Genomic DNA, 144179 nt, shown 5'->3' with positions numbered 1-144179 from the left:
CAGGTCTAGCTGTCCAATGCATTTTAACTAGTCAGGCCTAGCTCTCCAATGCATTTTAACTAGTCAGGCCTAGCTCTCCAATAACTTTTAACTATCACCTTGGTATACGGAACTTGCTATAAATCACGACAAGGGCATGATATATGACGATTCTGAATTTAGATTGTTAAACTAGTAGTATTTCTCGTAATATTTTCTTTCCATGGAATGGCTTGTTGTACGCTTGTTGTAGCAGTAGTCGTTGTTGCTGGGTAATACTATTTTTACTTTATTATCACACTACTTTAAGTGACCACTGCCACCGGGATAATTCCCAATTGCGATGTGTTTGTTAATAATAATAATAATAATAATAATAATAATAATAATAATAATAATAATAATAATAATAATAATAATAATAATAATAATAATAATTAGAGCAATATCAAAATGGAGAAGCTTAATATGAAAGCGTTACTTTGTTCTCTTCTTATATAATACGTTCATAAGAATTCAGTTAAACTACTACTACTACTACTACTACTAGTAGTAGTAGTAGTAGTAGTAGTAGTAGTAGTAGTAGTACAACTCATGCCGTAATAAACTTCTCCCTGAAACATCTGCAAGTTTATAATAAATGAGCATCATTTGTGAACAAGTTACATCACACACTCTCAGCCAAATACACTCATTCTTAATATGGGTCATATGCTTTGATATACAGAGAAGACTGCACAGTTCGGGCATGTATCGTCACTGGCGTCTCACCGAGGTATCTACTGGCCCATCATATCATATCAGTTATCTGTAGTATTCGATTTTCCTTTTGAAAGTTGGTTTACGTCGCATCGACACAGATAGGTCTTATGGCGACGATGGGAGAGGAAAGGGCTAAGATTGGGAAGGAAGCGGGCGTGGCCTTAATTAAGGTACAGCCCCTGCATTTGCCTGGCGTGAAAACCATCTTCAGGGCTGCTGACAGTGGGGTTCGAACCCATTGTCTCCCGGATGCAAGCTCACAGCTGCGCGTCCCTAACCGCACGGTCAACTCGTCCGGTTATCAGAATTTTGAAGGTGCTAGCCGTCATTCCCATTTTAAGGAATGACCTTTTCTCACACAGTCTGTTATATTGCGCCTAAGATCGGCAGTAATCACTTAGTAATATCGTTAGGTAAAAACTTATTAGCGCCTAGATCAATTAGAGTGCAATTACCTGCGGAAAGCTGTCTGAAAGAATTTCACCACCTCCGGAGAAGTTATAAGTAGGACAGGAATCTCTTTTATTAATGATTTTGAGTAACAAACAGATGAGGAGTGACTAAACAGCTGCATCACACGCCACTAGCCAGAGAAACCCATTCTTATTATGTATTCTATAACTTGATACGCAGAGAAGAACTGCGCAGTAAAGTAAGGTATCGTCCTTGGCGTCTCAACAAGGTCAGCCGAATCCCTGCCAGTGCATATGGGGTTTTATTCTTTTACTATGTGCTTTACGTCGCACAGAAACTGATAGGTGTTATAGGGACGATGGGATAGGAAATATTTAAGATTGGGAAGGAAGCCACCATGACCTTAATAAAGACAATGCCCCAGCATTTGCCTGGTGTGAAAATGGGAAACCACGGAAAACAATCTTCAGGACTTCCGACAGTCCCACTATCTCTCGAATGAAAGCTGGTACCTACGTGACTCAAACGCGCGGACATTTGCTCGGTGTGTGGGATTTTTGAAATTAATTGTCACGTCCACGCAGTTCGCTTTCCATGTGAAACTAGACTGCATGTATCTATGATTATATCAATAGTTTCGTAAAACTACAAGATATTTCGTTTGAAATGCACAGAAAAGTTTAAGAAAAATATCATGTATTATGCCATCTACATACTTCTTTCCTTCCAAAAACGGAGCGATCGCCTGGCGCAATACGGTCTGCACATAAACAAAATGAAGACTGAATATATATCGTCAGATTCACAAACAATCGAAACCATTCAGGTAGACGGTGAGGACCTGCCACGAGTGACAAGATTCAATATCTTGGCTCCACGATCACTGATGATGGCTGACATGTCGAAGAGGTCAATGCAAGAATATACGCCGCCTGGATGAAATGGAGAACCACAGCCGGCGTCACTTGCGACCGGAGGATGAAAGATAATCTCAAATCAAAAATCTATCGTACTGTCACCCGAACTGTTGCTGTGTATGGTTGCGAATGTTGGCCGGCTACGACTGATACAGAGCGTCTAGTGGGCGTCACTAAACTGGATCGCATCTCCAATGAATACATCAGGGAGAGATTTGGCGTTGTACTGATTCAAGAAAAAATGCGCGAGAGTGATATACGATGGTTTAGACATGTACTAACGGCACACGCTGACACTATCGCGAAGACGGGTTAAATGTTAGAAGTCACCGCTAGGTGACCAAAAGGACGACCATAACAGCGACGGGCCGATACCCTGATCTGAAGAGTATCAATTTCCACCCCGGCATGGCTCAGGACGCAACTAAATGGATACAACGAATCCATGTAGTGGACCTCGCCAGCAGGAGGGACAAACTCTGAAGAAAATAAATAGAAGAAGAAGGGAATCTTCTGCTGTATGACCAGCAGCTAAATCTTGTTGAAACCACCCACGCGACTTTTCATCTTCTATTAATAATAATAATTATAATATTTATATAGGCTAATTGCAAGAAGGGAATCTTCTGCTGTATGAGCAGGGGCTAAATCTTGTTGAAGCAACCAACACGACTTTTCTTCTTTCGTTAACTCATGGAAAAACAGTGTCAAATTATTATTATTATTATTATTATTATTATTATTATTATTATTATTATTATTATTATTATTATTATATTTATGCATATAGTAGATACGCTCATTCTTACTGTACATGCATACATACATACATACATACATACATACATACATACATACATACATACATTCAGACATACAGCAGATCAGGCCAGCACCACGAAGATCGAGACAGTGAGGATCCCTTCGATCGGACTTAACTTGGGCACAGGAGAAATTAATTTGCCAAGAAGGCACACATGGAAGTATGCACTGACGGTATACAGGGTGATATAATTACTTAATATCTACTTGAGTGAAAGCATAAGTATGGGCAGTTAATCGCCGATAAAAATTTTCTGGGCTGTTCGTCGTTGAACTGAAAAAACTCATCTCTGATGTTTTGTACCGTTAATTCTTTCAAGTTATCAGTTAAGAATTTTTTCATCATGACTAGCAGGTGTAATGCCATTCTGAACTAAGCGCCACGAAGTTAGATTTGATAAAAAAACGAACTTTAAATTTATTCGGAATATTTTGTAAAAAAAACTACAACCCTCGTTGATGTGTTAGTTTTATACAACTGCAGTTGCAATGCCACCTGCCGGAGTTTAGTGGCGGTCGAAGAGGAAGAGCACGTCCCGATTAGCTACAGTCGGTGTAACATTATTGTTGATCAGTTTTATGCGCGTACAGCATGGATAGTTACTGTATTTAGTTTTATACTGGCTCAGCGAAATTATGGCATCAGATGTCAATACATTCTTTCATATCCAACACCATTCATTATTTATTTCCGTTGCCTAATTTTTCTCCGCGTTTTCGAGGTTATCTTATCTATCCTCGTGATCAACATGGACTGATTATTACGCGGTTTTGTACTTTATAAACAGAAATCAAGACCTATTGACCATCATTACCATATAACCCGTTGTCATGACGATTGAACGACATTTTCTATGTTAGTAATGTTCGATGTTGACGGACTTCGCGCTAAAAATTTAAATTCGTGAACATCTCTGTTATCGTAGCCCATGGGATAAAATGTAGTTGAATTAAATGGCAGGAAACTGTAGTTCATATAATTTTGTTAGGTACAGGTTTTCTGAGAGAACAAATATTTTCGGAGATATTTGAAAGATTAAGAAAAATGTAAGAACGCGAATATGTCCGTTAATACTATTCGGAATGTAAAAAAATACATAGACCATAAAAGGCCGCAATTTGTATTCTACTTGACGCTTATAAAGTACTTTTTTTTTTTTTTGCTGGCAAGATGTAGTGTTTACAGTGCGCTATGTCTTCTGGTATGGGCTAGAATAAAATTGTTACTTTCATTGACCTGTCTCAGTCTCTTCCCTGGCTTTGACAATATGAAAGTGGCTGAGGTATGAGTGACGCTAGTAATGCCACTCCTTATGCAGCCAGTCCCTGCTCTGAATGGTGTTAAAATGTCGCTCATAGGGTCGGTTGGTGCAGGCATTTCAGTGGGCTTGGCAGACTGATGTGCAATAGCAACTACTGGCTCGGTGAGGAAAGCAACGGGAAACTACCTCACTCCTCATTTCCATAGTACGCCTCTTCAGTGACACCTAGGCCATCTATGACAGCTAAAGGTGAACCTGTTGAGGATCCAACCAGCCTTCGGGCTGAATACCCAACATAATATAGGAAAATTTGGCATTTGCTATTTTGGTAAATTTAGCTACGCTAATAAGATAAGAACAAAGTATTGGGCAAAAATTAGAAGTGTACAGTGAAAATTTTGATTTTATCTAAACAGCAAACGTTACGTATTCCAGTACGCTATATCGTCGTTTAGCCTAGAAAAACCGCTATGTGATAATAACTTATTTCTGCTTAAAACTTTATTTATTCTTCTTCTGCTCGATTTTGGCCACTATGGACCACGGAGTACCAACTACGGTATCCTGGATCATATTTTTCAACCCCTGGCTTTGATTCTCTGCCAATAGAGTTTCATTCGTTGGCTTATATTTTTCGTTCTTTCTTCTGAACAGATCACTTTTGAAGATTTATTTTCTCCTTCTTCTAGGGAGCCTCTGAATTCTGAAACTAATTGTCGAAAGTCGTTCCAGTTTTGGATGTCTTCTTGATTAATGCCCATTCTCTCCATATCAGCATGTATCTCCATAAACCACCTGGAACAATTATTTTCTCTTCGAAATGTGTAACGAGTTTACGAGTCAGCCTTTCTTGGTTCATACATAGAACTTAGAACTATCACCAAAAATGTAGGCCCTACTCTTGTCTCAAACTCAGTATTGCATGAACTACCTCAACGAATTTTCGTTCTAAGTGATGCATGTCCTGCGTGTCTCCTCAACACAATGTTTGGAGGTGCGACGATGATATACTCCATTTCCGTACACCTCTAGGAGCATACATTAATAATAAATGAATGACGTGTGGCCTCCAAGGAGGCCGTGGTGCCGGTGTTTCGATACATATGTGACCTGCGCGTCTGTAACGATAGTGCCTTATCTAGGATTAAACTTAATGTTAAAAGTGGCACAAACGCACAGTCCTCGAGCTAGAGGAAATAACCAGCGAGGGTAAAAAACTCCACCCGTTCGGGATGAAGTTTAATCATTTTAGTAATGTCATTGGATTTATGCCCCACCAACTATTGAACGGTTTTCGGAGACACAGAGACGCCGGAAGTTTGTGCCTCAAGTGTTCTTTAACTTGCCGGTAAGTCTATCGACATGAGAGTGACGTACTTTAGGACCTTCAAATACCATCGGGCCGAGCCTGGATCCAACTTGCCACTCTAGGCTCAGAAGGCCAGCATTTCTGCCATCTGAGTCACTCAGCCCGGTTCCATGCAGATTTTCTCAAAGTATCATACGATATATTTATCCAAGCTTAACTAAATATCGATAAACAGTTACTTTAAGAAATGTTGACTAATCAATAGTATTTCTCTCAGTACTTCAGATAGGGTTCTAAACACATATCAACATTTCTGTCACTATAAGCTGGACTGAGTGTCTCAGGCCGCAGAGCTCAAATTGGCGGGTTCGATCCTCGGTAGTGCTCGAAAGTGCTCAAATAAGCTAACCTCATTCCAGTAGTTAAAATAAGTCCTCTGCGGGAAAAATTCTGGCACTTCCGCGTCTCTGAAAATGGTAAAATTTGTTGGTGACGTTAAACCAATAACATCACTATTATATCATTAGTATTTGGAACTTACTAACTTACTTCGGGGTTATGAATTTTCTGTATTACTTTATGGAGCCGAGTCTTGGACCTTAACAGAGAACACCACCATAAAAATTCGATTCATTGATATATGGTGTAACGAAGCCTGCTCAGAGTATCATAGGTTGACAGAATACATAACACTGAAGTACTCCAACGCCGGAAGACTCATAAACAATATCGAAAAGGAGGTACTTGAGTACTTCGGCCATATCATGCGAAATGATATATTTATGATGGTGAAGCTTATATTGTGCCGTTTCACAGTTCTTTATACGAGCTGGTAGGAACAAACATGGAGTCTCTGCGATCAAAATGTTAAAATAAATGCATTTAACGTCAATACGGGCCGAAATGTAATTATTTTCATCAGTCAGTTATGGAAAGAACCATGTATAGAAGGCGCAGGAAAGGAATGAAAAATGGACATTATTTAAACGTATTATTTAAGAAAAAAATTTGCTCATCACTCACTATATAATCAGACCTTGAAGCAGTAAGACGTAGGACTAGACTGAGAGAGATTATTCATCTGGAGTAAATACCGTAATTTGGAAGGAAATATAATTCGCGGCTACACGCCCAACACTTGTTATCAAGATTTAATCGCTGCGCGAAAGATAAAATACTATAAAAGGAGATAAACCAGATTACAATAGAGCTACGTCACGAAGTGGCGCAGAGCTTAAATAAATTTACCCGATACCGCTTAATAGTAAAAGATACGTAATGATCAGCTGTTGAGTGCGTTCGCACCAATAAAAAAATATAGAGGAAAGAAGTTCCTTTTCAAATTGGAATAAATACTTAATAATTATCCTAGTCGATTTGGAGCTAGCATATTGGACTAACTGTACCATAGCAAAATCCATACAATTTGAGCTTCACAAGAGACATATTAGTTGAAGAATGACAGCAATGAATCACATATTTTGTTATTATTCTGTTACATACGTACGAGATTCCACTATGAGCCTGTAAAGAAGCAAGGCAACGCTACTTGGATCCTGATGAGGCGATACGATGTTGATCATCCGAGATGACCAGTAATCAATTGTGGAGAGCTACGCTGAACCCGATCACTCGCGGAGGAACCAGATGACGAGATCCTAATCTCAGATGACCGGAGATGAGAAGACATCGAGACCACCTTGAGCAAAGCTAAGTCCATTATCTGAGTCGTTTTCGTAAGTAAGAGAATATTACCTTTTATAATTATATGTTGATACTAGCAAGATACCCGTGCTTCGCTACGGTATTATACTGAAATTTATAATTGAATGCTTATTGTTTTAGATATATAATCCGCTGAAATTCGCGATCTAACTCGTTTTCTGCGAGAATCCACCAAAATTCCCGATCTGACTCGTTTTTTATTAGATTACGGCACGTTTCCTCCCATTTTTTCAATCTTCCTTTCCAGCAATCGATTTCGTACTTCCCGGGCTAGGCTCAGGTATTCCTCCCGGTCAGTTGGGTCCGTAAATCTATGCCATCTTTTCCTATAATCATTTTTAATATGGATAAAATCCTTCAGGAGATCCGGCGTGGTGTCTTATTGGGTGCCTTGGCGGCACTGAACCCGCGGCCGGACTGCATTCTTAGTCATTACCTGTCCAGGAGCCGTTTCCAGCGCGGTCCGCACATTTGACGACGGTCCGGAACATTATTATTATTATTATTATTATTATTATTATTATTATTATTATTATATGTTGCTGGAATGGCTGATGACAGGGAAAACCGGAGTATCCGGAGAAAAACCTGTCCCGCCCCCGTTTTGTCCAGCACGAATGTCACATGGAGTGACCGGGATTTGAACCACGGAACCCAGCTGTGAGAGGCCGGCGCGCTGCCGCCTGAACAACGAAGGATCCCTATAAGTACATTAAGAACAGTAAAATCATTTGGTCTCACCTCCTTCTACACCCCATCGCCGTTAAGTTTATTTACCGCCACCCCCCGCCAAAAAAAATTAAAAGGGCTTCCTTCTTTATGTTTAAAGGAGATTCCAAACACCAATGTTCACGTCTATTACCTTCAGTTTTGAGATATATGTATCCCCATAAAAATAATTTACTTTTTTCACTTCATTTCACACTACCCCCCCCCCCTAAGTGAATTTTACCGCAAAAAATACTTGTTTCTTTAATAGTAAACGATCTTCTAAATATCAATTATCACGACTCTAACTTCTTCAGTTTTTGATTTATGTGTCCTCATGAAAGGAATTCAACTCCTTTACACTCTCGCTCTCCAAGATGGTCCCCCCCCCCCCAAAACGCGTTTTCCTTTGTTTTAAAGGAGATCCAAATACGAATTTTCACGACTGTAACAACTTTAGTTTTTATTAGATGTATGTATTCTCATACAATTAAGTCAATTAATTTTTCAATTCTTTCACCCACACCCCCCCCCCTTCATTGGATTTTCCGAGTATACGTGTTTCTTTATTTTAAAGCAGATTGCAAATATCAAATTTCACGTCTGTAAGTCTGTAACATCTTCATTTTTGAGATATCAATAGCCTAATTAAAAGAATTCAACACCATTTTCAGTCACTTTTACCCCCCCCCCTCCTCCCAAGTGGTATTTCTGAAAACTAAAAATACACGTTTATTTATGTTTAATAGAGATAAAAAATACCATTTTTCACTTCTGTAACATGTTAAGTTTTTTTAGATATACTGTAAAAATTCTCATTTTAAAATTTCACCCCTTTTTAGTTCCCCTTAAGTGGAGTTTCCAAAAACAAATCACCTATGTTTCTTTACATTTACACGAGATTCCAAACACCCACGTTTTACGCCTGTAACATTTAACGTTTCCAAGATATTCTGTAGATATCGTCTTTCAAAAAATTCACCCCAATTTGTCACTCCTGTTTAACCGCCATTAATTGGATTTTCCAAAAACTAAAAAATACGTGTTTCTTTATTTTTAAAGGAGATCCCCTATACAAATTTTCAGTTCTGTAATATCTTTCGTTTCTGAGATATATGTATCCTCATTAAAGGCATTCAATCCATTTTTCACCCTTTTACACCCCTCCTATTGGGATTTACAGGAAACAAAAAAAATATGTGCTCCTTTATTTTTAGAGGAGATTCTAACTACCAATTTTTACATCTGCAAATTTTAAAATTTTAAGATGTAGACACACTTATTTTAAAAAATTCATCCCCCCTTTTCACCCCCAATATTTGGATTTTCCAAAAACGAAAAAATACGTGTTTCCTTACTTTTAAAGTAGATCCCAAATACCAATTTTCAAGTCTGTAATATCTTCAGGTTCTGAAATATAAGTAGACTCATGAAAAGCATTCGACCCCTTCTTCATCCTTTTCTTCCCTTCTTATTAGGATTTTCCGAAAACAAAACATACGTGTTTCTTTATTTTTAAAGGAGATTCTAAATACCAATTTTCACATCTATAACCTTTAAGAGTTTTGAGATATAGATACACTCATTTTAAAATATTACCCCCTTTTCACCCCCTCCCTTGATTGGATTTTCCAGAAACAAAAAATACGTGTTTCTTTATTTTTAAAGGAGATCCCAAACACCGATTTTCAGGTCTGTAATATCTTCAGTTTCTGAGATATAAGTAGCCTCATTAAAGGCATTCAACCCTTTTTCCACCCCTTTTCACTCCTCCTATTGCGATTTTCCGGAAACAAAAAATACGTGTTTCTTTATTTTTAATGAAGATTCTAAATACCAATTTTTACATCTGCAAACTTTAAAAGTTTGGAGATATAGATTCACTCATTTTAAACATTCACCCCCTTTTCACCCTCCCATTAATTGGATTTTCCAAAAACAAAAAAATACGTGTTTCTTTATTTTTAAAAGAGATCAAAAGTACCAATTTTCAGGTCTGTAATATCTTCGGTTTCTGAGATATAAGTACCGGTATCCTGATTGAAGGCATTCAACCATTTTTCCGCATTTTCACCCTTTTTCACCCCTCCTATTGGGGTTTTCAGAAAACAAAAAAATACGTGTATCCTTATTTTAGAAGAAGATTCTAAATACCAATTTTTACATCTGTAAACTTTTAAAGTTTTGAGATATAGATACACTCTTTTTAAAATTTCACCCCCCTTTTCACCCCCTTAGCTACGGAATATCAAAAAATCCTCTCTTAGCGAGCACCTACATCTTAATATGAATATATCCCCAAAATTTCATTTCTTTATGTCCAGTAGTTTTGGCTCGGCGATGATGAATCAGTCAGTCAGTCAGTCAGTCAGTCAGTCAGTCAGTCAGTCAGTCAGTCAGGACAAGTTATTTTATATATATAGATGTGTATTTGTGCGAAGACAGTGCGTAGATAAACGTCTAGATGAGATTATTGGAAGTAGGTATTCATCTATATGAAATGTCATTTTCATTAGTAGGCGTGGTCACCAAGTGATATTCCGATCGTAATGTTTCCAGTGATATGTGAGAGTAAATAGTTAGTGTCTCACCGCTCACCACCCTCTAGGACCCCGGTACCACCTAGGGATGATTAGGTGAATAACCTTACCCACCAGGGTGAGAGAAGAAGAGAGCGAAAAAGGACGGAGAGAGAGAGGAAGAGAGAGAGAGAGAGAGAGAGAGAGAGAGGTAGATAGAGACCCTGGCGAGAAGGTTGTTAGCGTGTCCGCCCCAAAATGGAAGGTATAGCGAACACGAGGGAGAAGATGGGCACAAGAAGAGCAACAACAAGTACAGTCACAATATAAAAAACAAGAACCATAGAAAAACTTACCGGAAACAGCGGAGGAAGACGACTAAAAGGCCGTGGAAGTTAATCAGAGGCAGTGCTCCACCGAACGTGGCGAATGAAAACCAGCATTTACATGAAGTTTAAAAAACTTAATGGAAGGGCGAATAGTAAGTAACAAACCAAGTCATTAAGTTGATAAAACCTAAGTTTATTTTTTAAACGTAAGGCCAAAATGTAAATAAAATAAACGTAAGGTTGAAAAATGGAAAGGGAAGTTAACAATAAATTAAATAAATAAGAATATACCCAGGTAGGGTTTAAAAGAAAATTAATTCATTACTAATTGACAATTAATGGAAAATAAATACTCTTTAACAGATAATAAATGGGGAACTTTATGAAAACAACAAAGAAAGGAAAGGGGTGACCTCCGTACCAAATAAAATGTGATCAGAAAACAACGGAAAACCAATAGACTCTCTTACATAAGTACAACTTGAAATAAAATGTGATCGATCACGGATAGTTATTTAATAAAAAAACTAAGTTAACAATTATTCAATAAACTGGATCTTCAACGCGGTCGCTTCTCATAATTACCAAATTTGAAAACGTTCAGTTTACACCAAGGACAGTTTCCAAGGCAAACAGAATTTTACGTAAAAATACCTCCTCACGCGGGGCAAGGAAATGGTAACACAATATTAAAAAAGGAGAAAATAAATTAATTAATTTAAACAGAAAACGATGCACTCAACCCCGAAATATATAATTCAAGATCCACACAGGCTCAACCCGCCAGACAACACTTAACCCGACAACAATACAGACACGAACCGTTGCCAAGGTAACCACTAAACAAAAGCAACGCCTCCTAAAACACGGAGGAAACCAGGCAAGAGAAAATAAATTTAATTCACCCAAAAACCCCAGAAGGGGGGAGGGGAGAAGAAAACATACCAAACGAATTAGAAAACAAACACACGATAGCAAACAGAAAGCCGAAGAAGGCAAGGCTCGATACCTTGGAGGCTGTACCTTGGTTTACAAAGAAGGTTACAATTTGAAAGTGCCAAAAGTAGATCAGTAAAATTTTAAATTAATAATTCCAATTTAGTTCATGGTGAACCTTCCACATTACTGTGATTAGCTGCCGAAACTGTTTTTCAGATTTTCGATACCACACACGCAAATAGGAATTAATTTAACGGCGAAGTCCAAATATTTATTATTATTATTATTATTATTTTTCCAGAAATTTTCGAAAATATCAAAATCCTCTTCAGGACGACGTTTAAAGTGTGTCAAACACTGGTACATACCTTTGGTGATGAAGAAAAGAAAGGAATTTTAACCTGACATTGTTGACGAAGAAATACAGTCACACCACTGGCATCCAGACCTCGTTGTGAAGTATCCAGACGAACAATAAAACCAAAACAAGATCAGAAGGAATGGCAGGAGGTCTCCAATTAGTTCATCTGGAGCAAATCCCCGTTATCGTGGAGATTACGGTGGTTTCCAGGTACTCCACGACTCCATGACCCCGGACACAAAACCACACGAGCTCGACAACATGGCTGATCAAAGCGAACTGAGCCTCGCGTCGGCAAGCAAGCGAGGAGGAGGCCAGTTTTGCCTGGTAGTAGGACTGCGCATGCGCAACCAAACAGAGCTAGGAGAACGGCGCGCAGCTTACATTAGCTTAAACTGTTAGTCAAGTAGTCACTTGGCACAGATATTCTAGGGCGCAAAGGCCAGTTTCAAAATGGTTATAAGGGGGGAGGCTCACATTATTTAATACTGTCTCAGCCCTCCCGCCCCGAAACGACGACAAAATCTCATGCATATGCCATCAATGATGTGGTGGTCACACATATACTAAATTTGGGCGAAGTTGTCCAACAGAAAACGACCACCAAGATTAACTAGTTTTAGTTAGGAGTTCACATGACCAGGTTAATAGACCAAGACACAGTTCCACATCACATAGTTTTTAGAAATAATTGGCGGGGTGCAATCAGCATCAGTGTCCAGAAACGTTACCGAGCACTCGGAAAATCACCAGAGTAATGTTTGTCATCAAATAGAGAGCACAATGACCAGAGTTCACCAAATATTCAGGTTCACCCAATACACATTGTTTCAATGCATCACACTATGATACAGTTTATGACACATGACACAGTTCACCTTGAGGTTTGGCAACTCTCACACTAATCACAGATATACTGACCAAAATTAACCCAAAACCACATGATTATAAGTCCACGCATTCAGGTTATTTTCTCAAGCACGGTGGTAAATTAATTTTTAATGCATGAATACCTTTACAAGTCTCCTTTGAAATTAAGGAAACGCATGATCTTGTGTTGCAAAGGGAGACTACAGGGGAAATGAAACGCACCGGAAAACCCGAATGGGGGCAAAACCACAAGAAGAGGGAGGAACAAAAAGCAAATCAGGAAATTAAAGTAGGTGAGTATTCCGTTACAGGATCCACAGATCCACCAATTAACTTTACATAGGCTAGTTACCAACAAACTAGCTGAAGCCCAGAGCTTTCCACTTGGTCCGATATAGCACCAAAGGAAAAGAAGGGTCCATACAACGACAATTAAGAAATCAAAGGGAGCTACATAAAATATACCATGTTACTCTGCCACGAAGAACACTTAGCCATGACACGAAGAGAAACAATTAACAAGAACACATAGAAACATAGGGTACAATCCAACACATAATACCAACTAGGACTAAGACAGATATCCCTAAGGATCAAGAACATAACGGAAGGGAAATCAGTAATATTACTCAAGCACAAATCACCCACAAGAAAAATATATAAGTAAAGGTACAGGACCACTCCAAAGAATAGACGTCCTTGGAACATATGGTTTAAAATACCAGACGTTAAACTAAGAGGACACATGAATGACCTATCAAATTACACTTTTAGATATTGGAGTGACACACACACAACCACAGAGTGGCGAACTCGTCAATCGGTCCAAGGGTCAAGAACGAGGGGTTGAGCCAAAATACAAACCACACTGGGATCGGCAACTTATCCTAGTTCACCAACAAACACAGGTAAGGACTCAAGCATAGAAACCTAATTTTGAACAAACCAACGGAAAACCATCAGAGAGAAGGGACGCAGAACCTACACGAGTTACAGATAGGTAAGACAGGCAACAGTAGCCTCGATGGGCGATCAGGAGACTCCTATAGGTTACCAGATGGAAAAATCGCGATCAGTCAGTCATCCATAACGGCCACACCAAGGTACAACTACCAAAAATAAATGCGCGGGGCAACGTGGTACAGAATAGTAACCACGAACCTAATTCTGCGTGAGGAAGAACAAGTCGAAAATCCCAGAGCCAACAGATAACTAAGAATTGCCCACCCGAAGGTGTACTTCCTCGGAGTAGTGGATACCAAACCAACAGCCAAATCTACCGCGACACAGAGGTAAATTAAAGGACAAATCACATCCCAACCAAGGTGTCTTGACAGCCAAACAACGTAATCCAAAACACGATTACCTAAATAATGACAAGGTAGCAGCACGGGTAATTCATAGAGAGATAAAGGATAGCTATCCTCAACGCGTGCTCACAGACTACAACCCAACAGCACAATACCAAGCAGAAATTACAACAGCAAACCAGGTATCGAAAATCTGAAAAACAGTTTCGGCAGCTAATCACAGTAATGTGGAAGGTTCACCATGAACTAAATTGGAATTATTAATTTAAAATTTTACTGATCTACTTTTGGCACTTTCAAATTGTAACCTTCTTTGTAAACCAAGGTACAGCCTCCAAGGTATCGAGCCTTGCCTTCTTCGGCTTTCTGTTTGCTATCGTGTGTTTGTTTTCTAATTCGTTTGGTATGTTTTCTTCTCCCCTCCCCCCTTCTGGGGTTTTTGGGTGAATTAAATTTATTTTCTCTTGCCTGGTTTCCTCCGTGTTTTAGGAGGCGTTGCTTTTGTTTAGTGGTTACCTTGGCAACGGTTCGTGTCTGTATTGTTGTCGGGTTAAGTGTTGTCTGGCGGGTTGAGCCTGTGTGGATCTTGAATTATATATTTCGGGGTTGAGTGCATCGTTTTCTGTTTAAATTAATTAATTTATTTTCTCCTTTTTTAATATTGTGTTACCATTTCCTTGCCCCGCGTGAGGAGGTATTTTTACGTAAAATTCTGTTTGCCTTGGAAACTGTCCTTGGTGTAAACTGAACGTTTTCAAATTTGGTAATTATGAGAAGCGACCGCGTTGAAGATCCAGTTTATTGAATAATTGTTAACTTAGTTTTTTTATTAAATAACTATCCGTGATCGATCACATTTTATTTCAAGTTGTACTTATGTAAGAGAGTCTATTGGTTTTCCGTTGTTTTCTGATCACATTTTATTTGGTACGGAGGTCACCCCTTTCCTTTCTTTGTTGTTTTCATAAAGTTCCCCATTTATTATCTGTTAAAGAGTATTTATTTTCCATTAATTGTCAATTAGTAATGAATTAATTTTCTTTTAAACCCTACCTGGGTATATTCTTATTTATTTAATTTATTGTTAACTTCCCTTTCCATTTTTCAACCTTACGTTTATTTTATTTACATTTTGGCCTTACGTTTAAAAAATAAACTTAGGTTTTATCAACTTAATGACTTGGTTTGTTACTTACTATTCGCCCTTCCATTAAGTTTTTTAAACTTCATGTAAATGCTGGTTTTCATTCGCCACGTTCGGTGGAGCACTGCCTCTGATTAACTTCCACGGCCTTTTAGTCGTCTTCCTCCGCTGTTTCCGGTAAGTTTTTCTATGGTTCTTGTTTCTTATATTGTGACTGTACTTGTTGTTGCTCTTCTTGTGCCCATCTTCTCCCTCGTGTTCGCTATACCTTCCATTTTGGGGCGGACACGCTAACAACCTTCTCGCCAGGGTCTCTATCTACCTCTCTCTCTCTCTCTCTCTCTCTCTTCCTCTCTCTCTCCGTCCTTTTTCGCTCTCTTCTTCTCTCACCCTGGTGGGTAAGGTTATTCACCTCATCATCCCTAGGTGGTACCGGGGTCCTAGAGGGTGGTGAGCGGTGAGAAGTGTTATTATTATTATTATTATCAGTGAAGATTAAAGTGTGAAGCTGACATTAACACCAGTGTATACTATTTTAATCAAAGTCACTCGGTGCGAGATCGTATATAGGAAGTGTTTATGGAGGAATAAGGCAGTAGATTACTCAGAGTTATGATGTTAAATTTGGCAGTATGACGATAGGAAGTAAAGAGGGCATTTTAAGAATATCACGGCACGTTGACGTGCAGTTTAATGAAGTGATTTGCATATGATGAAGAGAGAGATTTATTATACGTGAAATGTGAGTAATAATTGACGCGTTATAGATATGGTATAAGGATGATAGTGATTTATGATGGTCATATTTATTATTTTCTTCGAGAGAGATAGTCATAGTTGTTCTAAGTGAGACGATGTGATTTTCAAATGATGTTTCTGAGAGTGTCAGTGAATTCTTGCCAATTCCACATGATAATTCTTAATCCTATGCATCGTCACATAGCTTAGGATACGATCTCGAGATTGATAGAGCAATGTTTTATCCATGTTAGGATTGTCTAGAGAGTCATACATGTAGTCATGATAATATTCAAGCCTTCATCGAAATTATTTCGGATGATTTTGAAACTCTCACTGTGTATAACGTTATTCTGAACAATATTCAACCTACTAGACTAATCACTGGTGACATAGCTATTCAAAAAGGATTATTTTTTATCGAAGATAGTGTCTTCTGACCAAATAGATTCTCCGTTAGTAGTAGGTGTGATGATAATTTCATAGAGTATGTATGATGACGTTTCTTACAACCAAATACGCGCGTAGACTAATACTTATCACTAAAATTAAGGTCACATTACCTTAAGTTTATGAGTTAAATCTTATGATCACGTTACTTGGAGGGTGATTACGACTTACACTGGACATAGCTTAGCTTATGGTGAGTGACACAGGGAAATATGAGTAACTAAGAGGCAATTGAGCATGTGAATGTGAATATTTAAACCGTGAAACATACGTGAGTGTACTTGTCAATTCAAAATCAGGAGAAGTTTTGAGATAGTTTTATTGAGAATTTTACACCTGCATCGAGACAGACAGTTAGTGTAAATTGAAATATGTGTCAGTCCTATGAGTAAGGAATAGGTAGTAACGAACTGAATTTCATATTTATCCGAAGAATAACTGATATTCAGACAATTTGAACTCCAATTCTTATCTGAACACCAACTCGCTGATTCCATAAGCGTTCTTTATTTCTCAAGAAAGTTTAATCAGAGATATTGTAAATAGTAATTGATACAATTTCTTTTTTCTTCTTAAAGGATGCATCCAACACTCTTAATATTCTTGATTTTAATGTTTATTTTCTTGCCAGTACGGCACATGTAAATATAATTAATTTCATTCATATTAGTTTAATTCATTATCGCCCAACTTCGTAAGTGAATTGCCTACGAATGAAAACATATGTTTCTTTATAATTCCCAAATGTTATGTAATATTTCTTCTAATATTCTATAATTTTGATAGATCAATGGACTCATGAAATGAAATGGTAGAATCCTAGAATGCGTTTATTTACGATGAGTTCGGAGGATATGATTTTTCTGAGATGTTCGTGAAGAATACAGACTGTAGGAATAACAACGAATTACTCACTTCAAGAAATTTTCATTGGTCGAATTTAAGATGATTTTTCTTATATGTCTAACTTAATATTTAAATAAATGTGAGATAGTATAACCTCAGCATTCTTTCTATGTGTTCCTAGAATAAGTATTAGTTATAAGATAGTGGTATCTTCAGTTGACGACAACTTCTCTATAAGCTAATAAGAGTATGGTATCTAACTAGTAACGGGTAAGAGACGTCTTTCAACGTTAGTTAGAATCTACCATTAACCGACCTGAACGTTTTTCTCTTACGGAACCCATGCCCATAAAACTTAGTCGTTGAACCAATTGAATTTAGAGCTAGTCAGGATCTCTTGTGCCCATGCCTGGACGCGGGAACGGCGCAATATTACAAGGTAAATTTGCAGAAGGGAGACGTAGGAGAAGAAGGAGAATAACTTCGCTATGGAAACAACGAGAATGGTATAGGATCAGTACCCCCACTCCTTTCCGAGTTGCTGAGAACAAGAACGGGATCGCCTTGATGACAGCTGACATCCATATCCAGTGAGGATACGGTACAAGAATAAGGAGAAGAAGAATAAAGAGTCACGACCATTCTTTTCTGATCGTCTAATTTCCTTTGCGTATGCAGTTGCAGCATGTTTTCGAACGGCATAATAGCATAGCAAACACACATACATATATATACACCATATAATAACATTCCGAAGAGATAGGAAATAAGAGCCTCATTATTCCCTTGCCATCATCGTAGCCGGAGTGCTATTGGTGACGTACAACGAGACACGATAGGCATTCCTTTCAGAATTTTGAAATTGGAACTCCCCAGCAAGAAAATCACATAAGACGAGGAATAGGTTTTTAATGCGTTTCAGACAATTGCGGAGTGTAACTCATATCAGTTTTATAACACCAGCATAGTGCGTACTATAACGGAACGCCAGACACCTTTCTTACGCAGGAGTACTCTGAATTGGTGAACAAAGATGTTCCAAAACAGTGAAGAGTATAATAATGGCGTATGGCCTTCGGAGATGACTGGTAGTAGACGGCCTATAGATGACCTGCATGTCTGTGTGGATGAAGACGGCACACATACACCAGAGCTCTGTGCGTAAACTCCATGCTATTCCATTACACTGCCTTGTGTCACCTGACACTAATTAGATGTTCCTTTACAGAGCTCGTAAACACGAATGTTAATTAAAATACCCTATCCGGCCGGAAATCGAACCGTGGATCTGTTTGACCAAAGACCAGTACGCTAACCATGTAGCCATGGAGTTGGACAGTGAACAGTAAATTGAACATGTAACAAAAACAACAACTAATACTATTACTACTACCAACATCATTACTATTAATATACTACTACTACTATTACTACTACTACTACTACTACTACTACAACGAACAGCCTCCATGGCTCAGGCGGCAGCGCGCCAGCCTCTTACCGCTGGGTTCCGCGGTTCAAATCCCGGTCACTCCATGTGAGATTTGTGCTGGACAAAGCGGAGGCGGGACAAGTATTTCTCCGGGTACTCCGATTTTCCCTGTCATCTTTCATTCCAGCAACATTCTCCAGTATCATTTCATTTCATGTGTCATTCATTAATCATTGCCCCAGAGGAGTGCGGCAGGCTTCGACAGCCGGTACAATTCCTATCCTCACCGCTAGATGGGGGCTTCATTCATTCCATCCCTGACCCGGTCGAATGACTGGAAAGAGGCTGTGGATTTTCATTTACTACTACAATATTACCGTCATGACAACAGCAACATAAAATACTTCTTTTCTGAAATAATATATCAAATTCTTTTTTTTTTTTTTTTTTTTTTTTTTTGCTATTTGCTTTACGTCGCACCGACACAGATAAGTCTTATGGCGATGATGGGATAGGAAAGGCCTAGGAATTGGAAGGAAGTGGCCGTGGCCTTAATTAAGGTACAGTCCCGGTATTTACCTGGTGTGAAAATGGGAAACCACGGAAAACCATCTTCAAGGCTGCCGACAGTGGGGTTCGAACCCACGATCTTCCGAATACTGGATACTGGCCGCACTTAAGCGACTGCAGCTATCGAGCTCGATGTATCACATTCTAATTTATTTCAAAGGTATGTAAAAATAATCGGATGGAATATTGCATAATTTCTCGCCGAGTACGTTTTTCTTGAAATAGAATGTGAAGTCCCTATAATGAGCTGAATCCTGCGTAAAACTGAAATATTTTTCTTAATTACAATACGGACTCCTGATGCAGTACATTAAATATAGATTAACTTCAGTGGATCATGGCGTTCCATAATATTGCAGTACTTGGAGCGAAGTTCAGCAAAGTCAACAAAATTATCCTTTTCTCTGCACGTATTTACAGACTGTTTGATATGCAGCTCCATTACTCGAGCACTGTCCGTAAACTCCATGCTATTCCATTACACTGCCTTGTGTCACCTGACACTAATTGGATGCTCCTTTACAGAGCTCGTAAACATAAATCATGCACGAAAATGAACTACAGCCGGAGTTAAAATCCAGCGAGTTAATAGGTCACGTAATATCCTATAATACAACTGTGATTTGCCCAGGCTGTATTACTCAAGGAATTAAAATATGGACGAATATTTCATGGTCTGTACCGAGAATAAACGGTCTGAGTAATTGACGTTGATGAGATTTATTCGTTCAACAATCTAGTTGTAAATTTCGTCCTAGTGATCTATACCTTCATTACTACAGTCACCACGGTAACTCCCAGTATCTTACATATAGTACACACTTTTTAAATACGGTAAAATAAATATGTTCTACCCTGAAAATAGAGAACTGTGTGTTTATGAGGTAGAAAATAAAGACTAGAAACTTAGGAAAAAGCTCAGGTGATATAATAGTCTGGAATTTACAGTTACGAAATAGGAGTTCGTGAGTTAAAATTGCTTGTAACTGCTGAAATAGGATATTCACAGAAATATCGGTCGGATTTCTCTCAGTCAGATTTAAGATTGGTCGAGGTACTGGTAGCTTCCCCTGTGGTGTAGTGCTTAGTGTGATTAGCTGCCACTCCCAGAGGGCCGGGTTCGAAACCAGGCTCCGCCATGAATTTTAAAAAGTGGCACGAGGGCTGGAACGGGGTCAACTCAACCTCGAGAGTTCAACTAATTAGAGGGGGATTCGATTCCCACCTCAGCCATCCTGGAAGTGGTTTACCATGGTTTCCCACTTTTCCTCCAGGCAAATGCGGGGATGGTACCTAACTTCAGGCCACGGCCGCTACCTTCCCTCTTCCTTGTCTATCCCTTCCGATCTTCCCATTCCACCCACAAGGCCCCTGTTCAGCACAGCAGGTGAGGCTGCCTGGGCGAGGTACTCGTCCTCCTCCCCAGTTGTATCCCGCGATCCAAGTCTTACGCTCCACAACACTGCTCTTGAGGCGGTAGAATCCTCGGTGAGTCTGAAGGAGAAACCAATCCTGGGGAGTAAACAGATTAAGAAAGAAAGAAAGAAAGAAAGAAAGAAAGAAAGAAAGAAAGAGGGTTTAGTATGTGATTCACAAGGTTCTTCTTCGTTTTGCCTCATGACTGAGGCGTCATGACTATCATAATAATCAGCCCTCTAGCCGATGAACCATACTCCGCCATTCTTCCCTATCTAACGCTTTCAATGTGGTTACTCTGAGAGAACACTGTAGGGGGCCGTTCACCATGTCAATCCATCGCGTTGGTATTCGTCCTCGTTGTCTGGTTCCCTGGACTTTGCCCTCAACAATCAGCTTTTGAAGACTACCATCTCGGCGCATTATATGTCCAAAGTAGCGTACAATCCGTTGAGAGACCTTACACGATAGACGAACTTTTATCTGAAGTTGGTTCAGGATTGCTGTGTTCGTGCGATGAGCTGTCCAAGGAATCCTTAACATTTTCCTCCAGCACCACATTTCAAAGCTTTCTATTCGTTCACGATCACGTTTGAGGATGGTCCATGTCTCTGCGCCATACAAGAAGACTGAGAAGACTAGAGATTCAAGGTACAATGAGATAATTTCAACTGTGGGATGGCCGCGCCGCCAGAAGAATTGATCATTGAGGTCGTCATCGATTACAAGGTATTTCATGTACAGTATGCAATTGCGTACCATGAGCTCAACCAAAATAATATTAATAAACAATGTTATTTGTTTTACTCCGACTAACTACCTCTACTTTTCAGAGACGCTGAGGTGATGGAATTTTGTCCCGCAGGAATTCTTTTACTTTCCAGCAATTATACGGACACGATGGTGGCATATTTGAACACTTTAAAATATCCTCGAAACGAGCCGGGATTGAACTCGTCAACTTGAGCTGAAAAGACAGGTTCTCTACGTCTGAACTGCTTAGCTAGACCAACCCAACAGTGTGTTGTGTGTTGAGTTACAGAAAACCACAAGAAAATAAGATTGTGCAAATCAATGAGATTCTTCTTACATCTTCCAGGTCATCAATAATGAACGATTACAGGCGAACAACGAAGGGAAATAATGAAAACCGAGCGAATGGCTGCGTAGTTTTTGTAACGTAGCCGTCAGCTTGCATTCGGGAGATAGTGGGTTCGAACCCCACTGTGAGCAGTCCTGAAGATGGTTTTCCGTCCATTTTCACACCAAGTAAATTTTTCGGCTGTACCGTAATATAAAGCCGCGGTTGCTTCTTTTCCACCCCTAGCCCTTTCCTATCCCATCGTCTGTGTTTGTTCGACATAAAACAAATTGTAAGAAAAAACAGAATCACTGATTTACAGGTAACATGATCTAGGCCACCACAAAGCTCAAAACTTACTTGTCGCAAAATGAATGATAATCATGAATGACCTACGCCAAACACTTTTGAAGTAGTGTGTTCTTGGTTGCCGTTTCATTATTTGATTGAATGAATGGCTGTTCTACGAATAATAGTGTGCTGGACTATCTCACATTTGATGTGATATATAGCACGAAGTTTTGCACTCTACTCCATGTTCTGCTCTACCTTTGATATTATTCATTTCTCTTTGTGTCTCCGTGTGGCAGCTTTCCTCTCCAATTTCTCTGTTTAGAGCGATATTTTATTTTATATTCCTCGCGCTTATCTGGATAAAGCAACCGACTTCAAAGCGAGGACGATGATGAGTGGGCATTAAATGTGTATCTGACCAGTACGAGGAGGAAAAACGGAGATAATGAAAGTTACCTCGACGGAATAGCAGTCGGTGAATGTAGAACTTACTAGCATATTCTTAAACCTTCCTGAAGAGGTATTTCCGCGTTTTCCCATTTTCACACCAAGCAAATGTTGGGGCTGTACCGTAATTAAGGCTACGGTTGCTTCTTTTCTGCCCCTAGCCCTTTCCTCTCCCATCGTCCAACCAATCTCTGTTTGTGCGACGTAAAAGCACACACACACACACACACACACACACACCTAAGAAATCGAGCCGGGCTGTGTAGGGGTCACAGCTGCAAGTGTTGACGTATAACAGGTACCACGTGATAGGTATGGTCGAAAACAAGTATCTAGTTAGAATGAATTTTTACCGAACAAGTTGGCCGTGCGGTTAGGGATGCGCAGCTCTGAGCTTGCGTTCAGGAGATAGTGGGTTCGAACCCTGCTGTCGTCAAACCTGAACGCGTTCTTCCGTGTGTTCCAATTTTCATACCAGGCAAATACTGCGACAGGTCATTAATTAAGTCTAGGGCCGCTTCCTCAACACTCCTAGCCCTTTCCTATTCCACCGTTGCCAAAGGACCTCTCTGTGTCGATGCGACGTAAAGACAATTCTTTTAAAAAAATGTGGCACTGTCGGCAGCCCTGAAGATGATTTTCCGTAGTTTCCCATTTTTACACATGGCGAAGGCTGGGGCTGTACCATACATAATTAAGGCCACGACCGCTTCCTTCCCACTACAAGGCCTTTCCTATCCCATCGTCGCTTTAAGGCCTATCTGTGTCGGTGCGACGTATAGCAAATTGTAAATAATAAAATAAAAATGAATGGATTTGAAATTTATATCACTGTCCTCGGCGGGGACTTGAGTTGCGCGCTTGTTTGCTGGAAATATTTATTTCAAAACGTTCCTGTTTTCGTAATGGTCACCAGCCCAGGTAGGGTTCGGAAACTACACACGCATTCTGCATCAAGAGAATTCATTCAAATACAATTGTTCCCCAATGTAAGTAGGCTATTAAGTAATAATAATAATAATAATAATAATAATAATAATAATAATAATAATATGAAATGAGCTGATGGAACTGCCCCCGCTTTCATTGTTTACACACGTTTAGACACCTTTCAAAGAAGCTATAAATCACTCGCTAAAGTTCACTCATTTTTCTTTCCAAACGATGGCCTCAGCTACCGTGTATAAACATTTTCAATTTGACGCTATCTGGCTGTCTGCTCCATTTTACCCCAGGCCTACTAGATGGCCGAGTAAAGCGAATTTTCTTGGGCGTCTATGCCTGAGTTATAATGTATTTCGTCAGGTAAATACCAGATGTGTCACCAGAGATCTTTTACATGCCGACATAGTACGACATGGAGTGTCGAATGGACATTCCTCCACCCTTCAAAAATCCGACTACATCTGCCGGGTTAGAACACGCTATCTTGGAATCTGGAAGTCGACACTCTACCACTGATCCATAAGTACAATCGTGAAACCTCTAAAGTAGGTTCGACTCCCAACTCGTTCAAGTCTTTCAATCGCAGTAGGACTGCTGAAAGGGATTTACTCAGTCTCATGAAATGAAGTGATATGATTGTGCTGAATCCATTTCCTCACGTTCCTCAAGGTCGTGAACGCCTTTTCAAATGTTCCTTCAAAGGATGTGATGAGCATGTTCAGCGAAGGCATTTGAAATAAGAAACAATTGGACTGTATTTTTGCTATCGGTGAGCACGGCAGTCTTTGCAGCGTTTCAGTAGAATTCAGTGGTGGTGATGTAATCATACAACATTATAATGAAATATTTTAAAACTATTGTTACTTACCAAAGAGGTGATGAAACTTCTCCCGCCTTCATTTTTTACACACTTTTAGGCACTTTTTTTTTTGCTATTTTGCTTTACGTCGCACCGACACAGATAGTCTTATGGCGACGATGGGATAGGAAAGGTCTAGGAAGTGGAAGGAAGCGGCCGTGGCTTTAATTAAGGTACAGCCCCGGCATTTGCCTGGTGTGAAAATGGGAAACCACGGAAAACCATCTTCAGGGCTGCCGACAGTGGGGCTCGAACCCACTATCTCCCGATTACTGGATACTGGCCGCACTTAAACGACTGCAGCTATCGAGCTCGGTTGAGGCACCTTTTAAAGAAGCTATACATGACTCACTGAAGTACACGAAATATAATTTTTTTCTGTAAAATCTCTACGCTGTCTGCTTGGTTTCTTAATATTTACGCTTCCCGTAAACTGAAATTTATTAGAGTGTGATTTGTTCTACGACGTGGAACTTTTACACACGGGAATCTTTTTTGAAATCGTTCTTGTTCTAAATGGACTGACAGAGTTAACACATATATGTCTGCCCCTTAATCCCTTTTATTTTACTAGGTCGTGGATGAGGTGAAATTTATTTATATGACACGTATTTTACTCCACTATGGAGCTACTTAGAGGGACTGCCTGGCCGAGGCGGTAAAGGCGTGCTCGGTTTGCCCGGAAGGACGTGGCTTCGAATCTCCGTCAGGAAGTCATAAAATTTAAGAAATGAGATTTCCCCTTCTGGAGGTGCATATGGCCCTGAGGTTCACTCAGCATACGCCAAAAATGAGTACCAGGTTAATTCCTGGAGGCAAAGGCGGCCGGGCGTAGAGCTAACCTCTCTACCCCTTCAAGTACCGAGGTTACGAATAGCGGAAGCCTTTACCTTCCACCACTCCCAGGGCCTTCATGACCTGTACGGAGACGACTTTGCTTTTTTATGCAGCTACTGCGTGCGCTGTAGGCTGAACTGTCCTAACAGTGACATATGGTACAGTAACCGTATACATATTATCAACAATATTCTTTAACTAGGAGAATATATTTGTTTGCTTGACCGTTACGGTGTTTATGCTTGCTGTCGCAGTTTCCACGCACGATATGATGATTATTTTAACTCGCACGCTTGTAACGCATTTACTGTTTACTTTAATCTCTATTTGCTGGTCGCATTCAAAGTTAATTTTCTGCAACTGTCCTCACTTGGCTGCCTCTTACTAATAATCGACTTAATTAACATTGTCATTTAAGTAGCATTGGTTTCATGGATTTTGTATTAAAGTAATCTCGTGTCCTCATACTGGGGTTACGCAGCTCTTTTCAGCTACAACCCCACGGGGGGTGAGCTGCATGTACCATTTCAACCACATACCAGTCCTCCTGCCATTCTTAAATTTATGGCAGTACTGGCAATCGAACCCGGGCCTCCGAGTACAGCCGCTAATAGTGCTAACCGTTACGCTACGGAAGCGGACGGCTTTTGTATTGATTTCTATGAACCACTAGAAACGAATGATGTTTTTCTCTGAGCAAATCGAATCCACAAAAGTCCGTGAATTTGCAATCCTTTGCAACTTACTGACATTACTTTGAAATTTGAGTGCATTACAATCCTGACTAAAGGATTATACACCAGATAGTTAGTTGTGAATCATGAAACAGGATAAGACCTAATCACAGACTAGTGTGGAATATGTACGTCATAACGTTTTGTGGTTACACAGTAATTACTAATAAACGTTCAGCATTACCGCACTGTAAATATAAATGATTGTTTTTCTCTATCTTAATACAGAATTATGATTCTACGTAGGCCTACTGTTGCTCGTTCTTAAGAGGTTATATGTATTAACTTCACACATAAATGTGGCAAGCTCGATTCGTTGAAACATTCGTAAAATGAGGGCGGGATAAGAAATGAACCACAACACGTTTTTATGAAAAACTATTTGGGTCTGGATGTACAAACAAGGCAGATAGTATATTTGAATCTTGTGTTACAGACAGCAACGGCTAGATCAGGTACTTCCCAGGCGGAGCGACCAGTAACTGGAGTTCGTGTGCTAGCTTCATCCAGCTTCTGAGGAACAGCGAAGCGAGGAGTCGTGCGTCCTTCTGAGGGCAGGAGGAATAACACAGTGAATTTCACATACAAATGTTCGAAGTGCACAGTGCTGATTGTGTGGATCGCCGAGTTAACCTTGTTTATGTACCGCTCCGGTAGACCACCCATTGTTAGAGACTTTGAGGTGACAATTCGAAACGATCACTGGGAGCTTTTGGAACCTTGGCAGAACACTCAAACAATTCATACAGCATAGAAAATTATTGAAGAACCAATAGAAACTCGTATCACAATAAAGCAAACCAAGCCAACCTCAACGATCACACACATTTGAAAACTCCCCCTCTCTTCGCGCTATTAATCCGCGTGAACAACTTTTCACAATATTTTTATTAGCGTTTAATGAATCCTACGTCCAGGATATGGATTAGGTTATTATTATCTGCACTAAATTCTTTGAATTTTGGTATCGTTTTCGCCACCGGAGACGTTTTAATAGGTTTTCATCTATCACAAGAAATAATGTCTAACAAGATACTCTTCAATATATTTCCTAATTTTATTAAAAATCATTATGATTCATAATATATGATATAACCGAATGGCACTTTCACTCCCCTCTCCACAGAACATAATCGACTTCCCCCACATAACAAACCTTGACCGGAGCAAGATTACTGCCTTCATTTCACATATAGTCACTGGAGGTAACGGGTGGGTGGGTGGGTGGGCACCTTAGGATAAGTAGATACAACTTTCTCAATGTTACTAAGGTGACAACTGAGGGCTCCCACAATTATAATTATTTTATCTCACTTGTTCATAACAATTCCATTTCATAATCAAGTTTACCCAACGTAAACAATAATGTACATAACTGAAAGTGATTCGAGATAATATGCGGATGTTCTCGTAGAATAAAATATGTAATTCTTCTATTCTTAGTGTGTTACGTTTTACAGGTATACCACATATGTTTCGACTGACTGAAAAGCATTAAATATGTATTTTATCTATGCTGCAATGAATAATTGTAAAGCTTGCATGAAGGTAAACGTTCCGTTATATTTAAGCGGGAGATTTTTCCTAAGGTATGTATTCATTCCTGTACCTAATAAACGGATAAAGAAAAGTTTAGAAAGCATTTAATACCAAATTAGGATGAATAAAAGGCATTTGCTTGTGTATATATGAATGCAAGCTCCCATATTGCGATAAATGCCTGTATATGCACTTAAAATCTTATTTCCTCTATCCTTCCTGAAACACCAACTCTTCCTAATTAGCAGCTAAGCGCTTCTGCTCACTGTGTCAAGATCTTTTCTGAATCAATGGCACATATACATAATGACCTCCTTCCTTATTCAGATATTTCACCAAGATGATCTTAACTATCATTATATTTTCTAACGTCCTTCTGCCCTTTCTAAAACTACCCTGGAAATTTGACAGTATTGACAATACGTCAATCCAGTTCCTCAGCCTGTTTATCTATGTTCATATATTGTTATTCATGGCTTCAATATATGTCCTTGATTGGCAAAAAGTATCACGCCACTTATGATCGCTGGAACTGACAGCAGACGATGTGGTAAGACTGTATTCTGCTACATTCAATTAGCGTAGAGACCTGCGGTCACGCTACCAAGCATGTGGCAATTGTCTGCGTTGAACAGAGAAGCCGTGAAGCTATGTCGAGTTTTGGTTTCTTCTTCGGCAGTGTGGGAAAGTGGCTATGTTTTATACAGAGTGGCGAGATTTTGGTACATTGTCATGTTATTGCTGGAGGCCAGAGTGCGCTGCCTGTGTTTGATTACGAAGGCTGGGAACGCGGTTTTGGCTAAATCAGTTCGATTTCACCAGAAACATATTATTTTGTTTACTCCTGCTTGCATCGACTGTCAGCACACATCCGTCCCTCTCACACACACTTTCACAGAATGTTACAATGGTGTGAGTTAGCCAGAGTGTGGGTCACAGTCAGTTTGGTCCACAATTCGATTGGCTTTACAACCAAGTGTTTTAGTTTAGTCTGGAGTTCTGCGTCAGTTTAGTTCCATACATCGTTTACCTGTCCTTATCCTTGGCATTTATAATGAGCTGGACTGCCTCACTACTATGGTCGTCTGAGGAGAAGTCGCGTGAGTGCGGGGTAAGGGATGCGAGCGGTAAGCATTTCTGCTGCGCATGCGCCAATCTCAAGTCTCAAGGCCTGACAATAAACATCTGTTCCATCCGCGGTGACTCTAACGAATCGTGGTGCTCTTGCGATGTTTTAAAGTGGTTGTGCAATTGTGCTTTAGTTACACATTTACTGTAAGCACAACATAATGATCAGTTTAATAATGAACATGCATCTGTTTCAGAGAGCTTGCATTGTCTATCAAGACTAACGTTTGTAGATTACTCGTGCCGTACTTGAAACCTGCCGCGACTTCTCGGAAGCTAGTAGTATTCTGCAAAATAAACAAGAAACGAACTTTTCTATTGCAGTGTGGTGCTATCTAGCAGCATAGAATATGATTTCGAAGCATCTGAATACCAACACCCGTATTCACACTCACCAGTGCATAGCAGAATAGTGCACCATTCGATTACTCCAGCGTAACGGATGACTTCATCGAGGTACTGACTAAAATATGAAACTAATGCTCAAACAAAAAGAGAAAAAACTGTACGTGACCGATGAATCCAGATTTCGTTATTGCAAAGCTCTCGCCATCGACAATCAGCGATAGATGTGCTGTGCTAAAAACTGTAAGTGAAATATATTATTCGAAACTAAACAACATAGAATCATGACAAACCAGATTAATGAAACTTACAGAGACAACAACTGACTAGTAGGGTAAAATAAACGGAGCTGGCCCAGGGTCTAATGGGCAAGATGGCGGCTATACACAGGCTCTCATGGGACTAACTCCTGGAGAGCTGGGCCAGGGGCATGTGGGCAAGATGGCCGCCGTGCGCAATCTACTTCCAGCTACGCATTACGATCTCTGACACCTTCAGACAATAAGATGTCGTCATCTTACGGAATACTGTCGAAAGAGGCTACTAAAAGGGGCGTCTGACTTGAGAGAGCATGAGTTAGCCAACTCGGGGTCTTTAGCTCAATCTCTTTTCTTTTTGCTAGTTGCTTTACGTCGCACCGACACAGATAGGTCTTATGGCGACGATGGGACAGGAAAGGGCTAGGAGTGGGAAGGAAGCGGCCGTGGTCTTAATTAAGGTACAGCTCTAGCATTTGCCTGGTGTGAAAATGGGAAACCACGGAAAACCATTTTCAGGGCTGCCGACAGTGGGGTTCGAACCTACTATCTCCCGAATACTGGATACTGGCCGCACTTAAGCGACTGCAGCTATCGAGGTCGGTAGATGAGTCTAGGCATGATGTGTAGCCTATTCTAAGCTGTTGTCTATCTAACCTCCCTTGGCTGACTCCTGTAGGACACTTTATTCCGAGGTGGGCGGGGGTTGATCAGAGTAAAGCTCCTCCAGGGGGCACCGAGCAACCTGTGCTGTTGTTGTGTCTGCAATGGCGAACTCGGTTTTTTACCTGAGTCTAGCCATGATGTGTGCTAAGCTGTCGTCTAATTAACCTCCTTGGCCAACTCTTGTAGGACACTTCATTCTGATGGGGTAGGGTTCCAGCAGAGTAAAGCTCCTCCAGGGGCACCCTTGCCTTAGGTAGGAGCCGAACAAACTGTGATGTTGTGTCTGCATTAGCGAACTCGGGTTTTTTAGCTGAGTCTAGGCCTGTTGTATGCTAAGTTATCGTCTATCCAACCTCCTTGGCCAACTCTTGTAGGAGCACTTCAGCCCTAGAGGAGCAGAGTAAATGCCACTCCTAAGGATTCGAACGTAGAGTTGACATAAACTCAAAACTAAAGAGCTTAAGTGCAATTCAAATATCCTCACCCTGATTGAAATATGTGTACTGACTACAGTAAATATGGAGACATGTACATCTCAGCAGAAAAAGAATGACTTTGCGAGCTAAGCTGTATTTTTCCGTATCTGGTGTAGTAGTAAAAAATGTTGACAATGTGTTATGATGCGAGACACTTGACTTGAGAGAGAACGCGGAGTCTTCAGGTACCGGTCAAAGCTTGTTCGCGATGACGTCACTACAGCTCTTGCTACTAAGATAACGTTACTCTACTTAGATCTGAATGGTATACTGCTAGTCGTAAGGGTAACTAAAAGGGATGGGGTAACTCAGGAGAGAGCTGTGCTAGGACACAGGGGTAATTAGACGTACACAGAGCCTTATAGAGGCATTCTCTAATTTTCTTCTTCTTCCTTTCTTAATCTGCTTACCATCCAGGGTTGGTTTCTTCCCCTTAGACTCAGCGAGGGATCCCACCTCTACCGCCTTAAGGACAGAGTTCAAGAGCTACAGACTCTGCGTCGGGGGATACAACTGAAAAGGATGACCAGTACCTCGCCTTACATGGCCTATCCTTAACTTCTTAAGACTTAGCTGCTTACCTGATGATGGTTAAGAATGCTAGGTTAACCCATGCATATGACGCCAGGATTAACTTTACAAGGGCGTTACAGTCTCAAGTTTGAGATTCGATCTTACGCTCAACCCAACTAGACGAGATGAGACATGATTCAAGGACTTTGATGCTGAGATCGGTGGAAGGACTAGGGATATGGTGTGAGGTGTATTACAAATGCTTTATTTACAGACGGCGTAATATTGGGGAGCATCTTCGAAGTTCTAAAAACGGAGAGCCTAGCATAACATAGAAAAAATAACTGCACGTGCAAGTTGACTAGCTTTGGATGTATTTGCTAACACATAGAATACAAAGTATTTTTCCCTACAAGTTTGCAACTTAGGTACAATCAGACAGGAAGACCTTACCTATCCTTATACTGAATACCCAATATAATACGTAAAAATAATGTGGTGCCGGAATTTAGCTCTGCAGGATTCCGCGTATTATCAGAATTCCCGAATACAGAATAAAATCCTTACTTACACTTTACGTTCGATACCCCTGCAGGCCTAACGTTGCGCTGACCACGCGTTAACCTCCTAGGACTTGACATGGTACCAGGGAGATGGTGTAAGACTTAATACATAATATGATTTATTCATTGAGACGTAAGGCTGAAAAGCGACCACGCAAGGTATCAGCCAAAGAAAGACAAGGGCTACGAAAGGCGTGAAAACTAAAGATTCCTTAGCCCTCGTAAACCTAATAGCGTAAGGGTCGGAAAAGAACAAGAGTTAACCGAGGAAGGTCGGATAGGATAGATAAAAGTGAGTGACCTAACACAAGTAAGTAGAAGCGTGCGTATACATGGGCTCTTATGGCACTAACCCGGTGGAGGCTGTGCTAGGGCTTTTTGCCTTGTATCTAATAAAATGCATGACCCAGCCTGGAATTACCCTAATTCGAGGTTCTATCCTCCTAACCGGATGCCCTCCTAACTTGCAACTCTCGGTAGAGTGATGTAGGAGGGTGATGGAATACTGCTGTAAGAAACGACTAAAAAAGGGGTGCTTGAGGGATTTTAACTTCCTAGCGTGGTATTAGCGACTAGAGGACCTCAAGCTGAGTCTGGCATTAATTATAGTTGTTTAAATTTTTTTAAATAGGATATCGAAGGTTTACTGACTTGAGAACACTCTTCTACTCATAACTACGAGGCTTTAGAAATCTGCTGACAGTGTAGCCGGTTACGCTATGTAAGCAACTCAGCTGTCGCAGAGATGCATGCCGTTACAATTGACATGAATGAAATATCTGACCCGCACACACTTCGACTCTTAAACTTTGAATACAACTCTACGTCTGTTGACGCAAAAGGGTCTATAGCTGAGTCTGGCATAAGCCTAACTCTGCAGAGCTACTACAGGGGCTAACAACTTGTAACTCATAAGCTATTAGTTTTTATTATCTTAACATTCGGAAAAAAGCTGCTATGCAAGATAGCTGCTATACTTTATTCGTTTAGACTTAGAGGGCTGCCTCATAGGCTGACAACTTGTAACTCAAGAGCTAATGCATTACAATGGTGTTAAACACAGAATGTAGAGTACAGGACCTGTTATTTCTCTTCTTCTTTTTCTTCTTCTCCTCCTTAACCTTTTTCTCAATATATTTGGATTAACACGACGAAAACACTTAGTTCCCAAGCCAGAAAACGTAATCATGCACAGTTAAATTTATGACCCAGCCGAAAATTAAATCTAAGTCCTTGTTTATATAGATGAGAGAAGTTTATTACGACGGAAACACTTAGTTCTCAAGCCACAAAACATACTCATACGCAGTTAAAATCACGATCCGCCGGGGATAGAACCCAACGCCTTGTAAACTTAAAGTTAGTATGCTAATGATACAACCGAGGAGCCTTGTATCTAATAAAATCCATGATCCAGCCTGGAATTATATCAGCCCTCGACAATTCAAACTATTAAGTGAACTACGAGGGGTTATTAACAGTCTGCCTCTTATTACTCTTAGAAAATTTACATTTAATCTCTACTGATAAAATGTTGGTCTCTTCTATCTTTAAAGTCGCAACGATGTCGCAACGTCTATTGGTTAACACTTGGTTTCTTTCGAGTTTAACATTTAAACTATATAGGCTATACTCGTATATATAACCTGTAGCGTGCCTGCCTCTTACCCGGAGGTCCCGGGTTCGATTCCTGGCTAGGTTAAGGATTTTTACCTGGACTTGAGGGTTGGTTCGAGGTCTACTTAGCGTACGTGATTAGAATTTAGGGGCTATCTGACGGTGAGATAGCGGCCCCGGTCTAGAAAGCCAAGAATAACGGCCGAGAGGATTCGTCGTACAGACTACACGACACCTCGTAATCCGCAGGCCTTCGGGCTGAGCAACGGCCGCTTGGTAGGCCAAGGCCCTTGAAGGACTGTAGTGTTATGGGGTTTGTTTATGTCTAATCTCTATTGATAAATTGTCGTTCTCTTCTGACTTAAAACTGGTTACCTATCTGACCTTTATAAATCGAATTTTCGTTTCTTCTAGTTTTTAACTGCATGCTGTCATTTCTTGATGGATACAGTACTTTTGCATCCATCTCTTGGCACAGGCCAGAGTAAAGTGTAGCTTCCACCGAAGTCCCAGTCTCATCCATGGCTGTGACAATACGGAAGCTGCTGGGGTATGGGTGGTGCTGAGTAAAGACATTCAGAGCATGACTAGTGCATCTGAGTGTTATGAATGGTGCTACTCATAGGGTCAGTCGTGCTGCAATAGTACTTTCTGACCCAGTGAGGAAAGCAATGGCAAACTACCTCACTCCTCATCTTGCCGAGTACGCCTCATTTTGGTGCTGCCATTGGTTTTTGGGTTTTATTTATAGCCGCATAACCTTTGGTGGTGCAATTTGAGGATCCAACCAGCCTCTGGGCTGATGACCTAACAGACAGACTAGTTTTAAACTTGCGAATCGACAGAAGAACATTTAACGATTCAGCTGAAGTTGGTACAATTTTGACAGCAGCAACACCCTTATCGATTGTTATCTGCAAGAACGCCTGTACTTTGTTAGGAATAGCAAATTAATCTCTATTGGTAAATGGTTTATCTCTTCTAAATTCGTGACGATGTGTAACCTCTGTTGTTCATGATCAATGACTGTTCACAATGTACCTTACGGTAATGTAATCTAATCATGTTGTGTATATCTGTGGTTATTCTTCAACAAACAACTGCACTGAATGATTTACCATACTTATGGTTTTTGTTATAGTCCTTTACTATAAGCAGTTACAACCTAAGCTTCTGAACATTATGTATTATTCCTGCTACAAGTACACGGGAAACTGATAAATGTCTGGTTCTAAGAAAACGAAAATTTTACCATGCTAATGATAATGAGTTAAAACTGTGTGTTCAGAACCAAAGGGAAATTCGTGCTACCCACATGATAGTGAATGGAACCTAGGCCTTACGTCTTATTATAAGGCAAAAGGGCTTCCACCTCCTAGCAAAAGAGCTAAAGGGCTCCCTCCTCCTATCAAAAGGGATCCTCCTCCAAGCAAAAGGGCTAGAATTGAACTTGGAACAGAATAGTAACAGAATAGTATACAGAGTGAAACATGGATATCTGAACAGAAGACGTCCAAATGTATCTTTTGCTAAGAATGAAACCATACTTTCCAGTGTCGACTCAGTTCAATGTAACTTAAAGACTTTCCAGTGTGTCGAACACACGAGTAATATATGAATACTACATTATAACATACCTGTCATAAAAGAACACATTATTGAACAAGAAATAAAGTAGTGTGCAATTTTCCTTGTTTAATAATGTGTGCTTTTTTACAGATATGTTATAGTGTAACATTTATATTAAACTTGTGTGTTCAACACACTGAAAAGCTTTTAAGTTACATTCCAATTAATCGTTGGAAAAAGAATAATTAAACACGAAACATCGCGGCCAAAATTTATAAAATCTCTGTCGTATATATTTTTCATACTGAAATATGAATACTTTTTGAATTTCGACTTTGAGGTATTCGGAAGAAACAATATTTTTTGGGATTCCACGCAGTAAATATCTTTAGGGTGTCTCATGCGTAATTCAAATGGGCTGCAGTAGGTACGTGGGACAAAACTGACGCCTTCGTTCGAACCAAGCTAACACTGACCGAGATCGCGAAGTGCAGGCCAGACACGATTAGGCACCTGAGGTACTCGAGCGAGCGAGGGCCACAAGTCTTGGCCATCATTGGTTTAATGTCCTGATTTTTTTCCATGTTTACTTTATATTCACACGAATGCCGAATAGAGAACACATCCCTAAAGGTATGGATGAAAAAAAAAATGAAATGGCGTATGGCTTTTAGTGCCGGGAGTGTCCGAAGACAAGTTCGGCTCGCCAGGTGCAGGTCTTTCTATTCGACACCCGTAGGTGACCTGCGCGTCGTGATGAGGATGAAATGAGGATGAAGACAGCACACACACCCAGCCCCCGTGCCAGTGGAATTAACCAATTAAGGTTAAAATCCCCGACCCGGCCGGGAATCGAACCCGGGACCCTCTCAACCGAAGGCCAGTACGCTGACCGTTCAGCCAACGAGTCGGACTAGGTTTCGGTGTATCTAAAATGTATGGTTTAGCTCTGTTTTTTTAAGGTATGGATAAAAGAGCTAAACCATACATTTTAGATAAACGGAAACCTAAAAACTGAATCATGGCCATACGTCTCTTCTTGCTATACAAAAGTAACAAAACTCTAGTTCCGAAAATGATCCCTATGATAATTCGACTCTCAGTCAATTCACGCACGTCTTCTATTTCAGAGCTTCTTTAATTACAGTAGTAGAAATCATATGCTGGAAGTAAAGGCATAAATGCAGCGTGAGACGGCCGATTTCACATATGTATGTAATAGGTTGAATACTCAGCACGAAAGCTGGTTGTAACCTCAAACACTCCGCCGTCAGCCAATAGGTGTACCGCTAAAATGACGGGTGAGGTAGTTTTCCATTGCTTTTCTCACCAATTTTACCTAGGAACAGGAAACGAACAGCCCATGAAAGGGGCACGTTTCACTAAGTTCCAATCGGGTGATAGGAAGTGTCATATTGGCTCAGTTGGAGGCAACCGTATACGTGACAAATGTAGTGACTCAGGCAGGAAGTCAGAACGACATCAACACCAGTCTAGCTACCCCCACACTTCCATCCCCCATCACAATATGCCAACACGAACCACGAAATGAGTACCCCTAATATTATCCGTAACTAGAGCCTCGTTTCAGTAGTGTCTGTATTTGATTGTTATCATAGAAAAGATCCTCTTCTGTGCCGTGACTTCTTTGACTTTCATTGTTTGGAAGTATGTTCTGAACCGAGCGAGTTGACTACACATTTTGGGACACATATCCATAAGCTTGGACTGAGAGAAATGTTAGGACTATATCTCAATTATGTAAACCCCACAACGATATGATATGAGAATTCGTGGTGTCCTAAATTTCCTTCTGAGAGACTAACATCCCACATCCTAGCGAATCTTCTCCATACCTCATAGGCGTAGAGAGGACTGACTTAAACCGAAGTAGCATTCATTCCGAATAATCTCCCGCTGAACCTCTGATAGAAATTGATAGCATCTTTCGTTCCCCTGCCACTGACGTAGCGCGTATCCATCGCATGTTCGGCAAACCGTAACTATGGTAACGAGCATTTAAAGTAGCTGCCGTTTGAATGACGAAGAATAAAGCCGCCCGTGTCTCAATTTGCGCGCACCACCGAAGATCTTGGCTTAAGTCTCACTGGAATTAAAGCAGTGACTTGAGATAAACACACGTCGAATTACTTTACGGAGATAATTGTTTTCCATTAAGATTCTTGGTGATATCAAATGAGAGCGGGTCGCAATTACTACAAGTTGAAATCCAATCTCGTATTGAAGGCTTAATTAACGACGCATGCACGTAAAACCGTAATCGACACTAGTCATATTGAGAGAGTTAACTAGATCATAAGGTAACAATTAGCATTTCTATTTTGTTAATTACTGATTCGTATTCTGGACTTCGACATCTCTGGTTATCAGAGAAGTTGGGATGTTAGGAAAATGTTATGTTTCTCAGGACATTTAATTTTGATTAGAAAGTCAAATAATTCCATTTATACAATTTGCTTTACGCTGCAAATTACGTTGGGTTCGAACCCACTATCTCCCGAATGCAAGCTTACAGCTGCGCGACCCTTGCCGCATGACTACTTGTTCCGTAATTCACGGACTGAACGGTTTAGAATTGTAGTATCTATCGCGGTATTGACCAGTGTGCATTCGTTTTAACGGAACAGTGTCCGGCACCATGACTAAATGGTTAGCGCGATGGTCTTTAGTCCCGGAGTTCCCAGGTTCGATTCCTTGCAGGCTCGGGGAGTTTAACCTTCATTGGTTTATTCGGATGTTTCGGGGCTGGGTGTGTGTGCCGCTTTAATCATTAGAAATTCATTATAGGTAGGGCTCCATCCTCACAGACGCCCAGGTCACCTATACGGTGTCAGCTCGAAAGACTTGCATCAGGCCTCTTCGGAGGCCACACGCAATTAATAATTAATAACGAAACAGTGAAGCCGTTTCCACAACAAACTTACAAAAGTGGCAACTTGAATTTATATACGTGTTGCAACGTGCAAAATTAATAAAATATTGCAACAGAGAATGACAGTGACTCACTGTTAAGTTACAGGGACTTGAAAATAATTGCAATGGCATACGGCTTTTAGTACCGGGAGTGTCCGAGGACATGATCGGCTCGCCAGATGCAGGTCTTTTGATATGACGCCGAAGGCGACCTGCGCGTCGTGATGAGGATGAAATGATGATGAAGACGACACACACCCAGCCCCCGTGCCAGCGAAATTAACCAATGATGGTTAAAATACCCTACCTTGCCGGGAATCGAACCCGGGTCCGCTGTGACCAAAGGCCAGCACGCTAACCATTTAACCATAGAGCCGGACTACAGGGACTTGATAGTGTTTAAATACACACCAATGACATCATTCAGCGTCGAAAGAAATTTTTATGATAGTTTTAAACGTTGCTTTTGAATTCTATTTTTTTGCTAGTGGCTTTACGTCGCACCGACACAGACAGGTCTTATGGCGACGATGGGATAGGAAAGGGCTAGGAGTGGGAAGGAAGCGACCGTGGCCTTAATTGAGGTACAGCCGCAGCATTTGTCTGGTGTGAAATTGGGAATCAACGGAAAACCATCTTCAGGGCTGCCGACAGTTGGATTCGAACCCACTGTCTCCCGGATGCAAGCTCAGAGCTGCGCGCCCCTAACCGCACGGCCAACTCGCCCGGTGTTTTTGAATTTTGGTAGGGGAAAATACCATAATAATAGTGGCCACCACTTCATTTACATTTTTGATGCTGAGCTGGTTGACTTAGATGGTAGAGTGCAGGTCTCCTGATCAAAGGTCGGCGGGATCGATGCCAGGTCATTACCCCATTATCGAGTGGGTAAATTTACCGGCACGTAAACAAAGTTTATGAACGTAGTAAGTGAATTACCTCACTGGATTGATTTCAGCCGATTTATATTTATATTCCTTATTATGATATTATTATTTTATATAAACCGCTCCCTTTCAATTAATGCTAATTTTTGTCATTATAACTCCGTCATCAAACCATACGCAACGTATGCAAGTGAAACATTATTGAAACTAAACACCCAAGCAATAACAGACAAACTGCATAAAGTGGATAGAAAAATTCTCCGGACAATTCTTTCTTTTCTTTCTTTCTTCCTTTCTTTCTTTCTTTCTGAATCTGCTTACCCTCCGGGGTCGGTTTTTCCCTCGGACTCAACGAGGGATGCCACCTCTACCGCCTCAAGTGCAGTGTCCTGGAGCTTCAGACATCGGGTCGAAGATACAACTGGGGAGGATGACCAGAACCTCGGCCAGGCGGCCTCACCTGCTATGCTGAACAGGAGCCTTGCGGGGGGATGGGCAGATTGGAAGGGATAGACAAGGAAGAGGGAAGGAAGCGGCCGTGGCCTTAAGTCAGGTACCATCCCGGCATTTGCCTGGAGGAGAACTGGGAAAACACGGAAAACCACTTCGACAATGGCTGAGGTGGGAATCGAACACTCCTCTACTCATTTGACCTCCCGAGGCTGAGTGGACCCCGTTCCAGCCCTCGTACCAATTTTCAAATTTCGTGGCAGAACCGGGGATCCAACCCGGGCCTCCGGGGGTGGCAGCTAATCACACTAACCACTACACCACAGAGGCGGACCTCCGGAAAATTATTAATTAAATACATCATGTTGATGGCCAATGGAGACTTTTCACCAATTCTTTAATTTACAAGGAAAGTGAATCAATTATTTATTAACACAATTAGAAAATGGAGGATTTTACTTTTTGGACATGTATACCGTTTGCCGAATTTTAGACTCCAAAAACAGCTTTTTGATTTATTTTGGAAAATTAAAGAAAAAACACTTGGCTTAAAGAAATACATTTGTATTTGTATGTATTGAAAATTACTACAGAGCAAATTGAAAATAGGGAAGAGAAGAAGATTCTAAACAACAAATATACAAAACTGTCACTTAAAACATCAAAACGTAAGCAGTATGTTATATCAGCTGAAGAACGGGCTTCAAGATCGTCTAGAATGAAGAAGTTTTGGGAAGGGAAGTAATTACCAAGTGTTAAAACGAACATATTTTTATGTACTTATTTTTTGAAGATTTTATTGCGTAAGGTTGATTTTGGTGCTCCAATTTGGGCGTAAACAGTGTAAATAAATAAATAAAATCCGCGTATGTGCACACAATCATGGATTCGTGAAGTAGTTTATGAAATTTTCTTATTTTTACTAATCTAGAAGTGATACGTTCTATTCCGAGTATGAATATTTTTACGTTCACCAATCTGATTGAATAAACTTCGATCTGTACTGAGCCACATCATATGAAACCAATTCAATAAAAGTAAAATGTGGAATTACTTATTCTGGAGAGTTTCTCGTGGGATAAAGTTTTCTATCGCCAACTCCTTCTGACATTTTACAATATTACTCCTTCCATCTCAATTAACTCAAGCAATAACCAGATTTTTAACTGAGTTCGCTTTTATGAAGACTTAATGCTACGAGGCGCAAATATTGAAGTGAAGTCGATAGAATTTAATTTTCATCTTGTCATCCTATGTTGTTGCTTTCCTCAGACTTACTCCCTTTTATTACCAAATCTCGGCTTGACGACTTGTGTCTTCTTAATACAAGCAGAAACTCCATCACACAACCGTACTCTAATATCATTCAGGATTGCTACTTCATCCCCCAAGGGTTAAGAAATGCGATATCATTGTTTAATATCTTATTTTACATTTTATGAACGATTTTAACTATGTTAAAATAAGTTGTTTATCTTATCAACGTACATTCAAAGAAGAGAACTTGCTTGCAGTCACCTATGGGTAGAGGTACTTGACCTATAGTTTATATCGACTTCACTTCAATACGCCCAAATTGGAGCACCAAAATCAACCTTACGAAATAAAATCTTCAAAAAATAAGTACATAAAAATATGTCCGTTTTAACACTTTGTAATTACTTCCCTTCCCAAAACTTCTTCATTCTAGACGATCTTGAAGCCCGTTCTTCAGCTGATATAACATACTGCTTACGTTTTGATTTTTTAAGTGACAGTTTTGTATATTTGTTGTTTAGAATCTTCTTCTCTTCCCTATTTTCAATTTGCTCTGTAGTAATTTTCAATACATACAAATACAAATGTATTTCTTTAAGCCAAGTATTTTTTCTTTAATTTACAACATAATTAACATAGTCCATTACTCCAAACTGCACAACTTCTTATTGTTAACCTTCTCCTTTCCTTGCCTTTCAGTTAAGCATTCCAAAATGTAATTGAGGTTGGTAGAACTTCTGGTCCAGAAACTGTATACGTTTATTTCTACAACCAGTTTGGCACATGTTGTCCTACACTATATAATATTGTTAACGTCTAGGACAAAATAAATTATATTTAGTATAGTAATAGTCAAATAATTGTGAGAGGGAAATGTAAGTCATGTACCGAATTTAATGAATTGCAATAAACGAATGCTCTCTCCCCAGTTTCAGGCGATCCGGAACTGGGAAACGGAGTATTCTATTCTATTCTATTCTATTCTATTCTATTCTATTCTATTCTATTCTATAAATAAACCTATGGGGCTACTCAATAATATTACAAACACCAGAAGATGCCGTGCTGTCATCTCGTGGCTGAGTTGTCGAATAACTTCAGTGGTGCCAATTCTCTCCCTGTTTCATTTGTATAAACTCTGTAATTAGATCCTTGCTGTTATACCCCCCCCTCCCCACCCTATTTTCCTTAGGATACTGTATTATACCTAGTTGTTGTCTGAGTCATCAGGCCATGGATTGGTTTAAGCATCCTTCCATGCACTATATGCTGTACTAAGATCTTCACTTATATTGCATCCTACATCTACTCGTGTATGTTTGTTAGAAGTATAAACATATCTTTACTTCATCCTATCATTCGCACCTCTTGTACCTTCCTTCAAAACCAACTGAATAGGTACTGATTGCCTCAAGATGCATCCTATTAATCTATCATTAATTCCTTCATATCGTGAAACAATTGAAAATATGAGTTGTAATTTATTATTTCTTTATTTTAAACAAAAATACATAAAAGCCGCAATCATTATCCGTTTGTACCACCGTGTACTGGTCCATTTCAAAGTGTCAGAATCTAAAACAACGAGGAGCATTGGTTGATTTGATGTGCCGGTATTGCTTGCGAATGCCTGTTATGATGATAAATCTGGATGAACAGGTGTCTCTGAAATAATATAACTGTGATTATATCTCAGTAAATGGCCAGATACGTTAAATTAGTTGTGTGAATTAAATGCTACCTCCATCCTCTTTCCCTTGATATGTTTCGCCCTGATTGTTACTATAGCTTTATTCTTTTACTATTTGTTTTATGTCGCACTGATTCACACAAGTCTTCAGACAACTAAAATATGGTACAGACCTGGAACTGCTAAGTAAGCGACCATGGCCCTCATTAAGGTACAGCCCCGACATTTGCCTTGTGCGAAAATGGGAAATGATGGAAAACCATCTTCAGTGCTGCCAACAAAGAAATTTGAGCCCACTATCTCCCGAAAGCGACTTGGTCGTTGCTATTTTGTACACTGGCCTATTTTATATTATAGTGACATATTATGTATAAAACACAAATCGAGAGTTAAATGAAAAAATATTATTTTCAGGAAACCCTTTCCCATAATCTCTCTTTAAACATTCACTCGTGAAAAGTTCCATGTAGTGATTGCATAGCCAACTTTCGTCAAAACAGAATATATCCGTCCCATGTTGAAGTCTATTTTCTGATTACCTAATTACAGTATGTTTAAAAGATGAAGAAACATCAAGTATCTAGAATTATTTGGGATTGAAATTCGGTACCGTCTGGTCGCAATTCAGGCGTGTACAACGAAGTTTGTAACTAGTAGTCAGTAAAGTAAATGCGTTAAGAGGCGAGTGGAGGATAATATTCGGTATATGCCATACTTTGTTATCATGGTGAGGAAACTCCCACTTCATATATTGTTAATTCCATCCAGCCTCCTCTTAATAAACGTGTCGATCAATTTGTTTTTTTTTACTATCAAATAACATTTTCCATTTTTGTCAACATTTTGTCATTATGTTTCAAGAACAAATCAAAGCAAAGCCATTTCAACACAGATGATGAAGGCGCCCAGGGAGGTAAGCTTCCAGCATTTGTAACTCCGGCAGTAAGTAGAACAGAATAGTCAGATCGATGCATGGTCACTTTTGCCTTCAGGAATGAACCTTCTAATTATTTCCGGTGGAGGCTGTGTGATCACTGAGGTCATGCGGCTCTCAGGAAATGGAAGTCCTCTTTTTTTTCTTTCTAAATTTCAATATATTCTCACAGGAAGATGACGTACGTCATTCTAAATGTAAACGCCTTTGTTACCGCGGCTAAAAATCCCGTAGATGAGTTCACAGTCGGAGTAGATGCAATCAACATTGTTGTTTAATTAATTCTCTCTTTGTTATTAAATTCGTAGTATTCTCAGCAGGCTAAAAGAAACCTTACAAAAATTAGAAAGTGGAGTAGGGATAGAGACTGCCTTGACGAGGTATGGTAAAATATAACGCCAATACCTGCTGTGAACAAAGGCAACATTGTGTTTTCTGAAGGTCGTATATGAGGCTGACATTTCGTTTGCTGACAGCAGGGGGGTGGAGTAGAACTAGGTCAATTTGACTCACGGGAGAATATACGACCAAGCCCACTCTGCTCTCAGATTGGTTCTGAATGCCACTGCTATTCTTTTCTGACTTCCAGGTTAGATAACGGATGGTATACATCATATACGCGCCGATAACTATGGACAGAGGTTCACAGAAGTAGGTATAGTAATATGATGACTACTTCACAGTCCTTAGAGACACCTTACATAAATGTATAAAGTAGTGTTCACTTCCTCAAACTTATTTATACTGACAAATAGAAGTTGAAGTGTGACTATGTATAAATGCAAGAAAAAAATAGGCATGAGACACCCTTGCAATCTGAAATGTTCTACTGTAGAACCTGTACCTGCAAGGTCCCAAACAAAAATCGAACTTTCCAAAACTCTCCGAGACGGCCCCCAGTTGGAGAAGGAAGAGCTTAGAAATAAGGAATCAGAAGCAGTACAAAATAAGTACGCAAGCGTAAAAATCTTTTCACTCAGTGAGTCCTAATGTTGAAAACACTTCATAGCTGACAAAGCAGGGGTCCTCATAGTACGAAAAAGGTAAAATTAAGCAATTTCCTCAAATTTTCCAAAACATGAAGGGATGAAATGAAATGGTGTATGGCTTTTAGTGCCGGGAGTGTCCGAGGACAAGTTCGGCTCGCCAGATGCAGGTCTTTCGACTTGACACCCGTAGGTGACCTGCGCGTCGTGATGAGGATGAAATTATGATGAAGACGACACATACACCCAGCCCCCGTGCCAGCGAAATTAACCAATTAAGGTTAAAATTCCCGACCCTGCCGGGAATCGAACCCGGGACCCCTGTGACCAAAGGCCAGCACGCTAACCATTTAGCCATGGAGCTGGACACATGAAGGGATAAACGGCCCTGAAAGGTTACAAATAGTGTGTTCAGGTTAGCTCTATCAAACCAAGAAGACAAATTTCGAAAATCGCTTCCGGCCTAAATGCAGTTCCGGGAAAACAACCTAAAATCGCTTGTTTCTTTACTGGTTTCCTTTTTGATTCAAATTCTAGCCGAATTAACTTATTTCCAAAATTATTTTTGTATTATGTTCCTTGGTTCAACGTTTCTTGATTTTTTGAAACTGTCCACACCGAATGTAGTTATAAGGTTTTAAGTGAAACTCAACACTGACTCACATTAGCGTTCGTGGTGGTAGTAAAAGGCAAACTGCTAATCTAATCGACCGGATAACGTTAAGAAAATAATCGTAATTTTTGGGAACAAATAAGGAATATATTATCATACTTTATTATATTTTACTAGCTGATGTACCCGTGCTTCGCTACGGAATTCTACATTGTATACAGAATTCTAAGTTAGGTAGTGTACACATTGTGAGTAAGATCGTATTAAATTGCATAGCTCTTAACGTTACCCTAGAAATACGACGGGGAAGTCAACAAACGTTAGGAAATTTTCATTGTAACGGTAGCCCCGCTTGCCTACTATCAATCACAATCAAGTTGGGGAGTTTTCATTATAACTTGTAGGCACTCAATCTCCACCTGCCTTTTTACATCCTCAAAAAGACTTTCTTAGTAGTTTTCCCAACTGAAATGAACATAGGTCATTATAATGACGTCAGTAGGAATGGCACGATTAAAAGCAATACTTTCATATGAAATACTCGATCAAATGGAAAACCACACATTTTCTCACTTTTAACGAACAGTAAGTTTACTACGCTGCTGGTCTAACAGTCCAGAGTTCCAGAGCTGGAATGACCAATCCGCAGACAGCTGTGATCCGTGAAAACTCTTCGTCTTTTTCGGCGGCGGAGGATCGAATAGTGGAGAGTCCCAGCCTGAAAACGATGCTCTTTTGCTAATGTTTTCTAGGAGTACCCGATGAATCAGAAAATCTCAATTCACTACACTGGCGGCGTAAAGAACTATCTGAATTGGAGGCAAATTCTTCCTCCAAGCCAGAGGAAAAAGCCCTCTTCAGTGCTAATTTGGAATAAAACGAACGTAGAATTTAATAAAAGTGAAGAGGAAGAAGCTTTTCTTATGAAACAGCTCTTTTCAGAGTTTAATTTTAAGTTATATAGCGAACTGCGGTGTTATAATTTGGAATAGGCCTAAACCGTAATTCTAGACCAGGTCACACTACTACTACTACCACCAAGTGAGCCTCTAACTTACATGTGCACACTGCTCATTCAAAACAGTGTGCCAGAGTAGGGATCGAATAGCTGGAGTACTATGTTGAACCAGCGTGTTACGTACCAGCAGTATCAGGAAATGTATGAAACAGAGGAATGGCATGCTAAATAAGAAAGTTTTCCAACTCCCCAGCTATTTCCTGCCAATATTCAGTCAGGCTGTTATACTTGGTACGCAGCAGTAATCCCATCTATCGGAATTTAGTGGCAGCATAAGAGACAAACAACATCGCAACAAACAATGGTCAATATAATGTTATTGTTGATCGATTTTAAGAGCTTTCGATATTGTAGGCCTTCACATTTTGTTTTCTTCCGACTCTGAAATGCCAGTCTTATAATAGTCGGTAGGGTAAAACTGAATAAAACAGAATGATCGGAAATTGTATTCTCTCTAACGTTTGTCATGTAGTACTTTTCGATAGGACCAATAACATAGGTACTTAAAAATGAAATATTTGATACCTTCCCCTAAACTACAATTTCATCCAGGGTGAATAAAATTGTTTATAGCTTAGACTATACTGTAGTTTCTTATTCCCCGTCTCCATTATACCGATTTTCATTAAATTCTGTTCACCCATTTTCTCGTGACGGCGTTGATATGGACTTAGCAACAAAAATACAAATTCACGAATATCTCGGTTACCATAACCGGTAGAGTAAAAATGTATCAGACATAAATGATCGGAAATTCAATTTTATATAACTTTAATTATGTAATACTTATCGATAGGGCCACTAATAATATAAATATTTGAGAATTAAATTTCAGGCCTTCCCCTAAACTACCATTTCACTCAGTGTGAACAAAATCATTTATAGCCTAGATTGTAGAGGTTCATCCCCCGACTTTACGTACTGATTTTCATTAAATTCCCTTCAGCCGTTTTCTCGTGATGCGTGTACAGACAGACAGACAGACAGACAGACAGACAGACAGACAGACAGACAGACAGACAGACATACAGACAGACAGACAGACAGACAGACAGACAGAAATTACGGAAAAGTAAAAAGTGCATTTCCTTCTTACTGTGGACATGACCGATACAGAAATACCATTCTTTTCAAATTCTGAGCAATGTACAGACAAAACTCTTATTTTATCTATATAAATTATAAGATTTTTTGTAAAAGGGCTCCATACTCTTGTCCGATATTTTAATTACCGTCGCAGTAATGAAAGTGGCCATCTCATTAATTTAGAGTTGCATGAACGATGACATTATTAATGTTCCGAAATGTAACAACCGATGTTTATGAGGAAGATGATTTAAGACACATCTGGTGAATATCAACACTTTATACAACAGTTAAATCAGAACAGGGAAAATAAAATGCATCTTCTTTTTCAGACATGAAAACCTGTGGAAAGATAAAACGAAGTTGCTAATAATGTACTTAATTTTACGGCAAATTACCTTATAGTTTTCAGATTGGTTGAGATACCGTACTTTTGTACCACTGGAGTTCCTTAACGTGCGTCGCCGGCGGATTTGAGCAACTTGAAACACCAATAGGTTGAGTTGGGATCGAAACCCGCCATCTAAGGCTCAACGAACTGGTGTTCTACCGTCTGAGCCACTCGGCCTGGCAATTAGTCATATTACTTGGTTTGTAATATAATATTGTACGTTTTTGAAATATAGTTTCTTGTCAACCTCAACGACGCACGATTGATCTGTTTCCAAGGTTCAATCGTGACAGAAGTCGATGGCATCTTGGTCATTTTGTCATGTAAAAATCCATTTCAGTAGCTTGATACACTTTAAAGAACTCATGTGGGACAAATGTACGGCACTGTGACACCTATTAGCATTTAAGGCAATTGAAGGTTCGTAAGGAAAACATGAATTTTCATCCATGAATTTATTCAAATATAAAAAGAAATACTTCATTCTAAAGAAAGAGTTAATGTGTTAGGTTGTATGAAGAGAAAACAAAATTATACAAATTTCACTGCAGAAATGTGAATAGGAGCTGTCGGACATGGTGCTTGAACTTCATGAAATTCTCTGTTGTTTTGCATAATTACAACGCACTAACTCTAACATTTATATATGTATACCTTCTGATACATGCTGTACCTTGAAGGATGAACGAGTAGTTGAAAGTGTGTCATCACAAACGTCATTTTATTTGTATACCTCTAAGGAGATTCAGTAATTCCTAGTCCATTAGAGCGGAAGCCAACATCATCCTACAGGATATATATTTCGAAAGACATACTCCACATTATGCGGTTTCGATTCGTATCCATGTCAAGGAGCAATGTTGAGTTGCTATGATATCACTTCCTATCTGATGTACATGTGGTAAGAAACATGGTAGCATCCATGTCTTGTAAGTGGCATTACATTTTCGAGTGTGATTTGTGAAAAACTACTTTATGTGAATGTTTCTCATTTTCTCAGAAACCACTTAAGATAAAGATCTTAAATTTTAAACTCAAATTAATAGCATTATTGGTTTTATGTGGATCTTCAATGGTAGAAAGATACCACGCATTGTTTGATCATATTTTTTTGAAAAATAAATTAATTAGAAAATTTAAGAAAATTTAGAAATACATATCCTGATTTCTAATAATGGTAGAACCAATAAAGTAGATTAGTAAATATATCAGATGCGAATTTGTATTTCACAAAAATGTTGTTATATTACTTTGGACATTTCCAGAGAAACCCAGATGTAAATCTGCTAAATTTAATATTCCCAGGATATGCATTTTATACTCCCCTAACGTTCCCAGCTGGCGTATTTGAGCGACTTAAAATACCATTAGGCTGAGTCGGGATTTAACTCGCCAACTTAGGCTCAATGAACCAGTGTTCTACAGTCTGAGCCACTCAGCCTGGCAATTATACTCTTTCCGTGTCATTTCACTTCTAGATTCAAATATAGTGTCCCATAAAGCAGTGTTAACTTTTCATTTCAGTATGAAATCATTCTATCATGGCGTTCAATTATAGTTAGCGGAGTATTCAAATATTACAACACAAGTGCGTGGCTTGGTCTGATTGGGATCGCCCAATCATGTTACCTGTGACATTCAATTAACGGTGGAAGGCAGCGACCTGGATGGAGGCGCTACAAGGTGTGTAACCATAGCAACGTCAATATCCCCTTCTTAACATTTTAAAACTGAATTAGTCAGACAAATCACTCGGGACACGACAGTATACATATAGACATACAGAGTTACCACGGCAGGATTACGAAAGTACCAGAAATATAAATATATTAAAATGTGATAGTTCATAAATATGTATTCACACAATGACACTACATCACCTTGGTCATGTCGGATTAGGAAACAAATTATATAATTAATAGTAATCATCAGCCTACTTATGTGATGTATGTATTTCACTTATTTATAGTTTGGCACAACTTGCATCATGATGCTAACAGGAAATAAAAATATTTCAACCAATTTTCACACTCTGAGTTTTAATGAGTACAGGTATTACCAACAGGAATTCAGTTCCCTTTTATACGCCCTGACGCAACATTCGATTACAATGTGCTGGAATTCAAGAACCCTAAGTCCCAGCTCAGACCCCATCTTTAGTCCTGATCCTTTACGGAGTCATTCAAGATTTCCTCGTAAGTTAAAACCTGGAGACAGAAACGATCAAAGGTCAGGACTAATGCAGTTTCTGAATTTATTATCAGTGAAATATAGGTAAAAAACTCTGATTCCAAGAATCAATATAATAATAAAGAAAAGAAAGAAATCTTCGATTTGTCATGTTTTTGTATAAAGATGAACAAAGTGCAAGGGTAAACTTTAAATCGTGTTGAGATCACCATACCAAGCAGTATTTTACTCATGGCCACGTATATTTAATGTTGCAATATGTCGAGTGCTTTCCTTTAAAAATCTAAAATTATTGAAAGTCATACTACTCACTTAACTGTGCAATTTGGTTATTAGGTTCCAGTGACGTAGCTGTGAGTTTGCATTCGAAAGATAGTGGGGTTGAACCTAACTGTCGGCAGCCCTGATGATGGTTTTCCGTGTTTTCCCATTTTCATAGCAGGCAAATGTTGCCACTGTACCTTAATTAACACAACGGTTACTTCCTTCCATGTCCTAGACCTAGCCTACACTGATAGGTCTTATGACGACGATGGGAAAGGAAAGGCCTAGAAATTGGAAGGAAGCGGCCGTGGCCTTAACTAAGGTACAGCCCCAGAATTTGCCTGGTATGAAAATGAGAAACCACGGAAAACCATCTTCAGGGCTGCCGAGTGCAGGGTACAAACCGGTGCGAAGTAAAACAAATAGCAATCATATTACAGTGTATAATGTAAAGAAATTCTCTATACAGAACACTGAATGAAAATAATACGCGATCAGTTACTCATCGTTTACAGAAAACTATTATACATGATATCTATCATAATAAATATACTGTTTATTTTTACAACATTAACAAAGAAACATACATCGAATGTCGCGCAAAAAGCCACTAACCGATCACTGTATCTCCGAAACCCTCAAATGTAAAAAATTAAAATACCACATTATGGTTGCGCGTATGTATTACGTGGCTCACTAAGAAAGGGTTTGTATTTGAAATAATTCCACCCCTAAGTGTGAAACGGAAGTTCAACCTCGAATACCAAACCATTCGCCGTACAAAATGCAATGTCACATAATTGTTGTTGTTTCATGCCTACACTTTCAATAAGACAAGTTAAAAAGATACCCTTCAGGGTATTAAGACTGGAAAACAAAAGTATTACTTCCCCCAAAACCGTTCGTCTTATGAACTTGATACGTCCTAGATTTCTTTCTAAATATTCGAGGGTTTAAATAAGGGTTAGTTCCGAAAAATAGTATAATCATTGCTCCAAAACAGTTTGATGTACGGAGTTGAAATTTCACATGATAGATACTTACTACAGGGCGAAATACCAGCTAGAGGAAAACGACATAGTGGGTCTGATTATTGGAGCGAGGGGAATAATTTCCCTTTTGCCGCCAAATTTTGGAAACAGGCGTCTCTTCCAGTTACGATGTTAGGGGAATTGCCATCGTAGCCTTAGGAGGTTCGTTAACAATTCTAATAATTCCTACAATTGTTACAATTAAGTTACCATCTAATTTTCTCAAGTATGTATTTTTCTCTTCTAAAAATTAATGATAAAAGTACGCTTTGTCGTAAGGCAGCCTCTGAGTGGGAGGAAACATTTCATAAATGATAAATATATGTTAAATATGAAATGTTTTGAAACATACTATCCTTAACGAGTTTAAATTGCCGTTAGCTCAGAAAATAGAAATATTAATTCCTCCAAAGCCTTTTGAAGTACAAACTCTGAGTGCATTCTGCTGGATGTACCGATAGTGAAGAAACGGGTACCTACTGTATCTTGCTATGGCCACAGCAAGTCCTTTAACTTGTTGTCATTTACGCTGTCTGACGATGGTTGCCGGGCTTTACTTTTTTCCTAGACAATTATCTACACCAAGACCATATTTAGAATGCCTGCAGAGAATCCGAAGCACAGTTGGACGACCTATAATGAGTCTTAGTTAATTGTATTAGATCGAATTTGTCACATCGTACGACGTGGAGTGCAGAATGGATACTTTTTCCTGGCCCCCCAATAATCCGACTAATCCAGCCGGGTTTGAAATCATGATCTGGGGATATCGGACCGAACAATCTACTACTAATCCACATTAGGAGCATCGGTACTAATTGGAACAGAGTATTACCTCCAGATTTAATCTGTTATCCATTTCTAATGAAGGATGAGTGTTCCTCTCGAGAAGAGCAAAGTTCGCTTGCACATATTCCAACTTCCTCAGATGGAACCGGTTCCTCGTTCTTCTGCGTAAACAGAGGACAATTTTACTGCCTCCAATATGTATCATTCCGTATTATAAAATCCAGTACACCTCAGGAAATAATATTTAAAAAATGTCAATATTTGTTCCACGTCTCACTGAATCCGATCGGTCATATGGCAACGTTGGGAAAGGACAGGGATTACACTGGGGAAGAACCGACCGTGGCCCTTAATTAAGGAAGAGTTCCATCATTTGCCTGGTGTGAAAATGGTATACCATGGTAACGCATTTTCAGGGATGCCGATAGTGGTATTCGAACCCACCATCTCCTTAATGCAATCTCTACACACCTCAAACCACGTATCCAACTGGCTCGTTGAAAGAAGGAACGTTTTTGCTTAAGAATGTAGTTATCTGAATAAAATGACGTACCTAAGAGTTCTATGCTGATGTAAAACCATATTATGACTGTTTTATTTTCTTTTGAATTTATTTGTTTTTGCTCACTGTCCATTGATTGCAATTTCTAATTGAAAATTGTTGAACGTTTCCTCCATGGCTTTCTCCCCAAAATGTGGGCTAATTGCCCTCAATTATTCCAACATTTATCGGATTAAGAGAGATTTATTCCTCACTCAAAGGGATCAGAACTCAAAGCTATCAGAGTTCAAAGGAACGGTATCAATTCTCAGTTCCACTACAGAGAACGGATCACGAACGTGGGTGATGGATGGCTCAAAGCTTAGTGCGTTTCGTTGTACAGGCGCTGGAACTGTTTTAAGACTCACAGTGTGGGACTTTTCTGATTTTATCCAGTGGCAAGACGGAGCCAAAAGACTGAATTCCTCTGCTGCGTTACTAGAATAACCGGGCATGATAGTTTCATTTATTTCTACTTATTGTATGTCAGACAACACTTGAAGGAATATTTTGCTGAAATTCCAAATAGACTAGCTATGAAAATCCCCATACCAAAAGCCGAAGATGAGTTTAATGTAATGGAACTTCCTTTCTTTCCTTAGAAAGAAACTGGTGAAGTCTTCATGATGAGAAGTATTTAGAGAAAGATGTAAGAAATAACATTTTGTAAAATTGTACTTCCCCAGAAGAATATATAAGTACTAAAAATTATTTAGTAACTTATTACTCCTTAGCCAAAGAACGCATTAAGAAATGAATGTGATATTAATTTAAAGTAAGGTTTCAGTTTTACAAGACTGTTGATATCGTGATCACAGCCACGGGACCTGCAGGTTTATGTCGAATTCGAACCATAAAGACGTGAATTTCCATTTCAAGAACCCCACATTGACTGCGTGGGATTCGAAACGTGGCCACCTTGGTGAGAAGCAAGCGAATTGTCGCAAGGCTAGCCTGCCCTAATATTTACATGAACACTTAATTGAACGAGTTGTCAACGAGGTGAGGCGTAGGGACAGCGTAACTATACGCTTGCAGTAAGGAGATTGTGTCCAGCTCCATAGATAGTGTTCTGACCTTGGGCCCAAGAGGTCCCGGCTTCGATTCTCGGCCCGGTCTGGGCTTTTAAACTTGACTGGTTAAGTTCAATTGTTCAGAAGCTCGGTGTGTGTGACGACTTCAACATTAGAATTCATCCTATGTAGGGTCACTTTCCCATCCTCACAGACTCTCAGGTCACCTATAGCCGTCAACTCGAAAGACCAGCAGAAGGCATCTCCGGAGGCGATACGTCAGCTACTAAAAAGAGGAGATGGTGAATTCGAACTCTACCACTGTAAGCCCTCAAATGACTTCTCTGCAGTTACAGATTCTTATATCAGGAAGGTGCTGAGACTGGACCAAATTAAAGTCACTGCAACAAACTTCCCAGTCTTAGTTTTTTTCATCCCCCCCCCCTCCCCCACCTTCCCTGTGACTCACAGCATTGGAACTTGCCTTGGCACTTACGAAACCCATAGCTGAGAGTGTCATTGCTTCCATTTACTTGAACTAGGCCACTCTTCGTCATCTTTCCTAAATATTCACTCTCGATCAATTCTTATTTTCTTCCAGTGCTGATTTTCTCACAGATCCCGTACATTTCTTGCTCATTTACCTAACCAAATTATACATTTAATCCACAACATTAAATAAATAAATAATATACATCATCAATATAGACCGTAACGCCTTTCAGCGTTCGGTCTGCAAGCCTCCGTGAATTTACTGAAGGACGCCACAATCCTCCATTCGCCTCATATGACCCACCACCGAAACCGATTTATGTGTACAATTACATCCATCAAGTTCATTCCTAATTTCACCTTTATCTCTTCATTCCAAATTCCCTACTGTCATTGCTCCCACCTGTTTCTTTCTACCAGTAATCATTCTCGCTACTTTAATGTGTCTTACTTCTAACTTATGAATAAGGTATCCTGAGTCCACCCAGCGTTTGCTCCCATAAAGCAAGGTTGGTCTGAAAACAGAACGATGTAAAGATAGTTTCGCGTGGGAGCTGAATTCCTTCTTACAGAATACTGTTGATCGCAACTGCGAGCTCACTGCATTAGCTTTACTGCACCTTGATTCAATCTCACTTACTATACTACCAAACTGGGAGAACAAACATCCTAAATACTTGAAATTACTTTCCTGTTCCAGCTTTGTATCACCAATGTGACATTTAATTCTGTTGAATTCCTTACCTACTGATCTCAATTTAGTCTTGAAAAGACCGGGCGATTTGGCCGTGCGGTTAGGGCCGCGCAGCTGTTAGCTTGCATCTGGGAAATAGTCGGCTCGAATCCCACTGTCGGCAGTTCTGAAGATGGTATTCCGTGGTTTTCCATTTTCACACAAGGCAAATGGTGGGGCTGTACCTTATTTAAGGCCACGGCCGCTTCCTTCCCACTCCTAGGCCTATCCCATCGTCGCCAGAAGACCTATCTGTGTTGGTGCGACGTAAAGCAAAGTGTAAAAGAAAAGTCTTAAAAAGGCTAATTTTCACACCATACTCATTGCACCTATTTTCAAGTTCCAATATAGGAGCTGCACGCTATCGGCATAATCGTATGCTATATTTCCACCTTACTTAATCCCTCCCTGTCACTTTATACCTTTCAGCAGATGATCCATGTGTACTACAAGAACTCATTCTACCATCAATTCTCACTGCAGCCCAATCGCCAAAATAAATGCCTTTGATTGATTTTGATAATCTACTCATAATCCCATAGCCCAGTATGGCGAACATCTTTTCCCTCGGTACCTTGTCATATGCTTTCTCTTGATCTACGAAACATAAACACAACTGTCTATTCCTCTCCTAGAATTTTTCAATTACCAGACGCATACTGAAAATCTGATCCTGACTGCCCTCGGTGGCCTGAAACCACACTGGTTTTCATTCAACTTCCTCTCAACCACTGATCGCACCCTCCCTTCCAAGATGCCAGTGAATAATTTGCCTGGTTTACTAATCAATGAGATACCTCAATAGTTGTTGCAATCCTTCCTGTTCTGTTCGTTATAGATTGGTGCAATCACTGCTGTTGTACAATCCGAAGGTACCTTATGAACACTCTATGCTAATTTTACTACTCTATGAAGCCATTTCATCCCTGCCTTCACACTATACTTCACCATTTCAGGTCTAATTTCATCTGTTCCTACTGCTTTACGACAATGGAATTCATTTATCATCCTTTCTGCTTCCTCAAGCGTAATTTCTCCAACTTCATTTTGCTCCTCCCAATGAGCTCGGTTGTTCGCGTCATCAACAGGAAAATTTCCTTTTAAGTTGAAAAAATTTCCAAAATATTCCTCCCACCTGTCCAGTGATTCCTTGGGATCTATTATGAGTTCACCTGAATTACCCAAAACATTGTTAATTTCCTTTTCGCTTCCCTTCTTAAGATGATTCATTAATGTCCAGAAAGGTTTCCCTGCTGCTTGACCTAGCCTTTCTTGTTTATTACCAATATCTCCCAACGATTTGTTTTTGTATTCAGTGTTTTTTTATCTATTTCTTTCATCTACATACAATTCCCTGTCTACATCAGCCCTTGTTCGGGACAATTTTGATAAGCATTCTTTTTACGTTTACCAGCTGCTCCAACTTCATCATCCACCAAGATGTTCAATGTTCTTTACACACGGTTGTTCCTGGGCATTCCCTTGCTGCTTCTACTAGAGCATCTCTCTATACCATCCATTCTGTTTCTATATCCTGGACCTGCTTACTGTCGATTGTTCGGAACTTCTCACTAATTATATCCATGTACGTCTGTCTAATTTTCTCGTCCTGGAGAATTTCTACCCTTATTCGTTTGGAGACAGATTTCACTTTCTCCATCGTAGGCCTAGAGATTTTTAGTTCACTACAGGTCAGATAGTGGTCTGTATCATTGAAAAATCCCCGAAAAACCTGTACACTCCTAACAGATTTCCTGAATTTGAAGTCAGTTAAGATATAGTCTACTGTGGATCTGGCACCCCTACCCTTCCATGTGTAGCGATGAATAGCCTTATGTTTGAAGAATATATTCGTTACTCCTAAACCCATACTAGCACAGAAGTCCACCAAACGCTTCCCATTCCTATTATCCTCCATATCATCCCCACATTTATGAATCACCCTTTCGAATCTTTCAGTTCTATTTCCAACTCTCGCATCCTTGCTGTTGACCCTGACTATGATATCACTCCATGCTTCATAAAACTTATCAATTTCATTCTCATCTACACCCTCACATGGTGAATACATTGAGACAATTCTCGTTCTAATTCCCCCAACTGTCAAATCTACCTATATCATTGCTCATTTATGTGACTAACAGGAATAGTGCAATAGTATTCCCGATGAACAGCCCCACCCCACACTCTGCCCTTCCCTTTTCAATACCCGTCAAGTACACTTTATAATCTCCTATATCTTCCTCGTTACCTCCCCTTACCCGAATATCTCTTACTCCTAGCACATCCAGATGCATCCTCATTGATAAATGAATAAATAAATAAATAAATAAATAAATAAATAAATAAATAAATAAATAAATAAATAAATAAATAAATAAATAAATAAATAAATAAATAAATAAATAAATAAATTAATTAATTAATTAATTAATGACTTGTAGGTTTACGTGACTCTTGTTATCTTTTTTGTCGAGCCATGACCACATAAGTGGGAACCATGTGATGACAGCATTCATATATCACAGCCTTGCACCACACCGACCTTAATCAGATAAATTTCACTACTTATTGATAACCATCAGTTCTGTGTATCAAATCCAGTTCAAAATTCAGTCGTGCAACTTCGGGATTAACAAAAGTACGCCCAAGCTTATCAATTCAAAATGTTCCACACCTTTAAAGAAGAGTTATGAGCATCAAATTGTAAGACTTTTATTCATTTCTGAGGTTTTTCACCCTTACCAAAAGGGTTGTTAAAAAAATCGTATTTCTTAAGAAATATCAAATAATAAGAATAATTTCGTGTGACTATTTCTAGCCGAGTGCAGCCCTTGTAACGCAGACCCTCCGATGAGGGTGGGTGGCATCTGCCATGTGTAGGTAACAGCGTGTTAATGTGGTGGAGGGTAGTGTTATGTGTGGTGCGTGAGTTGCAGGGATGTTGGAGACAGCACAAACACCCAGCCCCCGGGCCACTGGAATTAACCAATGGAGGATAAAATCCCCGACCCTGCCGGGAATCGAACCCGGGACCATCTGAACCGAAGGTCAGTACGCTGACCATTCAGCCAACGAGTCGGGAATATCAAATAATTTACTTCAAAAGCCCATGTGAGTCATTGTGACCCAGGATTAAGTAATGTACTTTTGTTTTTCTTGACATTCCTTATGTATATTATTATCTTGTGCAACAATGGTTTTAGGTATGTAAGGAATGATGCCAAAATGAACATACATTGAAGATAAAGCATGTCTATAAATGAAGCCCTCCGTCCGAAGGCTGGTTTGATCCCCAAATAGTAACATCGGAAGTTACGTGGCTACCGAGAAACCACAAACACTCATGGTGCCATACGGAGACGTAAAGTTAATGATGAGGTAGTTTCCCATGTCTTTCCTCAGTGGGCCCGAAAGTGCTATTACAGGAAGACTGGCCCTATGAATAACACAGTTTATGGCATTCATTGTGTTTCAAACACAATTACTCAGCACCACCCATACCTCAGCCGCTGCCATATTGTCAAAAGCATTAATGAGACTGAGACTTCGGTGGAAGCTACAATTTACTTTAGCCTGTGCCGAAAAACAAGTACAAAAACACTGAATCTATCAAGAAGTAGCCATATGCAGTTATGACACATGTGATCAAACAAATAATGTCAATAGCTGGAGCGATGCAGTTAAGAATGTAACATGCTAACTTGTGAAAATTTGGATTATATAATTCCACCTTTACAATACTGCAAGTGTCTTTATTAAAAAGACTACATTAAATTACATTCATGATACATGTTTCGTCCTCTTATGGGACATCTTCAGTCACAAATACAAAACATTAAAAGTAAGGCGAGGACACGTCTTTTTAATAAAGACACTTGCAGTATTGTAAAGATGGAATTACATAATCCAAATTTTCACGAGTTGATACTTTGACAATACGGGCTCTAATATGAAGTTTATTACGTGTAATACATGCTAACTTAGCAACATTAGAAGTGTTTTCAACTTGTATGTAGTTACTCTGTGTCTCCTGATAATTTTCTGAAGATGGGGCTCATACCTTAGGCCAAGAAAGATGATTCTAAAGACAAGGCATTTAGTCTGGTAAATCAGAGGATGTTTGAGTACCTCCACCAAACGATGGATGGTCTGTTAGAAAATGGTTTGTGGAGTAAGCACGAAGACATTGTGACATGCGCGTTCAAGTGCATATAATTAACAGGCATTCTATAACATTTATTTATATTTTTTTTGTTTGTATAAATACATGAAGATTATTTTCTGTGCTTTCCCATTTTTACCCCAGGCAACACTCCTACCCCTCCACCGTCCCAGCGCCGCCATTACACCTATCTGTGTCGGTGTAGCGTAAAGCAACTTGGAACAAAACAAGTAGCAGTAAATGTGGAAGTCCGAATTCTTGGCTGAATTTTAAGCGTACTAGACTTCCTTTCAGAGGGGCCCGGGTTCGATTTCCAGTCGGATTTATGATTTTAACTGCGTATGGTTAATTCCTTTAGCTTGGGAACTGGATGTTTGTGTTCGTCTTAATAGACATCTACAACATATCACACTGCCAACCAATACAGAAAAAGGCATTAGTAAATACATCCCTCCATACAGGGTTGTTGTCAGGAAAGGTATCCGATCGTAAAACTGGGCCAAATACACTCGAAATGCTGACCCCGAAAAATTGAAAAAATGGCCAGGAAGAACACGAGTATTATTACAAGTGGAAACATAATTATGTGTTAATACGGATATTTCCTTTATTTTGTGAAGATTTCCTGTAACTGCATCAGTGGATGTTATAACAGACGTAACTCAAGATTTCAATAAGAGATTCCAAAATTTCCTTTATTCAGGCCAAAGAGACCCGCTTTGGCGTTGAAGGTTAACCAAAGTTCAAGCTACTCGCTGTGTTAAATCAAATTAATTCCATACATTTCTAGAAATAGAATTATCAGGTGTTTGTGTTAGCTCTCAATGTATAGAGTGGAACTTACATGTAGCGTGACATAATTACAACGGAGTCACTCAGAAATTCACTCAACATTTACAAAATATGACTTAAAATAGGGAAGTGTAGGATAAAATATATCACATACAAATTCAAAGGTAACTTAAATATTTATAATATTTTAACATTGCGATGTACGGAACTGGTATTGACTGGTACAAAGACCTACTACCAACTGAACATTGTAAATGCAAGATCATCACATATACATTTTCTTTTTTGCTATTGGCTTTACATCGCACCGACACAGATATATCTTATGGCGACGATAGGGAAGGAGAGGGCTAGTAGTGGGAAGGAAGCGGCAGTGGCCTTAATTAAGGTACAGCCCCAGCATTTGCCTGGTGTGAAAATGCGAAACCAGGGTAAACACTTCAGGGCTGCCGACAGTTGGGTTCGAACCCACTATCTCCCGAATACTGGATACCGGCCACACTTAAGTGACTGCAGCTATCGAGCTCGGTGTATATACAAAATTAAGATGATATTTGTGTCTCTCATTGAAGCATCTTACATTTTTGGGAAAAGGCTTGGAGACTGCTCTAAGAGAATGTATGGTATATAAAATTGATAATTCTGACATTCACAGCGATATTGAGGAAAGGAGAAGGTATCTACAGCTGAAATTGCTACCAGTTATAGATTGTTATGTCTCCTTTACGTGAAAAATACAATGAACCTCTCATGAAATGAAATGGCGTATGGCTTTTAGAGCCGGGGTGTGTCCGAGGACTTCGGCTCGCCAAGTGCAGGTCTTTTGATTTGACTCCCGTAGACGACTTGCGCGTCGTGATGAGGAGGATGATGATGAAGACGACGCAGTCTCCGTGCCATGGGAATTAACCAATTATGGTTAAAATTCCCGACCCTGCCGGGAATAGAACCCGGAACCCCTGTGACCAAAGGCCAGCACGCTAACCATGTGGCTATGGAGTCGGACAACCTGTCATGAGCGCGCCTTTTGTACATTAAAAAAAATCAATTTCTAAAAAGGCTAGGAAAACAAGAGATAGGTAATCTGCCACTGGGACGATTCCGCTGAATGCAGATCAGGATGGATTGATTGATTGATTGATTGATTGATTGATTGATTGATTGATTGATTAATTGATTGATTGATTGATTGATTGATTGATTGATTGATTGATTGATTGATTGATTGATTGATTGATTGATTGATTGATTGATTGATTGATTGATTGATTGATTGATTGATTGTACACAGGTGTATCTATCGGTATGAGGTCTAACATGTACATTGCGACTCCTGTTGCCTTCCACACACAGTATGTGGAGAAAATGGGAACGTTCGAGAGTTAAAGTAGTACCAGATATGGGTCACAAGAATAATGCAATTAATACCACTATACCTGAAGTATTTAGTGAAAAATGCTATCTTTCGGTGAAATGAGTGAATCATTTTTTTTTCCCATTTATTTCCCGTCGATAAGCACGAAGTACACCACACTATCTGATGGCCGTGGTCGCTAAGGCATTAAGTGTACGTGGTCTGACGCGGTGGTAAGCCAGTTCTATTCCCCTTCGTTAAGAATATTTTTATGATCAGAATTTTGGTCAGTAGGGTAGGGGAGATGACGTTATAGAATTTCTGATCATTAGAATGCGTCCTAAAAGCCTGGATTAAATTCCGCAGTGCTCATACGGCGCTGTTCATGGTGATTAGTTTTGGACAGTTGTATTGGCTTCCTCAAGAGTACGCAGATCCATAGATATCAACGTACAACTCCGAATTACAACTGCACTCAATATGGTTTGTAAGGAAATACTACAATACCTGTTTTGATTCCATTCGAATGCGGCATTAAACCCAGAAAGTGTAACTTTTATCCATCTTCATCTTCATCTGTTCTTCATCTGTTTATTCTCCAGGGTCGGTTTTTCCCTCGGACTCAGCGAGGGATCCCTCTTCTATCGCTGCAAGGGCAGAGTCCTGGAGGTTCACACTCTGGGTCGGGGGATAAAACTGGGGAGGGTGACCAGTACCTCGCCCAGGCGGCCTCACCTGCTATGCTGAACAGGGGATGGGAAGATTGGAAGGGATAGACAAGGAAGAGGAAAGGAACCGGCCGAGGCTTTAAGTTAGGTATCATCCCGGCATTTGCCTGGAGGAGAAGTGGGAAACCACGGAAAACCATTTCCAGGATGGCTGAGGTGGGAATCGAACCCACCTCTACTCAGTTGACCTCCCGAGTCTGAGTGGACCCCGTTCTAGACCTCGTACCACTTTTTAAATTTCGCGGCAAAGTCGATAATTGAACCCGGGCCTCCGGGGGTGGCAGCTAATCACACTAACCACTACACCCCAGAGGCGGACACTTTTATTCATACGATATAATAATAGTCCATTTAGAATTTCCAATTACTTATAGATATTATGGATAATGTCGAGGACAGGCTTATATAATAGTTGATCAAATAAAATAATCCCTAACTCTCATTATTAATGCTGTTCATCTTCCAGTTATTTGTTGCTGCGCACATTGTAAACTGTCAATTGCTTCTTGTGCTTTATGTCTCACAATACTCATCTTGTTTGTGTTTACACAGAGTGTCAGAGTAAACCATGCCATATGTTAGGGGTTTTAAGCTTCACCATACTACTTGGCCGAAGGCTGTAATCAGGACGACCATAACCCAATTGAGAGGGAGCGCCCGCATTAATGCAATTATAAACGGGTTCACCAAGAAAAGTGAAACGCAAGACCAGTAATTCACATCCTTGCTCTTCTCAGAGGCAAATGAACTAATCGAAATTTGTAGCTGTAAATTCATTATGGCTTGAAAGGAAGAAGATTAGTTATATGTGATAAGGTTCCGTCACGCAGAGAAGTGAATGTATTATTATCAACTCACTGTTATACATTTCTCCTTACTCACGCAGAAGATAATTTACAACACCTGACTGAATTAATATTTTAAACTTTTTTTTTGCAATGTGCTTTACGTCACATCGACACGGACTGGGTCTTATGACGACGATGGAATTGGAAAGTGATAGGAGTGGGAAGGAAGCAGCCATGATCTTAATTATAGTTTAGCCCCAGAATTTGCCTGGTGTAAAAATCGGAAACCAAGGTGAGCAATCCTCAGGGCTGCCGACAGTGGGGTTCGAACCCACTATCTTCCGAATGCAAGCTCACAGCTGCGCGATCCTAACTGCATTTCATCTCGCTCGGTAATAAATAACTTACATTTAGGTATACATACTGCGACAGTATGCTTCTCTTAACAATGCAATTCTCTAGAATTTTGAGTGTCATATCTGTCATCTACCTTGTTTGACGTACGTACCTCGCCGCGCAAGTGTGTTTTATTCTGCTCTTGTGTTTTGTTTTTTTTTTGCTAGTTGTTTTACGTCGCACCGACACAGATAGGTCTTACGGCGACGATGGGAGAGGAAAGGACTAGGAGTGGGAAGGAAGCGGCCGTGGCCTTAATTAAGGTACAGCCCCAGCATTTGCCAGGTGTGAAAATGGGAAACCACGGAAAACCATTTTCAGGGCTGCCGACAGTGGGATTCGAACCTACTATCTCCCGAATACTGGATACTGGCCGCACTTAAGCGACTGCAGCTATCGATTTCGGTGTGGTTATTTTTATGACACGCCGTGGAGACAGTGAAGTCAACTGTGACAAGGCCAGTCAATAATTATAACTGTTAGAATAGCTGAATCTCAATCTCTAAACCAGTGGAATTAGGCGAAATAAATTATTCACATATCAGAAGAGGTATACTAGCGCTCTGATAACTAATTGCGTGGGTATTTATCAGCGCTAATGAAGTAAATGTGTTCAGTCAATCACTATTGATCTGTATTTAGGGCAGTCGTCCAGGGGGCAGATTCCCTATCTGTTGTTCTCCTAGCCTTTTCTTAAATGATTTGAAAGAAATTGGAAATTTATTGAACATCTCCCTTGGTAAGTCATTCCAATTCCTATCTCCTCTATAAACGAGCCCCAATTTGTCCTCTTGAATCCCAACGTTATCTTCATATTGTTATCTTTCCTACTTTTAAGGACACCACTAAAACTACTCGTCAACCAATGTCATTCCACGCCATATCTCCACTTACAGCTCGGAACATACCAATTAGTCGAGCAGCTCGTCTCCATCCCTCCAAGTCTTCCCAGCCCAAACTTTGCAACAGATTTGTAACGCTATCCTTTTGTTGGAAATCACCCAGAACAAATCGAGCTGCTTTTCTTTGGATTTTTGTTGTTGCAAGGAATAGTTTCAAGCAGATTTTATAATTATTCTGGAATATATTACGAGTGCTGTAGTGGAGATACCTGCGTAACGAGGATTTAATAACTCAGTACTTCCACTGACTTCACTTTCCGTTTGTGAGTAAGCAGCGTAAGATTAAATCATGTGAAGGGCGACCCTGGACTTTCTCTTGTAACGCGGTTAAAGGAGCGGTTGTTCACTGTGGGATGCTCTGGGCGCTTTCAATCGGTGCGTTCGGAGAACCTCCGATTAAATAACAAGCGCGTAGTTTGAACTTGATACGAGACAACATGAATGCGCCCATTTTACAGGATATTTATAAGTTATTGTTATTATTGTGCGAAACTACGCCCATCCGTTAAGTTAATACTTGAATTATTTGGCGGTATTACAGATACCAGGCTGTTACCTATGTAACCCAAACCGCGCGGCCCTTTGTTGGGTGAGTGTAAGTCTGGTGGAACCGATTCCACAAACTATTTGGCTCCTGTCCTCATCGCTATTGGAGAGAATTATCCCCTTGGGCTGGTTTCCACCGTCGGCAGACCCGAGAATTATTTTTCCGTGGTTTTCTATTCTCCTGCACTGAAACGAATGCCGGAACAGTTCCTAGTATAGAAAACGGCCGCCAACCTCGCCTTCACCGAACATCTTCACCGGACAAATTCTCCCTGGTCTGAGAGACGGTGCTACCATTTAGGAGAACAGGCATCCCTATCAGGGGCGGAATGAAAACTTGGGTGGTGGTGGTGGTGGTGGTGGTGGTGGTGGTGGTGGTAGTGTAGCATTAGTTCAGAGACGTATCCTACTGGGGGTTAGAAACACACACACACACACACACACACACACACACACACACACACACACACACACACACACACACACACCGTCAACGTATGGAATGTTTACATAAATAAAATAAAAAGAAAATGACAATAAACAATAGACTAAACATACATTCAGAGAGATAATTGTAGAATCACCGGGCGAGTTGGCCGCGCAGTTAGGAGCGCACAGCTGTAAGCTTGCATCCGGGAGATAGTGGGTTCGAACCCCACTGTCGGCAGCCCTGAAGATGAATTTCCGTGGTTTCCCATTTTTACACCAGGCAAATGCTGGGGCTGTACCTTAATTAAGGCCACGGCCACTTCCTTCCCACTCAAGGCCTTTCCCATCCCATCGTCGTCATAAAACCTATCTGTGTCGGTGTGACGAAAAGAAAATAGCAAATATATATATGACCGCATATTGAAAAGAGGTAATTAATATATGTCAGGTTGGAATCAGATGCAACTTCTAGAGTGGGATGAACTCATTACCAAGGGGTAAGTTGAAGAGATATATTATAATGAAGGGTCCTGGTGTAATAAGATGGTATTAATTACGGTATGAACTCTCATGAATGACCGAAATCTTTCTTACGGATCAAAACCGTCAGTACGTGTCTGAAAAACATGAATGGTCTATAATAGAGAAAATCTTTTCAGTTTTCCAGTTTAAAATCCAAATCCGTGCAGTCGAATGGAGGAGCATTATTTGAGTAATTAAGATCTAGCTCGTTAGTTCCTCTCTGCTTTCCAGTTTTTCTTCTCATGCGGCACAGTTTAACTTAACGCGTCATAAACTAATTCTAGTCTGTTGCCACAACGTGAACTCCAACCTTAGAGTCACACGAGAACATGGAGTGTAGTTTTTCAGTCGTAAGTCCCTTTCTCGGCCGTAAAGAGAACAGTGTTGATAGTCGTACGTGATATCGCATAGAATCGAACGTAAAGTATTCTTAATTCAAATTAATTTCACGGATATTTGAAATTTTTTAATATTTTCAAAAATACCTAGCCGTTACAATTCTACAATTAATATTTTGAGTGAAGTCACAAACTTCATGAAGACAAATGACTACATATTTAAATGTATTAACATGTTCTATAATATTTCCATTAACTATATTACGGGTTTCAGTGTTTTACTAAATATAACTCATCAAACAATAAAAGTAAATATAAGCTATCGGTTTGCTGATTACAAAACCGTACGAAGACACACTGAACATTCAAACATACGCTCAGACATTTTCGGATAATTGTATACCTGTACTAACATCTGCTTGGTATATTAATCTTTTCGACTCGTTTATCTTTCTTTCAGGAAAATTGAATAGTACCGCATTATTGCATATGAACTGGATTCATGAACGTTTGTAAATATTCACATCCCTTTCACATTTAATCTCTAGTATGTGTAAATAAGTAGTTTGATCGAATACATCATTAAGAGCTAATTTAGGATAAGGTATTCTTGTGCCAAGATACTAAATTTAACCTTGCTTCTTAGGATGATGTGAGTAGTATTGGTTTTTATTTGAGAGTATTTGTTGATTATTCGGTTTAATGTTCATTACTTTCGTTCGGAACTGAACATGGAAAACGTTTATTTAATGATATAGTCATTAATGGAACGGTGAACGTTAATGAGATTCGATGATTCGAAGGACAGAATGGGAGATATGTTGTCAACCCAAGCAGAATAAGCATCATGAGTCTATAATGGGTTTTAGGATTGATTATGATTTATTCGGTCTATTATTTCTGGCATTTAAGGATAACCCTGATGAAAAAGTCTGCTAAAACTACGGCGATTGTAAAACTGCGCAATGGAAGCTATCGGTCACAGACAGAATAAAGACTGACTATGAATAATAAGCATAATAATAACACGTGAGGCATTTAGGCGGTGAACGAACAAAATGCCTGAAAAAGGAATGACCGAGCTCGATAGCTGCAGTACCTTAAGTGCGGTCTGTACCCAAAATTCGGGAGATAGTGTATTTGAACCTCACTGTCGATTGCTCTGAAGATGGTTTTCCGTGGATTCTTATTTTCACACCAAGTGAATACTGGGGCTGTACCTTAATTAAGGGCACGGCCGCTTCTTTCCATCCCTATCCCTTTCCTATCCCATCGTCGCCGCAAAACCTGTCTGTGTCGGCTAACCTGAGGCTGGCGAGGCACCTGCTGAAAAGAGAAGCCGTCCGCGACCCAGGCTAATGTCTCGGACGTCGCTTGGTCTAGTTGAATCGCGTGGCTCCATCCGCGATTCACTGCGACGTACAGAAGGTTCGCTCGTGTGGCGAAATAGGATCCTTGTGCTGCGTCGAGTACGTCCCAGGCGGAGAGTCCCCACAGAACCGACTCTATGTCGTGGCGATCGCGACCCGATGGGAGAAGAAGAAGTTGTTGCTCTAAGAACCGGGCGAGCTGTAGGACCCGGTTGGGATCGGGGTCCGTCCAACCTGCGGAAGTCTCTGCTGGACGGAGGCGTCGCCATACTGTGGGCTGTGCTGGTTGCTGGTCTTGGCGGTCTGGACGATCTGGGTTGTGGCGAGGTTCCATCACTGTGGCGTCGTGTGAATGGTCGTCGTCCTCGTAGGATTCCAAGTTCTGCAGCCTCTCGTTGAATGATGATTGTTGTAGGGTGAGATCCTTGAGAAGAGAATGGATTTCCCCTAAGGCACGGGTAATGCTGAGATCTGATGTGCCGGTGGTCATGCGGAGTGTGTGACCTTCCTCGTCTTCTGGACGCTCTTTCGAGGAATCGCGACTACGTGTCTGCTTGCGTGTTGCACCAGGAGTCTGCTTCGTTTCTGGAAATGTATCAGGTATGGTAGTCTGCTTCGGCATACCTTGTTGACTCCTTGGCAGGACTGGTCGTATACTTGTTGTTGCCTCTACCTTCCCTGGCTCATGACTGTCCCAGAGCCCCGTCTCCACTCGCCTTTTATAGCCTGAGCGGCTATCGCAACATAAAAAATATGGAATGAGGCGTAATGATTATGAATTAGGAATTTAGAAGGGTGAGCCACGTGAAAGGTACACCCCAAGTATACTCATGTTTATAAAAACCAGAACAGCTTGAAAGACTAGAGATAGGAAGTTCATATTCACAGGACATGTGCATTAGTATGTTCTGAAGAAATTGTTAGCATTTGAATCATGTCATCCCTCAGGTTCAAGGTCCACATCGATATCTCCGCCCACCACCACCGACTGGTAAAATATGCCCGCGGCTCTGGTTGTCACTATAAACCGAAAGTGATGGATCAGTGTGACTTCAGCAGACATGCAGGATGCCTCGCAGACGTATGAGAGAACCGCACCGTTAAATAAGAGAGCGCGTTATTGGCATGAAAGGACGTGATGCATCCGTTCGAGAAATTGCTGCTCGTGTGGGACGGCGTGTGTCTGCAGTGCAACTGGTGTGTACATAATGGTTCACAGAAGGCCGTAGAACACGACTAGATGGGTCTCGTCACACCATCCAGACCACTCCCCGAGAAAATCGACACCTCATCCGAATGGTGTTGCAAGGCAGATCTGCGTCCTCCTCGGCTCTGGCGCAACAGTGGAGTACTGTAACACAGCGTACACTATCAGGAGTGACAGTCCGACGCTGTTATTACGGGCTCTGTTACCGGCGCGTCGTTAACTTCTCCGCCTTTGACCAATATGCATAAACAAGGTAGACTGCAATGGTGTATTGGACGACGTCACTGGGGACAGGAATGGCAGCAGATAGCGTTCTCGGAAGAATCTAGTTTCTCTTTGTTTGAAAATGATGGCCGCATTTTGGTTCGTCGCAGACAGGGGCAGAAGCATTACATTGACTGCATTCGCACAAGATATACAGCGCCAACTCAAGGCCTGGTGTGGACTGCTATTGGGTACAACCACAAATTACAGTTGGTGCGTGTACAGGGCACTGTGACCAGTTTGACCTACGTGAATGACATCCTGTGACCCGTGGCCATAGCCTTTCTGATCGACATCCCAGACGACATATTTAAGAAGGAAAATGCGTGACCACATGTTGCTGCACGAACACGTGCCTTCTTGTGGTCACAGGATGTTAGACTGTTGACCTGGTCCGCCCGATCACCTGACTCGTCGTCAATCGAAAATGTCTGGGGTATGGTGAAACGACGGGTGCGGCGCTGTGACCCAATGCCCACCACCAAAGATGAACTATGAAACCAGCTGAATGCAGCATGGATGGCTATACCCCAGGACATCACTCGCGCCTTATACGCGTCGATGCCATCATGCAAGGATCAAGTTACCAGCGCTCATGGAGGACAGAGTGCATACTAGACAACAGGACACATGCTGAACCTAGGTAACTGAAATGCTAATCGCTTCTTCAGAACATACTAATGAACATGTCCTGTAAATATGAAATTCCTTTCTCTAGTATTTCAAGGTGTTCTGTTTTTTATGAACATGAGTGCATTTCTGAAATGTAAGGTGCTTTTATGTGCTGTTTTCACAGAAATGAAGTGCATCAAAAAGCTCATAATTGTAGCCCATCCACAGATTTCAATGATTATCTGCAATATCTGTAATATGAGTAGATGTATTTATTTCAGGAATTTACGCTTTTCCAACGTGACAATTAATATTGGTATTAACGAAAGAAAACTAGATTAAATTGGAAAATGTATGGGGCTTCCTTTCAGGTTTCTAGTACAAGAAGTTTACGAGCTGTCAGAGTTTGAAAATAACAAATAGCGGCAGTTGTCTGCTTCCCTACTTCCTGCCGTAATCTACAATTTCACTGCTACTGCAAAATACTTGGACAATGGCTGCACCTGCTCTTAACTTTCAGATACTGGCTGATCACAGAATCAATAACACAGGCAGCGAACTCCGATAAAAAGTCCGTCTTCACTGGAGAATATAACAAGTGAAGTGCGGGGAAGAGCAGATGTTCACCGCGACCATTCTAGATGTTTTAGCATTTTATTTTCATCTCCATTGAGACCAACTTCTCTCTTCTTCACAGAATATTATTCCTCGAATTCAATAAACTGCCAACAATCCTTCCTGCTGGAAATATAACCTGCAGTCAAAAGGCAACCAAGTTTATCCCCTGCAAGAAACTAAAACGCAAGTTCTTTATGAGTATTCAATGAGCCAACGATGATTCACTGGTTTCGGTTGACAATGGCTACAGTGTATGCGAAAGAATCTTGGAAATTCTGCACATAATGGTGTCATTCAGATTAAGTACGTCCGTCAAACAGGTGATAAAAGAGAATATTCTAAGCAACCAATGTGAAAATATTTCAATTTAAAATTAAATATTAAAAGTCAATGTTTCTAAGTTTCCGGTAACTATTCAGGTAACACTAGGGTACAAACTGAAACCCAGAAAGGCACCTGGACCTGACAACATTCCAATGGAACTAAATCAAGGGGCAAGCTTATCATTGAAGACAAGACTCTTCAAATTAATCCTTTTAATCTGGGGAAGAGAAGAGAATTGGGTCGAGGCAAGGTCGATGAGGGGATGTTGTTGCATAATCCAAACACGACGACACGTAGGGATTTTATAACTTGGGAATAGTGGTGCTAATTTTGTAACATTCCTACGTAAACAAATTATGTTGTTTTTGTTGCAATCTCTCTCGAAGGATTGGAATATTTGGACTGCGTTCTGTGTAGCCTAGCCAGTAAGTGTGTAAGTAAATAATTGTTTGATTTATTGGTTGATTGTTGTTTTAAAGGAAGAAATAATTCCGACAATCAGCTCCGGTGTAGAAGTCTCTGAAGAACAGTGGCTAGAGCCCAATCATTTTAGTGCCTTCGTTCCCGATACATTCATTCCACACTTGCTCTGTTACATCTTTCCTCACCATGAATTAAGATCATATCACATATTTCATTGTTTGTTATACCCATTTCACCTGTATTCTGAGTTTGTCTGCACTGACTTAAAAATAAAATTTATTTATATTGCACAGCTATTTGGTGGGAAGGGCGACCTGGGGAGATCACGGCCATATTCACTTTCTATTTAGCAGTGGAGAGTATCCAGTGCATATTGACTTCAGTGATGAAAGTTTTGAGATCTATTTTCTTGTACATTAATTAAGGAAGGATTAAACATTTTAGGATATTTGCTTCGAATACCAGTTTCCACCACCAGTTTAAATGGCGCACTTTATTTCAATTACAACCTATTCATTGAAAGAGATAAATATTTGATATTGAAGATTTAACAATACACATGGTTGAACACTAAAAAATCATTCTTGCGGAATGGCTGTAGTCTACCTTCATCAGCCTGCCAAAGACATCGCATTGAAACGGAGTAATATTATTACATTCTGATGCCATTTTATTTCAGTTTTAGATTGCTATAGCCTCGGGTTTGGAGAACAATAAAATAAAACTTTTTATGTGACTCAGTTTGTGTTAAAAACGTTCCTAGAACTAAGGATGACCTGCTGCCTATCCGAGAATCAGTTAAAAATATATTGTATCGAAAATTGCTCAAACAAGGACTGAAGCAGACAGGGAAAGAAACAGAGCGAAACAAATAGTTGTCGAATCCGAAAAGAAGTCTTGGAATGATTTTGGTAATAACCTGCAAAGGCTAGGTCAAACAGCAGGGAAACTTTTCTATACAGTAATAAAGAATCCTAATAAGTGAGGGAAAAAAGGAAATGAACAGTGCTTTGGGTAATTCAGGTGAACTCAAAATAGACCCCAGGGAATCACTGGACATGTGGAAGGAATATTTTGAAAATCTTCTCAACGTACAAGGAACTCTTCCTGGTGGTGTGGCGAACAACCGAGCTCATGAGGAGGAGGAAACTGACGTTGGTGAAATTACGCTCGTGGAAGTATAAAGGATGGTAAATAAACACAATTGTCATAAAGCAGCAGGAAGAGATGAAATTAGACCTGAAATGGTGAGGTATAGTGGGAAGGCAGGGATGAAGTGGCTTCATAGAGTAGTAGGGTTAGCATGGAGTGTTGGTAAGATACCTTCAGATTGGATAAAAGCAATAACTGCACCTGTCTATAAGCAAGAGAACAGGGAGGATTGCAACAACTGTCGAGGAAAGGTTGCAACAACTATCGAGGTACCTCATTGATCAGTATACCAGACAAAGTGTTCACTGGCTCTTGGGAGTGAGGGTGCGAGCTGTGGTTGAGACGAAGTTGGCTTTTATTCTTATCCGAAACCGAGAATATAGCAATAAGAAATGGAAAACAGTGTGGTTTCAGACCACAGAGTGGCAGTTAGGATCAGATTTTCAGTATGCGCCAATTAACTGAAGAATGTTACGAGGGGAATATACAACTATGTTTATGTGGATCTAAAGGAAGCATATGAAAGTGTACCGAGGGAAGAGATGTTCGTCGTACTGGGAGACTATGGCATTAAGGGTAGATTATTAAAATCCATCGAAGGCATTTATGTTGATATTTGGGCTGCAGTGATAATTGATGGTAGAAGAAGTTATTGGTGCCAGATACTTATAGGGGTTGGACAAGGCTGTAATCTTTCGGCTTTGTTTTCATTGTTTACACGCATTATCAGCTGAAATGTATAAAGTGCCAGGGAGGGATTCTGTTAGTTGGAAATGTAGTAAGCATTCTGACCTATGTATACGACTTGGTGTTAATGGCAGCTTGTGCCAAAAGCCTGCAGTATAATGTCTTGGAACTTAAAATATGTGCAGGGAGTATGATATGGAAATTAGCCCCTTTCGAAAACTAAATTGATGTCAGTAAGTGAGAAATGCAAGAGAACTGAATGTCTGATTGGGGATACAAAACTGGAACAGGTAGATAATTTCAGGTAGTTAGTATGTTCCCCAGGATGGTAATATAGTAAGTGAGATTGAATCAAAGTGTAGTAGAGCTATTGCAACGATCCCGCAGTTGCGATCAACAGTGTTCTGTAAAGGAAGTCAGCTCCCGGTCGAAACTATCTTTACATCGGTCTGTTTGCAGACGAACTTTGCATTACGGGAGTGAAAGCTCGGTGGACTCAGGATATCTTATTCATAAGCTAGAAGTAAGAGTAGGGAGAATTATCGCTGGTAAAAAATAGGTTAGAAATGAACTCGATGGATGAAGCTGTACACATAAACCTGCTTCGGTGGTGGGGTCATATGTAACGAATGCAGGGGGATAGGTTACCTAGGATAATAATGGACTCTGTTATGGAGGGTAAGAGAAGTAGAGGTAAACCAGAAAAAACTGAAGAATATTACGAGGGGAATGTACAACTATGTTTATGTGGATGTAGAGGAAGCATATGATAGAGGAAGCGACCTCTGTGGCTAATTTCAGAAGCTAACAAAATAACAACGGCGCGAGGTTACGAAATAATTCTTTTTAAAATTATTTATCAGTACTGACAATCCTCAAACGCTCGTATACTCGGTTCATGTTGTTTCCGACCACTCTTTATATGAGCATGATTTAAAGTGGCGTGACAGAATCTTAGGATTTTCTTGTAGTACGAAAAATGTCATTGTTCGTTTCGTATCGTGTATTTTATAGATATGTTGTAGTGCTGTACGTTATGTTTTGAACTAATGTGTTCGACAGTCTGAAAACAATTAAGTCACATACGGTATGGTAATTATTATTTTACGAGTAAATAAATCTGTAGGAGCGGTAGTATTTACAATTTTGGGGTTAGACTCTGTCTCTTTCAGAACACCGATGAACAACCACATTCACTGAAACTCCTTTTGTTGACTACACACATTTGTGGGTGTCGGTAGGGCTTCTGTAAGCATTGCTGGGAACCGTCGTTTACATATCTTCTAAATAGCTCCTACAATGATGTTTTTACCCCATTTGCTGATGAAAAAAAGTGTACCTTCAGATATCTGTTTCTTGCTTGAAAAGGGATAAACGCAGCAGAGTGTTAAGCCGAGTGATTATGTGGAATGTGAAGCTCAAATATTCCACGATTGGTGATACTCTAGGGCTGTTAATACGCAAGTGCGTTGCTATAGAGAAGGTATCTTTGTCTACGTCGCCGTATCTCACATCGTCTACGATGCATGGATTCCAACAAAAATTGTGTAATATCGAGGTAGAAATTAAGGATTTAAATGTATACACTGCCTGACAAAAAACGTTAAGTACCCAGAAGGAGTGGTTGAAAGTGAAAATGAAACTACATATGCTGACAGACCATCTGCTTCTATCGAACTGATTACAATATGGGATGAAAGAGACAAGGCCGTTGGCCATTACAGGTGGAACGTTGGCGGCAGGTCAGTAGTGAACCCGACAGGGGCATGATCCAAGGACCTTCGGTTGATATCGATCTCCATAATGACGCACGCAATGCTATTAAAGGGAAAGAACGCTGAAAATGATTAATATTCATATCATTAATAGAGGTCATACCGAAACTAATTAATATTCATACCATTGAGATAGATAAATTGTGTATTTTAAAATTATTCTACGAGATTTCTTTGTCTGCGACTTATTGCGCAGTATTATCCTTTGTGTAGCGGGGGCCCCGCAGATGAAGCCAAGCCAACTTAGACCCGGGAGGGGTTACGAATGGGGATTCCCTGTGACATCACTCGAGAGAAGACATCCCTCCTCAAGACTCACAGAATGAGGGGAAACTAACTTTTTCGAAACGGAATATAGGAGCCATCTTGGAATCGGACTGGCCAACTTAATTACCTACGATATAGAAAATTAATAAAACTCAAATTAGGGGGTCGTCTCCCGATTTAAAAGGGATAAATGTCATTGGGACATTTATTTAGAGTAATGTCCTCTTCCGTGATAACTTTCAGAAGAAGAAAGAATACTGTGTGGTTTCTGCGTGGAAAAGTACTGGGCCATCTGTTTAGTCTCACGACAGCTCCTCGAGATCGGGAGTTCACCCCGTGTGGTAGGGGAAGCAGAACATATTTTAATTAATTTAAAGAGATTCACCGAAGGATAATTGAGTGGTTATGTCTCAATCGCACCAACTAGATATTGGTCACCGATCACCCGTACTATCCTACCTCGAGTACGCCGGGAATAGGCGCTACGCAAATTAGTGGAAGGGGTATCGCTCCCTAGTAAAAACTACTGCCGGAAGGGACAAGGGTCTGTCGGGGTTTGCGGCTTATCGACGGCGGAGCTATGCTCGGTTAAGCCCTCGTTAGGTCTTTGTTCAAGTGAAATTAATTCCTATTTTAAGTGAAATAATACAATTTGCATAAACAGAGTTTAGTTTTGATCTCTGTGACGCCAGTGTTAACTTTTTGGAAAACCGTGACGTGAAAAGTCATATTATTATGATTACTATAATATAATAATCTTACGTAGTCGCATATGAGATCGTGACCGGACGTTCACATTGAACGTTGTTAACCGGAGTGTGGATTAAACAGTGACGTTGTGTCTGTACAGGATTAAGTGCTAGCGGCTCCACCATCATCAAACAATGGCTCATCAACTTCAAGATGGACTGGTAATGGAAGTCATCACCGTGGTGCCCATGGAGGAGGAGTAAGCTCAGGATGGACTTCCCGAGTTGACGAAGGCATCATCATGTGATAGAGATGAGTACAAAGTTCTAATATCTGGCATGCATAGAAGGGATGGGAATATTTATTGTAAACTGACGCTATAAGAAATTAAAGATGTAGTCCTGTTGAAATAGAGCGCCGGAATGGGCGCGTAGTAATTAAGTCTTAGCTTAGGAAACCGACTACAGGTCTGAGTAATCGAGTGTAAATAATTAAGGGAATATAATACTTTAGCTTTGCATGGGATAGAGATTCATTCATTTATTTCTTTCTTGGGAGATTCTGTTTGTTATTTGCGTCAGAAGACCAGTAATAATTAGTTTATGGGAGTGCAGTGAGAGTAGTTATTAGAGTATTCATTAATTTGATAAGTGTATGGTATGTAAAATGGTAAGTACTACTGTACGCAAGGCACGTCACTACGAGACTCAGCGGCCAAAGTGACAACCTCAATAATTCCACCATTTGAAATACTTAGATAGGGAGTGATAAGATGAATTGATTATGTGATAAAATTTATCAGGAAATGATCCTAAAGCGTGTGTCAAACATCCATTCGCGTGGATAGTAATCAAATTATTAATGTATTGCCGTGTGACGAAAATGTAGCCATGTGTCGACCATCGATTAATTAGCAGTCAGTAATCAAATGTTAATTGCTGCGCGAGTGCTTAAGTGTGTTGTAGTTGCTGAATAGATTCCGCACGATGACCATGCATAAGTAAGGTAGCGGGTAAGCTATGTAGGACGGCAATAATAATAATAACAATAACAATAATAATAATAATAAGAATAACAATCGGGCAAAGATTACCATTATGATACGGGAGTCGCATTGTAAGAATGATTTGATCCTGCTGGGTAGATATGTGTTTAATTCAAAGTGATTTGCGCGAGTCTGTTAAGACCGCAAACTATTGGAGATGTTCTTCCGAGTGAAATGTTACGGTTCCCTTTGGAAAGGGAATGTTATGTGGGTGTTGACCCTTAGGGCGGTCAACTGCCGTCTGGCCTTGGCCCAGTGTGTTTCTTTTTTTTTGTTGAATGTCCCGTAAGCGGAGGAAGGAAGGACTTGGCTGTTAAAGAGAAGTTGGTTTCTTTCAACGGCAGAAATAATATGATTGACCTAACACAGCAGAGCAGCGTAATAAATAGCAAGCGACCCGGCCGATAATGGTAATGTTTGCCAATGAATCGTTGTTTATTGTACGAGTATAATTAGATAGGGATTACAGGACCCTGCCTTCATCGCAAGAGGTTGTCAGTTCGATGCTCAACGTAGGCATTGGAGGCCTACAGTGTCAGAAGGAAGATCACGTGCCTTTTACGTATTTTTCTTGCATATCATGTACCATGTATGTGTTTTTATGTCATGTGTGGTTGTACATAAGGTCAGTGGTGGTTCTGTCCATCAGCTCGACGATGTCTAGAATAGCGAGGGTCGGTTCGATCCCAGGTGTTGTATCATATGTGTGTATTTTCATTTTTTCGTCATTTCATTGGGAAATCTAGGTCTTTTTTAGACTAGGGATTGCTCAGACGTGTTGTCGGACGCATGTTAGTTTTATGTGTTAGCGATAATATAGCCTCAGTGTTATGATAAAATTTCCATTCGCTATATGTCACGATACATAGTTTCGCGATAACGTACTCGTTTCTATCACGTATAACGGACAGAGGTCCACAAACAACCTACAACCAGCATTTGTAAATTTTAATGTAATTCATTAGTGTTATTTAATGCATCATTTCCCATTATCATTAAGGTTCAATAAACCGGTTTGTGAGTTAAATATTTTAAATTCGAATGTGTTCTCATTTTAGTTATATGCCCCGCTTCTCCTCCCTTGTACGCCTCTAAGTTGACTTCAGTTTAGCGCCTATTTATTTCTTACTTCTTGACCTGTCAGCGACCCTGTAGATCTCATGCCGGTGCCAGTTAGGTAGGGGGCGGGTGCAGTAGGGTGTCGCACGTCCTCTGGCCGTAATACATGCCCTAATGCGATTCGGAATTGTGCCATACAGCCTTTGGATCCTTCTTTGAGGCAAGTACAACCACAGTTGTTGCAGCTGTCTCTCCATATCCGCAGGTTGGTACTGGGACGGAATCCCCTTCCAATGTCATCCCGCACGCGTTCAATGATGGAGAATTCCGGGGATTTAGTTAGTCACAGGAGGATCTCAAAATGCTCTAGGCAGTTAATAGACACACGGGCTGTGTGTGGACGTCGGTTATATTTTAGGAACACTGTCCCAGTGTGCTGTGTCCTAAGGGATAGGACGTGTAGCCGCAGAATGTCTGTGACGTATCGCTGTACCGTCAATGTGTGCCGAATCAATTAGAGGTGACCTGAACGCATAATTTATGGCTCCCACACCATGATACTAGGAATTACACCTATGTATCCTTAAACAATATGGGAAGAATCTTCCCTCTGCTCTCGACGCCGCCAAACCAGCACACGATGGTCATCGGAGGTTATGGAGAAACGGAACTCATCATTGAACATGATGCGACGCCAGTCGTCCTCTGTCCATGCCTCCCGGGCAATGCACCAAATCCACACGCAGGCTTTGGTGTTCTGGTGTCAATAGAAACCGACGCATGGGGCGATAGGGCCACAATCCAGCGAATTCGAGTCGCCGAGACACGGTGCGGGAACTCACAGGATGTTGTAGAGTGGATGGCAGGTGCCGAAGGTATGGGATCCCACAATGCTTGGCGTACTATACGACGATCCTCCCTCGGGATGGCGTTTTTTGGTCGACCCGATCCTTCACAACTTGGTTGGGTGCCCTCATGTATCCATTGAGTCCAACATCAGGCCACCGTGACGTCTGAATTACCCACATGCCTAGCAATTGCACGATACGACAACCGGACCCATGCACTCCCACAATGCAGCTTTTATCAAATGCTGTCAGTTAGTGGTTAGGCTATCTAACGCGTCTGCGAGGAATCACGGGTGTACCGTACTGTACGTAGTCCTCTCTACACTTCTTGCTTAACTGTCTGATTCACAGTAGTTGACTAGTAACTACTTAACAAGAACAGGATGGTGCCATCACGAATGCACTCTGGTGGGCGTTCTACACATTACAGATGCTTGTAAATCTAATAATTTACTCGCACATCAATGATATGGATGTATACCGAAATAGGATAATATTAGACCACTCCTTTTGGGTGCTTAAACTTTTTTTTTGTCAGGCAGTGTAATTAACGATTTTAAAAAAATCTTATTTAACATATAGAACATATAAGTTCAACCTTCAAGTTAAATTTTAATTTCGTGTGTGAAATAGTTTCGAAATAATCAATATTGTGATTTTTGGAGTCATTCCACTATCTAAACTCTTCAGGGGAGAATCATTTAGATTGAAATCGGGAGAATCGCGTTGTCGGCAGCCCTGAAGATGGTTTTCCATAGTTTCCCATTTTCACACCAGGCAAATGCTTGTGCTGTAATTCCAAGGTCACTTACCACACTTTGTTATCTCATCGTCGCCATAAGACCTGTCTGTGTCGATGGAACGTAAAAGAAGTCCTATAGCTATATATTAAATAAGTTTATTAAAGCAGCTTCGGCAAATTCGTCCATCCGTTCTACTGGACCGATTTGATTTATTTCTGTTTAATTATCCACGGTATTAGATGCCGGTGAATCATTAGACACTGATTCGTCTTTATGCTCATCCAACGTTTAGTAATCTTAAAATCAAATCATGAAATGATCATTCCAATAATGACCCGCAATACATTCTGTACTTAGCAGGTTGCTAAGCGACTAACACTTTCATTAATACTCTGATCTATGGAATGGAATGGCGTATGGCTTTTAGTGCCGGGAGTGTCCGAGGACTTGTTCGGCTCGCCAGGTGCAGGTCTTGTGATTTGACGCCGTAGACGAACTACGCGTTAAAATGCGGTTGAAATGATGATGCAGACAACATATACACCCAGCTCCCGTGCCATAGAAATTAACCAATGATGGTTAAAATTGCCGACCCTGCCAGGAATCTAACTCGGGACCTCTGTGACGACAGGCCAGCACGCTAACCATTTAGCCATGGAGCCGGACTCTGATATATGATTTTCATCCTTAGTAATATCATTGCATGCAGCCATGCTTGATCACTACCTGTCAAGCCAAAAAGTATACATTTCCTTTGAACACGGAAGAGTAATATTCTCTGCTGGATACTCCTTGATTCTCTAACATTTCCCAGTGTCTAAATATATTCAAGAGATGGCAGAGCGTTCCTAGTAAGTGCCATGCTGTTAAGAGACAAAAGGTACTACAAACAGACCCCATCATGTCATGTGCCTTAGACATTACCTGGGAACACCTACACTAGAAAGAGTGAGGGCCATGTGGTATATCTCAAAAATGTTCTCTATCTGGCAAAAATACGCTCCTTTGAGACGAGCTCGCAAGACAACTGTCCGTTCTACTGGACCAATTTGCTTCCTTTCTGTTTTATTATCTCCCGGTGAATCATGAGATATTGATAGGTCCCTAACTTTCAGCAATCTTAAAATCAAATCATTAAATGATCATTCCAATAATTTCAGGCGAAGGCTTACCCTAACCCGCAATACATTCTGTACTTTGCACCTTGCTAAGCGACTAACACTTTCATTGATATTATGATATACGGAATGGAATGGCTTTTAGGGCCGGGGGTGTCCGAGGGCATGTTTATTTTTATTTATTTTATTTACAGAAAAACTGCCATTAGAATACAATTGCCTTCTACAACGTAATATTAAGCTTTACATCAAGAACTACAGGATAAAACAGCAAATATATGGATAGATTTTTTCCAAGCAGGCGGCATGATGACGTCAGAATGGATGAATTCTGACAACAAACTGCGGCGTACGATAACGCGCTTCTTATTAAATATTCACAAAGCCATTGAAAAGGGCAGGCAATACAATATGACTACGATAGACATATCAAGATGAATACTGCGGAGCAGCACGGGGTCCTCTGGTATATATTAAAGCAGCTATTTTACACCTGGGGCATTAAAGGCCTATCTTCTTCTAAGAATACAACTTGTAAACCAAACAGTTTTGGAGGAATGAATAATTCCGTTTCTAGAGATATCCACAGTTTAACCCCTTAAGAAATGTTTAAAAATATTTCCTACTTCACATCTAGGATTTAAAATTTATACTGTTTTTTGGATTTCTTTTCGTATGTTAAGCGGTTTCGCAGGAATAAATGCTTCTGTTATTGGATCTCAACACCCATTTAACTTCCAAAGGGGTTAATTTTTCCAAACCTTCTTTTACTTTGCACCTTAAAATTTAGACTTCGTAAACTAAACGGTTTAAACTATTTTTGTCATCGGGCCTTGCCCGCCTGTCAAAACCGCTCAGGGATGGATTGTTTTAAGACAACTTTTTATTTACGACCTAAGAAATAATTTTGTGTGGGTACCAATTACTGTGATAATAAGCAAGATGAAACCTCCTTTAATATTTCTTAACCATATTAAGCTTGTGGAAATTTAATCACCAATTTGAGAGATTAAAATCATTGAAAATAATGGCATTCAATGGGGAAAAGAACACGTAGGTACGCTTAATAGTATCGAGTCCCAAAAATGATTCCTCCCGTTTAAGAATACTTCATTCGGACCCCTCAGCTTTACAAATAGAATTTGTAGACAATGCAGAAAAGAGTCGGAAATTCGGTCCAATGGCTTGGCTCTTGTGAAGCCTTGGCTAGCTTTAGAATTTCAACAACTTCTGGATGATTACAATACACATATACGTGAAATATTTTTAAAATATTTTGAATTATATGATAATGAATACCTACGACATAAAATAACAACGTTCCCGTAAAATTACAACTTCGTGCATGAAATGGTTTGGAGAGATGAATAATTCTATCGTCAATCTTCACACACACACACACACACACACACACACACACACACACACACACCATCACCACCACCACCACCCCAGTCAAAACACCTATTTGAAATCTAATTCATAGAGGAGCAAGCAACTTGTGAAATCTTAAATTGTTAACTGAAACAGTTTCAGAAAAACGGATAATTTTGTCATCAGGCCTCACAACCCACCTCTAAGTCAAAACTACACTGACTTAGCAAATGTAATGGGATAGCCACCTAATAGCGTGTGGGGCCTCCTCTGGCCCTGCGAACTGCAGTGAGACGCCGTGGAAGTGAGTCGACAAGTCCCTGGTAGTCCTCTGGACGCAGCTGATACCAAATCGTTTGCAGAGCGGCCGCCAATGCTGGTCTGTTCGTGGGTGCAGGATCCATGGCACGGAGCCTGAGTTCCAGGACATCCCAGACATGCTCGAAAGGGTTCATATCGGGGCTCCTGGGTGGTCATGGCAGTCGCTGGACCTCCGTCCATGTTCCTGGAACCATTCCCGGGTGACGTAGGAGCGATGTGGCGGCGCGTTATCATCTTGAAACACCGCAGAACCGTCTGGGCTCTGGAAGGCCAAACATAGGTGGAGATGGTCTCCAAGCAGCTCAACATACCGCGTGCCATTTAAAGTCTCTTCCAGAACAACTAGGGGGCCATTCCATACCAGGAAAATGCACCCCAGACCATAAGAGACACCAGCGCCCTGGACCACACCTTCGAGGCAGGCGGGATCCATCGCTTCATGTGGTCCGCGCCATACACGGTGCCTCCCATCGGCATGGTGCAGTTGAAATCATGTATAGTCCGACCATATCACGTTATGCCATTGTTCAAGTGTCCATCCCTGGTGACTGGCGACAAATGCGCGTCGTTTTGCTCGATGACGTTGGGTTAACAGTGGCACCCGTGTGCGGCGCCGGCTCCCATACCCCATAGAACCCACGTTCCTACGGATTGTCCACTGGGAGACGTGTCTAGCACGGCCAGTGTTGAATTGAGCCGTGACTTGTTGCACGGTTGCCCTCTGTCACTATTGACAATCCGTCTCAGATGTCGCCGGTCACGGTCATCGAGGCTGGCTGGACGACCGGTCGTTCGTCTGTGTGGACGGTGACACCCGCATTCAACCATTCACGATACACCCTGGACACGGTTGATCGTGTGAAGCCGAATTCCAGCACCACTTCCGAAATCGCACTTCCTATCCGTCGGGCACCGACCACCATACCCCGTTCGAACGGTGTCATCTCACGACGGCATTCCATGTTACACTTGTCACATGCAGAGCCACTCCAAAGGTCTCCTATACAACTGCCGCTGACACAGGGGGCGTGTGGTACGCATACAACAGACCTGCGCATCGGTGCTCCGCTATTCCATGACATTTGCTCAGTCAGTGTATTAAGAGAGTTGTTTTAAAACCACTTCCTGTTTGGAATCTAAGACATACATGAGCAACCATCACGTGAACTTTCATCCTCCTATGTCAAGCGGTTTCACAGAAATGAATACATTGTCAACGGGCCTCACCGCAACCACCGCCTACCACTCCTCCCCCGCCAACCCGTCAAGAGCCCTTTGAGGTCATAGCTAATCACTGCTTCCTCGAAGCATTTCTAATTACACTTTCGAAATTTTCGTCAGTGACGTTAGCTATATGCGAACGTTCCACTGTGGAAGCCATAAACGTAACGGTGATACCTGAGTCCTCACTGACAGACCGCGCGTAAACTATAAAATGTCGCAAATCAAGCTATGTGGTAGCTAGAGGTAAATCGATGTTCTCCTTCAACAACGAACGCACCATAAATAACTTACAGAACACGAGGGATTCTTCCTGTCGCCACAAAGTAGATAAATAATCACTGTAACCACCTTAAGCTGTCTCTCAGACCAGTCATAGGTACTTGCGGGATATTTGTTATGAAAAGGTAATCGAACTTAAGTACTTTGATATGTGATATGTGGTTATGTTCTTCATATTTTAACTCTTTCAGGCAGTAAAAAGCTTTCCTCACGCAATTTCTTTCCTTCGTGTTTATTTGTTGTTAAATTTCTCAAAACCAAAATTCGCATTTGGTTTCCTGAGAGATGGTAGGAATCTATGGAATTCACTATATGGACTTCATCCTTACGCATCAGCGAGAAAACATTTCAGAACCCTGTTGTTTCACTACGAGCAGGTAGCTACTTTCGACCATCTGTTTTCCTCTGGGCACCGGACTGTACACACGTGTCTCAGAGGTTACTTAATCTTATTGGAGGTGTGTATACTGTGTAGTATAGCAGTAAAGTACTCTGGTAAAATTACAACTGTCCCTGTCTCAATGTGGCGGGAAAGCATTTTCAGTGATGTATTGTACTGTAAACGGGTCGACGTAAGAGTAACTGCAGAGATTTAACGTTCAGTATCAATTGGCAACAGAAAACCACAAACGTGGAATATAACGAATCTAAAGTGTAAAAATAATACAAAAAATGCTCCTACGAGATCCTGCCAATGTTATTTACAATTCTGTGAAGGTCTTAGTGCTGACATTCCCTCAAATGAACTGAATAATCCAAAATGTCTTTAATTAGAAAAATTCGAATTTGCTTTACGTAGCACCGACTCACATAGGTCTTATGGCGACGATGGGAAAGGGAAGGCCTGGGAGTTGGAAGGAAGCTGCCATGGCCTTACTATAGGTACATCCTTAGCATTTGCCAGGTATGAAAATGGGAAACCACAGAAAACCATCATCAGGCCTGCCGACAGTGCGGTTCGAACCCACTATCTCTCGGATGCAAGTTCACAGTTAGCTTTTAGCTTTATGCGAACGTTCCACTGTGGAAGCCATAAACGTAACGGTGATACCTGAGTCCTCACTGACAGACCGCGCGTAAACTATAAAATGTCGCAAATCAAGCAATAGGCCTAACCGCATTGCCAATTCGCCCGGTAATTACAAAAATTCACAAGCAAATCTCTTCCAGATTCTACCGCGCGTTGACTGTGTTTTTTAATTGAAGAAAGAGGGTGAATTTTCCACATAATCCAGCCCGGATTTTTACAATCCATTTAGTTAAAGATAAAAAAACGACGAATAATATTAATTATCAATTATTTTTCTGCGTAATCTTAACGGAAAACAATGATCTGGCAAATGAAAGCTCAGCAGAGGATGCCACTGGGTAGCAAGGAGCCACTGAACCCAAAAGATCATGGAAATACAACAGGACAAACAAATAAAGTATGGCGTGTATTCCGAAGTAAATAACAAGAAAAGGATGAATGGGTGGATGCTCTAAGGCTGAGGAACCTTTCAAACTTTTCATAGAGATATTTGTATGTGTTTGTTTCAGTCACATTTTTTAAAACAAACTCACTAGATAACACTCTAAAACAGAGGTCAAATACTACTAAAGGAAGAGAAACTAGCAACCATGATGAAAAAACATAAAATAACCTTTCTGTAAAAAAATGAAAAATGGAAAGAAGCACAGCAAGTAATCTAGTAACAGCTAGAGATAACAAAAAGAACAAGCTTTTGAATGAAGTTTACCCTCTTTCTTTCAGAAGCGAGCGTGATAATGGACCTTTATTGTGAGACAGAGCCTCTGTGTTTCATATGCAGTATTATGAAGATACCTTAAGAAAAAGGACTAAGCCATTCTGGATTTCTCCGCTTGTGATTTTGTGTTTCTAGTTAAGTATACACAGATGAGCTCTTTAATCTTGGACTCTTTCAAAACTTTATAGTTTCAATATTGTAGGAATGTAGAATTGTGAACTCCTTAGGCTATTCCCCTTTCTTTATGAGGGTTTAGTAAAAGTTTTGTCAAAATGATGAGAACAGGACTTTGAAGACGTTGGAAATTTATTATTATTATTATTATTATTATTATTATTATTATTATTATTATTATTATTGTTGTTGTTCAAGAAAATATTTGAATACAGAGTCCACAACTGAAATCTAGCCTCGCCTAGCGATTTATACATTGCACGGAGCTCTTTTCAAATCTGCAGTGGGGTAAATCCCAACTGAATTGAAGTCCAAAACATATCAGTCTTATAAAAGCCTACGTTAGATTCCATTACTGAGAGTTGCAGACCAGTCCCAGGCAAATAAAAGCCCTTTGTGGTCAGGCAAAAACGAAATGGTGAACACAAAGCAAGATTTTGCACTCTATTTTACATGAAAGTACCAAGCATTCCCGAAGTTTGGAACCAATAGTCTAAGAGTCACATTATCGAGAGCCAATGCATGAAGGAATTACGTAACAGCTCACACCAATCATGAAGGCCGGAAGCGAGATGTGAAGGTGGCTGGGCACATGATGCAGAATTAGTTTCATGCGGACGTTGTCATGACCATTCATGCACTGAATTTATATTATTTTGTTACATAATAAAACCAGTCCGAATCTTTGGCTAGTGATCAGCTCGAGGTCCTCTGTTGAAGTGTTCCCTGGTTTTGATTACCAGCCATGTCGAGGATTTTAGCTGCGTCTTGTTAATTTAACTGACTCCGGTAATGTGAGTTTGTTCTAATACACCCCTCTTCGTATAGTCTAAATATAACACACGACACTTCGAACCACTAAAGAAACAGGTAATAGTGAATACATCTTTCCAAACGAGATTGGCGTCAGAAAGGGAATCCTGCCATAAAATTGGGATAGGTCGACATGTGAGGAAGCTACTACCCGTGACCTAACCGTAGTGTGGAAAAAGTGTCGAGAGCAGAAGAAGAGAGGAAGACGAGAGATGAGAATAAGAAATGTTTTGAAAACAGCTACCAGCTCTCCTTCCTTATTTATGAAGAATTCTGGACTGCACAGTGAGGATTATCTGATCATCAAACTGCCTTGACCAAGTCCCGCCTGAAATATTTATTCGCTTTGAAACGTATTGTATGTTCGAGACTGTCTAAGCAGTTCATGATGTTTTTGGTAATGGACTATTAGAGAAAATGACCTCCATCACAGAATTTGTGAAACAAATATTGCACCAATTTTATTCCAAATATGATAGGTGATATTTGAAAATAATGCTGTCTCCGACGAAGTGTACATTTCTCGAGTATCTTCTAGAAATGCAGGATCAGAAAATATAGAGTGTCCGAAAAGTCAGTATACATTTACTTCGATAAATCGAAGCACACGTTTTTTGACAACCTTGGTTGTGGAATATTCTATGACCTAGGGACCAGACTTTGTGCATTAAAAACGATTAAAATATGCATGTACTTATGTAGAAAATATGTACAAAAATTTTAAAAATGTGCACCTGAAAATAAGCCATTTTTATTCACTCACTTTGTACATGTATCATTCTCTTCAGAGAGATGAATCACAATAGATAACTGCAAGTTATTCAATGTTTTATAGAGACAAACTACGTCTACTCTCTCTAAAAATAAGTATATCAACTGAAGTGTCCGGCTACATGGTTAAATTGTTTGCGTGTTTGCCTTTGGTCACAGGGGTCCAAGGTTCGATTCCCGGCAGGGTCTGGAATTTTAACAATCATTTGTTAATTTCGCCGGTACGGGGGCTGGGTGTATGTATCGTCTTCATAATAATTTTATCGTCTTCACGACGCGCAGGTCGCCTACGGGAGTCAATTCAAAAGACCTGCACCTGGCGAACCGAATATGTCCTCGGACACTCCCTGCACTAAAAGCCATCCGGCATTTCATTTCATTCACAACTGAAGTAATGGGACTCAATTTATACATTGGCTCTGGAGGTTCCGAATACTCATCTGGCAAAGATACCTTATTTCACCTTTCTTGATTGCGTAAAATACTGTTATCCCTTTATCTGTCCCTCAGAAAGTTGCTTACAGGGGATTTCCAACACTCAGATGAAACCTATTTTGTTCGAGATATTTTAAATTATACTTAATTACAAATGTATATGCTGAAATATGCTGTTATGTTTAGAATATGCAATAAATCCGATAAACCCACAAAATATGCATTTTCAAAAAATCGAATACTAGGAGCGCGACCGCCGCTGTTGCCATAGTAAAGTGACGTCTGTATTTATTGTTTTCAGGTTTTTCTAATATAGTGTATACAGGGTAAAAATCTATACATCTGTGTTTTTGTGTACAGGCAAATACCTGTTTTTGAAAAATGTTAATTTTTAGAAAATTATCTGTTACTTGTTGAATGACCCTCGTAGGTATAAAAATTTCGATTTCTAATTTTCAAATTCGAAATCGAAATTTTTTACCTACGAGGGTCATCCCATAAGTAAGAAATACTTTTCTAAAAATACCCATTTCTTAAAAACAGGCATTTGCCTGTACACAAAAACACAGATGCATAGATTTTAACCCTCTATACACTATATTAGCTATAAAAACAGTGTAGCTGTTACACTGCACGGTGCGAGACGCACAAGATCAAGCAGGGGTAAATGTATTTTTCGCCCGCACAGAAGATTGCGTTGTTGGAAGGTTATTATGATCGCGAATGTGCCCGTCTCCGTATCGTAACGGTTAGCACTATTATGTCCCATCCTTGGAGGGTTGGGTTTAATTCTTATTTCTGCCAGAGATTTAAGAAGGGCAGGAAGGCTGGTATGTGGTTGCAATGGTACATACAGCTCACCTCCATAGGGGTGTGCATGAAATTAGCTGCGCCACCTCGTGACGTGGACACACGTTTACGTTATTTTATTTTCATTCAAATTTTAAGACAGATCTGCGGAAAAATGGATACTTCAATTTTTTATGAAACCACGCTATATAAATCTGCCGTTTAATCCATTGCACGTCGGTTCCGCGACACGGGCTCCGTAGATGATTGAAGTTAAGTCAATCACATAGACTTTCGTTCGGGATGTTAGCAGCATATTGAGATATCATCATAGAAATCTGTAAGGCATTTGTCACAAAATCTTTGAGCATCAATTACGTCCTCACATAAAGCGATTAAGGTGGCCAGGACACACTCGTATCGAGTCATGGCTGTCCAGGAGGAACCGCCAGATTTAGAGAAACGATGCTGTTGCTGCTACAGTTTCTGTACCTTTGCACGCAACGATGTAGTCATTCTGAACAATACATTTTTTCACAGACGAAGAATGATTCCAATTCCGTCGCTACTTTAACACCAGACTTTGGAAAATTGAAAATGCTGTGCGTAAAGTACCACTTCATTCAGAAAAATCGGTGTCTGGTGCGCCTATCGCGAGGAAGGATAGTTGGGCCTCTGTTTCTCGCCACAATTGATTGCGCTGTGTAGAGAAATATAATGTAACAGAACGTGACTTTAAGGGAAAAGGATGGGGGCTACCACTAGTTCCACCAAGGTGACACCACTTGTCGCGATATTGATGAGACTATGCTGGCATTTCACCAGTTTTTCTGTAATCGAATAATCAGATAAATGTATGCCCCCCATCACCCACCCTATGCCTACTCCAGACATTTCACTATGACGTTTGTAAATAGAAAGAGCGTGCAGAAATCAATCACATTCTTTACGTGAACTCAAACATTCACTTTATGGAAGTACTGCAGAAATAACACCAGTAATTTAGAGAAAAGTGTCACAAACTTACATTATAATATTATGTTTAGATATGAATAATTTACATGAAGGAAAGTGGTGGTCATTTCCAATATATCTAATGAACTAGACCGAAGGGAAAGCAATATACGGAAAAATAGTATTGTGATTGTGGAGTTTCAACACTTCCATAATATTTCTAACGAATTTTTTTTTCTTTCCTTCACCTAAAGGTATGTGTAACAGTTGTGCGTAATAAATTACTACATGTGTTTGTGTAATAAGACAGATATTCAAGACTTTAAGAACAGTTTTATCTTCTTTTTTGCTACCGCTTTACAACTCCTATGGGGTCACGGGTGCGAACTCTGTCGCACATGTGGATTTGGCCCTGTTTTACGGCTGGATGTCTTTCCTTAAGCCAACCCTATACGGAGGGATGTAATCGCTATTGCGTGTTTCTGCGCTGGTTGGTAGTATTGTATGTTGTCTGATATGATGAGGAAAGTGTTGGGACGGACACAAACACCCAGTCCCCGAGCCAGAAGAATTAATCAGAAGCGATTAAAATCCATGACCCGGCCAGGAATCGCTATGCTGGCATTTCACCAGTTTTTCTGTAATCGAATAATCAGATAAATGTATGCACCCCCAGCACCCACCCTATGCCTACTCCAGACATTTCACTATGACGTTTGTAAATAGAAAGAGCGTGCAGAAATCAATCACATTCTTTACGTGAACTCAAACATTCACTTTATGGAAGTACTGCAGAAATAACACCAGTAATTTAGAGAAAAGTGTCACAAACTTACATTATAATATTATGTTTAGATATGAATAATTTACATGAAGGAAAGTGGTGGTCATTTCCAATATATCTAATGAACTAGACCGAAGGGAAAGCAATATACGGAAACATAGTATTGTGATTGTGGAGTTTCAACACTTCCATAATATTTCCAACGAATTTTTTTTTTTCTTTCCTTCACCTAAAGGTATGTGTAACAGTTGTGCGTAATAAATTACTACATGTGTTTGTGTAATAAGACAGATATTCAAGACTTTAAGAACAGTTTTATCTTCTTTTTTGCTACCGCTTTACAACTCCTATGGGGTCACGGGTGCGAACTCTGTCGCACATGTGGTTTTTGCCCTGTTTTACGGCTGGATGTCCTTCCTGAAGCCAACCCTATACGGAGGGATGTAATCACTATTGCGTGTTTCTGCGCTGGTTGGTAGTATTGTATGTTGTCTGATATGATGAGGAAAGTGTTGGGACGGACACAAACACCCAGTCCCCGAGCCAGAAGAATTAATCAGAAGCGATTAAAATCCACGACCCGCCCGGGAATGGAACCCGGGACCCTCTGAACCGAAGGCCAGTACGCTGACCATTAAGCTAACGATTCGGACTTCAAGGACAGTTTGTAAAATAAAATAATTTCCTGATTGTTGGTCTAATTCTTCCTCACACAATGAGGGTTAAAGGTACAATAAGGGTAGGCTATATAAAGAGGAAGTGTTCCACAATTATTGCATAGTTAGGTGTTATGGTGAAATATATCTCGTTTACAGTCGCAGAAGCTCACGAATTTCAATGACGAAACCAGACTATGCTATTGGAAAATGTCCGCCTGACAGAGACAAACCTTGTGTTCTTGTTGGTGGAAGATGAATGACAATAATTTACCCACAAAAGTACGAAGTTGACTTATTCAAAGGGAAGCGAAACGAACCATATACAAATCGTCAAAGATGGAAACGTATAACATTTACGTTTTACTGATGCTTTGAAACACGAATTCAGTAATTATTATCAGTGGAGCTGTTCAAAGACACAGTTGGTGTGAGGGAATCACTAAAGCACAATGACGTTTGAAACAATGTGTTCGATTTTCAAATTACTCGTCAAGTTTGTTCCCCTTTTTATATTCCATTTCATTTCCACTTAACTTTTATCTCGGGAAGGAGAAAAGAAGAATGGGAATTATTTTCATTGTGTGTCGCCTGTGAAAGAAACTTAGTGTGAATACTGAAAGCCGTATTATTGAATACGACGCTAAGCAATTAGACTGATGATTTCGTTTTCCTGTTATGTGTTTAATGTCCATTAACGACTATAGGTTTACATAACTTTCATCATACAGAATTTTACTCTTTAAATGTAAACTTGTTAGCATGCTTAATGATACAGAACTCAGGCATACAATATTATTATATACAGGGTGTATCGTGATGATATTACGAACTGTCGGGATGATGGAGGACGGCAAATGGATCACTTTGAGATCAGGAACCGTAGTCCGGAAACGAACGAGTCAAAAGTTATTAATAATCCAAGTTGTTTAACATCCGTCTGCTCTTAACTGACGCCGGGATATAGGAATATCTTTAACGTATGGGGCTATGTGGAAAGCCTTGTGTACCGGACACCTGTCGAGACAGAAGAGGATCTCTTGTCAAGAATTCTCGCTGTCTGCGACGCTGTTCAAACGACACTGGGGATATTCGAACGGGTACGACAGAACTTTGTGCGACGATGCCATGCCTGCATTGACGCAGCGGGACGCCGTTTCGAACATTTTTTGCAGAAGGAGCAGCTTGTAAAATTTGTGCAGGTAAAAGGAATTAAGTGAGTAGGATTTCGCTTAACTTTCGACTCGATTGTTTCCGTAATATGGTTGTTGATCTCAAATTGATCCATTCGCCATCCTCCATCGTCCCCGAATATTCTTAACATCATCACGGGTACACTCTGTATAATGGCACCCGATTCGATTCTTCAGTCTTGGACATGACAGGTAATTGTTTAACCAACTCTGCTTCATATCCGAATGATAAATATTCCAAATGTTTGATCTCAATGACAAAACAACATTTCTTAAGGCATTTGATGGGGTGACCTAGCGTTGACAGTACACTATGTATTCTGGTACGGGTTGGAACAAGTGTGTTACTTTAATGACTCATCTCGGTCTCATCCTCGGCATTGACCATATGAAAGTGATGTGCAGCGTTGTGAAAATGTAAAGGAACCAGACTAATGGGCAATAAAAGTATTCCTCACTTATTGTCAGTTACCAAAATGAAGTAGCAGGTAGTGTCTACAGATGTATCTTGTGAGCTATCTCGAGTGCCTGCTAATATTTGGCCGATTATTTAAAACAATAATGTGATATCCCAAGAGTTAAATACTATAGGAAATAATGAACATGAAATTCATATTTCAGGAGGGTAATCTTACTGACTTCCTTCTTCGTCTTACAATTCACTCAAAGCAAATAGTGGGATTGCTCCAAAATACGTGGGAATATATTGGCAAGCAACCACCATTTACTAATCTTAAATATATTTATGTAACAAAATAAAGTTGGTTTATATAATTATCTTTTTATTCACTTTGTTTGTCTGTGAAGTTGTCAGTCCGGAAGCTGTATGGATCTTAAGAAAGTTTATGCGGTTATAGAGAAAACACAAATACCGACTCTGGTGCTAAACTCAGGCGCACAAGGTCTGATGAGGAGTAAGGACTTTGCCGTTGATTTTATAATAATAATAATAATAATAATAATAATAATAATAATAATAATAATAATAATAATAATAATAATAATAATAACAATAATAACAATAATAATAACAATAACAATAACTATGAGCCTTACTGAAACCTGGACGTTGGTGATCTAGTAATTGTCCTCAGCCAAATCAGAGACCATTGACTCGGCATCCTGACCCGAAATTTACTTTCGGTAGGGTGGCCAAATATTTCCCTTCCCCCCTCTTCTAGCTATTATTACATGGCCTACCCATCCAATGCCAATGTTGTTTAACTTCGGAGAACTCATTGTTTCAATACGGCTAAGCCGCTGGTAATACGCGACACTTCCGGATTTAGCCTTGTTAAAATGGGAAACAAGTCGCAAGTGGCGCTCCTTGTGGCTTGTACTGAAAATTCGCGCTAAATTCAAATATCAATGGAAATGTATATACGAAAATGGATAAATAAATTTCGTCTAGAAATAAAGTGTTACTAAGTTATTAACTTCAAAGTTGCTAAAGCAATTCTGGATAAATGAATGAATAATTATTTAACAGGTTATTATTTAAAGACTGAAATTAGACACATAATCAAGATGTGAAATTGACTGCTGTGAAAGGGTTTGATCTTTCATTTATGAATTACTTTTTTAGCTTTAGAATTGCTGTCTGAACGTTCACGGCTAGATTTTTCTCTTTTCTCACTTAAACGCATTGCATCATCATATTAAAACACTTGTCAACAAAAATATCAGCACATTCCTTACACACATGATTCAATGAATTTTCATTTAAGAGCTGGACAATTTTCCTTTTAACTTGAAGCATACTAACAGAAAGAAAAGCTATAAATTTAGCCTCAAAAACATTCAAACTTTCCCTATAAGCAATACTTGCCATAATGCCATTACATTATGGTAAAGCAAATTTGCATCATCATATTGTTTCAACAAAATAAGTACATTTCATAAATCACCCATATTTTCTTCCGTGCTTGACAACGTATTACGGCCTTCCAAATAGGGTAACTTGGAACACAACCATACACACTCATATGCATATGTATTTTCCAGAATTAAATCAAACCCACAGATCACACCTACAACACATCGGTATTGAAGGTTAAATGCAGCACAATACAATAAACTAGGCGTATTATATTTTAAGCCAGTTAAAATATGGGTCGAGCAGGTCAGAAGATTATGCAGTAGGCTACTATAAAAATCTCTTTGTCACCGGAAGAATATATATGCAAACACAATATTACTTACATTTTCTTGTCACGAGGGGAACGGAAGACCGCACATTCTTCTCTACTTCATAGTTACTGCAGCCAAACATTGCACATACCTTTCCCCTCATGTTGAGAGTAGATATCAAGGAATGACACACGCTACTATTTAATTATGTCAACTAACTGAAAACGCATAAATAACACCAAAAACTTCACACTCAAATACACGTGCTCTTATGACAGAATCAGTAGTTCTCAGGTCAATCCGCTTGAGAGAGCTCTAATAGCTTTCCCTCGATATGTCACTGAGTGTCGCGTATTGTCTCTACTGTGTTTGGCATTATTCATTCATAATCGGTTTTGGCCACCAATGAACCATTCAGGGTCTGCCCGGCCGAGGCGGTAAAGGCGTGCTCGGTTCACCCGGAAGGACGTGGCTTTGATTCCCCCCTCAGGAATTCGTGAAATTTAAGAAACGAGATTTCCACTGACCCTGAGGTTCACACAGCCTAAAACAGAAATGAGTACCAGGTTAAGTCCTGGGGGCAAAGGTGGCCGGGAAGAGAGCTAACCACTCTACCCCACCAAGAGCCCAGGTTACGGATGGTGGAAACCTTTACCATCCACCCTTCCACGGTCCTTTATGGCCTGTATTTTGTTTTTTGCTTTGCTTTTCTATGGATCACTTACATAATTATTCATGATTTCAATTTTCTTTGGCGCCTTCATTCTCTTGTTTACAGCTTCTTTCTTTTCATCCGTCCCATACTGTTTCACCTTGGTTGCTGTTTATGGCTCTAGGAATCCCCCAAATGTGTGTTCTGTTGTGGTAGTTTTAATCCATGACGTTCATTTCTTGCAGACACTTTTTGGTGTTAACAAGCCGTTTGTCATAAGAGTTGCTTTTCCTATTGGCCTTGTTGACATAGTTAAAAATTTTCTTAGTGAGTCTGTTGTAGGACATTCTTAAAATAGGCCTATCTCCAACGAATTTAACTCTTCTTCTAATTATTATTATTATTATTATTATTATTATTATTATTATTATTATTATTATTATTATTATATCGAATGGGCCACCAGAGGACCACGTGCCAATTTCAATTCCTTCTTCTTTGTTCTTTCCTTTTCTTCTAGTACGCTTTCATCTGTTCACTATGTTTCTTCTTTCTGTCTTCAGACCACTTTGAACCAGTCTTTTTTACTTTCCTACCTTGGAATCCTTCTATTTTCAATACTTTTTCCCGAAAGCCTTCTCTATTATTTATTTCTTCTGTTGTTATATTGTTTTTTTCTAAATCCTTTCTTACTTCATTGACCCAGCTTGTCGTTGATTTCTTACTCCACACATATCTGAAAATCTTACTGGCTAATCTACTATCTTGCATTCGATATAAATGTCCAAAAAACATAAGTCTCCTTTTCCTCATTACATCTGATATATTTTCTACTTTTTGATATATTTCAGCATTACTTCGTAATTTCCAGCCTTCTGCTGTGTTTTGTGGGCCTAATATTTTCCTCATGATTCGCCTTTCTAGTATTTATAGCTTATCTAAATTATAGTTTTATTATTATTATTATTATTATTATTATTATTATTATTATTATTATTATTATTATTATTATTATTACACTCAACTTTCAAGCCGATTCACTAAGAAATCTGGAAAGCAATCACACTATCCTAACAATGAATTCTCGTGTGTAATAAGTGCAAAGTTACACCTTTCTTGACTAGGGATATTCTGTTCCTCACTTCCAATTAAATCTACGTCACCTTAAAACTTCCTTTCTCACTGTTACGACAAAAAATGATATTGGCTTTGCCTAGGAGTTCCCAATCTCGTTAGCCAGCGTTCGATTGCCAGCTCTGCAATGAATATCAGATTTACTTAGGAATCTGGAATGTGTATCACGTATCCTCGGAAGGAAGTGTGACAGGGCAATACGTCTCACATCTCATTCTGAGATGTCTAAGAAATGATATTTCGTGGTTTGTGTTTAAAAATTCCGAAGAAAGTCATAAGAGTAGTAAATATACTGGGTGGTCGGAAAAATTTGAACCGGGTATAAGAGCGTTGGCCGACCCCATGGTGTAGGGGTAGCGTGCCTGCCTCTTACCCGGAGGCACCGGGTTCGGTTCCCGGCCAGGTTATTAATTTTTACTTGGACCTGAGGGCTGGTTCGAGGTCCACTCAGCCTCCAAAATACTCTTGTTAAAAACGAAATATTTTTCAGCGGAAATGATCGTTTAGCGCTAATCATTAACGACACTTACACGTGATTGGGGTAAGCTCTAATAATGAGTACCAGCGTAAATCTTAATACTCAGGACAACATTTATACTAATGATATACGAAATGTGCCACTACTGGTTACGTGACAACGTTTACTAAATCTAAAATGTGTTTGTAATGAAAAAATTGTAGTAGTAACAAATGTAAACAGAATGAATAAATTCCGTTGTATATGGTAGATATCTCGTAAACCCTAGTATACCAGGAATATGCACAAGTCTCTTCCGGTTTCTCTAAGAGATGACGCCAGCGAACATTAGCAGCGTATGAGTTTGACACATACGTCAGTTTGTTCGTCTGACATTAACCTACTAAAGTACACAAGTTGAGTCCGCCAAACACTAGTGACTGTGTTGTATAGTTCAGTGATCATGTCGACGTTTGTGCCTGAAAAGAACATTTGCGGCACGCATTGCTTTTCTTATATAACCAAAAGAAAAAGGCTGTGGAAAGTCATCGTTTGCTGGTAGAAATATACGGTGAACACGCTCCATCGATCAGAACATGTGAGAGATAGTTTTGACAATTTAAAGGTGGTGATGTCAAGACGAGCAATTGCAGGCGTTACTGAATGATCACCCAACTCAAACTCAACAGCAATTGGCACAAGCATTAAATGTGTCAAAAGAAACAATCAGCAGACGTTTACGAGCAATGGAGAAAATCAAAAAACTCGGTAAATGAGTCCCACACGATTTGAATGAACGGCAAATGGAAAGTCTGTGGAAATGCTGCTTCAACGCCATGAAAACAGTCATTTCTGTATAAATTATGACAGGTAATGAAAAAAGGATTTATTTTGAAAACCCGAAGCGGAGAAAATCGTGGTTGTCACCTGGCGAAGCCGGTCCTTCAACACCAAGGCCAAATCGCTCCAGCAAGAAGACCATGCTTTGTGTCTGGTGGAACCAGAGCGGTATTGTGTATTATGAACTCTTGAAGCCCAGCGAAACCGCTAATGCATGACGCTATCGCCAGCAAATGATAATTTACGTAACGCATTGATCGAAGGACGACCGGAATGGCGACATTGCGAAATTATTTTGTAACACGACAATGCGCCGTCCCTTACAGTAAAGCCATTGAAAGACACCTTGAAATCACTTGGATGAGACACCCTCTTGCACCCGCCGTACTCTCCCGACCTGGCACCATCTGACTATCAGTTCTTCGCACCAAAGGGGCACGCGCTCGTAGAGTAACCCTTCGGCAATTTCGAGGAAGTTAGAAAATGGCTCGATGAAGGGTTCACTGTAAAAGATAAGCAGTTTTTCTGGCATGGTATTCATAACTTATCTGAAAGATGGGCGAGATGTAGAGAAGCGGATGGCCAATAATTTGAATAAACAAAAAATGAATTTCCCTTGAAAATTATGTGTTTTCCTTACCACTAAAACCGGCGAAAACTTATGCACACACCTGGTATATGGCATCAATCACAACTCCCTTCGTCAGGTGCCTCATAGTGGAAACAATCAAAAACTGATCAATGATCATTACAAAGATGTACAGTATCACGGTATCCTGTGTTCATGTACGCAGTACCGCAAAAATAATGTACTAATTCTAAGTTATAACAAAGCCTAATTTCGTACGTGGACGTCAAACTGCTCAGTTGTGCTTTTGAACAGCTAACGTATATACAACAGGTCACTGTACAGTATTCGCCATAAACGATAATCGTCTAAAGACACAAAAACCGAATGCCATTTCATCTATATTTGGAATATAAGGAGAATAACAAGTGTCGGACATATTTGCATCGGTTTTTAGAAAATATGTTCTACTTTTTTATTTCGAAGGAACAGCTCATTCTCCAAAATATTCTTGTTAGAAACGAAATTTTCATTGTGGAGAAAATATTTTTCAGCGGAAATGATCGTTTTGCGCTAATCTTTAACGGCACTTGCACGTGATTGGGGTAAGCTCTAATAATGAGTACCAGCGTTAATCTTAATACTCAGAACAGCCTTTATACTAATGATATACGGAATGTGCCACTACAGGTGCCAGGTCCTTCTAATACCAATTTTAACGATGGTAAAATAATTAATCCCTGAAAGACTCGAATATGCTGAAACGAATCATGAATGAGGGCACTGTTTTATTTTGCAGACCGTGGATTTTGGGTCGCAACAGGATATTTGAGAGAGAGTGCATTTAGTGTTTTTACACCGGTTTTGAAAGTTCGTCGCAAGCAGTTAACTACAGCAGAAGCCAAAGATTCTCGTCTTGTGACGAAGATCCATCGAGTAGTTCAGGATGTCCATGAGATATTTGGGCAAAGGAACTTTGATATCTACGTGGAAGGCTTCTTTGCGGCTTGAAGTAATCTCGAGGTTAACACGCTACATCCAAGTTTGGCCAGACACCTTGCTTTCTTAACAATACTTTCGCAAAGCGATTATTGACGGTGTAAGTGAAGACATTTTACCATAGAATGGAGAAACGGGAAACCATTCCGAACACGCTACAAGACATCAATGATCAGGCGGCATTGTCCTATACAAACTATTACATTGACAGACATAATCAATTTTCCGGAGATTACGAGTAAAGACGTGAATATACCTTCCTTAAGTACATATCAGTTATTAAAGGTGACTTCGTATCGCGGTAAAATGCTGGTTATGACCTTTCTAACCACTGGCTTTAAAGGGAAAATAAAAAAATTGTCAACGAGTATTAATAACTGTAAAACTGTAAAACGTAGCGCTGTTATATTGATTATTTACTCTTTTCAATTGGGCACTGATGTCCCAACCGATAATAATACAACGCTGTTAATAGCCACAGGAACGTAGAATGTTGTTGCTACATCACTGCTATAATTTATTACCATTCTCGCGCTCGTTATCTTTCGTAAATCGTTCGTCTGACACAGATTTCTAGTCGGATTTTCAGCGAAGGGCACATATGCTCAGTTATCAACGGGGACAGCAGTAGGGATTGAAAGCCTTGATTCTGTTCTTTTCTTTTGTCCATGGACGATAATTGCCGAATGCAAATGTTGTTCAGCAATCCATGGTAGAATATACTTTCAACATCTGCATAAAAAATAGCGACACTTTATTGTCTTCGCGCAAGGCACCTTTACGGCTTGAAATTAGAATATTATTTATACACTACTCCGTGTCCGACACGTTGGCTGAATTATCAGCGCAGTCCCCTTCGGTTCAAGAGTCCCGAATTCGATTCCCCGCCGGGTAGCCGATTTCAATCGCTTTTGATTATTATTCTGGCTCGAGGACTGGGTATTTGTGTTTGTCCCAACACTCTCCTATTCATATTCACACAACACACTACACTATCATCCACCACATAAACACTCAATAGTGATTACATCCCTCACCATAGGGTTGGCGTCAGGAAAGGAATCAAGCCGTAAAACATGGCTAAATCCACATCCGTGACGCATTTCGCACCCACGACTCCACAGGTGTGGAAAAATTGGTAGAAAAAGAAGAAGATGTACACGGTACTTCGTAAACGAACATTGGGGCACTGTGATGCTGTACGTTTTTGCTGTAGGGTAGGCAACCCGTGCGGCAGGGTTCGATTTTTACATATATTTTTGTTTTTACAATGAGAGACCTGGCGGAGATGGTAGCGACTGACATCACATATATGCCAGGTTTTATGAAGTACCTACCGTCTACCGTACTTTTATTTCTCGCTAATATTATTACGTCATAAACTTGCTATAAACACGGCAATAATTGATTTTACTGTATATCAAGTGCTCGACCTAGCATCAATAGCCGTTTGAATCTCAGCAGTTAACACGGTGAGACAGTTATAATTGCACCACCGTATTTCCGTATGCAAAAGTAATTTTATACTTTGCATGTAGGCCTATTATAGGGTGTTGGTATTGATATCCTACAAGTCCCTGATGTTTTGATCAACTCTTCTACCTCGGGCTTCGCAGAAATGCATTTTGGCCCTTTCCACACATTCAACCTGGTGTGTGGCTTTTTGTATAATTCAGTTCAAGCTCCCCCGTTTGTTTTTCCAGTTTCATTTAGTCATTCTTTCATTTATACAAAGTCTCTCTTATAAATCCATACCGTACAGCGGCATTTTTACCCTCCGAGACCCAAGCAGTTGTACGGGAGGCGCGCGTATATTTCTTGTCCCTGCAAGGAGCATGAACGTGTTCGATCTAATATCAGTAGCCAGTCTGAATCTCAGCTGTTAACGTGGTGTGAGTTATCATTGCAACACCGCATTAACGGAAAAAAAATTAAGTCCGAGTCGGCTCGACGGGGAAGCGATGCATTTGTTCAACAATTTCCTGGTGAAGTGCCACCTTCATGAGCACAGATTAACGTAATTTTAAATAAATTTGACCTATTGGCTCGCTGTTTAATAAAACACTTGCGCTCACACGAACAGTTTTAACAGAGGAAAAGCTAGATTATATTGGTGCGAATCTTGAACGGTCAATAAACAAATGTCTTGTTGTTTGCTTGCTTGTTGTTTTAAGGGGCCTAACATCGAAGGTCATCGGCCCAATCAAATGTCCGGCTCCATGGCTAAATGGTTATCGTTCTGGCCTTTGGTTATAGCAGTCCCGGGTTCGATTCACGACCGGGTCGGGAATTTTAACCATCATTGGTTAACTTATTTGGCATGGGGGCTGGGTGTATGTGGCATCTTCATCATCATTTCATTCTCATCATGACGCGCAGGTCGCCTACGAGTGTCAAATAAAAAGACATGCACCTGGCGAGATCAACAAGTCTTCAGACACTCGCGGTACTAAAAGCCATACGCATTCTCATTTAATTTTATTTCATTCACCGAACAAATCACTCACAAAATTAGCACAGCAAGTAGGGGTTTCGGTTTCTTCTGCACACAGAGCTACAACGGTGTTACACATCAAATCGTACAGGTTTACACGGGCTCATTGTTTAAAACCTGCTGATTCAGCCACAAGAGTGAGATATTGTGAGTGGTATCTTACATCATTGACTGATCGTTTATTCGACCCACAGCTTGTGTTCTTTTCGGATGAGGCCTGGTTTCATCTTAATGTTCGTGTGAACAGTCATAACTCTCGCTTTTGGTGTGCAAGAAATCCTAATGCTGTTTGTGAAGTCCCTCATTATGAAGTATGACACTTCCAGTATCTTTTATACGGTAAGATATCATATAAGATAGTATAAAGCAGGGCGGCCGCACGCGACGTAACTTGGGCTGAGGCAGCTGCTGTAGCGCAGAGTACAAACACCGTGCGCTCGGTTTGGATTTATAAGAGAGACCCTGTACAATATATCAATATATACCTCGCAGTTGATCTGGATTGTTTAACTGGTGGATAAATAAAATTTAACGGAATAATATCTGTGAAGGATCCTCCGTGGCTCAGACGGCAGCGCGTCGTCCTCTCACTGCTGGATACCGTGGTTCAAATCCCGATCTCTCCATGTGAGATTTGTGCTGGACAAAGTGGAGGTGGGACAGTATTTTCTCTGGGTACTCCGGTTTTCCCTGTCATCTTTCATTCCAGCAACACTCTCCATTATCATTTCATAGCATTTATCAGTCATTAATAATCGCCGTGGGAGTGGTGACCCCATTGTAATAATAGCTTATATATGATTCATTCATCACATCCCCGACCCCCTCAAAGACTGGAAAAACAGGCTGTAGTTTTTTCAATATCTTGTAAGTAACGAATGAATGAATTGAATGAATAACTACATATACTAAAGATTGTAAATTTAGAAATGAAGAATAATGTCGTAATAGTAATACCCTCTATAATATAAATGTTTTGTGTATGATATTTCTCACCCTTTTACTTAGCAAAATTATTTCGACTGAATGGTAGAGAGATATATACAGTACATACAAAAATACAGTATAATGTTCATTACTGAAATATTTTATGAACTGCTGCTTTTCACAGAAGATAACTGGGAGTCCCTCGAGAGGAAGGGAGAGTCGTGTCTATAATTGAAGCTGTCTTTCCTTAATACAACTGGATCCTTCTTTGTTTCATTCATTGATCCTTTAAGTCCCCGGTAAATTTACCGGGGATTACGAAACGACAAAGGAAGCTAAAATGGGCCATCACCCTTATAGGTTTAGTGCGAGTTGTGATCACTTAGTGCTATACTACTCTGGAAGTTAATAATCTGTCGACGTAGAGATGATCGTTTTACCCAAAGAATGGAATGAACTAGAAAGAAAATCGTACTCTATTACTGTTATACAACAGATGTTGTGTTTGATATAACGCTACCATTCACTATAATCTACGCTAATATCTTTGAGGAAGTTTGCGAGTTTGTGTGTGTTTTGACGGTAATCTCGGGAAACACTTCGCTGATCTGAGTGATTATTTCCCCATTAGAAAGATTTTTTCGTCGTTTCGCCTGCGAAACCGCTATGTGACAATGTTTGGAGAGAAGCACATTGTCAAGCGAGAGAATTCTGTGACATAATCGCATAATACTGAATCTTAGATGACAGAACGTTGCCGGCCAAAGTTCTGAGCTGAAATATTTCAAATAGCGGTTTTCGCAGGCACAGTGATTTATTCCCGATTGTTACAGGTTTTACCGGTTTATAATTTAACACGTATTGTTTACAGAAGAATGGAAAGACAAGTTGAAACTAAGATGGGAGAAAATCAATTTGTCTTTACAAGGAAGGTACGAACACGTGAAGCAATCCTGACTTTACGTCTGATCTTGGAGGACCGAATAAAATTAATGACAAGCCCACGCACATGGCGTTCGCGGACCGAGAAGAGACATTCGAAAATGTTGATTTTGGATTCTGAAGGTGATCGGGATGAGATACCGAGAACGAAGAATTAGCTACAATCTGTAAAAATCTGCATTAATGGTCATCCAGTATCCTTTAACAGGTGTATAAGGAACATTCTACATGCACTCAACCATCTACGCTCACACAAGTAAGATTCACTTAGCGTTCGCATGGAGCCGAGAGCAAGCTACTGTTGGTTGAAACTAGAATTGCAACGATGTTTAAAACTAAATACGTATATTTGGTTAAATATGACAAACTTGGGTTTAAACCGCTTAATACCAGGTAAAATTGGTTAGATTGGAAATTCCAATGCGCGTAAAGAAAAAACATCTAAAAACTGTTAAAATGGGTTTTGTATTTATTAAATACATTCCATAGTCCAAAATATAGAAATACCGTACATTAATATTCGATATGTAACTCAAAACGGTGTGTAAACCATACCAGAAAATTTTAGGAGCAGAAATGTAATTACAAGAAAACATTATCAAACGTTTACCACATATACTGTAGGCTACTATACATGACAGCAAAGTTTAAAGATATAATTATCATTGAAAAAGCACAAAAATCATTGCCAATTAATCATCTCCGGAACAAACAAAAAATAATGTCTAGTAGTCTTTAATCAAAATATTACTGAGATTCGTCTTCACACGATGACTGGAATGTTTCAATGACCTGTGTGTCCACCATGTACCTGAGGTTCCACTGTATACGAAGACACTGTCCTTGATACTGAAGCCGTACAGTGTCTTGTACAGCTCATTGGCAGCATCTGCATTTTCAGATCCTATTAAAATCACTTCAGAAATCGCGTTATTTGTATCATGTTGGGCAAAAGGAACATCCCCGGGACTCAAGCGACGTGTTGTCAGAACCCGACCCGCGAAATATAGCCCGGCAAACAATTGAAAGGTGTGGCTGGAGCCAAGCCCGCGAGAAATGGCGCTCTCAAGTGTGAGACAGAGTTGGAGATAAGACGCGACGCGACAGTCTAATACGCTCAGAAGCGGCCTAATTTACAGGGTTCCACACTAACAAAAGAAACTTCCTGTTTTTCTGCATGTTTCACAGTTGCGAACGTCGAAGTTTGGCCCGTAAAATTATGTGATATTTTCATCCAGACATAGGAAAAATATGTGAGGCACACCAATGAATAGAGCTGAACTTTCTGTGTATCCCAGACTAAAAATATGGAATAATTTATTCATGGGGCGTATTGAGGTCACCAGATGTCCAGCTGTAATGTATTGTTAACAAGTGTGAGTGGAGTGCGTCTCCCAAGCCAAGAATTGCGCCCAGAGTCAGCTCCTCCCAGAAAGGGCGCGAGTGAGCTAATTAATGGTGGGAGCTTGATTAGTTAACATCTGCCGATCGGATTGCGACCACATTCGGCTCGAGTGAAAGAGGGAATCGAGGTCTACAATACGCACCCTTCAAATGTCTTGAACTCCAGTTAATAACGGGGCCTATTTCCTTAATTAAGCGTGAAGGAGGCCCCCATCCCAAGGACCAGCGAATTGGCAATACAAGGCCGACCCTGGCCCTCGCTGAGAACAGTCTATTGACCACTTACAAAGACGAAGTTATTGTGTCCGTCGCGACCATAAATTTTATAACCTAGTGAACTTTATGTTAGAACTCGAACAATACCCAATCGATCCTAGGCAAGTGCCTCATTGTTGTGCATAAATTAGGTAGCCCGCTAAAAAATTTGTATAAATGAATAGCGCGAGTCAGCTATGAACAATGCCGGCAAAAATTAGTACACCCTCTCAGTAAATTAGTGGTATATAATTCGGAGCAGTTGAATTCGGCGATAGAATAGCATCGACAGGGGCAATCCGCTATTCAGAGTCCGAGTTCCTCAAGCCTTATGGGTCACCCGACTCACTGTGTAATGCGTTCCGCCCTTGATTAGACTGACCTGCCTACATAAGGGAAAATATTGTGTACATTCTGTGTGTGTGTCGTGGTAGACAAAGGGAACATGTGACGAGTTCTGGAGCTGATTCCAATTGGATCACTTCAAGATTTGTAGCAGTTGAACGAGCCAACCAGGATGATGGACTGTTGCAGACACGGTTCGAAGGCTGGTATTCTCGTCTACAGCGCCTAGAAGATGGACGAGTAGAACTCCACAATGGGTTTCATATGGAAGGAAAAACGACCACCATACAGATGAGTTGATGCCATTTTATTTCTTAGCACGATAAAGCATAACCGGAGTGATAGAATGTACGGTTTCTTTTGTCAATACATAAATGCTGGAATAATACATGTCCTAATATGGAATTTTGATTTTTTGGGCACGGTAACGTAAAATTAAGAGATATAACTCTCCGGACAAACCATGTTTTTCTTTTTGATCAGTTTTCATGAGGAGTAGTTTTTTTCAATAATTAATAATATCCTAGCAAGTATGGGAAACAAAGAGAGAGTAGTATTTTGGGTTCCCCTAAGGTGGGTTGGAAACAATAGTGAGTGATGAATGAGGGATACCACGTCCAAGAGGTTGCTATTAATGTTCAATATGGTTGCCGTAGAGAAGAGGCGAGTAGCTCATGGGGCATTCAGACGCTACATGCTTAGCTGATACGTACGATTAAGGCATGGACATCAACAGAGAAGAGTCCTAACTGAGATAGTTACAAACTGTGTTATTTAGAGAAATTATGTTAGGGACAATTTGCAAATTTCCCTTGATAGTTAATTATTTTTTCAGAATCAGTCAGAAGTGTTATTTTTGTTCGTAACCAGTGTGAAGTGCGGTGGCACCGGATGCTTGAAAGAGTGGTCGGAATTTTTACGGTGGGCAAACAGAAATATGAAGGGTCGAGAAAGGATTAATGATAGCCCCATGCCCAAGCAACTAGATACGCGGTATGAGAAATAATGAGAGGGCCGAACGCCAAAAATAGCCGACGATGGGATGTGAAATGAGGAATTTGAATGTTATATTGCCCCAAGATAATCGACGTGAAGAATGAGAGAATAGAGAATAAATGAATAATTCCTTGAGAATTCTGCGTTGACATGAAATAAATGAACTGGGGCGCTAATAAATGTATCCGTGGAGGAGAACTGGAAACTGTATTTATGAGGGGTCGTGGACCCTTGCAGCCATTGAATGAGAAGGACTGCCCCACTGACCGAGTCGCGCACAATAGAAAAGAAAACTTTCCTTTCGTTCTTTCTTCCCTATGTACAGAGTGGCATGCCGTGTTAGTGAAGTTAAAAGCAAAGGACTTTTGGATTTCACACTGTGTCCTTTTTTCAATGGTTTGGTTTAAGAACACTCGTGGTAAACAATAACACGATAATTTAGTTGGTAGTTAAAAAATAATTATATATCCCCTAATCTCCCGTAGTATGAGGCGACGGAGAGCTAGGGATTTTCAGGTATGTATCTCTCAGTCAGAAGGAGCCCACGTCGAGTCCAGGTCAGAATGAGCTGACATACGCAAGCTTGCATTAAGCTTTCGCCGGGGGCATAAGAAAGGGATATTCATATTTCTCCTATAGGAATGGCCCCATTTATACTTAAAGTGTACATATGATTGTGTCCTGGGTATAGGGTGTATTTCATTGGGTTCAGACAGAACCGAAGTTCATCGTTGTCTGTCTTGATGTCAGGCTGCGGATAGTCCGGGGATTTTTGCTCAGTGTTGTGTTCCTTATTTTTTCTTATGTAAATATTTTTCTCGTGTGTTAACTATGTAGCGTAGGGACCGGTTAATGACGTGCTAACAATACAATGTATTATGTATGGGATATCTTCTCAAATTACACGGTGTTGATCGACCGAAGATATTAAATTAACGATAGATGATGTTAATCGCCAGACTTCGATTATACCACACTGCTAAATGAAGCTTGTGCTGAGTGAGATCAGTGAACGCTCTTCAGGCGAGTCCATTTAATGTGCGTGTATCTTTCCTTCGTTCCTCGTATGTGGAGAGTGTATTGTAATATAGGTTTTTTCTTATGTCACAACTCAGAATAAATTGATATTCATGACCCCATTACATGATTCTTGTCATTTCTAGCAGTGCTAAGCAGTATCCAGTAAATAGCTGAACCCAGAAATCCTACTTTCAGATTAGATAAGACTCAATCTTAAGGATTTTTCTTATTGTTTTCGAGCGTTACCACCCCCAAGTGCAATAGTTGCCGAGGTCAGCACAGAAAATAGGAGGAAGGCGGTTCGGAGTCCCTGTTGGAAGTTCGGGTCGTTCTTTGAGATTGTGTAATCTGTGGTAGTTTGTAAGGTTATGCGTATGCATTATTATGCTTGGGTCTCCCATCCAAAGTTACCGTAAGGGTATATATTGACGCCAGACAATTTGCGGTAGGGTTCAATACTTCAGTATTCTGCAGCACATTATTTTCTGATATATTTGTGTTTTTTTACTTGCGTTGCATCACTAAGGGCAAATATGACATCTTAAATGGTGTTCTTTTAATCGTGATGCCAGGGTTATATGATATTTATTTTTAAAATATTTACATGTTGCCTCTGTCTTACCATCAACTTGTCTTAAATATCGAATAGATTTCACACCTTTGATCGAAAACTCATTCCACTAAGTAAACTATTCGGTTTGATTGCGTAGGATAGCTCAGCCTCAGCGTAGTGTAAACTGAGGCGTGTCGGCACTGTCTGGATTTATGTAGACATGTGAACTTGTTTTTAGATGTTTCTAGATTCATTTCGTTCATTCCAGTGTGATAGCCACTTATGCTTATGCAGTACATGCTGCTGTATGGTATAACTGGTTGCATGACAACCGGAATGAAAAGAACCAATCCTACCATGCTTACAGGATTTTAAATATCACGTTCATCATTTCAACAGTAATAAACCGAATTTTTAAATCTCTAGTTGAAACTCATATGCACCTGGATCGCTTCTTTTTTTCTGGCCAGCGGCTGCGGAAAAAATTGTTGTCTGTGTAAGTCCCATCATGTATTAAAACTTGCTGAACACATCACTTCTGATATAATATTCAGCGTGCATCACTTCCGTATAAATGTGACACGAAAAACAAATTACACACGTGTGAAGGCGTAGGTAACAAATAACCCATTATTAATGCCGTCGGGATCAGAATGCAAAATTGTGTAAATTTTAAAAAATGTATTCGGTGACTAAATAGATAATATTTGCCAGTGACCACTATTCTGTAGTACAAGGTACACCTTAAAACAACTTAAAGTATGACAATATTTTAATATTCTAAGTATAATATATGTTATTTTTGTGTAATATCAGATACTACCAAATACATACATTATTTGTAATTCAGAGGAGGATATATTGATGAAAATGAAGGAACTGTATTCCGTTCTGAGGCTGACTTTCTTCACGTCTGCTACCAAATAAGTTCAGTGAAAGGAATAAGTATACAGTTTCGGTACTACACTGCACTGCATTAAGAGCATACTGTAAGTATGTTAATCATGGACTTAAAATACTTTTACTAAAGAAATTATTCCATTATATATGATTTTGGTTGACTTGTAGAATATGAGAGCACGCTATATTTTTAGTATTGTCACTAATAAACACAGCCAACCCCAGGTTACCTTGGCATGGATCGCAACGTCAAATACCAGCATTGTATAGACACATCATATTCAGAAGAGGCTGTACATCGAATGTCCAGTCATCACAAAATTTATATATCATACATACGGTACGTACATTTTCATTATAGACTGTTATACCTTACAGCTATCAGTCTGAAAATTTCTGTGAATTGATTAAGCGGCTTGAAAATCTCCCATTTCCAAGCAGCACTGTAGCTTCGTTTACTTCTACAAACATTTATTGTAATCACTGGAAACGTAATCTAACTACCGTCGTTTTGGTCCACCTCTGCTGCTCTCATCTTCCATGTCTGAGCACAGTATTTTCCTATGTAACTTGCCCTCTTCTATTCCATTACATGACCCCAACCTTGAAGCCACTTCATGAATATATCCTTATTCATCGAATGCATTATTTCCATTCAGAATACCTTCCAGATATTTCTTCCACGTATTTTTTACCAGGAATCATACGCGCTATTTTCATGCCTATTACTTTCAAATTATGACTCAAACATCTTCATTTAAAATATCTACTTGATTTCTTAACTTACAAAGGGATTCTTATATTTCCAATTACCATTGTAAAATAATAGAAAATTTTAAAATCGATTAAATTCCAACTGCAAAAGTCATGTATCCTCACACTATTGCCACCTTCCTAATAAATATAGTTGTTTTAAGTGATAACCCTGACCGGAACATACATCACGGTTTATAATTATGCAATTCAGGACCATGTAATTCACACGAAGAACAGAATGCTGAAGTCTATTACATCTCAAAGCGCATTGCACAACAGCCAATTAGGCCTTGGTAATGAAATGGGGTAAGGCTTTTAGTGCCGGGAGTGTCCGAGGACAAGCTCGGCTCGCCAGGTGCAGGTCTTTTGATTTGACTCCCGTAGGCGACCTGCGCGTCGTAATGAGGATGGAATGATGATAAATACAACACATATACCCAGCCCCCGTCCAGCGAAATTAACCAATGATGATAAAATTCCCGACCCTGCCGGGAATCGAACCCGGGACCCCTGATACCAAAGGCCAGCATGTTAACCATTTAGCCATGGAGCCGGACATTAGGCCTTGGTCAGCTAACATGACAGATACCCATTCAAATGACCTGTAAATACCGGAATTCTAATAGATCACTGTAACGACATCCTCAGCCATAAGGCTTGGCGTTATTGAACGGGTCTGCCCTTTCTAGTATTAGACATGCACTCACTTCAGCTCAAGAGGCTGAGTGAACTTCAGAATTAAAATTTCTGACCTGTCCCAGAATCAAACCCAGGTATTCCCGATACGTTAGCCCTACCACAGAGGGCTGGCATGACGAATCAATCGGTCTGTACAAAATATGAATGCACTTGCTTCCAACATAAGGAATGAGTACTTTACAACTTGGACTAAAAATGCAAAGGTAATTAGTTTTGTAAGGAAACAGTTCTCCGTCGAGTTCATTGAATTTCATATTTTCTGCATATGTTTATATTCATGAGACACTACACTAGAAGACGAGGTATACTAAAGAGGAAGACTAGAGTAAAAATGGTACAAATGATGAAAGTAAAAAGGATAGAGCGAGATTTCAACTGCTACCTGATTCATTTTTAACTTGATCTATGATGTGCATATAACTCCTAGCTATCAAGAATTTCACCGGCTAAAACCTGAAAAATAGCAACTCGTCTTAGTACATTTCATCTAAATTAAGCATTCTCTCCTCATTTCATAACTTTTAGAGTCGTGTTGGATCTTCTCTTGCAATTTCTGTTCGCCATTCATCTGCTTATAACAAATATTTTATTTTGTACGGTTCCATACCTTGGAACTTCTTACCAGTCAGTGTCAGGGATAGTGACTCATTAAATAAATTAAGGAGATCTTGCCGAGATTACTTGTTGAAAGCGATCGATTGAGGGCCAAGTGACCTGACTTTACCACTTGAAAGAATAAATATAAATAAATAAACTAATTAATAGACAGATGACGGAACAAAGCTCTGTAATTACAACATGATAGGAATGTTATTGATTTGAAGGATATTAATCATTGCAGCGTTAATGAAATTAACATTTTGATCTTTCTGACCAAAAAATTGTAATTCAAGAGCTTTACTATTCTCATTCCCATTTCATTTCGTGGAATTCCTGACTTTATTTTAGATCTCTCTGATACCTTATACGTTCGTTCACAAAGGACTTATGTTGGAATAACAGGAATTTATTTGTCTTTCATTTCTACCTCCATCATTAGATACGTGACCACTGCAGTATTTAACCTTTATCACAAACAGATTTGTTCAAGTAATACACTTACTAATATACCGTTCTAGCCCTTCAGGCAAGCAAATCAATGCTGAAAATATCCTAGCGAGATGAACTAAGAATTTTAGGTAAATACAGTAAACTATAATACAATATGAGATTATCCTTATTATTTATTCCTTAAAAATTGCAATCCTTTTCTTAATAATCGTTATCCGGTCGAGAAGATGAGCAGTTTGACTTTTTCTGCCACTACGAGCGCTAATGTGAGTCAATGCATTGTTTCACTTAAGCCATTATAACTACATTCGGTGTGGACATTTAAAAAAAATCCAAAAATGCCTAAGGTTATTGATCCAAGGAGCACATTACAGCAAGAATTGTGTAAATAAGTTAATTTGCCCAGGATATTAATCAAAAAGAAAACAAGTAAAAAACAAGCGATTTTAGGCTGTTTATTCGGAACTGCTTTTAGGCCAGAAGTTATTTTCGATTTCTTAATTTGATAGAGCCATTTTTTCACAATTTAGGAAATTACTTAAGTACGTTTTTAGTGGAATGGGGACTGCTACTTTGCTAGGAAGTATTTCAACATTAAAACGTATCTGTGCCCGCAATACATACATAAATAAAAAAAACTCAATCTTATTTTCCCTAACAGACAAGATATGATACAAAACTGCATTTCTCTTTGTGTTTATCGCTATTGTGAATTTGTAGAGAGTAAAACCTACAAATTTCCTTTCCTTACTGAATCACATCACTACATACAAGATCTTCTATTTGTGATTTAATTTTATGTTCGTTTCAGGTCAGACCAAGTTTACATTAAACCACTTTCAGAAATTACTGCCATCTTTTGAAACAAAGCAAAATGATTCGTATAGATATAAAGTACGAGGAGCACTGATTGAATTGCTTTAAAACTTCATTCGTTGGGTGACGACTTTCCTTTGATATACTACTGGTCATTATTACCACTCTTCCTTTTAACTTTGTTAGAAAACACTAAATGTAATTTTATACTTGAAAGTATAAAACAGGACGACCATTGCGTATGCAGTATTCTTTCAAACAGACCCACTAATCATGTTCCAGCTTTGATCTTCTCCGTGCATCCTTCATCAGTTGGACACTATACAGCCCCTCAAGAAGATTAAAGAGGAACGAACGTACTGTAGCATCGCTGTAACTCTTTTCAACACTGCTTTGCTGGAAAATCTTATAGAGGCACACGATATCATCTTTCTCTGTTCATTTTCACTCAGGCTCCCTTCTTAGTAATAGGTAATCAAACATTATGTCACTAATAATTAATATTATTGGTTTTTTCGTCCCACCAACTACTTTTTACGGTTTTCTGAACGTTGAGGTACCGGAATTCTGTTCCGAAGGAGTGCCAGTAAATCTACCGACACAAGGCTGAACACTTTCAAATCCCACCAAACTGAGCCAGCGTCTAACCTGCCAAGTAGGGTTCAGAAATCCAGCACATCAATCGTCTGAGCTACTCAGCCCGGCGTATGTATTATATTATTATTGCCTGAAGATTATAACATTGGCTATACCTGAGGCCTTTATATTATTGACTTTAGTTTGTTACTTATCGTCTCACTAATCTATACATTCAATAAAACAGTAGGCCAAAGTGGGAGTGAAGTTTGTCTGTGACATCTTTCCCCGCAACTCAAAAACTACTTCAGATGTTTCAAAGAAACTGCTTTTCTCTATCTACTTTCGTTTGGGTATGGCATAAAATTTAAATCTCAAGGTCAAGCGTTTTTCTACCGACTGTCTGTATATTTTCTTTGATTGTACACGCCTCGATTGACTTATTTTTATAGTATGTAGCCTAGTATTTATGTTAAAGGTGCACCTAATCGTACACCAAATTTCTTTGATTTTTAATGTATTCATTGTATTTTTTCTATTCACTGTATCACTACGTCTACAGGAAGTAACACCAAATATTTGGCCTTCCCAATAGGGACCTCATTATAAGAACTTTTATGGTTACCGCCATTACCGTTCGACTGTTTCTTTGTGTTACCCATGTTGACGTTGTGGTATTGGGAATAAGAGATGAAATGTTGCCTAAAGCGTCCTTACAAAGTAAATGTAACCAAAGTTATTCGTTTCTTAGTTTGAAAAATCACTGTCCTTAAGTATAATAATGTTATTTGCTTTACGTCCCACTAACTACTTTTACGGTCTTCGGAGACATCGAGGTGCCGGAATTTAGTCACACAGGAGTTCTTTTACGTGCCAGTAAATCTACCGACACGAGGCTGTCGTATTTGAGCACCTTCAAATACCACCGGACTGAGCCAGGATCGAACCTGCCAAGTTGGGGTTAGAAGGCCAGCGCCTTAACCGTCTGAGCCACGCAGCCCGGCACTGTCCTTAAGGAATTTCACCTCACAATCAGAAGAGGTACTTTCAGTTCAAGCATGCCAAGTTGCTACCGCCATAACGTGACCAGATCGATGTGGATGTGTGTGTCGGTTACGTTCTTTGTAAACCAAAATCCGCGGGCAATAGCTAGTTTTTATCAAAGTTTTCACGGACGGTGAAAACGGATACTGGGAGCATGAGTCGTGACTTTAAGTGAGCTACAGCCCCCGAATTTTCCTGGTGTGAAAATAGGCATGCACCAAAAATTAATTCATAAATATTATCGGAATCAAAAACTGAGCCGGGGCCAAAAAACACAATAAAATAAACTGGCTTGTCTTAAGTAAATACAGGGTGTATCAGAACTATACCTACAAAAAAATAAGGATGCTCTTCGTATTACGCTTAGAACGATTGTGTGATCGGATTGGTGAGCAAATTTTCTCTTCGAGAAAATGAGGTTACAGGCGCGCGATTCAAATTGATGAACTCACCGTATTCGCTATGCCAGAGCACAAGCTGCTGCCGGGAAGAGAAAGGAAGTGGGGTGTATGATGGAGATAGTGATGATGCTCCGTACTCAAGTGCACAAGTTCCCTCGTTCGAATCACTCAGGATTGTCCGTGTCTTTTAACAGGCAATATCGACAGTTTTTATTAGACAGCCGTAACTGACCAAACGTACAAGAACACATTATAATTATGACACACTTGTCAGTCAAGGAATGCACCAGATCATTTCTCCTCTCATCTGTTGGTCGCAGTAACGTTCTTTATTATTTAAAATGCTCGTAGATGCAACACTACCACCCCACGATTGTGTATTCCTTCACTCACAACATTTAAATGGAATGAAATACTGAACGAAGGAAGCAATACGCCCAATGATTCGATTACAGTAGATGTTCAGTATGCCCCCATCTACTTCAATGCACAGCTTACAACGATGTAGTAGTGAGCTTTGATCTCTGATCAGGACGTGTGGTGTGTCGCGAACGATCTGGAAAGCTGCCTGTATTCTTGGCACAAGTTCATTTTCACTTTTTAGGGGGTTCATATTGTAGTCAATTTGTGCAGAACAAACTGCCCACTGGGGCTGGGGAGCGACTATGAAAACCAAACGAGATACTTGTGCTTTCGCACTGATTATTACTACTTTCCACATCCCCTCACTTCCCTTCCCTTCCCTTCCCTTCCCTACCTTATCCCTTACCTTACCTTTCCTTCCGTTCCCTTCCTTTTCCTTTCCTCTCTTTTCCTTCCCTTCCCTTCCCTTCCCTTCCCTTCCCTTCCCTTCCCTTCCCTTCCCTTCCCTTCCCTTCCCTTCCCTTCCCTTCCCTTCCCTTCCCTTCCTTCCCTCCTCTGACGCACAGCAACAGGTAGCGGCTGGCTCTCTGACATAGCAAACACGGCAAGTTCGTCAATTTGAATCGCGCGCGTGGAAGTAACATCATTTTGTCGAAAAGACATTTTCTCCGCCAATCCGATTTCACCATCGTTCTTAACATAACAAGAAGAGCATCCCTGACATTTTTTTGTCGACATAGTTTTGATTCACCCTGTATATCTGAAACATTTATGCTTTATGGTGTATTTTAACTGAATTATCCCGTTTATCCAATGTCATAATACAAGAAGTAGAATTGCAAACGCATAAATCTTCCTCAATGACCATTTCTGTAATACTGATATCCTTGCTTCAATGCTACTACATAACTTTCAACTTCATGGGAAAAACATATCGATTTATGTAGTATTTCACATGTCATGACTAAAGTTACAAAGGAGGCTAATTCCGATTTAGTACTGTTTGTAATTTTGTAGAAGACTGAAGACAATATATTGGTAAAACACACAATCGCATGATTGAAAATATATATTGTCTTCCTTTCGCTGAACAGCGGTGTAACCTGGAACAATTATAAATTTAGCATAGACACTTTCGCGTGGACAGAAAACAGACACCACGGTAACCATGGAACCAGCGTTCTTCATCTGTCTACAGGGTGCATCAGAACGATACCGACAAGGAATCAGCGATGTACTTCATGTTTTGCTAAAAACGATGGTGCAATCGGATTGGTGGAAATAAGTTTCCCTTTCGACAAAATAAGGTTACCTTATTACTTCCGGGCGCGCGATTTAAATTGACAAACTTGCCGTATTTGCTATGCCAGAGAGCCAGCCGCTGCTTGTTGCTGTGCTTCAGAGAAGGGAAGGGGAAGAAGTGGGAGACAGACGTAATGCACAGGTTTATCGTTCGTTTCGCGAAGTCACTTCCCAGCCCCAGTAGGCAGAGTACAGTTTGTTCTGCACAAATTGACTACTATGCGAACCCCGTAGAAAGAGAAGATAAACTTGTATCAAGAATACAGGCACCTTTCCAGATCGTTTGTGTCACACCACACATTCCGAACAGACTCCAATGTTCATTACTACAACGTTATGAACTGTGCATTGAAGTCAGAGGGGCATATTGAACATGTACTGCAATTAAACCATTGGGTGTATTGTCCTTTGGTACTGACCAGAGTTTAATGACTGATAATTAATAACGAATAATTGATAATTTATTTATGGTAGAGACTAGTGGAATTACGATAAAAGAATTAGTAACAAAAAACTGAAGCATTTCAATAAGATTTTATAATGAATTGCATCTCTAATATAAAAGAACTAGTGCCAAAAATCAATCTTTGGAAGTACTGTGCCATTACGTTACATTCGAGACGTATATACGAACGGAGAAAGAGCACACAAAATGGCGCGCGGCAAATTCAAGCAGTACAAATGCATATAAATTGTCACCGAGATGTAGATCAATCTAAGTCTAGAAGGCGCAGAATCATAAAGACCATGCAAAGGAGCTTTAAGTTGGAACAAGTATTGTTTTAAAAATAATTGAAACCTGTTCAATCTTAATACTGGAAGAAAAAGATCGTACGAGAAAATCAACTCAGAAGCAGGAAGAGGCCGTCTGTCATAGTTCAGAAGTAAATTAACAGTTTAAATAAAAAGATTGGAGTAGATTCCGAGTTACATAACAGCAGAACAACAAGTGAAGTTGCGGAAAAGGATCGGAGATCTTAGAATACAAAATATTAGAGAAGAGAGATGGTCTTGTGTTTTTAGTATGCTGGTTGCCACAAAACTTACGTTTCCCAAAACTTCTAGGCATATTTATACTTTGTTTACCAAAATAAGTGCAATCAAACTACACGGAAGCACTTCCAGAGACACTAATTCACACGAAATTCAACATTCTTTACACAAAAACAAGCATAGCGGCAAACATATTTGAAACAGAAGAGTAAGGAAAATTGAGCGCCGAGTATTCTCTATCTATGGGCAAAAACCACAACCTTCTACGTGCAGTAGTTTCAGAGATATTCGTAAATAAAGAGATGCATGTCTGAAATCAACCAGCCTGACGGACATGCAAGCAATGTTATAAAATTAAAAATAAAATACTTCTAGTAGTCACACAGAGATAAATTATATACCATTTTATTCATGAAACACTAAATAATATTGTAGGACTTATTTTGGAAAATGTCAAAAATGTCACATTTTTGCCTTTCAAACTCCCCTTAAACTCTGACAGTCGAGTGAAATTGTGCGCGTGTTAAAACTCCAATATGTAATAAAGTCTTTATAATGGACATAGAGTCTATCAGTCGAGTTGAACTTAAGATTTGTGCGCGTGTTGAAGTTCAAATTATACAAAGTCTTTATAGTGGACTTGGATTATATCAGTCGAGCTGAACTTAGAATCTGTGCGCGTGGTGGAACTCTGATTGTGACAAGTCATGTATTGAACTTAGGTGCTAACAGTCGAGTTGAACTTACAATCTGTGCGCATGTAGAAAATTATCGATGCGACCTACTTTCGTGATTGTGGATCATAGTTTATTACCACGTTGACAATGTGGAACTTAGTCTCTGAACATACATTGTTAACTTTAATGTGATACTACTACGATATACTATTAACTGTGACATTCTTTTAAAATCTCAGTCAGCATAATTTCATTATTAAATAAGAGTGTTTATGAAAGTGTTCAAACTTTCCCACTAATGTTAACACCAGTGATTACCTATTGTAAAAGGTTTACTCGTGTGCTTCGACACAAGTGGTTCATTCTGAATTCAAACTGTGGTGATGAACAACGGTACTTGCCAACTTCCATATTTTTCAATTTATGGATTGAAGTGAATGTTATGCTACTCAAACAGAACTACCTTCTGAACTGTGTTTTATTTCTTCTTCAAAGTGTTAAGTATTTGTACGTAACTGACAGCAGTGTCTTTAGATAAACTCTTGAGCAGTCGCATATTTTATTTTATGTCAAGTGCGCCCATCTTTCCGTGGAGAGTAACCGCGAACTATGCTTAATCATTTCCAACCTTATTTCTTCATCAAAGTGTTTGTTATTAGTGCATGACTGACAGCAGTGTCAGCAGTCATACATTTCTTTAAATGTCAAGTGCAACCTTATTTAGTGGAAAACCACCACGAAATGTTCCTAGTGCTTATTTCGATTCATTTCTATACATTATGCATTATTTCTATTCATGAACTGTGCTTTATTTCTTGCCAAACTCGATGCTATCCGCATCTTCATCTTTAATGAACTTATAAATTCTGTCTACAAGGGATTAAGAGAGTTCGACTGCATATCACGACAATATTAAAGTAAACAGTGCTGTTAAACAAATGTTTCGGGGGAATGTGCAATTGGGGACACTCGTGTAAGAAACGTGACGAATGGTTACCCCGCAACATCGTCGGAGATCGTCGAAAATCGTCGGAGACCGTCCAGAATATCAAAGGTTCGAGCTCAATCTCATGTCAAGCCGACCTGGGTGTTCCAGCCTCATCTCATCGTAACGTGAGCAGCCTGGAGAACGAGTTCCATTCCAGTTCAGCACGGTGACCTGGGAGCACGGGTCATCCGATAGGCGATATTAAAGACAGCAAATGTCTACAGTAAGGTGATGTGCACGACAAACGTGCATTTTTCTGCATAAAACTTTATTCTTCAATATATTTTAAAGTTTTCTTGTAGATAGGACCCTTCCTCCTGTACAAAGACCTAGCTGTAAATTACCTGGTATTGCCCTGAGAGATACTTCATGCCAACTTAAAAATAATTGATAAAGTCGGACTATAGTTACTGGTGCAATACGTAATGAGTGGATATCGATTTAACGTACCAATCTATACGGAAAGTCTAGTGAGTTATGAACTGGGAGATATTGGGAAGAATGCATGTATTATAGACCATAGTGAGCAATGAGATGTTATATATGAAGGATGATTAATAAGAAGAGATGGATTCGAATTATGTGTTAATAGAGATGTTGAGATGTAATGTTTATTTCGTAGAGAGGTTATGTGAAAGAACATGTTACGAATTCGTATGATACACGTTGGTAGAGGATCATATTTGGAGTGAATATCACAGGGTTAGGTCATGTTGAGATGAACGTAATAGCAAGAGACCAGCTGATTCAATGTCGATTGGTGACATATTGTAACAGAATAAGAGTGGTTATTGGACTTCATATGATTAATGGTGTAAATGTTGGGATTTATGTCAAGAATGATCGTCTTATAGAGAATCATCCTTTCCCAAGCAAACAGTAGATTGGTATATTGAGTTGAATTGAATTGAATTAATGGCACAGCGGTATATGAAATAAGATTAAATTATGATTGATTGTAGGATATTATATGGATATTAGGTACAATTTATCGGTTGATATACTAATGGAATGTTTAATGAGAGGTGTATTTGGCCTGTTTATGATTGCTGGTGTTGCAAATGAGTGAATATAGGAATGATAAATATTGTAATGTTAACGATAGTTTAAGGGTATGGTAACATTAATTAGCCATAATAAGGAAAGTTATTGATGATCACGGCTCTCATGTTCAGAATGTCAACAAGAAGAAGACCCAACATAAAATTTTCCACCTTGTATAGGGACAATTTGGGGGTCAGTTATGGATTTACATGGTTACTAATCAATTTGTAAGCATTTAATTTTCAATAGGCATGTTGTTCACAACATAAAGCTTTAACTTCTCGTCAGTGAAGTTAGATCATGAGTTTGGGAGTTGTGTGACAATATTAATTAATTGAGTAAAGCGACATTTGGCATTTAATGAATGTATTAGCAGAAGAGACCCCATTTTAGTTATGTTATTACCTGAAAGCAATGTAAATATGTGTTGATTGATTATTAAGCATCCTTTGTATTTTCACTTTATCCTGATTAGCATGCTAATAAACTAGTGTAAGAATAATTTTTTAATTATTATTTTTTGAAAATAGGATAAGATACTGTGACCGTTCACAACGTCAGCTATGGTATGTCATGATACCCAGGAGATGAAATATGCCGTTTTCCGCGTCATTCTACGATATAAACTGCCCAAGTTAGAATTTTTCCACCCGCTCCGGGACTCGATTTGCAGTATCCAGAGTCGCGCGACCCAGCTCTAGTTGCTGGTAATTAGCAGCAAGGCGGTGCAAGAGCGCTTGTACTCGAAGTTTTCTCACTCCAACCGCGAGCGACATGAAAAGAGACGCGTTATCACGTGACAGAGAATCTGGGTCACCGGCTGAGCTCAAGGAGGATATCCAACGTGAGAACAAACATTATACCCTATTTCCCTCATTCATTCACCACTGCCAACTCATCGAGTTCAACTGTTTTTTCCCTGTTAATTTTTATAAATTGCAAGATATTCAATGGATAATCACGTGTAAACATTCATCCGAATCAGGGAATTTTACATGTCATTATGAGACAGAGAAGTGCTCTACATAGTTGAACGGTAACTATGCCGTAACAAGTGCTCGTTTTAATGGTTACCAGATGTTGAGACCCAACCGCGGCAACTAACTCGAGGATTCCCCTAGTGCTCGTCATCACTCACCGACAGAGACAAAGGGACGCTTTTAAGATTGTTTGAGAATCTACGAAGCTATTTCAATAACATTCATTTAGTGAAAATGAGAATACAAGAGCTACAATTTGATATCCTGTTCGTCACTCTACGTTGTGTATTACCGGAGCACATTTTCAGAAGGGGCTGCATTTTTCCACCACTCTCAGCATCCGAGCATCTCGCCTATATAGGAAGAAGCTGAGAGGCAGACACTACCAGTTCATTTTCAGTGCAACGCCAGTTCGGTAGTAGTTCGTCGTGATTTGTATGTGAGTCGTTTAGAAAGAGATCATCCTGTAATTTGAGCACTGTAATGCAGTGATCTATTAAAGTTTGTGAATATATCTGAGTAGGATGTTTGTGCGTACAGTGTGCCGCTAATTGATATAGTAGGAACGGTACTAAACCGTAATGACCGCTGTCCGTGTGTAGAAGAGGTCGTACATCGAGCCTCATATATGCCTAAAATAATACGGCTCAGTTAACATAAATAGGCACGTATTTAGCTAAGTGTGTGGAGCAAGCGTGCTCGATATAAATGTGAACTATAAAGAAAGTGAGTGAACGGTTCATTATCGGCATGATTGAGGACAGTGCCACGTTAAAGTAATCCGTAACGCAGTAGAGAGCTTGACTTACGACTAAGTGCAGTAGAACCGGCCTGAACTAGTATCATGAAATACGAGAGTGCTAATACATTAGTGGCCTAACCAGTGACGTTTCTAGGGGAACTAGTGAAATTTCCGGGCCTATAGTAGCTGCCTATAAGAAGAATAGGTAAATGATAAGGGAATAATGTCGGGCTTCTGGGACATTACCGACATTGTGTTGGAATGCTTATGCCATTGAGCAGGTCCAACCACGTATTTAAATTGTGATGTGTAACAAACTGACGCACTCACATGAGATAATTTTCCCCTCATTTACATAAGGAGTCCACAAGAGCGTCGGAATGACGGGACATCCAGCTGTATGTCAGAATTTGCCTGTGCACCAGAGGGAACGAGACATCTAGCTGTTTGCCGGAATTTCACCTGGTAGCAGAGAACGTCTGGAACGTCGCCATCATGTTCGTGACTTGCCAGTTGGTCACCAGAGAACTTCATATCGCTGACGACGTTATGGATTCCGAGTAAACTCATGGGTGTGCCCTCCTGTAAAGCTGTGTTCGCGGTATTCAGAAAGGTTAAGTACATTTCCAAGACACTAAGTAGCTTTGAAAGTCCCATCATATTGCAAATATAGATTAAAATTTCATGTAGATGTAGCGTAGATCGCCAATTTGCCATTTCAGAGGGATAATAACAATAAGTTCATTTTTTGTTTTTATGAATTACAGTCGTCATGGTTTGGGAATAACCATATTTTTCTTCCACTTATATAGGGGTTTGATAGTGCATGACGTAATTATAACGACCATAGATTAATTGTGAAGCGCTGTCAAGTAAGGAGGGCTTAAATATTCTGTAAAAATGACTCCAGTTATCATCTTTCCATAGCATGTATGAGTCATCAAGATTTTTCAGTAATTCATTATTTTTTGTTTGTGCACTTCACCTGGTAGAGATTCCTCCTAATTAGTAATTAAGGTACCTGAAACAACGGATCGAGACAGTGGTGTATATTACGTCGAATTATTTAGCTTGCGAGTGCGTGAGGTAATCTGTACCCGTGCGGCAGGAGTTCATCATTAAATATGCATCGTAGTCAGTGTACCGAAAGGAGAAACGAGATGGTTGAACAGGCTGTAGCCATAATATGTAGTGTGAAATGAAAATGTGAAGTTCCCTTGGAATCTGTCATTAAGATACGCGAGGTGGATACCGCGATATGAATATGTTGATTACGGCCGGATATAGAGCCGAGATGTAATGTGAGGCCATTGTGGCCGGTATTGAAAGAAGTGAGATAGATTATTTGCCGTGAAACCATTGTCTGAGAAGGCCTAGTGAACCGTTCTCTGGAAGTGTGTCACGGGCAGCTAACAGCTGGAGATTTACGAGCCCCTTTTAAAAGGGGAAGTAAAGTGTTTTCTTCAGTGAAAGGGAACAATTACAAGTGGCTGGTTTCTTTCCTCTCGGCACAGAGATTACGTGTGTTAATTTGAATAGTGCCAACGTCGCATAGATTCCAAATGTGCATTAAAAGAAGGATCCCTCCAATTTCTTTCCTTAATTATTTACAGCGTGCAGGGAATTCCAGGTTAAATATACCCAGTCTCAGAAGGTCCTGAGTTCATTCCAGGAGACGGTGAAAGTTTATGCTCACTGTTACCAACAGTGGGTGGCTTGTGCCATCTGTGATTCATCGAGCGTGTGTGTGAAATGTATTTGTTCTTGTCCATTTCTTGCAGGAAGTGCTATGATACTCTGTGTATGATTTCTGGTGTAAATAATGTCCTGTTAGGTGTATTAATAAAAATCCTAATGAAATGAACGCGTTTATTACATCGCCTGTTCAGCAATGATTAACTTAAGGAAATGCTGTGGTGCGACTTTCAAGGGCTTGGGAGTGTACACAGAAATAACCTTAGCACATTTCAGTTCATCGATGGTAGTAGGCATATATCATAGCTTGATATAATTTGAATATATTAATTCTCGGCAGGTAAACAGAATTACAGCAGGGTATGTCCATACTGATTTAATATATGTGTAAAGTGAGCAGTGAAAGTGTAGAGTGAAATAATTCGAGAGGAAGCGCCTCTCTAAGTCTGAGAGAGTGCAAATAGTTCAAGGGGGAACGCCTCTTAAGTTTGAATAATTGAACGTATAATGAAGTGTAGAGAAAGACTACCGAACATTTAAACGTGAAGATCACCTTAAATATCATATGTAAAGTGCGTCGTATGGCATATCCATGTTAATAATATGTGTTTCACTAGTATAGTAAAACTGTTATACAAGATATTGTGTCTCATCTCATTGGTAATGAATTACCCTCATAATTAATATTCCCCTGCTATAAAATTATTAGAAGATCAACGCCCCATCGGACGGTCCAGTCAGCCCGAAAAGCAATACCGACTCAGCTAGCGAACCATTCTAGTAGGGGAAGGTGAGGCTTCGATAACCGGGCTGAGTTCGAAGTTCATCGGAGGTGCTCCATTCTAATGTTATACTTATGAGCCACGATAACTTATTTATGTACTGAAGCCTTGGACAGGTACAATACGTAGCAATAAGGAATTATATTTGTGGATGGTAGGAATTAATTCACATCGTATGTCGAATGGAGACGTCCACCGGCAGAGTTTGTTTAATGAGTTATATTTAGAGGACGTGCCTATAAACTTCTTGGGAACCTACGATATATATAAACTTATTATTGACGAGATGAATTTCTTTAACTGAGATGCTACCGGGACTTTATCCATACGCCTACTTGGACGCAGGTGGGTGGAGTGCATAACGTATATATAGACATAATCTCCATTTTTTGGTCATATTTAATATTTACCTGTATGAAATAAAAATCGACAGCCTGTTTCCAGTCATTCGACTGGGTCAGGGGTGGATCCCCAATCCAGCGGTGAATTTACTTGTATATTTGGGCAATTTTCAGTTCCTAAGCATCGGGAATATATTAATGAGTGTAAACTAGGGAAATGATCTAAATATGTGTTGAGTGTAATTTTCACATCTATCATAAATTATTTTGATATTTATATGGAAACCGTCGTACCTATCACAGCATGATGTACGGCCCAGTCGTATATTTCAATTTAAAGAACGTATATACGGAAATAATGTGACATAGTTATATATTATACATTATGCTTCATTCTGAGTAATATGTAGAGAAGTATACTCAGACTTAACATTTACAATTCATTGCGTAATTTTATATGACGTGAGAGAATGTTAAGGTTAAGAAAGACGGGAGAAGAAAGGAGGAATGAGGAAGTAGGATCAATCAAGCAAAAATTGCATATAGCAAAAAAAATACGGTTTCTGTATCATAAATACAATCAGTTGGATAACAAAGACAAAATTGTTTCGAAATACGGCAAGGCATCGACTCTACAAGGTGTTGGAATCGTTCTGGAGGGATCTGAACCCACGCATCTTGCAATGCTACCCACAGCTGGTCTTGTGTAGTTGGTTCGGGGTTCATGGAGCGTACACCAGCATTGGCAGCATCCCATAAATGCTCGATTGGATTAAAATTGTGGGATCTGGAAGGCTAATCCATGGTCGTAACTTCACTGGAGTACTCCTCCAGCTACCTGCGCGCCACCACAGAGCGGTGACATGATGCATTGTCCTGGTGAAACGTGGGATCACCATCAGGGTACTCTAAGGCCAGAAAGGGATGCAGATGGTCTGAAATAATGTCCAAACAACGTGCACATCTCAGTGCTCCTTGCAGCAGGACAATGGGGCCTAATAGCGACCATGAGAACGCTGCCCAGACCAGAACTGAGCCACCTCCCGTCTGGGCACAATCTTGTTGACGAAAGATAGGATCGTCTAATTCTACACGAATATTGCCCCACCCAGTATTCATGCGTGAGCCAAATTCTAAATTTGAGCTGTGACATTAGTACCTAAAAGTAATGCACTGTGAGAAAACCTCACCCAAATTTCACCCTATTCAACGTCTCTAACTCAATTTTACACATAAATAGGCGGGAGAGGAGAAAATATCTTTAGACTAGCCATTTAGACCGCTAAATGAGCCGTTTTCTGGTACAATCCGTTTGTCGATATCATGTATCGTTTAGCACCAATTAGTCTGTAAATGAAGGTTCGCAGTAGTGTATACATGCATATACTTCGTATGTCGATCTAAATTATATTCATTGAAGTCGATTTGTAGCGATGTAGAAAGGGTGTGTTTGCCATTAAATTAAGATTTTACGTCGGTAGTGACTCTCAGTAGGAGGGCGTCTGCTATACTCTCCACATCGCCTTAGACTGGCAGTAGGAATCGTATTCTTCTCCATCTCCTTTGTAACTAGCATTAGTAAGGAGAGAATAACCATTCTAATTAATAATTCCCTTCTCGACTTGACTGCCATAAGTCAAGGGAGCATGCAATTTTGTTCAAAACTCCCCTAACCAATCGTGTTTGGGAGTAGGCAATTTTTCCCGCCATTATAAATGAGTTCACTCATCTAAAATGTGACTGGCATTAGGCATAGTGGCCTGCTATTATAATGGAAACTCACCAACTCGGTGTAATGGTCATTAAGAAAAGGGGCCTGTTATTATAATGATAACAGTACAACTCAATTTAGACTGGCAGTATAGAAGGTGTCTGCTATTATAATAAAAAACTCAACTGTAATCTGTCTGGAAGTGGGTAAGGTCGCCTGCCATTGTAACTAAAACTCCCCAAATTGATTGTGACGGCGCAGTAGGTAATGGGGCCTCCCATATTTAATGAAAACTTGGCTACTCAATTGTGAATTGGAGTAGGCAAGTGAGATTGCCGGTATCATCACAACCCCGCAACTTTCACTTTATACTGGGAAAAACGTATGGGGACCTCCCCCTGGTGTTTCTGGATAACGCTAAGAGGCATGCAATTTAAAGAAAAACTTATTCGCTGCATGTGCAGTAATTTACTTCGATATCCGTATACAATGTAAAATACCGTAGCAAAGCGCAACTACATTTGCTAGTTTGTTATATGATGATGTGGTAGAATATGCTATACTTTGTATTCCATACCTTGAAGAAAATACATGGCTAGTGCATATCTGATCTATTGACCTAGTTTGATAGTTATGAATGTCTTCCTTGTACATAATTTCTGTGTTTATGGAGATAATACCATTTTTAAATTTATACATTAGTGCCTCAGAGTATGTCTTATTCATTCTGAAACGTAGGATGTCCCTGTATAACTCAATGGAACATTTCAAAAAGTTGTATTTATAAATTAATCTTATGGCCCTTTCTTGAAGTATTACAAGTTCATTTATTTCTATTTTATTCCATCGGAGTATATCGAAAGAAATAAGAAAAGCAACTTCACAACGTGGCATTATCTGTTATAGTATGGAATTTATTAATTGCTAACCGAGGGTAACATTAGGTTTTTTCGTCGCACCGGCACAGATCGGTTTTATGGTGACGATGGGAAAGGAAATTGCTAGGAGTGGGAAGGAAGTGACCGTGGCCCCAGAATTTCCCTGGTGTGAAAATGAGAAATCATCAAACCATCCCCCGCACTGCTGACAATGGGGTTAATTATTATTATTATATTATATTATATTATATTATATTATATTATATTATATTATATTATATTATATTATATTATATTATATTATATGGTCAGCAAATATTCTATGTATATTATTTTCCATGACATGTCCGTAATTATGTCCCGCATTCATCTAGTGTTACAACGGGATCCCACGGAGAACCAATCTCAGTGGGGTATCAATCCACAGTCTCTCCAAATGCAAGCTTATAGCGGCACCAATCCTTCCGCGTAGCCAATTGATTCCGTCAAAATATATTGATAACTGGACTTACTCTGTCACTGATAATAATACACAATAGACTTAACGCTATGTTTCAGTAGAAATTAACCATCCTCGTTAGTGAGCAGACAATGAGGTTATTTTAATAAACTGACCACAAAATCAATCAATTGCATACTCTTTCCACTGTTCACAAAACGTTAATTAGTATCTCATTTAAACTGATCGGAATTTATAGCAGCAATAAATTATTGTTTCAGCAATATTATTTTATAATAATTTAAGGGAAAACACAACTGGAATCATAACTCCACCTGCAGTAGTGACTTGGTGAACTGAGTAACCGTGTAGTAGCTGTCGCTGGTCCCAAACCCAGAGAAAAGAAGAGGATTCAGCATCTGCCATCACTCTGTCCCCGTAAGAACCACTACCGCCGAAGAAACGACGGATGTCACTGCCAGTAATGTTAGCTCTATCACTGATGCTATTAATATTATTATTTTATTAGCTAACACTGACACGTTAGGTGAGTTACATTTGCCATGAAAGACGGCGTCCGAGTCAATAGAGCATGACATCCAGCGTGGGAATATATTAGCTTGTGGTGACTAGGCTAAAGCACTCGTGATGAATAGGCAATGGTGGAGTGATTATGTCCCCTGACTTGCACAACAGCACGACAGGACCAGAGAACAAACATACAACATCAATATTTATTCCACATCTTTTCCCAAATTACTGGGATCAGCAATTGAAGTGGGCTTCTTCCCTGGTTTACGGTTCATTGCCGTTCGTGGCGATAACCCTTAGTGGAGGGATGTATTTACTATTGTCTTCTACTGTGGTGGTTTGTAGTGTTGTGTGTTGTATGCACAGAATGACCCAAAATTCCGTTAACATTTGACGAGGCAATACTTCAGGGAATACTGGAGGTAGAGAGGTAATAATTGACACACAAGACTGGCATGACATGGTGTTTCATGGACACCAAAATAAAGTTAAAAAAAGCTTCACGAACAGTGCTTTTCCTGGTAACGTCAACATTCTTCGATTGCAGGTGGCTCCTTTTATACCGTACACTGATATCACGCGGCATCACGGACGTGTTGCTGTTCAGCGGCATCGTTTGGCCTGTTTGTGCACTCGTTGTTGGTGTCAGTATAACCCCACGTCATTTCAAGCATGTATGGCCATTTGTACCTGACGTGTTGTTGTACAGCGCCATCTATTGGTCATATTGTGCACTATATTTTGGTGTCAATAAAACTCCCTGTGTGTGACAAGTATTATCTCTCTACCTCGAATATTCCGTGAAGTATTGCCTTGTCAAATATTAACGGATTTTTGGATCATCATGTAGATTAAATGAAGAGTATTTAGACGAACACGAACACACTTTGCCCAAGCCAAATGAATTAAACACATAGAGTTAAAATCTGCAGCACATTCGAGAACTTAAAACAAGGTCCTCTGAACTGAAGGCCGGGGCACTAGCAGTTCAGCCAAGGGACCGGACATATATCACAAGTAGAAAAATACTGTACGTTTTGTAATATTTGAAACAAACAAAATAGTGCATTGGATATAAGTGGATTATTTCTCGAGGTGTTAATTAAACCTGAGAATGAGACTCGACTCATATAAGTCGCTAGCGAGCCTACATGCGATTGAGTCAATTTGAGCTTGTTTGAGCCGATTCTGAGCTTTACTACCTCACTGAGCCAGGCTCACTGGTCAGCTAGGTAAGATAAACGTACAATTTTGTCACTCACTTCACTCAGTTTAATCAATATAATTCGTCAAAGTCGTATGCGTAGACCCAAGACTCATCACCGAAGAAGATATTTGATATGAAGGATGGATGATTCGCGGCACGCACACGGAGTTCTTGGCACACTGTGACGCGATGCTCTTCCTGCTCAGTGATCAGCAATCGGGGGACAGTCCTGGAAGCGAAAATTCGCATGCTCCATTCCTACGTCTGGATTGTCTGCACTGACCTGTCTGCAATGTCGTTGACACAAAAGTGTCGTTTCAAATGCAAACTTAATGTCCGAACAGAATGTTATATTTAGAAAGTAACCTTTATAATATCGCAGTCTAAAGATATTTTATACAACGCGTCAAAATAGTGTGTACTAAGCACTCGATAATCACGTCACATGCGTAAAATGCAAGCGCTAATAGATATTTCACCATTTTTCACTTCAGTTCCTAACGAATGTCGGAATGCTTCGTAACATACCCATTACATCCGTTTCCTTCATATTTCCAGGCATAAAGTGCTACGGACACCACGTAGATACAGTATGTGTTATCTGACACATAGTACAAGAGGTTGATGTAAAACGATGTCCCGATGCGTGACTGAGCTCATTTATATAACGGAACATTTCATTATGTACTCTTAGTCAAATATTTCCGCGCATAAATGCTTCAACATTTTTATAAAATTGACACAGGCTTGTTTTAGATATCCTGATTTTAAGCTTTATAAATGATATTGCCACCAATGGATTGAATGAATGAATCGTATACATTTTAACTGCTTTACTATGTGCTTATTCCAGATGGCAGGCGTACCCGACAATCAACATATTATATTCATTCAGGCACTGAAAAACAAGTTATCATGAATACGACTTTTAATCGGGGCTCACTGGGCTCCAATTATAAGTATCAGCCGCTTAAAGCGCGTTACTCCCACACTGGGACTTGTTTTAGTGATAATATCCCTGTCGTATCAACGTTCGGACCTTTGCATAATCCAATTTTCCGTGACAGTATCGATCTAGAGAAACGTTCAAAATATGAACATACCACTCAGGAATAGAGCATAAATCTATATAGAAACTATGAGAGTGAACTCCAAAATAAGGCAAGGAAGCAAGGTAATTAGTGATGACGACAATAAAATAATAATAATAATAATAATAATAATAATAATAATAATAATAATAATAATAATAATAATAATAATAATAATAATAATAATCGTTCTATCTCATTTTGATCTAACGTCAATTAGGTTGTTGATTGTTACTTTTGACATTTTATTTTACTCTGCTATGGGCAGATAAACTGTAGCTCTATTGGGCGAGTTATGGCGGAGTTTTATTTTTTTGTAGGATAAACACTGAATGTGTCACCAGAAACAGTTTACGTGCCGGTATCGTACAACGCGACATGAAATACCGAAGAGACGTATTTCCACTCTTTAAAATTCTGACACAGAGCTCGATAGCTGCAGTCACTTAAGTGCGGCCAGTATCCAGTATTGGGGAGATACTAGGTTCGAACCCCACTGTCGGCAGCATTGAAAATGGTTTTCCGTGGTTTCCCATTTTCACACCAGGCAAATGCTGGGGCCGTACCTTAGTTAAGGCCACGGCCGCTTCCTTCCCACTCCTAGCCCTTTCCTGTTCCATCATCGCCATAAGACCTATCTGTGTCGGTGCGACGTAAAGCAACTAGCAAAAAAAAATTTTCTGACAACCTCTGCTCAGTTGGAATCCGCAGTTTTGGGCTTCGGAGGCCAACACTCCTCGACTGATTCTGAGAGAGAACTACGAGAAGGGATACGAATATTGAAAAATGTTGCGTCACAATACTCTGAAATGAAATTGATACCAATAAATTGATTTGAAAATTTTACTGCTTTCACCCTCCAAAGGACTCTTAACCTCATAACCATGGAGAGGTGACCACGGGGTTTTAGTATGGAAAGACATGGCCAAACTTCAGACGGTATTGTGTTTAATAACAGACACATTATGGAACATCGCCTTAGAGAGTGTGGTAATGCTCCTATCGTCTGTAGATAGAGCGAAAACCTGAAGAAACACATTTAAGATTAATCCGCAGTCAACACTGAATGTGTCACCTGAAATAATTTACGTTTTATGACATTGAATATTGTAATTAAAGAAGGAGAGACACTAGTGCGAATTACCTCGAAAATACTTTTGGAAAGAACTTATATGTGTTTTGATCAAAATCTGTTAATTCTTTAGAGTAATTATTCTTTCATAACTATTATAATCATTTCGTTTCATGTGTAAGCAAATGTTTTTATTGAGTACTGACCGGAGATAGTTTGAGTGAAGGACTTACGAACCACTAGATAAAAAGAAATGACATTTTGGGGATACGTTTGTATTACTGTGCAGGTGTTCATTAAGGGAGGACTTGTGGTGTGGTTATCCCGGCGGTAAGACGGATGAAAGGGGAAGGGCTGAATATTTTAAATGAGTATATCTATATATAAAGAATTAACAGTTTAAACACGTGAAGATTGGTATTTGGAACCTCCTATGAAAATAAAGAAACATGTGCTTTTTGTTCTAGGAAAGTCAACTTAAGATGGGGCGATGTGAAAATAAGTGAACAAAAAGCTGAATTATTTTTATGAGGATACGTATATCTCAAAACCTGAAGATATTACAGACGTGAAAATTGGTACTTGTAATCTCCTTTATAAACGAAGAAACACCTATATTTTTGTTTTCAGAAAATTCACTTAAGGGGTGAAAAGAACTGAAAAAGAGCGGGTGAATTTTTAAAATGTGTACAGTATATCTACAGTACAGCTCATAAAATTAACATGTTACAGACGTAAAAATTGGCATTTAGAATCTGATTTGACAATAAAAGCGTACAGTACGTTTTGTTTTCGGAAAATCAACTAAAGTTGGGGATGGTGGTGAAAGTAAGTGAATAAAAAGTTGAATTCCGGATATGAGGATACTTCTGTCTCAAAAACTGAAGATTTTACAGATCTTAAAATTGGTGTTTGGAATCTCTTTTAAAAATAAAGAAACACGTATTTTCTGTTTTCGTAAAATCGACTTGGGTGGCGGGGTTGGGGGTGAAAAAACTGAAGGAGTTGAATGCTTTTTATGAGGATGCATATATCTCAAAACCTGAAGATGCTACGGACGTGAAAATTGTATCTCATTTGGAAATGAACACCATTTATTTATATCAGAAAATTCACTGAATGGGATGAAAAACTTGAAAAAGCGGATGAATTTTTTAAAACGATTATATCTACAGCTTATCTCATAAACTTAACATGGTACAGATGTGAAAATTTGTATTTGGAATCTCCATTATAATAAAGAAACACGACAAGGTGAGGCGTGAAAATAAGTGAAGGAGGAGCTGAATTTTATTTATGAGGATACTCATATATCAGAATCGGAAGATGTTACTGGCATGAAAAATGGTATTTGGAATTACTCACGCCATTCACTAACTGATAAATCAGTATGATTTCTAACCAGCTATTTGCGGGTTTATTTGTGCTGTAATTTACACCATCTCTTGAATTCACGGTCTCTAAGCTCTACTCTGATTTTGGGAAGCTCAAAGTAAATGGATACGTTTATCAAAAAGGTGTACTTGTTCCTCTGACCCAAGCTCTGTAAGACATTTCTTGCTTTATTTTATGACATCTCTTGTTGCAGATATATATGGGTTCCTTTCCAGTGCATGTACGGCTTTCTGTTCAGTCGGTCCTCGCCTTGACATGAAAAAATCTATTGCAAAGACGTGAACTAATACTTTAGAGACGTAATATTGTCTACCTTCTACTAACATAAAAGCATGCTATTTTTCGAATAACTATAAATGTCGGAAAAACTTGCGTAAAGGGTTAAATTTGTGAGATAGTTCACTTTAATGGACTTTATGTATCTTCCTAATGAGTCATTCTCATATTCTCGTTCTGTTGTCATTTTTTAAGAGAGATTATTAATTCCGTTGTTTTTCTCTTAGACAAAGTTATCTTTTAGTACTAATCTTAGGGAATGTGAACGTATGTTGCTGTAAAGGAAGTTCCTTAAAATAAAATACAAGCAACTCGCTTTTGAATACGCCGAAAGGAATGTGGAGGTATTAGAGTTCATTACCTTGAACATGTTGAACGACAGATTAATCAACTCCGCAATTCTGAAACTTACATGTATTGTGCGAGTGTGAGTGTACTGAGGGAGAAATCTCAATTTGACTAGATACTGAACCTAAAACTCATCTATTAGAGTTACTAGTATGATTCTCCTTTGATTTTTACGGTGACTTAATCACTGAATTTTGATTTACACTGTATGATTCTGCACTCGGTGTTCCGGAAATAATTTTATGTCGGTCGTTGTAGTCATGGCTCTAAAGGCAGTGATTGCAGCGTGTGTACAGCGACCGAGTTATCCAGTCATCTGTTAATCCACGAGAGAATATTGCTGCAGTGCTATATAGTATCTATTTGAAGCCTTTGTTAATATATCTAGCAAAACCGTGCTGAATTTAAAATCTTTACAACGACTTTATCCATAAGGTATTGAAAGGATGGTCATAATAACGCATTCCTGAGACAAACATTCGATTTCCATTCAAAATATCCAAATATTGGTCTTGAAAGGATTTAATTTTATTAGAATGATTACGTCACATACTTCAACAAATACTAACCTCCCATCGTCTAGGCCTTCCTCTTCTTCTTCTTCTTCTTCTTGTTCTCATTCTTCTTCTTCTTATTATTATTATTATTATTCAAGGCTTAAGCAAATATTTCCTGTTCCATCTTCAACGGATATTTGTATCGTCGTTTTCTACAACTCTTCCTGGGGCATCCTGAATTTCATCTGTTCTTTCCTACTTACAAATTTTCTTCATATTTTTGGCATTCTAAGGACTTTTCTTTCCATTTCGTTCAATAATTGTATTTTCTGCTGTTAAGATATTTTTTGTTTAAGCCGGACCTAATGTCTTCGACCCTAAATCTGTCGAGTCTTCTGCATTTTTCACTGCTTTAAGAACATTTCATTTGAGGCGCTTGTATTAAGCTCTTAAGTCCTTTGGTGAGAACCCGGGTTTCACTCTCGTGCAGAAGATATTAAATTACAATACCTTTATGACACTTTAATATTTTGCCTTTTCTAATATTATTTATTCTCTTGCTAATTATTTATATCTTGAATTTATCTTTAAAAGTACCACATATTCGTTCAAAATGTCTGAGTTAGTTTGATAGTATATTGCTGGCTTATTTGCCTGCCTAAATAATGAAACATTTTTAATTGTTCTATTGCTATTTTTGTATACAGCGATTTTCGACTTTACGTTTACCTTCATTTAAATGTCATCATTGTTATTATATTGACATTGAACATACACATGACATTTCTTCTCAATGAAGCTCAACTCGTGCACAGCTAGTTGTAATTTTAGTATTAATACGGTAATGTTATTTTACTTACGTCCCACTAACTACTTCTACGGTTTTCGGAGACGCCGGGGTGCCGGAATTCAGTCCAGCAGGAGTTCTCTTGCGTGCCAGTAAATCAACCAATACGAGTCTGACGTATTTGAACACCTTCAAATACCACCGGACTGAGCCAGGATCGAACCCGCCAAGTTCGGGTCAGAGGGCCAGCGCCTCAACCGTCTGAGCCACTCAGCCCGGCAGAATTGTAATTTATTTTTGTCATTTCTAATTATGTGATCGCCTGGAAATGGCTTTTGTCTATGTCAATGTTTTGTGATACCAGCAAGCCACGGTGTTCTTTTCGCTTGTGTTTCCTTACGAATTCATCCGCATAAATATCGAATATCGTGGACAGTAAACTACACCCTCGTCTGACGACCTGATTTTAGTTATTGTGTAGGATATACCTGAGCCTTTCGTGGTACTGTTGGGTTGTTATTCAGTAGGCTATCCTTGAAATATATCTCGAATAGGTTATTCTGTCTAACACACTATTACCGGAAGATAAAACTAACCCATGGGACATGCTGCCCATTAAGAGTCTTATCAGGTGACTGATGCACGGCCAGATTGCCTGTAGATCTACAGTGCAACGTCATCAGCGTGACGAATTCTTATTACTTGCTTTTCTTGAGCGGTCCACTATTTCTCATACTGTACTATTCCTCAGTTGTCGTTACGGTGCTCAGTCGACACCGCTTCAATCCTCCGTTCAGAGTTAAAATCCTGGAACGGGCTTGGAATCGAACCTGGACAGGCATTCTACCCATATACCGTGGAGCTGGCTAATATAGTACGTAGAAGTTACTTATTAATGCGATCGAAGGCTTTGTCACAATCTCTAAATGCTGTGTTTGTTTCATCTTTTCAGTCTCTTCCCTTTTCTTTTCTTTTCTTCTCTTCTCTTTTTTTATTTTTATTTTTCCAGTTTGCTTTAGGTAGCACCGACACAGATAGGCCTTAGGGTGATGATTGGAGGGGAAAGTGCAAGGACTGGGAAAGAATCGGTCGTGGCTTTAAGTAAATAAGAAACTACGGAAAAACATCTTCAGGGCTGCCGATAGTGGCGTTCGAACACATTATCGCCCGAATACAAGCTCACAGCAGTCCGTCCCTAACCGCACGGTGTTCTCTTCACTACCAACTCTTTTATATTAAACACATTGTCCGTGTGGGATCAAATACCAGCACAAAAACATAATTGTACTCGTATAATATTTATGTAGTTTATACACTTATGTCAGAATTTTCTTCCCCAGAGGTTCCAATGGCTCTTAAATGACCCATTTAAACGCCTTTGTGTGCCATCGATGCCACCTGATATCGAAACTGTTATTTTGGGAACAGAAGGACAACCAGTTACACCACAGAGATCGGTAAACGACAACAAATTAGGCTGTCATTTAGGAGTAAGGTACTTGACTGGGAGGGAGCTAGAAGACTCAATGTCATCTTAAAATATTTTATAAGGGCAAAATCCTTGCAATACGGTGTTCTTAAGGACGTTTCAAACCATTATTTCATTGCATGAGAGCCAGTTTAAAAGTTGACGGATGAATAAATAAATAAATAAATAAATAAATAAATAAATAAATAAATAAATAAATAAATAAATAAATAAATAAATAAATAAATAAATAAATAAATAAATAAATAAATAAATAAATATATAAATTCACAACTGAGAAAGTTCTCGCGATGGAACATGGAAGTCGCTAACGACTGTCATGAACGTTAAAATAGAAACATATTGGGGATACCCTAGAGAATTCGCCTCTTCCCTTCACAGTCATTCGTGGTAAATGCTATGGTAGATATTCATGTTCCAGAGAATTCTTCCCAATCCTAAGCTTTAATATATAGTGGTACATACATTTCCCCAATACTTAAATATCACACATTACGAGGCAGGTTCTATACGCATTTGTAACTATATCAAGGCTGGTTTTCAACAAATCAAACCTATAACTACGAATTATTCCGTTTCTTAGTGAATTTTTAGGATTGCAGGTGAAATATTTATCAGGCCAATAGTTAATTAGTTCTTTGCCCATGAATTTTTGAACCACCGCAGGTAACTCGTAACGAAGCTCATTTTGTGTGCCATCCAGATGGTAGTACGTGTGATCGGCGGATACAGAGTCGGCTCTACCGTGGCTCTACAGCATTGCATTCATGAGACGGAGAGGGGCTGGTCCCCGTCGGCTGTCCTAAGAATGAATTTCCGCGGATTTCTATTTTCCTGCACTAAGGCAAATGCCGGGAGAGTTCCTATTATTGGCCACCAACTATCTCAGGATGAATCAGTTTGTAACATAGCATGATATATAAATAATAAAATCATATTTTACAATACACAATTTTACATATCTGAATCCGATATAGATCAAATTGTCAGTAATCTAATGAGAGTTGTATACACTCGATATTATGCGAATTGTATATAAAATTCGAGCCATAGAAAGAGTAACGGTTTATCGAACACCTCTCAGTGTATGATAGAATGGTGATAAAACAGAGCTTAATTAAGGTATGTTCCAAATTTCAGATTCATAGATGTTTGGACAGAGAAAAACATAAATATTCCAAAATATTGAAAGTGACTTAAATGAAACTGATGGTGTTCTTTTAAGAATGAAACATTTCATTCTTTAAAAAAATAAGGTTCCTAGAAGGAAACCAAAATTTAATTTCGTCGATTGCAAGAAAAAGCCTAAAGACTTAAAGAGCTTAAAAGTCATTCTTTGTTTAATAGTGTGTAATTATGCCTTTAATAATGTGTTTATTTTATTGGTATGTTATAGTATAATATTTCTATTGAAAATGCGTGTTCCGTAAATTTGAAAGCTTTTATGATTATGTTTAAACTGAGTCGACACTGGAAAGTATGGCTTCTTCCTTATTCGGGAGATAGTAGGTTCGAACCCCACTGTCGGCAGCCCTGATAATGGTTTTCCGTGGTTTCCCATTTTCACACCAGGCAAATGCTGGTGCTGTACCATAATTAAGGCCACGGCCGCTTCTTTCCCACTCCTAGCCCTTCCCTGTCCCATCGTCGCCATAAGACCTATCTGTGTCTGTGCGATGTAAAACAACTAGAAAAAAATCTTCTTCCTTAACAATCAATCAGTCATCAATGATCTACATTTAGGACTGTAATTCAGATGGCAGGTTCGCTACCCATTCTTCACCTACCATTTTCTCAAAAGTTTTCAAAGAACTTGGAAATGTATTGAACGTTACTCGTCGTCCTATAAATGAATGTTCGCCTCAATATGTCCTCTTGAATTCTAAATTAATCTTCATATTATGATCTTCCCTACTTTCAAGTGCTCCCCTCAAGCTTATTCGTCCACTGATATCACTCCACACTATTTATCCACTGGCAGCTTGGAACATACCACTTATTCCAGTATCTCGTCTCATTACTCCCAAGTCTTCCCAGCACAAAGTTTGCAAACATTTTCGTAACACTCCTCTTTTGTCGAAATGAAGAATACTCCTTATATTACCACCTCGGTATTTACAGTTATCTCCATTAGGTACTAACACACTGTAAACACAGTAATTAAAACTGGCAATATTTTTCCTCTGGGTGAAAGTTACAACTTGACATTTCATCCCTTTTACCATCATACCAGTGCCTGCTGCCCGTGACACATCATTGTCTAGGTCTTTTTTTGTAGTCGCTCAAAATCCTGTGACAAGTTTACTTTACTACTCTACAAATTATAACATCATCCGCATATAGCGTTACCTGATATTCCAGTACTTTACTCATATCATTTAGATATATAAGAACCGGGCGAGTTGGCCGTTCAGTTAGGGGCGCACAGCTGTCAGCTTGCATCCGGGAGATAGTGGGTTCCAATCCCACTATCGGCAGCCCTGAAAATGGTTTTCCGTGGTTTCCTATTTCCACACCAGTCAAATGCTGGGGCTGTACCTTAATTAAGGCCACGGTCGCTTCCTTCCCATTTTATGCCTTTCCTGTCCCATCGTCGCCATAAAACATATCTGTGTCGGTGCGACGTAAAGCAAATAGCAAAAGAAAAATATATATAAGAAAAATTAAAGGTCCAATCATACTGCCCCGTGGAAATCCATTCTTAACAGTTACAGGATCAGACAACACTCCACCTACTCTAATTCTCTGAGTCCTATTTTATATAAATATATCTACCATTCGCCGGCCCCGTGGTGTAGGGGTATTGTGCCTGCCTCTTACCCGGAGGCCCCGGGTTCGATTCCCTCCCAGGTCAGGGATTTTTACCTGGGCCTCAGGGCTGGTTCGAGGTCCACTCAGCCTACGTGATTAGAATTGAGGAGCTACCTGACGGTGAGATGCCGGCCCCGGTCTCGAAAGCCAAGAATAACGGCGAGGATTCGTCGTGCTGACCACACGACACCTCGTAATCTGCAGGCCTTCGGACTGAGCAGTGGTCGCTTGGTAGTCCAAGGCCCTTCAAGGGCTGTAGTGCCGTGGGGGGTTACATCTACCATTCAACCGCCATTTCGTATAGTCCAATAGCTCTTATTTTTATGAGTAATCTGCCATGATCTATCCAAACCAAAAGCCTTGAATCAAAAATACCTGCTATATCTTTCTCGAATCCTACAACTTGAGCCTCACTGGGATAACATTTCCTAAACCCGAACTGCCTTCTATCAAACCAGTCAATAATTTCGATAACGTGTCTAATTTAATCAGAAATAATGTTTTTCCTGTGCTTACAATCAACGTGTGCCAAGCTCACTGGCCTGTAATTTTCCGCTTTAAGTTTATCACCATTTCTCTTGTAGACTGGGGCTACTACTGCAACTCTCCATTCACTTGGTACCGCTCCTTCATGCAAACAGAAATCAAATACATATTTCAGCTATTGCACTATATCCCAGCCCATTGCCTGTACTATATCAGTGGAATATAAATATTTATATGAAGGAAATGAAATATCTAAATGTGTGCCTTCACAGACCATTAACACAAAATTGTTTATTGTAACATGTTTTTCAAACTTAAGAGAGCCATTAGCTTCTGACGAAGGATTAAATACTGTACGTTCATACAACCACCGTAAGTTAACACAGTACAAAATGTCCACGTTACCAGGTGGTGGTGATGTTGATTATCATTTTACGAAGAAGTACAACCATCTTCTCTTCACCCTAATCAGAAGAAAAGAGAAAGAGTTCTGCCCTTCCGAAGAATGAGGGTATCGGCAAAATAAAAGGAAGGATGTGAAAATTAAAGACACCCTAGGTTTCACGAACCTCATAACATCGAAGTCGGAGTACAAGATTTGATCAAGGAAGGTCGGATAGGAAATATGAAAGTGAGGAGCTAAACACAAGAGGAAGTAATAACAGACACAGCTAGAGACGCTATGGTCACGAATGCACGCTCCCAAGTTGACAGCCCCTTCGCGTTTCCCTTTCAGTAGCCTCTTACGAGAGGCAGAGGATACCATGTATATATTGTATTCTGCCGCACATCGAGGTTATCCCTTAAATGCATAGCATTGCTTATGTGCAAAAGAGAATATACTTGTTTATTATATTTGTTTTATGACTTTAAATTGTATATTTACCTTGCAGGCGAACTCTCTATGATTCGCTAGTGTTTTGAAAATGAACAAATATTTATTTTATGATATTTCTTGCTAATCACCTGGAGTGAAGTGTAAACTTTAAACAGTTAGTGAGCAAGGACATCCCTAAGATTGAAATGTGGCAGTAGTTGCAGTAAAAATTTCGTGTGGCTGTTTCTAGCCGAGTGCAGCCCTTGTAAGGCAGACCCTCCGACGAGGGTGGGCGGCATCAGCCATGTATAGGTAACTGCGTGTTGTTGTGGTGGAGGACAGTGTTATGTGTGGTGTGTGAGTTGCAGGGATGTTGGGGACAGCACAAACACCCAGCCCCCGGGCCATTGGAATCAACCAATGAAGGTGAAAATCCTCGACCCGACCGGGAATCGAACCCGGGACCCTCTGAACCGAAGGCCAGTACGCTGACCATTCAGCCAACGAGTCGGACAGTAGTTGCAGTAATCGTACAGCTTTGCATGTACCGGTACGTAAAATATTCGAAACTACTAAAATATTGCGAAAAATAAACAAATAAATAAAATAAAGTAATACTTTTGAGATAATATATTAATTTTGGAAAGGAAGACCACCACATTTAAAAGAAATAATAAATTACGACTAAGTAACGTTTAAAAACCGAAATCTGTGGATCATAAAACCCTCTGGATCTTTGTTAGTGTAATTAAACGGCATTTTTCCTGTAAATATTGTAGTTGAACTGAGATATATTGTACAGTAACGAGCATCTTCGAAATACCTACCGTGTTAAGTACGACACTTGATCTTAACTGCAGGCCGTGACGTGTAATTACGTGGGCGAGGCTTTAATCACCCACCGCCCTTACTTTGCCTTCCTTTCCTCTGCTTTACGAGACAACTTCAAGAATTACGAGTTGTAATTGTATCCTAATTGGTCGACAAACAAAAACAGAACTCGAAATAAAATTAGGAAGTGACACAGTCTTTCCATTACGTGAAACCAGGTGTGCTTTTCCGAGTACAAACTTGAAGCAAGAGACAAATTAGCGTGGTCCTTAAACACGTAAAAAGTGTTGTACTGATTTTAGCAACTTCTGAGCCAGATAAAATTAACCTGTGTAAGGATGGTCTCAAAAACGTAACTTCTCATGGAGAATATACATATCACTTGGTGTGACAGTACAGTGGATTAACTACGTAACTTCGTGACTGAGAAACAATAAACGTAAATACGAAATAGAAATACCACATGTAAATTAACGTTATGTTAGGAAGGGCATTGTTCAAACACTCTGGAAAAGTCAAAAGTACTAATACTAACTTCAACGATCGTACAAATAACCTAAACAATATAAATATATTATTATTATTATTATTATTATTATTATTATTATTATTATTATTATTATTATTATTATTATTATTACATACATACATACATTATCATTATAAACTGTTATGCCTTTCAGCGTTCAGGCTGCAAGCCCCTGTGAATTTACTAAATGTCGCCATAATCTTCCATTTGCAAATAGTGTTGTGGCCTCATTTAGTTCTATACCTCTTATCTTTAAATCGTTAGAAACCGAGTCTAACTATCGTCGTCTTGGTCTACCTCTACTTCTCTTACCCTCCATAGCAGAGTCCATTATACTCCTAGGTAACCTATCCTCATCCATTCGCCTCACATGATCCCACCACCGAAGCCGGTTTATGCGAACAGCTTCATCCATCGAGTTCATTCCTAAATTAGCCTTTATCTCCTCATTCCGAGTACCCTCCTGCCATTGTTCCCACCTGTTTGTACCAGCAATCATTCTTGCTACTTTCACGTCTGTTACTTCTAACTTATGAATAAGATATCCTGAGTCCACCCAGCTTTCGCTCCCGTAAAGCAAAGTTGGTCTGAAAACACACCGATGTAAAGATAGTTTCGTCTGGGAGCTCACTTCCTTCTTACAGAATACTGTTGATCGCAGCTGCGAGCCACTGCATTACCTTTACGACACCTTGATTCGATCTCACTAACTACATTACCATCCTGGGAGAACACACAACCTAAATACTTGAAATTATCGACCTGTTCTACCTTTGTATCACCCACCTGACATTCAATTCTGTTGAATTTCTTACCTACTGACATCAATTTAGTCTTCGAGAGGCTAATTTTCATACCATACTCATTGCACCTATTTTCTAGTTCCCAGATATTAGACTGTAGGCTTTCGGCACAATCTGCCATTAGGACCAAATCGTCAGCATAGGCCAGACTGCTTACTACATTTCCACCTAATTGAATCACTCCCTGCCATTTTATACCTTTCAGCAGATGATCCATGTAAACTACGAACAGCAAAGGTGAAAGATTACAGCCTTGTCTAACCCCTGTAAGTACCCTGAACCAAGAACTCATTCTACCATCAATTCTCACTGAAGCCCAATTGTCAACATAAATGCCTTCGATTGCTTTTAATAATCTACCTTTAATTCCATAGTCCCCCAGTATGGAGAACATCTTTTCCCTCGGTACCCTGTCATAAGCTTTCTCTAGATCTACAAAACATAAACACAACTGCCTATTCCTCTCGTAGCATTTTTCAATTACCTGGCGCATACTAAAAATCTGATCCTGACAGCCTCTCTGTGGTCTGAAACCACACTGGTTTTCATCCAACTTCCTCTCAACGACTGATCGCACCCTCAATTCCACGATACCAGTGAATACTTTGCCTGGTATACTGATCAATACCTCGATAGTTGCTGCAATCCTTCCTGTTCCCTTGCTTATAGATAGGTGCAATTACTGCTTTTGCCCAATCTGAAGGTACCTTACCAACACTCCATGCTAATTTTACTACTCTATGAAGCCATTTCATCCCTGCCTTGCCACTATACTTCACCATTTCGGGTCTAATTTCATCTATTCCTGCTGCCTTATGACAATGGAGTTTATTTACTATCCTTTCCACTTCCTCAAGCATAATTTCACCAACATAATTTTCCTCCTCCCCATTGGCTTGGCTGTTCACAACACCACCAGGATGATTTCCTTTTACATTGAGAAGATGTTCAAAATATTCCCTCCACCTCTCCAGTGATTCCCTGGGATCTATTATGAGTTCGCCTGAATTACTCAGAACACTGTTCATTTCCTTTTACCCTCCCTTCCTAAGATTCTTTATTACTGTCCAGAAAGGCTTCCCTGCTGCTTGACCTAGCGTTTCCAAGTTGTTACCAAAATCTTCCCAAGACTTCTTTTTGGATTCAACAACTATTTGTTTCGCTCTGTTTCCTTCATCTACGTACAACTCCCTGTCTGCCTCGGCCCTTGTTTGGAGCCATTTTTGATAAGCCTTATTTTTACGTTTACAAGCTGCTCTCACTTCATCATTCCACCTAGATGTTCGCCTTTTCCCATCTTTACACACACTTGTTCCTAGGCATTCCCTTGCTGTTTCTACTACAGCATCCCTGTATGCCACCCACTCACTTTCTATATCCTGAACCTGTTTACTGTCTACTGTTCGAAACTTCTCACTAATCATATCCATGTACTTCCGTCTAATTTGCTCGTCCTGGAGATTTTCTACCCTTATTCGTTTGCAGACAGATTTCACTTTCTCTACCCTAGGCCTAGAGATACTTAGTTCACTACAGATCAGATAGTGGTCTGTATCATCGAAAAATCCGCGGAAAACTCGTACATTCCTAACAGATTTCCTGAATTCGAAGCCTGTCAAGATATAGTCTATTATGGATCTGGTACCACTAGCCTCCCATGTGTAGCGGTGAATGGACTTATGCTTGAAGAATGTATTCGTAACAGCTAAACACATACTAGCACAGAAGTCCAGCAAACGCTTCCCATTCCCATTAGCTTCCATATCTTCCCCACATTTACCAATCACCCTTTCGTATCCTTCAGTTCTATTCCCAACTCTTGCATTGAAATTGCCCATTAGCACTATTCTATCTGGCAATATAGAGCACTATTCTATCCTTGCTGTTGACCCTGACCACGATGTCACTCAATGCTTCATAAAACTTGTCAACTTCATCCTCATTCGCACCCTCACATGGTGAATACACGGACACAATTCTAGTCCTAATTCCTCCAACTGACAAATCTACCCACATCATTCGCTCATTTACGTGCCTAACAGAAACTATGCTCCGTGCAATGGTATTCCTGATAAAGAGCCCTACCCCAGACTCTGCCCTTTCCTTTTTAACACCCGTCAAGTACACTTTATAATCTCCTATATCTTCCTCGTTATCTCCCCTTACCCGAATATCACTTACTCCTAGCACATCCAGATGCATCCTCTTTGCTGACTCAGCCAGTTCTACTTTCTTCCATAAGCCCCATTAATATTGATAGCTCCCCATCGAATTCCATTTCGTTCGCCAAGTTGTTTCCAAGGAGTCCCTCGCCTGTCAAATGGGAGTGGGACTCCATTACTCCCATAGGTCCGAGGCTTGCTTAAAATGTTCTGAGATCGGTAAATTCATGAAGTAGGATGCTGCCCTACTTGCACATAGTCCAAGTGAGGATCTCTCCTCTAACGGGTTATGGACCACCGGTGAATTGTATAGTCCTAGCCGCCTGAGCACAAGGAGGGCCAAGTCCCAGAATATGTCCGAGATGCCCACTCCCATTCCATAGTAACTGGTATCCAGACTCTCAGGACCACTTACTAGGCCACTCAGCCATTGCCCATGGTTCACGAACTAGGACGAGACTACAGTAACCCACAAACATGAACCACTATTATTATTATTATTATTATTATTATTATTATTATTATTATTATTGTTGTTGTTGTTGTTGTTTTTTACCGGGGGTACAGTTTCTCCCGCCAGTTAAACTGTGCGGCTTCTATAAGGTCATCTATGTAACCTAACTTGAACTGATGTAGTAGTAAATAGTTTGGTTTTTAATTGTTAGATGTCTCTACTATAGGTTTAATTGCACCATCTTGTGTGAAAACTACAATTAATACATAAAGAAATTTGGATTGTGGGTGTTTTTCAACATGGCTGTTAGGATTTTTTTTTCTTTCTGCTTTTTCATGTATCAAAGTTCTTAACTCTCCTGCTGCTTTCTTTTTCAATAGCTATCAACCAGTCAGAAATTTTGTGAATATTTTCTCTAACCAATTAAAATTGGGTTGTGCACAGACATCCAGTTTATCCGCAAAGAGTTCTGTAAACTTCCCTTCGAAATACTATTAAAGCTGGATATTTTAGGACTGCATGGTCATTTTCATCGCTGCAGTTTAGTTAGTGTGGAGTGTTCTTCGTGGCCAGGGGCCTCAGGTCAGAGTTTGGAAGGCCCAGCAAGTCAAGGTAAAGGCAGAATTTTCTTACCATGTAATAGCTCCGGCAGATAGCTTGAGGGCATGGATTTAAAGCACTTTTATTTTATGTAAATTTTTAAACCTGATGGTTTACATGTAAAATTTTTGGCTTGTCTAAGGACACTCTTTTATTCCCTAAGGGGAAACGTGTAATGTAAGGGAACAAAGAGTGATTACCCTCTGTTGATTCCTATTCAACTGGGTATGGGGTTACTAAGGTTCCTTATCCTCTAAAACTGTTAACAATCTTTTGGTATTTGCAATTTCTCTTTCAGTCATCCTGGCGTAGAATAAGCTTAGCCTCTGTACCTTTGGACCATAAGCCCATTTAAAAAGTTCTAGAGCGAGTGCAAGTGTTTCGTCTCCTAGCCTTTTGTTCATAGCCAATGCTGTTCAACCTTTACTGTTT

The sequence above is a fragment of the Anabrus simplex genome, chromosome 1 (genome assembly GCF_040414725.1).
Source record: "Anabrus simplex isolate iqAnaSimp1 chromosome 1, ASM4041472v1, whole genome shotgun sequence".
In the NCBI taxonomy this organism is placed as follows: Eukaryota; Metazoa; Arthropoda; class Insecta; order Orthoptera; family Tettigoniidae; genus Anabrus; species Anabrus simplex.
Note: the sequence above shows the minus strand (reverse complement) of the source record.